Source organism: Ceratotherium simum, chromosome 23 (genome assembly GCF_057802395.1).
Source record: "Ceratotherium simum simum isolate JZ-2026a chromosome 23, ASM5780239v1, whole genome shotgun sequence".
NCBI lineage: Eukaryota > Metazoa > Chordata > Mammalia > Perissodactyla > Rhinocerotidae > Ceratotherium > Ceratotherium simum.
In genome coordinates this window covers 21,582,079-21,726,257 of record NC_141922.1, presented here as the reverse complement: position 1 = coordinate 21,726,257, position 144,179 = coordinate 21,582,079, and the positions used below count along the sequence as shown (strand labels likewise).

General features: G+C 39.2%; 1 protein-coding gene across 9 annotated transcripts; it reads right to left on the bottom strand.

Annotated features, from left to right (window-relative positions):
- Nucleotides 1-24,347: 24,347 nt before the first annotated feature.
- ENPP2 (ectonucleotide pyrophosphatase/phosphodiesterase 2) lies at nucleotides 24,348-132,126 on the bottom strand. 9 transcript variants are annotated; one of them, XM_087447518.1, is made up of 26 exons: nucleotides 132,051-132,126; nucleotides 100,663-100,765; nucleotides 89,018-89,173; nucleotides 85,059-85,184; nucleotides 82,669-82,729; nucleotides 80,718-80,815; nucleotides 80,416-80,495; nucleotides 79,526-79,645; nucleotides 72,412-72,467; nucleotides 65,770-65,835; nucleotides 65,002-65,074; nucleotides 58,297-58,405; nucleotides 55,153-55,278; nucleotides 51,890-51,921; nucleotides 51,084-51,211; nucleotides 48,979-49,066; nucleotides 48,757-48,844; nucleotides 47,460-47,644; nucleotides 44,813-44,864; nucleotides 38,142-38,216; nucleotides 36,685-36,821; nucleotides 35,572-35,707; nucleotides 34,820-34,897; nucleotides 31,079-31,211; nucleotides 29,459-29,615; nucleotides 24,348-24,936 (listed from the first exon to the last, which is right to left on the bottom strand). In XM_087447518.1, exons 1-26 carry the CDS (start codon nucleotides 132,102-132,104, stop codon nucleotides 24,766-24,768), a joined length of 2,688 nt encoding a protein of 895 aa, XP_087303644.1. In that variant the 5' UTR covers nucleotides 132,105-132,126; the 3' UTR covers nucleotides 24,348-24,765. The 9 variants fall into 9 exon arrangements, with proteins under 9 accessions (XP_087303644.1, XP_087303640.1, XP_087303638.1 ...); XM_087447514.1 differs by lacking the exon at nucleotides 132,051-132,126 and adding an exon at nucleotides 130,444-130,752 and having other exon boundaries at nucleotides 48,994-49,066; XM_087447512.1 differs by lacking the exon at nucleotides 132,051-132,126 and adding an exon at nucleotides 130,444-130,751.
- Between the last annotated feature and the right edge of the window lie 12,053 nt (nucleotides 132,127-144,179).

Here is a 144,179-nt window from a genome sequence, read left to right as displayed (position 1 = left end):
CATAGTTCTCAAATTCCTTTAAGTCTTTATTCCATTCTAGGGCATTAAACTATTCAGTCCACCAAATCCTTGCCTTTAATGTACATTTCATTCCAAATTACCAGGAATGATAGCTTAATTAGCAGACTGTCAACTATGTGCCATGAGCTTCCAGGTTCTCATCCCTGAATTTGAACTGAACTTCCACTGCTTTTAATTCTAATTGATTCAGATAGTCCCATATTTCTCACATTTTCCTAAGATATACCTGCATATACTGGTACCAGTATCTACACCAGTCAGGGTTCTTGTTTATAAACGACAGAAAGTAACACTGAATAACTTGTGCAAAAATTGTAATTTATTGGAAGAAAATTGGTAGCTCACAGAATTGACAGGAAAGCTGGAAAATGATGTTTCAGAGGGAGTAAAATGAGACAAAACATAACGAGAATACCACTAGAGCTCCCACTGATGTCATTGCGGTATGACATCAATACTCAATGCCATCATTGATGGCACTAATGTCACTGGACTTGAACTCCTCTGCCATTGGCTACTCAACTCCACTACAGTTGTCCCAATAACTTCTAACTTCATGAAAGTTCTTTGTCTAGTTCATTGGCCCTAACATTTTCACATCAGCCACAGACCAACCCTGGAATTAGTGTCAACATGTAGTTCAGGCTTCTTATCCTTCTTGGACTCAGAGCTCTATAGCCTTTCCCGTCATCTCATTTTTGTCCATTTCTCCCCCTATTAGGAAATCTAACATAAAACAGTTCATTCTGTTCCCTTTCTCTGACAGTAAAGTGAAATGTAGCTTGAGTAAGGGTCACGAGTCAGATGTTTGTAAATTCATTACTCCTATGTAATTTTTTAGACTTCTTTCTTAAATCCATTCAGTATTCAAATGTCATGACAAAGGTCTGTTCTCATACAGAAGGTTTATCTAAATATTTGTGTCACATTAAGGCTTTCTACTTTTTCAATAGCCTGGGACACTGTTATATCAAGTTGTTTTGAGAGGCAAACATTAATTTGTTCTTGGTTTTGCTATGTAAAAAATGTTGAGGACATATCCTCTTGACTTCTTGGTTCCAGGAAGAATCATTTAAAATGCCTCTCTTAGATATATAAAGATAAGGCAAGTGGACATTAATTGGAATCATTTGGGAGTATTTGCCAACACCCTTCCCTCCTGATACTCTTTATTCTGCCAAAGATGTCACTGTGATTAAATGGGAAAGTTTGCATACAGATTAAGAAACTTTCGGATACCTAGGTTGGTAGAGGCTTCAACAACTTCCATTCTGGTATTCAACATTAAACCCTCTTTGACAGATTGGGATGATGTCAAGTCTACCAAAGACCTTCAAATGGGGCTCATAATGAAGAGAGATGGAGCTGGGACAGGAGATCCAGGTTTAAAGCTAAGATCTACTGCACATAGGAAGGGGACTGATTCTAGCCGATCATACAGCTTATGTTGAAGTTCCTGATCCAACAGTCATTGTGAGCACCTTGAGAATAGTGTCTTTGAATGAGAATAAACCAAAGAGGTATAACAATGGCAAATTCTTTGGCAGCAGATAACAGGGGGGGATCAGATTATTCTTCTTTGAAGAATCATTGTGGCAGGTGCAGGTATCTGGACCAGCAGTGTCATTCTGCTAAAGCAACTTGAGATGCAATTAATTTGAGTATCAAAATAATTAAAGAAGGAGCTTCATTTATACCATTAAGCTGGTGAGGCAGATCATCTTAGTTTAATGGAACCTCTACCCATAAAATATTTCCTTTGCAGTCACTCCCTATTCTTTATAGAGCCCTCTATATACATCTTGGGAAGAGATTCTTGGTTTGTGTATGATGAGGTGACACACATTTGGACTAGTAGATCAGTAAGGCCATCAGTGTGCTAACAGGATGATGCACCAAAGTTTAAGCCTTGAAGAGCAAAGCCACTGTCTTTACAGCCTCTTCTATCTTTGTTATGCCTGCCTGCCTAAATCTGTGGTATGGACATTATCTGCTGCAAAGACTGAATTGTCATTCATTAAATGAGTATATTTAAAAGTTTCACCAAGTAAGACCTCACAGTTAAGCATAATAAGCACTAGACTGGGAAAGAGTAGACCAAGTTGATTCCCAGACGTCATAAACATTTAATTGTCTATGCAAATGTGAACAAGCAAGTTAGTCTCTGTCAACCTAGTCCTCATCTGTAAAATCCATAAAATGGAAAAAGCAAGGCCATTCTTGACTACAATCCAGAGTTACTATGAAGATTAAATGGGGTAATGCATGTGATATTGCATTGCAAATAGGATTAAACAATGCATAAATGTGGGAGATGACCTAATTCAGCGTCAAATTTTAACTGGTGAATTTAGAATTGGCAAGTACTCCTTTGAAATAACATTTCTCAGAGGAGTTCAGGGCCTTTCGATCATCAGTTCCCCAAGGCTTTTAAAGAGAGTCACAGGCTAAATCTCCACTGCTACATTCAGAGTATGAAAAGCCCATTTAGCTGTCATTCCCTGCTCTTGGCAGACTCTCAGGGAATGCCAGCAAAACGTCTGAAATTGGAGCGGCAACCCACCAAGTACATCCAAATCTTTCATCAAACTGTGCCTAGTTTAGAAGCAATATTGTGTTAACATTACCCCCACCGTGGATTATTTCTAATGAAACCAATCTGCCAAGGTGAAATGAGAGCATGTGTCACAGAGAAGTGTAATTGGATTGACCTGAAAACTGAGTTTAAAAGTAAATATCCCTTCAGTTAAAGATGAGCAAGAAGATTCCAGAAAATATCAAGATTTCTGACTCCTTTAAATCTGTGGCCTGTCCCTTAGACCAAAATATAATCAAATCCTTTAAAGTTTCTGAATGTAATTAGAATAGAAATTTGTAATTCTGCTTATTGAGTCAGATTCTCCTGATGGCTAAACTCTCCTAATTGTAGGCTAGCACACTTCAAAGGCAGAATCAGCAATTTCAAGCTAGCATGGCACCATTCAGGATGTGGAAGATACCAAAGTGGTCTTTAAGTTCAACCTCTGAGTTGTCATCATTTCCTTCCTGTCCTTCATTGCTTCATCATCTTCTACCTCCCTTTGTAGCCACCTCCCGCTAGACCCCAGAATTTTACAGTCCTTCTATTTTCTGGATACCATAATGGGCTCTAGGAATACAAAGATGAGTAAGACATGAGCCTTGGCATTGAATAGTCTGCTTCCATCCCAATCATCTCCTTTGTTCATTCTTTCAGTCTCAGATCAAGTCCCTCCTCTATGATGCTTACCCTTATTCACCCAGGAAGACTTAAAAGTTCCTTCTTTATGATTTAACTGCTCCGTTCTAATATTTATGTTGTATTTATTATAATTACTAATTAACACATTTCCTTGAAATCAAGGACCAAGTCTATTCATCTTTGTACCTCAATACCCTGCATAACATCTGACACAGAATAGGTGTTAAAAATATTTGTTGAATAAATGATTCCCCAATCCAATCATTCCCCAGTCACCAGACACTTTCATTTCTGCCTGCTTAATGGTTCTCCTCTCCAAGCCCCTTTTCTTCACTGCTTTTATTGCCCGTCTTTGGTCCTTCATCACCTTTTATTGTATCTGTTTCAAATAAATTTCTCATATGCTAGCCTTACAATTTCAGATCTATTTTCTATTCCTACTAGTTATCTAAAGTGTGTGTCCAACCATCTTACTCCATTTATCAAATATTCTCTCCTACTTAGACAGTAAAAAGATCTGATCTAATTTACCTTCTTCAACCCATTTCTGCCCCCTCTCACCAAGTTCCTTGTGCTCCTAAATAATTTATGCACTTTTGATATCTCTGGGGCCTTGCTCATGTGTCCCCTAAGCTTAGAGGACCCTCCTACCCATGTTTGCCTAGAAAACCTACCTATCTTTAATGTTTTAGCTTAAAGATCCCACAAAAACCACAAAAGCACAGGCTAAGGACCTAACATTTCAAACTTACTAAAGTAACTTGCCACAATCAAATCTAAAGGCAGAATTAAAACTAAAAAGCTAAGGCTCCTAATTCTAGACCTCTTTACACTGGCCTGCTACCTCCTCTATAAACAGGATGCGCAAATTATGTATGCCCCAATGTGGAACACTTTTGAGAGTTAAAGAGGGCACTATTAATAATTACACTATTAATAATTACACCTAGACAATGTGTAAATGAGGACATAAGGTCAACCCACCTGAATCTAATCCTGATCCTACCAAAATCTAAGCTATTGTAAAATTATATGAGCCCTATTTAACAAAGAGCTTTACAGCATCTAGGTCTTTCTTCTAAAGACAGCCCATGGGATAATTAAGATGATTTGAGTCATTATCAAGTTATTTTGTACTCTGGTTCCCTATTTTAAAACAATAGCAACAATAAACACACACACCCACAGAGTATTGTGACTAGTGTTGTTTCCCTAGTAGCTACACAAGCTATTATGTATATCAAGTACTTCTTGGTTTCTAGAGTCAGATACACCTGTGTAAGCCTCACAGTGAAGATGAAATGAAGACAATGGAGCTTATCTAACTGGACTTTTTTTTTAATTGATGTTTTAATAGTTTATAACATTGTGAAATTTGCGGTTGTACATTTTTGTTTGTCCATCACCATATATATGTCTCCCTTCACCCCTTGTGCCCACCCCCCACCCCCATTGCCCCTGGTAACCACAATACAGTTTTCTCTGTCCATGTGTTGGTTTATATTCCACATATGAGTGAGATCATACAGTGTTTGTCTTTCTCTTTCTGGCTTATTTCACTTAACATAATCCCCTCCAGGACCACCCATGTTGTTGCAAATGGGACGATTTTGTCTTTTTTTATGGCTGAGTAGTAGTCCATTGTATATATATACCACATCTTCTTGATCCAACCATCAGCGGAGGGACACTTAGGTTGCTTCCACTTCTTGGCTATGGTGAATAATGCTGCAATGAACATAGGGGTGCATAAGCCTCTTTGGATTGTTGATTTCAGGTTCGTTGGATAGATTCCCAGTAATGGGATAGCTGGATCATAGGGTATTTCTATTTTTAATTCTTTGAGGAATCTCCGTACCTCCATAGAGGCTGCACCAGTTTGCATTCCCACCAGTTGTGTATGAGGGTTCCTGTTTCTCCACATCCTCTCCAACATTTGTTGTTTTTTGTCTTGGTGATTATAGCCATTCTAACGGGCATGAGGTGATATCTTAGTGTTGTTTTGATTTGCATTTCCCTGATGGTTAGTGATGTTGAACATCTTTTCATGTGCTTATTGGCCATCTGTATATCTTCTTTGGAGAAGTGTCTGTTCATTTCCTCCGCCCATTTTTTGATGGGGTTGTTTGTTTTTTGTTGTTCAGTTGTGTGAGTTCTTTATATATTATGGAGATTAACCCCTTGTCAGATATATCTTTTGCAAATATTTTCTCCCAGCTGGTGGGTTGTCTGTTCATCTTGATTCTGGTTTCATTTGTCTTGCAGAAGTTCTTTAATCTGATAAAGTCCCACTCGCTTATTTTTTCTTTAGTTTCCATAGTCTGGGTAGGCATGTCATCCGAAAAGATTCCTTTATGACCAATGTCAAATAGTGTGTCGTCTACATTTTATTCTATGAGTTGTACAGTTTCAGGTCTCACCTTCAGGTCTTTGATCCATTTTGAGTTAATTTTTGTGAATGGCGATAGCAGATGGTCCACTTTCATTCTTTTGCATGTGGCTGTCCAGTTTTCCCAACACCATTTATTGAAGAGACTTTCCTTTCTCCATTGTATGTTCTCAGCTCTTTTGTCGAAAATTAGCTGTCCGTATATGTGTGGTTTTATTTCTGGGCTTTTAATTCTGTTCCATTGATCTGTGTGTCTCTTTTTGTACCAGTACCATGCTGTTTTGATTACTATTGCTTTGTAGTATGTTTTGAAGTCAAGGATTGTGATGCCTCCAGCTTTGTTCTTTTTTCTTAGGATTGCTTTAGCTATTCGGGGTCTTTTGTTGCCCCATATGAATTTTAGTATTCTTTTTTCTATTTCTGTGAAGAATGTCATTGGGATTCTGATTGGGATTGCATTGAATCTGTAGATTGCTTTAGGTAATATAGACGTTTTAACTATGTTTATTCTTCCAATCCACCTGCATGGGATGTCTTTCCATTTCTTTACATCATTATCGATTTCTTTCAATAATGTCTTGTAGTTTTCATTGTATAGGTCTTTCACCTCCTTGGTAAGATTTATTCCTAAATATTTTATTCTTTTTGATGCAATTGTAAATGTTATTATCTTTTTGAGCTCTCTTTCTGTTAGTTCGTTATTAGCATACAGAAATGCAACTGATTTTTGTAGATTGATTTTGTACCCTGTGACTTTGCTGTAGTTGTTGATTATTTCTAACAGTTTTCCAATAGATTCTTTAGGATTTTCTATATATAAAATCATGTCATCTGCAAATAGAGAGAGTTTCACTTCTTCGTTGCCTATTTGGATTCCTTTTATTCCTTTTTCTTGACTAACTGCTCTGGCCAAAACCTCCAGTACTATGTTGAATAGGAGTGGTGAGAGTGGGCAGCCCTGCCTCATTCCTGTTCTCAGAGGAATGGCTTTCAGTCTTTCCCCATTGAGCGTGATGTTGGCTGTGGTTTTGTCATAAATAGCCTTTATTATGTTGAGGTATTTTCCTTCTATACCCATTTTGTTGAGATTATTTATCATAAATGGATGTCGTATGTTGTCAAATGCCTTCTGAGCCTCTATTGAGATTGACCATGTGGTTTTTATTCTTTGTTTTGTTGATGTGGTGTATCACGTTGATTGATTTGCGGATGTTGAACCATCCCTGCGTCCCTGGTATAAATCCCACCTGATCATGGTGTATGATCTTTTTAATGTATTGCTGTATTTGGTTTGCCAATATTTTGTTGAGGATTTTTGCATCTATGTTCATCAGCGATATTGGCCTGTAATTTTCCTTCTTTGTATTGTCTTTATCTGGCTTTGGTATCAGGGTGATGTTGGCCTTGTAGAATGATTTAGGAAGTGTTCCATCTTCCTCTATTTTTTGGAATAGTTTGAGAAAGATGGATATTAAATCTTCTTTGAATGTTTGGTAAAATTCACTGGAGAAGCCGTCTGATCCTGGACTTTTATTTTTTGGGAGGTTTTTGATTACTATTTCAATCTCTTTACTTGTGATTGGTCTATTCAGATTCTCCATTTCTTCTTGGTTCAGTTTTGGGAGGTTGTACGAGTCTAAGAATTTATCCATTTCTTCTAGATTGTCCAATTTGTTGGCATATAATTTCTCATAGTATTCTCTTATAATCCTTTGTATTTCCGTGGTATCCATTGTAATTTCTCCTCTTTCATTTCTAATTTTATTTACTTGAGTCTTTTCTCTTTTTTTCTTAGTAAGTCTGGCTAAGGGTTTGTCAATTTTATTTATTTTCTCAAAGAACCAACTCTTTGTTTCATTAATCCTTTCTATTGTTTTTTTGGTCTCAATTTCATTTATTTCTGCTATGATTTTATTATTTCTCTCCTTCTGCTGACTTTGGGCTTTGTTTGTTCTTTTTTTTCTAGTTCTGTTAGGTGTAATTTAAGGTTGCTTATTTGGGCTTTTTCTTGTTTGTTAAGGTGGGCTTGTATCGCTATGTGTTTCCCTCTCAGGACCGCTTTTGCTGCATCCCATGTGATTTGGTATGGCATATTTTCATTTTCGTTTGTTTCTAGATAGTTTTTGATTTCTCCTTTAATTTCATCAATGATCCATTGGTTGTTCAGTAGCATGTTGTTTAATCTCCACATTTTTGTCACTTTCCCAGTTTTTTTTTTCATGGTTCATTTCCAGTTTCATAGCATTACAGTCTGAAAAGATGCTTGTTATGATTTCAATCTTCTTAAATTTATTGAGGCTTGCTTTGTTTCCCAACATATGGTCTATCCTTGAGAATGTTCCATACACGCTTGAGAAGAAAGTGTAGTCAGATATTTTTGGATGGAGTGTTCTGTGTATGTCTACTAGGTCCATCTCGTCCCATTTTTCATTTAAGTCCACTATTTCTTTATTGACTTTTTGTCTGGATGATCTATCCATTGATGTAAGTGGGGTATTAAGATCCCCTACTATTATTGTGTTGTTGTTAATGTCTCCTTTTAGGTTTGTTAATAGTTGCTTTATGTACTTTGGTGCTCCTATGTTGGGTGCATATATATTTATAAGTGATGTCTTCTTGGTGGAGTGTCCCTTTTATCATTATATATTTCCCTTCTTTGTCTCTCTTAACCTGTTTTATCTTGAAGTCTACTTTGTCTGATATGAGTATGGCAACACCTGCTTTCTTTTGTTTGCCATTAGCTTGGAGACTTGTCTTCCATCCTTTCACTCTGAGCCTGTGCTTGTGTTTAGAGCTGAGATGTGTTTCCTAGAGGCAGCATATTGTTGGGTCTTGCTTTTTAATCCATCCTGCCACTCTGTATCTTTTGATTGGAGAGTTCAATTCATTTACATTTAGGGTAATTATTGATATATGAGGGCTTAATGTTGCTGTTTTGTCACTTATTTTCTGGTTATTTTACATTTCCTTTGTTTCTTGTCCCATTTGTTTCGGACTGCCAATTCAGTTTGGTTGTTCTGTCTTATGACTCTTCTAGTTTTCTCTTTGTTTATCATATGTGATTTTGTTTTGATTATTTGTTTAGTGGTTACCTTGAAGTTTGTATAAAAAATCTTGTGTATGAGATATTCCATTATCTGATGGCCTTTTATTTCCTTATACTAAGTCAATTCAATCACTTTCCTCTTCCCCCTCTAAGTCGTTCTTGTTATACCTTATTCTATCTTGTGTTGTGGGTGTGTCTTTACAATGATGAGGTTATATTTATTTTTGGTGAATTCCTTCCTTTGAGCTCTGATTTTAGTATTTAAGTGGTTGCAACCCTATTCCAGTAAAGATCTACTATTTTTCTGATTTTGTCTACCTATTTTTCTCCTTGCTCCAAGCTTTGTATTCCTGTTCTTTTCTTTTTTTCAGGCTTGAGGGCCTTCTTGAGTATTTCTTGTAGTGGGGGTCTCGTGGCCATGAACTCCCTTAGTTTTGTTTATCTGGGAAAGTTACTAGTTCTCTATCATATTTGAAGGAAATTTTTGCTGGATAGAGTATTCTTGGCTGAAAGTTTTTGTCTTTCAGTATTTTGAATATATCATTCCAGTCTCTCCTAGCCAGTAAAGTTTCTGTTGAGAAATCCACTGTGAGCCTGATGGGAGTTACTTTGTACGTTATTTTTTGTTTTTGTCTAGCTGCCCTTAATATTGTTTCTTTGTCATTGACTTTGGAACAATGGGGATTATCTAACTGGACTTTTGATTCATTCATTCAACAAGTATTTGTTGAGCGCTTACCAAGTATGAGATATCGTGCTGGATACTGTGGATATAATGCTGAGCAAATCACTGTTCTCCATTACAGTCTGGTCAGAAATAAAGCCCAAATGAATGTACTATCCCAAGCAAGGATGAGTGCTCTGATCCTACACTACCACAGAACAAAAGAACTTGATCTATATTGTGAAGTCATGAAAATGCTTGGGGATGATGTTTATCTTGAGAGCTTAAGAGTAAGTGCAAGTTAAGTAGGCAGAAGAGAAAAGGAATTTATTTCAGGAATTGGAAATAGCACATGCAAAATCCCTAGGACCACATGGAACCTGACCTAATCAAGAAACACAAGAAAGGTCTGTGTGAAAGGGGCACAGAAAGTGAGGGAGAAAGTGGTGGGAGCTGGAGCTGAAGGAAGGCAGGGACCAGTACAAGAAACAACTCTGTTGGTCATATTAAGGGTCTCTGTTTTTTTGCAAAGAGCAGTGGAGTATTGAAGACTTTTACATAGGTAGTTGACGGGGAGAAGAGCAGCGAGAAGATTGGTACCCACAATTAGATTTGCATTTGGAAACGTCACTCTTGTAGAATGAAGAATGGATTAGACAAGGGCCAGAGAACATGCAGGGAGACCAAATAGGAAGCTTTTACAGTAGCTCTGGTGAGAAGCAGGCGTGATTTAGACTAGGATGAAGGCAGACAAAGTGTGAGAAGGAAAAAGAAAGAGGTAAAATTGACAGATTTAATATGGTGCAGTAAATTGAAGATAATCATAGAAATGACTTCTAAGTTTCTGGCTGGATGGTGATGCCATTCACCGAAATAAGAAAGGCTAAAATAAAGTGGATTTAGGGAAAGTTTATAGATTGTCTTGGATATAATGAGTCTGAGATGACCTTGAAACATGCAGATGGTGACATTGAATAGAAATTTGGATATACAAGTGTGAGGCTGTGATGTGAGATCTAGACTAGAGACTGAGTCAGACTCAGTCAGAGACTGAGGTCATCCCTGATTAGGTGGTAATGGCAACCATGTACGTCAATGAGATTCCTGAAAGAAAATATAGAGAGGAAGAAGAAGGAAGAGAAGGGGGCCCAGGACCAATCCTTGAGAAACTAATATTTAATGGCAGGTTAGAAAAGAAAGATGCTGCAAAGAGAAAGAAGACTCAGCCAAAGATTCAGGAAGCAATCCAAGAAGGTGTGACATTTTAGCCAAAGATGGAGAAGGCAATCCAAGAAGATGTGGCATTTTAGAGTGATCATGAAGGAGACAGGCAGCAGTGTGTCAAATACGGCTAGAAGGTCAAGAAAATGTGAACTAAAAAGTGGCCATTGAATTAAGTGGCATGAAAGTCATTAGTGTTCTTAGTGAGCTACGTTGGAGGAGTGAGAGGGCAGAAGCCAGATGGGGGTGGAGAGGAAATGGAGGCCCCAAGTGTAGACAGATATTTTGAAAAGTTTGGCTCTGAAAATTGGAAAGGATTAGAAGACTATTGGAACAAAAATAGTTAGAAAAAGCTGTAAGAGGAGATAGGTATAATATAAAGGGATTTTTTTTTTCACGGATTGAACAGAGTTAAGCGTGTTTAACTATTTATGAAAAGATCCAGTTGAGGGGACTCATTGGTAAGGTCTGTTTGAAGACAGAAGAATGTAGAATCTAAAGCATGAAGGGGAGGGTTTGACCTTAGGAGGAGGGACACCCCAATAATGTAATAGGAAGTAAAGATGGGTTTTGCAATAGGGGCAGGTATAGACTTGCCAGTCTGAGTTTGAAGAAGTTCCAATCTGATGGTGTCAATTGCCTCTGTAAGTAAGAGGAGAAGTCTAAAGCTCAGATCAAAGAGGCATGAAACATAGTCAGATGTTGGGACAGAGTGACGGTGGTCATTGTGAAGGGTGGGCGACAGAGCTGTGGGCCATATGGAGGGCCCATATGAGAGTGTGATCATGAATTTTTTGTGGTAACACTATGTCCTGTTGTGTGGCTTTCTCTAGCATCATCACACTGCTCTGATATAAATCTGGAAAAGTAGAAAATAAGATTAGGATTTTGCCATATCAATTTGAGAAGAAAGCAAACAGGAAAGTAGCAAGGAAAGAAGAGCAGGTCTGAAGACTGCCACTAAAGCTCTCTCTTCACGTGAAGGTGTTACAGGCTACTGAGGGACCCTTTTCCCAGCATCCCAGATTTGCAACAAAGGCCAAAAGCTGTAGACCAAGTTGCCACATACATGCCACATTCTAGAGGGAATATCCAAGACTGGCTGCCAACAAGTGGGGCCGAGCTCCTGCCTCCCTCCCTTTCTTCTGCTTCTACCGCTAGGACTTACTAAGAAGAGGTAGACCAGGCCCTACCACCACAGGATTTCATTCCAAAACCCCCATCACCACCACCAAACATACACAAACATCTACACATTTTAAAAAAGAAAAGATAAAAGGACTGAACAAGAGAGGTATAGACTTTCTGGAGGATACAGAAGAGGTCCAAAAGTTATGTTCCTTGCTCAAGACCATCAAGGAAAGGAAAAAGGGAGAGTCATAGAATGTGTCTCAACCCCGGTGTGTTGTCTACCCCTCAATACCTCAGTTATATTAGCCACACATGTGACCTGTAACACGTAGGTAACGAGTTCACAGGAAGCAAGTGTTACATAAAGAACTGTGAGTTTTGCTGAATAGCTCCATCCACTGCTGTTTTTCCCTCTCTTGTGCTTGCGTCCTTCTCTCACACTTCTGAATCAATGATTATGCTTTCTCAGTTCCCAAACTCAGCAAGTGGAACAGAGCTAAGGGCCTAGGGTGGAAAAATCTGGCAAAATTCTCTCTTACAGCTGCTTTTCTTCTGCAGCTCACATTTGCCCAGATTAACCAAGCAACAGATGCTCTCCCTACCTCACATTTGCCAGCGTTGTGAGGCTTGTCTCCTCTCTGTCCTAAGGAAATTGAGGTTTCACTTCACTGTCACAGCTCCTTGGTCCTTGAAGACACAGGAAATGTTACCATTGGAAGGCTCAGGCTAAATGTTTTCTGACTGCAAATGCGTCACCCCACTCCTGGGATCTGGGGAACATGGCACCTCTCCCAGGCTTGGAAAAGAACAAGGGATTACTGCCAACACTTCAGTCCCACTGGTGTGATGAGATCTTACCTTAGTGCAAATCCATCACTGAGCTCCAAAGCAGTGACTTCCTCTCCCTTTTCCAAAACCAACACTCGAGTATTTGATGAGTCATTGGTTCCCTGACATTTGTAGACTATGCTTGAAATGCTCCCAGAGGGAGGAAAATTATACTGTAATCAAACCACACTCTCTCCTCTGCCCTCCCCTTCTTCTCCAGCCTCTACAAGTGAGGAACCTATACGCTTAACAGTGAAAGCCTCCGGAGCTATTTTCCTTTCTCATCTAGTTCAGCTGAATGAGCTGGTTCATTGGTTTTCAAAATAGAAATGAACTAGGTCACCCCCCAGTCTCACACAGGGTCAGGACACTCAAGTTTATTCTTGTAACTGATAAAGCTCAGAAGGAATAAGATAGGACTAGTTGCTAGGTTAGTATTGGTTATGTATCTGTTCATTGCAGCACTTGAGGGGAGCTAGTGGCCAGGTTGGAATCAGTCAAGGGTCATTAGGTGTTAATAAGGGAGCCAGGCACTGGGAGGGAGCTAATGAGGAGACCACAGGAACCAGGTGGGTGGGTAGGATTATGACAGGCAGGACATAGAGAAGATGAATTAGCCGAGGTTGTGGGGCAGAAAGTTAGAAGTTGAAGTAAGAGCTTTGAAACAAAGTAGCTGATAATGGTAAGGGTGGGAGAGGTGTGTGGGGCTAAGACTGTTTTTTGAGTTTTAAATTGGTTTAGAGACCTTACTCTGTAGAAGGAAGAAATGACCTTCTCCTATGTGAGTCAAGACTTTTTCAATTATGTGTCAAATTCAAACCCAAACCATCTGAAGCAAAAAAGACTTTTGTTGGCCCAAGTTACTGAAAAGGTTAGTGGTGGGGTCTACCTACATGCTCGGCTTAGGCAAGGGACCAAGGTTCTTTCTCTTTACCTTCTTCTGTGTCCTGTAATATACCATACCTGGAGTGGTCTTCCCTCCTGGAAGAAAGAAGAATATCATGGTCTAGGTTTACATTCTCCTAGACTTGAGTCTAGTGGGAAGGAACATCTCCTTTCTGAACGTTACAGCCAAAGGCCCACTGTGTCTCATTGGTCCTGATCAAGACACATACCATTCAGAACCACTCACTGTGCCCAGGGAATATCAAATCTATAATTGGCCAAATCTGAGAAACATGCCGATAAAACTGGAGTGGATCCATATCACTCAAATTGCATGAACTCAAAGAAGACTAAATAAAGATGGTTTCTTAGAAGGAAACTGGAGTGCTGCTACCAAAAGGGAGGCGAGGTGGATCCCGACAGCCAAAAACACGGCAAATGTCCTTTATAGTTTACTGAGTCTCTGTGATAATCCCTATATTCCAATGGCTTCAAAGGAGATAAACTAGAGTAAATTAAATAGTCTGATTTATGTGACAGTGAAAATTTTTCTGCAATAAACATTGCTAATCTTTATGCCAGGTTTATCTGAATTATCTTACATAATTCTCCCCATGACACTATGAGGTAGGTGCTTTATTAACTTCGTTTTACAGACAGGAAAGTGAGGCTCAGTGAAGTTAAGTGACTGTCACAAGTTTTCATTGGTAATAAGTGGATGAGTCAATATTCACAACCAGGCAGACTTAAGCCAGAGATGCTGCTTGAAACTTTCAAATAATCAAAAAATTTGGCCTAGAGTTTTCGCTTTAGAGATTATTAAGAGAAAATCCCTGAAGGACAGAATGTCTTCAGACATTCTGAAGTAATTCTTCAGAATTACTATTGCAGTACTTCTCCCATAGTCAGACAGGGAAGATGCTTATAAGAACCTACATAATTTAAAATCACATATAAGAGCTGTGGTGCCCAGCTCATTGCTGAGAATCCCTTGAATTTATTTTCTTTCAAAGTTAAATGAAAGCAAAGGCTTGATTGTAAATGCAAAATGTCATTAGGGTCTAGAATTCAGTCCATCTTGATGGGTTATTCAAGTCTCTCCAGGCAGCCAACTAGGGAAGAAGAAATAATAGGAGTGGAGAGCAAGAGGGAAGTGTGAGGAGAGACGGGTTTTGAAATGCTGGGCGATTGGCCATGGCCCTGGGCAGCATACATCTGAAAGCAATTTATGTTATATTTGGTTAAGTAAGGCAATTTGATGTTCTTTCTCTCCCCATGAAAATCATTTAAAACTCCTTGTTCTTAAGCATTCATCCATTTCTCGGACATTTATCAAGTTTTTGTAGACACTAGGAATACACCAATGCACAACAGAGGTTATGAGCCAAATAGTTTATAACCCAGCCAGAGAGGAATTGGTGGCAAACAACTAACTAAAGAATGAAGAGAGAAATGTTTTCTCTTACTTGGATAGATTGCAGTGGGAACCCAAAGATGGTAGTAAATAATCTTGACTTTGGAACAAACTATTGGTGAAGGTCATATGAAGAATTCTACACTAGAATTGAGTAGACAGAAAGATTCAGAGATTATGGGTGGAGTGGGAAAGAAAGTCCAGAAACTGAAAATTATAAGATTCTAATCATTGAATTGGACCAGAAAGATCATCCATCTCACTCTCATCTTGCACTTGAGAAAACTGAGGCACAAAATAGGCAAAGTCCCTCCAAAAATTAGTGGCAGCATAAGACTAGAACCCTGATTTTCAAATTCATGATTTAAGCTGGGACCCATCTTGCTGCTTTAGTCCAATACTATTCAGTTAGTATGCACTGAGTATCTACTGTAGGTCAAACACGGTGCTGAGACCTGGGTGGGAAAATGTTGAACAAAGCACAGTCCATGTTCCTGAGGAGCTCTAGAGGGAGAGGCTACCCCAGACAAAGATCATTAAATACAGACACCACAGGTGAAGAGAGTGTGAGAAGGGAGTAGCAGCCAGCAGATGCTTTTTAGAGGAGGTGCTCCCTTGAACATTAGCCAGGGGAAGAAGAGACAAAAGGTTATTGCATAGAGAGATCAAAGTCATACCTTCATTGCCAGAAATTATGTGATATGTCCTCTGTTTGCCCCTATATCTCCCCTCTCCAGTATTCTCCCTAATTTGTTCTCATGATGTTCAATGAGTTTGGTCTCATTGTTCTCATAAGCTGTGGACTCATAGGTTGGCTCCCTGTCCTCTGGCTTCTAGTTGGGTTTGACCAATGGGAGGCACCAGCAAGAGAGATGCAAGTTCACTGTGTCTTGGGTCTCTCTCTTCCAGGCCATGGTTTGACGTGGCTGCATCCCTCTTCTGAAGGCCACAGGTACTACTGGAGAGCCATCTCTACAGCTATAGCTCTCTCTCCAGTTCCAATAACATCTCCTTTCCAAGGGCTCTTCAGACCAAAAGGCAGTAATTCTCCTCTGCTATTGCCAGAGAACATCACTACCCCTAGCTGGTGTGCCTTAACCCTTGCAAATTGTGCCTTCACTTAACTGTCTTCCATCATCCCCGTTGAGTGCACCTTCTGTTTCCTACCAGTCCAGACCAATAATGGAAATGAGCAATCCCTACCTCCTTCCCAGGGAGAAATCCCGAAAGAAGACTTCAAGAAGACTAGAAGTGAAAGAAAAATGCATTCTGGAGATGACCTTCTTCTTGAATTGAACGAAATGCTGGCTCTGTTTCCTATACAGAAATCTACCCATTTGGAAGTCAGCAATTACTTATTTTTTTTTTCGGAAGAAGATTTGCCCTGTGCTAACATCTGTTGCCAATCTTCCTCTATTTTTGTATGTGGTTTGCCGCCACAGCATGTCCGCTGACGAGTGGTCTAGGTCAGCACACGGGAACCGAACCCAGGCCACTGAAGCGGAGTGCTCCGAACTTAACCACTAGGCCACAGGGCTGGCCCCAGCAGTTACTTATTTTAACATGTAGAACATAGTATTACAGAAAAGGTATTATAAAATGAAAACTGTCTTGCGTCCTCCTCATACTTTCCTGACTACCAAGATCTTACTGGCCCAAACCATCAGCTTCTAGTCACCCCAAGTGGAAATCCACCTTTGGTGAGAGAGTAAGGATTGTTTTTGCCCGTAAGTTGTGAAAGCCAAGACCTAAACTAAACAAACCCAAGTCCAGAAGCTTGGACTTGGGTAAGAAAGGAGGGGTAGTTGGAACAGGAACAAGTATTTTCCTGTCAGCACATTCTCAAACATAGTTTATAGTAGTATATTAAAGGTAACACATTGGTGTGACTGTCGATAAAGACAACAGAAGAAACAGTGTGAAAGCAAGACTTGGAGACATAAAGAAAATGCAATGGAAGGGAGCACCTTTTTAATGGGAGAGCTCATTTGATACCAACGCATAAATTGCAGTTCCCTGCCCCCAGCCATGCCCTCATGCTCCAGTGCCCAGATGGTTTTGCCATAAAGACATGCCATAAAGATACCACCTGTTTCCTGCTCCTCAAGAGGCTACAAGTCTTTGGAGCGCTCCCTGAAGTCACTGTTGTTTGGCCTATCTCAGGTACAACACACAAATAAAAGGCACATTTTTATTAGAGAATCTCAAGTATTACCCATCCATTGAGCAACCCCATACATGGGCCTATGAAAGCTATCTTTTCATTATTATTATGGCTAATAAATATTGCTCAGGAACAAAGTATTGCTGAATTTAGGAGAATTCATTTGGCCCTCAAATGCTTGTACTTTAGTGATTATGAGGGTAAGTGCAATGTACACGTGTTGTCAAAGACAAATTGACAATTTTATACTCAGATCCCATAGAACTGTTTACATCTCTCTGAATAAGACTTTTGACTCATAAATGCAGAGAAAGGGATGCTTTACCCAGATTTAGAGCAACAGAATTCCTTATTATGTCAACAGACGTCTATGATGTGGGTTTGTACAAGCCACAGAGAGCTGTTGACTATGATCTTGACAGGACTGAGCTGATCTGGCACTTTTGCTCTTAAGTGTAGAAAAGACAAGAGATCCGACTCCACTTCTGTTCTCACTCCCCACTCCCAGTTTAAAATGCTTTCCCTCTAGGAAAAACAATGTTTTCCTTCTGGTGTTAAATAAAGAAGAGAACCAGCTCTCCCACATCCAGTGTAGCTAGAGGAGAGAAGAAAGAGCATTAGATAAAGACTGAGAACTCTGGATCTGACCTTTTACAGATGTGGCTTGGGGTCCCAGCTCTGCCATAGATATATGCTCTTGGGCAAGTTACTTAACTTCTCTAAACTTTAGCTTCCTCATCTATAAAATGAGGCCACTGATACACTTAAGTTATGGGCTTTCGGGTGACCAATTTGTCCCAGTGTTAGAACTGGAAGTCCTATGTCCCTGAAACACCCTTATTCTCAGGACAGTGAGTCGCAGTATATTTTGTGAGGATTAAATACAATAACACCTGTGAAGTGCTTCACACAGTGTCTGGAACATGATAAGCTTTCAAAATATCAATATGATTAGTATATATCCCCATCACCTGACTTCTGGATTTTCTTTTCCGTGGAGATAATAAATATTCATTGAACCAGGCATAATGCTAGGTGCTGTACATCATTATCTCTAATTTTCACAAATATTAAAAGAGGTACATACGGCCATCCCTATTTTACAAATAAGCTGGCCCCAACACGAGAAACATATCTAAGAACTAGCACACGGAAGAGCCCAGACTTGAACTCACATCTGATTTCAAAGCCACAGGGTCTTTCCTCATGTTGCAGATTCAAGCTGTTTATGTGAAAAAAGACAGCAAGGAAACTAGACTCATTTGACTAAGTGGGTAAATGAGTTTTAGCCAAGTGGGGGAAGAGGACAAAAAAAAAATGTCAGGTCTCTAGCTTGGGAGTCCTTATGACCCACGGTGGACGTCATCAACACACAAAGGAAACATAGTTCTCATTTCAGGAAGAAAGAAGTCTCAAGGAAGATGTGCGCCTGTGGATTGCCATTTTATCCTTGTCTCAGCCTGGATTTTTTCACCCATAATGACATTAACTCTCTCAGAGGGTGAAGAGAAAGTAAGGTTCGTCGGTCACCCATCTATCACTTAATGATAATCACATCTGTGCAAGGCACTGTGCAAAGTTCTCTGAACATAATGATGAACAAGACAAGATCTCCCACTTTTGAGGTGGAGGAGATAAATAAACACTGGTTATAAAAAAAAAACAACACTGGTTGGAGTTATTGCTGAGATGGCAAACAAATCCCTAAGGGAGGAAAGAGATGAAAGATTATTAAACTAGTGAATTCAAATGGCAATGCTTTATCGATGGCAAAGTACTAAGAGAAATGTAAAATAATGTAAATACAGGGATAGAATGACCAGCTCTTCATGGTTTGCCTATGACCTTTCTGACTTTAGCACTGAAAGTCCTTCAGTCCAAGGCATCTGGTCACACTGCATGGGGGTAAATATCTAATGCCTAAAGGCAGGCAAAGTAAATTCCTGTCATAGGGTAAGTATGAGAAAAACAAAAGCACAAACATAGTAAAAAATGGCACCTTGTACTCTACCTAGCATGGAAAGAACAATAGGGCATGTGGTGCATCAGAGCAGCAGTCATAAACTCTGGCCTAAGGGCCAAATCCAGTCAGCCACCTGTTTCTGTTTGGCCAACAGCTAAGAATAGTTAAATTCTGTAATAGGTGGAAAAAAAATCTAAGGAAGAACAGTATTTCTTGAGGCATGAATACTATATGAAATTCAAATTTCAGTGTCCACAAATAAAGTCTGTTAGGACAAAGCAAATTCCATTTATTTACGTAGCATCAGTGGTTGCTTTCGCACTACAATGGCAGAACTGAGTAATTAGCGACTGTATGGCAAAGCCTTGTACAGAAAACGTAGGCCAACCGCTGTTCTAGAGAACACTTGCCCTGTCTAAGGGCAGCCAAATAGGCTTCTGCTGATTGTTGACAGGAACCATAGCCTACAAACAGAAACTAAGTAAAAAACTCTTTTAATGTTTTGAGAGGTCAAAAATCTGGATTTTTATGTGAAATTTCCTGATTTTTACATTGTGGCATCTAATTCATTTTTTAAAATATCATGTGGGCACTGCAAAGCAATCTGTGGTCTGTATCCAGCCTGCAGGCCACCATTTTGCAAAGTGCAACGTACATCATGTGTTCTATACTAACACTTTCCCCAAGAGGTCATTACATTGCTCCTTAATTTGAAGGCAAATCTATTACAGCTGACTCTTTATTTATCAGTCTCTTTCAATTTCAAATTTGTTTGTAATTCAATTGCTTTACCCATTAGTGCCTTTGCAGGATCCTCAAATCTTCTTAACATCTTATAAAAGCTTTTTCCCATCCTAAACAGAATAAAACCCTTCCTCAACTCTATTCCCTCCAGCAGTTATTGTCTATTTCTCCTATTTCCTATTTCTTCAAGGAGTAGTCTCCACTCACCGCCTTCCCTGTGGTCTCCCGTCCTCTCCTCATCCCAGTACAATTAGGCTGTTTTTCAGACTGCTTTATTGAATGTGCTCCCAGGAAGGTCACAGATGAACACCTTATTGCAAAATTGAATGGATGCTTTCAAATTCCCGTCTAACTTCACTCCTCTCTGGCATTTGACATCCCTGACCACTTCCTCCATTTTGAAAGTGTCTCTATCCTTGGGCTTCATAATAGCACTCTTTCCTGGTTCTCGCCCTACCTCTCAGGCTGCTCCTTCCATTTTTTTTTTCCTGGCTCATTTTCATGTAGCTAATATTTATTGAACACCTGACATGTACCAAGCATGGGGCTAAGCATTTTCCAAATGTAGCTGGTATGTATTTCACTCCACAGAAAATAAAACCATTTCTCTAAAATAAATTTCATTTCTAATCTAAGCTTCCAGCTTACATGGCTTACATGATGTTTTAATTCAGTCTTTATTGAGGTTCCCATCTTCCCCCCAGGGTTACACCAGAAATCTGGTAAATGGAAAATGATGGGAGAAGTGCAACAGGTGTGCATGTCTTCAGTGTACGTGTCTCCAGATCCCCTCGGGTCCGACAATCTGTTTTCAAGCTGTGCCCAGGACCCTCAGGACCTAGGGTTTCACCTCCCTAAAAGGATCACACAGCACATCCTGGAGTGTAACCACCTGCTCACATCCACAGACTTCTCTCCACTTCTGAATCCCAGGAAAGGTCCCTTTCTCTCTTGGCACTCTAAAGGCTCTTTCCACCTCTTCAGTGGGTTTAACTTTTCACAAAAGAACAGAAATGCATTAATTTTATACTGCTTCTGCTCCCCACTCCACTCTGCAAAAAGCCCCAAAGCCAAGAAAATACTTTAAAAGGGTATGCCTTCCTTGATGGAAAATGGAGATAAAAATGGAGGGGAAATTTACCAACTTATGTTTCAGCAAGGTCTCCTGCCATAATTCTTATGCCAACTCCAAGAAGTGGGTATTATTAACACTATTTTACAGATGAGAAAATTTAGACTTACACTTAAAGTTGCCCCAGGCTTTGTAACTGCAAAAAAAGTCTCCAGCTTGTAACCACCGTCTAACATGGCCTGTCTCCTGGCCTCTGCCTGGAATGCTGGTGGTGTTCGTCTTCCAGCATGCTGCAGAGGGTCTCAAGTGTTCAGTGGAACAGTGATCAGCCCCTGAGGCTGTGTGAAGAAACCACCTAAATGCAGGGAAAGAACAACCTGAAGGAATTAAAGGGGACGGTGCCCAGAGCTCACACAGAGACTGGAGTTTTGCCTGTTCCCAATAGCCAGAGCACAAAACTTCTTAGAACACAGGCATCATTTCCACTTCTACATTCCAGCCAAGACTGGACATCCCTGCCAAGAGGGGTCAAGGACATGTGCTTCCTAGAAATGCAGCCCAAACAGGAACTGCTGCCCCTCTGGGTTGGGCCTCCAGCAGCTCTATTTACCCGAGCCAACAAGTCTAAGTCTTGTTCCTCACTGTCGCATACAATCCCTCTCCTCAGAGCCATGGGAGAATTCCCATTGCCTTTACCACTTCCCACCCACAAGGCAGCCCCGTCCTGACTCAGCAAAGAGATAGTGAGAGACAGTTTAAAGGAGAGGAATATAAACAGGAGAGATCATCTAGACTTCCTCCACAGCCGCCATCTTCCCAACCACCATAAGAAATAACGGGCACTGGAATTTGGGAGCTGTGGGCAAACCCAATTGACACCAAACACTGCTTTTGTTCAGAGATTTTTTTAAAAAGTCAACTCTCCTAAAAACAATTCAGACTGTTTTGCCCTTGGGAAACTATGTGGCTGCTTTCCTGGTTTACTCTGTTTACAGTGAGCTCATTTTAGAGAGACAGTTTCTGAATCCATCCACTAGAACAGGACCACCATGCTAGTAAGCTGTTGGCAACTTGCTCAATGAAAGCATGAATGAACCAAGGTCTCAATATAAAAAAAAAAACAAATACCCCAACCTAAAATAGTCTTCCAGACCTCATTTTAATAGAGTCCCTGTCCATTCAGAGACTTTCATAAATAACCCCACAATTAATGACATGTGTTTATCGGCAAAGCCACTCACCTGAAATACACAGTGGTTGATGTTCTCTCTGGGTATGGAGTTTATTTATGAGAAAGAAAGATTTGACCTAGGGATAAAAATAGAGCAGCAATTCTAAACTAAATTTGCAACTGCTCTCTCCAAAAGCCTCGGGTATAACCTATTTTGAGAAGAGTTCAATCTGAGGTGATATAGAAATCTAGCTAAGCAAGGAGCTTGCAATTATTAAAAACAACAGAATTGACCCTTCTCACTTGTCATGCTGACCATTGAGAGACAGAATTACAGCACCTAGTAGGTGGACCCTCTCTTATCAGACGTATTTTATGTGGAATTACGTTTAGAGCACACTACATAATTATTGCATATCGATGTTAATGTACTGAAATCGTAAAACAGGTCCTCTCACACCTCTGCTTGCGACTTCTCAATGATTTTCCATTGCATTTAGAATAGAATCCCAGTGTCTCAAACGGGCCTATAAGAATCTGCTTGCTGATCTGGTCCTTACCAAACTCACCACTGTGTTCAAGCATGCCTGTTTTCTTTCCAACCCTCACACATTCCAAGATGTTTTCCACTCCAGTCCTTGGCCATGCTCTTCCTTGTCCCTACTCTTCTTGAGGCCAGGTCTTCTCATTCCCCAAGTCTTGGCTGTAATGTCTTCTACAAATGACATCCCTTTCTCTTTCCATCCCCTTGTCACTCCGTGTCTGTTTTATTCTTTCACAGCACATATCACAACTAAACTTTGGGTTCTTTAAGGGGTCTCTTTCTCCCATTAAAGTGAAAAATCTACAACATCAGGAACCATGTTTATCTTATCCAGTTTTATCCCCCAAAGCAAGTACAGGTATTGGTCTGTAGTAAATGATCACTGAATCATGACTGAATATGAAATGAATAATGAGTCATATTCTAATTCATTTCTACCATACTTTCACCCTACCCCAAACTACAAAGCCCAAGTCAAGCATTCCTCCCCATGCCCATCCTCATTCTTCCTCCTGCCATAAAATCTTCCCTGAGCTCCTCATTTCTCAGCATTTAGAGACAAGGCATATGAAGTGCCAGAGACATGCCTGGACACAGTGGGTGCTCGATAAATATGGCTATCATCAGTAGTATCAAGTTCACTTCTTCCAATGCATTCCTATAGCTGTGTTTCCCAAACATCAGTTTTTCTCTTACCACCTTCATGATTTTTCTCATATCCCAGTACCATCTGTCCTACTTTTGTTGTAATGTATTTTTTATTTGATGGAATGTCTTCCTTCTTAAACAAATTTATTTTTAAAGGCAAATTTATAGAAATTAAACACCCATTTCACTGACCATAAAAGGGAGTGACTGTAAAAATTAACACAATGAAAACAAAACAATATGCTGTTCCGTTTTTAAAAAGAGAGATTAGTGGGGCTGGCCCGGTGGCGTAGTGGTCAAGTTCGCATGCTCCGCTTTGGTGGCCCAGGGTTCACAGGTTCGGATCCCACCGGATAAGTGGACCTATGCACCACTTATCAACCCATGCTGTGGCAGGCATCCCACATATAAAGTAAAGGAAGACAGGCACAGATGTTAGCCCAGGGCCAATCTTCCTCAGCAAAAAGAGGAAGATTGGCAATAGATGTTAGCTCAGGGCTAATCTTCCTCACAAAAAAAATAAAAAATAAATAAATAAATAAAGAGATTAGCAACTGTCAGAGATTGGGAAATGCTAACGTGAGTCTTTCTCCGTGACACCATCAGAAGGACTGAAAATCTCTGAATGACTTCCTCACTCCATGCTCCATTGCTATTTAAAGCCATAACTGTGTCCATCTAAAATCATCCCACCTACCATTCAGACCCTTCTGTCATATTGTATTATTACTAACACTTTTTACTTGGCATTTATTATTCTCTATCTTGATTGGTTAATTACACTTTTATGTCTATATCTCATCCCACTGTCTTATTTCTCTTTATATCTGCCATAGTTCTTAGGTTGATAACTTACACAGAATATATGCTTAATACAGTCTCAGTTGAGTCTAATACTTAGAGTTTTGAACCAACTTATTCAAAAGAATATATTCTTCTAACCTTCAAAATATTTTTAAAAGAGACAAGTGAGAGAGGGTACTCAGAAGTTCTGGTTTCCATTTCCCTCTGTCCTTCTGATTTCTCATAGGTATGTACCTAAACCATCCAGGCTACTGTAGCTGAATATCAAGGATGCCCCTTTAACTATGTGAACTACATTCAACTAGGAAGAGGGCTTGACACAGGAAGTGTATACCTTTCATGCACGAATATATCAGAAGCAAACACTCTAATTTATAAGTGAAATAAATGCCAAATAAAACCAGAAAAAAACTGAATGTGTGATTTATTATATTTAAGATTGGTCTATAAGGCTTAAATATGTCTGTCATAATTAACAGTAAATGAATGCAACTTTACAAAATCAGTATTTTGATACAGTACAGAACTAAATGTGGCAACTATGCATTGGAAAATTAATATTTCCTCAACGCAAATATCAAATATGCAGCACCATTTAGAAGCTTCCACTAACAACGCAAGCTGCAGTATTTATTACAAGCTCTACTCAGAACACAAGACTATCTAAATCAAGTATTAGAGAAAAACAGTGGAGTCATTCAGGCGTAATATGTCAGATCTGGTACAGGATTAAAATACTAACTTTTTTTTAATGTCCTGGTTTCAAATTAATAAATACAAAAACAATATAAAAATATACACCAGTTGATGAGACTGCACTGCAGATGATCAGGAAGTTAAATCTCACTCTCATATGTATGCATGTATGTCTTTAGTGTCAGAATTTCTGGATAGCTGCGGCTGGTCTTCCGGAAGAAATCCAGACTGGTGAGATGTTCAATGTCCCGCACCCGAGCTGTGTGCATCTTTATGAGTTCTTCTACCCATTTTGATTCATCCTCTGAGCTCTGCAATGGAAACAGAATACAATCAGAGTCAGAATTTTCCAGAGGAGGTTCTCCAAATGGTCAGTTTGCCTCAAGTCCACCAATGACCTCTACGTACTCTTGCACCCAGAGCCAATGCATGTTATTCCTTCCCGGCCTCCCCGCAACTCGACCACATTCCCGTCAGTAATGTGCCACAAATACCCGCACTGGGCTGTAAACATTTTCAGCAGCAATTAGCTGTACCAAATAAAAGAGACACGTGGCGTGAAAGGACATTTGACTCAATGGGTTCTCAGAACATAAATCAAACTTAGGAAAACCAAAGGCCCTGGAGAATTCGATCATTTGTTTCTTTTCTCCGCAAACTGCAATGTTGAGCACAGAGTACGAATAATTTAGAATGCCCTTCCCCCCCCAAGGAAAGTGAAGAGCTTGTGCCAAGTGCACAGAATTATGTGTGTGCATTCCCAGTCTTTCAGAAGAACCCACTACATCAACTATATCATCTATTAGATGCAATGAATTGATATTTGAGTAATGAGTTCAACTTGAAGTAGCTCAGTTGATACACCTGGCGCTTTGGGGCCCAAGAGGCCTGGGTTGGAATTGTGGATCTTCCACTTCCTGGCTATGAGACCTTGGTCAAGCTACTTGACCACTCTAGACCTCAGTTTCTTCATTGGTTCACAAAGATAATAATGCTGACATCAGCAGTTCCCTGGGAGGGATGGAGAAAAAGAGGGAGGAACAAGGCGGGGGGAAGTAAAGTAAGAAAACAGCATCATGAAAAAAACGAAAGAAATCTCTGTCTTAACTACTTGCCAAGAACTGCCTCGTTGGCACAAATTCCAGATGGAAGACATTCAGATGTCCCACACCAAACAATTTATCTCATGCCTAAGTCGAAACCAAAGAGTAATCCAGACAAAGCAGTCTTTTACATTTAAAAAGATCTTTCACTTTTGAGGGAAGTGGAGAGAAGAAATGAGATCTGAGAGCTCCGAGAACTATGGAGAGATGCCTACCTTCATTAGCAGACATGGGGCAGGAGGGCCTTTGCAAATAATTTCATTCCCAAATGCCCCTGGAATTTGGGAATGCAATGGCTTCCAAGAGTCTTTCTACAAGTTGAAAGGTGGCTGCGTGTCCCAGGGCCGAGAATGTTCAGGCATGCCCTTGCCCAACTTTCTTCCTGCTAGTGGTCTCAATGAACTACCCACCAAAGTCCAAGAACCTGCAATGGGTTTTCTCGGAAAGCTCCAACCCACACAGACCTGGACAGGGAGCTACAGAAGCTTGTGCCAGTGCTAAATATGTACCATGAGTGTGTTGGTTCAGGAAACTGATGCCTGGCCATCCCAGGCAAAATGAAGAAATAGGAAGAAATTGCTTTGCAGGCTGGGGAAGTAAGGATTTTAACCCTCCATGCCCCACCCTCCTAACCCAAGCTAACCAAGATCTCTGCGATTCACAGGAAAGGACAGACCTAAATATAACTCTACCCACAACGGTACTGACCAATCCTCAGTGCGACCATATAATTAACGAAGTAGGAGGTCTCCAAATGGGTCAGGACCCCCTCAGAGTAAGCAGAGCAAGCATGAAGCTTTATTTTGGGAAATTTTTCATATTCAACTCATTTATTTGATTTTTCAATGGTCAGTAAGTCTAATTTTTCCTTTGTAAATGCAGTCATTTGAATCTGTGGACAAGGGGTGAAAAGGTTTTTCCTAATTTAAATAATAGCCAGCTGGGAGTATACGAATTCAGGGAAAAATCTGTCTTTTGCTATTTCTTTCCTTGTGAAGTGATTTGCCAATTTCATTTGAGAGGCATTCTCTTCTGGTCTTCACATGCAAAAATCTAGCCTCTAGTTAGTCATTAGGAAGTCTTGGGCTATGTTACATGTGAAGAAAATGCCTTCTGCCTGATGCTAGTTGGCAATCCACAGAAGTATTTGCTGAGGGAGACTCTAGTGCAAAATGCAAAACGAATAAAATTCAAATAAAAGTTGATGTGCACCAAGGGAGAAAGGAAAGGAAAAACTTTAAATAACTTAGAACACTAACGCAAACAAAAGCACAATCAATGGACTTGCTTACTGTCTTTCTTGCTATGGACATTCATTCTTCACCTGCATTTTCCCCCTGACTTTCTCCCAAGTGAGTTTGTGAATTCAAGCCCCCCAGCAGCTTTAAGTGAACTTCAAAGCAAGAACAGGTTTCTACATGGGCAGGGGGTTCTCCAGTGAGAAGTAGGCTGGCCATGAACTCTACTGGAAATACCTCTCAGCTCTGTGCAGAGTCAGGAACCAGGAAGGAGAGGAAGACCTGTGAGGACATTAGTGGATTTCACTTGTCAAATGTAAAATTTGGGGTGACTAAAGAACTCCCTCTCAACTGAGTTTGGAACAACACTTTTCAAACTCTCCTCTCATCAAATTCCCCTAATGACAGAGAAACTTGAACATACACTCCTTAGGAATATCTCGATGTACCTTAAATGGCCTACTTCAAATATGAAATGTTCTTTGCAGTCGCCGCTTTATCTTAAAAATGCATGGCAATTTTGAATTTCACTCCATAATATATGTGTTTACTTTTGTGCAAAAATTTTACCTCTGCACAACAAGTTTTTAGCAAAACTGAAGTTCAAAGAAAGTATATCATGTTACACAGAGGCATTCCATCCCCCTGGCATAGCATTAGCTACTCTCATCGTTACAAACAGTTGAGCAGGTCAAGCTAATAAGCTCATCTCTCACTTGCAGTTCCCTTGCTTTCCCACCTCCCAACCAATTAATTATAAGATCTTATTGATCCTTCCAGTATAATTTCGTTGCCTTCTGCCCTCCTTTTTAAATTTCCAAGACCACAACCCCAGTTCAAGTTCTGCTTACCTCAATCTCGTGAATCTTGGCAAAGCCCTTTGAGCACCATGCTTGATCCCCTCAAATTCAAATTTATCTCCCTAAAGCAGAGCCTAAAGTGTTGCACTTATGCTTAAACATTTTCTGTGGCTATTTAATGCCTGAGCAATAAGAAAAATTCCTAAGGTCCCAAGATACCACTATTGAAATCTGGTAATTTTGAAAGAGGATGAGTCAGAGGCCTTGAATCTAAAGTTCTGCTCTCCTACAAACTAACCAGGTAATCATGTAACATACTTTTCCTTTATTAGCTATAGGTCTCTCAACAGTTAATGAACGGAGAGCGGGGGAGATCATAGATACCTGCTAATAGGGTAACTGGATGATTAGAAATAATATATGTAGAGGACTCGCACAGCACTTGGATGGTAACATGTACTCAGTAAACGGTAACAAGTACCACTGCTGCTGACATGACTACTATTACTACTACAGTTATTTTATATTTGATTCCACGCAACTTGTAAAACATTATCTTCAACTATTACCCTCATTTCCAATATTCTGGCCAAACTTAATTAGCTTCCTTGGTCATATTTCATATTTCTACTTTTTTTTTCCTGCATCCCTTATTTGCTTTGGATATTCAGAGCCTCAACCTTCTAATTAGTAGCCTCAACTGAAGCCAGGGCCCAAAAGCTACCACGAAGCTGATAATCTCTGTTGAAGCTACTCTTATGGCCCTTTGCCTTTTAGTGCAGCCATTTCTCTACCTGTTTCATGTGCTCTCCCCCACTGAAAGCTGCCCGGAGTAGTGACTATGTTTAACACACTACTGTTTCTCTCTGAGTACGTTGTACAATTTAGGAATTTGAGTATGCTTGTTGACTGAAAATCTTCTTCTGTAGATTATATCCCTGCGCCTTCTATTCTACAAAACGAAATCATAGAGACTATCACTTCTGAAATCAGCCTTGGAGCATGGACTTTCCATCACATTAAAGGGATCTGGAGGAGTTCTGTGATTTGTCCCTGAGTGCAGAATTAGTACAGGGCCAGGAGCACACAGCATGGCTCTACCTTCCTGCCCAGGGCTTTTGCATCATGCCATCCTGCCTTGACGTAAGAATAAGTGAATCAGGAGTCATCTGTGCTATGTGAGAGTAGGGTGACCTGTTACAACTGCCCTCATAACTAGCAGCAAATAAAAATCTGATTTGCAAAGTATATATTCCTGTGTGTGTCTTTTTAAAAAGTTTTTATTATAGAAATTTTTGAACAGCCACAAAAGTAGAGAGAATAATATAATGAGCCCCTGTGAATTTTTACCTGGTTTCAATAATTGTCAAAACTTTGCTACTTTCCTCTTTCTTTTTACAAAACATATATGTCTTTTGCAAAACTAAAAACATTTGGGCACTTTTAGCACATGTCAAAACTGAACACACAAAATTACATTAAATGCACACCCACACCCCCACACATATCCTTACGTTGAAAAATAAAATGCCATTAGTACACAAAGTCCCCAAGTGTTAAGCAAAGTTTTGTTTGGGTCATTTCTTCTTTCCACTTGGCTGTATAGTCAAAATGTTTTATAAGTGTGTTCCGGTTAAGAAACAAAGATGAGTTATGTAAGCAAATCCTAAAGGACTCTGTCTTTGAACTCACATTGCAGCTCTCATCATTGTCTGCTCTGTGAGGAAGGATGAATGAGGAGACAGAGAGGGGGCCGTCACACTTGTCCGCAGGCTGAGTGAAATCCAGGCAGCTGGTGATGATGCTGTAGTAATGAGTCGGAACGGGAATGGAACTGCCTTCGACGTACCTGAAACAGGAAGGCGAAATACAATTCTAACCGACGTAGTAGCTTTCTTTTCTAAATGGTGACCAACGAATATTGCCGAAGTCACTGAAATTAATTCCCACTCAATTGTATCACTCTCACTTCTAAGCGCTAGCCCACTTCTCTATCTCTGAACATAATGTTTTTGCTGCCTGCAATCCTCCTTTTTCTCTCAACCTGGCAGAGTGACAGAGATATTCCAGGCAAAGAAAACAGCTTGAACCAAGACTTGGATGCTGGACATGATGAATATATTGGTGTAGTAGAAATGTAAGGCTGGAAGAGTCAGTAAGAGCCAAATTCTGGAGGGTTCTGAGTGCCACATTGTGGAGTTTGGGCATTATTGTTTAGGCAGTAATGCTCCGCTGAAGTTTTCTATGCTAGGGAGTGTCATTGTGAGATCCATGTTTCGGGGAGATAACTTTCAGGGAGTTGGATAAAATGGACCAGAGACAGGAGACACTGGAGCTAGGGGAATAATAGCCCTTTCAAGCCACAATGAGATCCAGAACTGGGTACAGAGAAGTCACTTACTAAAGGAAATACTAAGGACTGAGTGCTGGTGATGAGTCCAGAGGTATAAAAAGTCTTTTCCAATAGAGTGAAGTACAGAAATTGCAATTCCTTACCTGGTTTTCTATTATCTTAATTTTAATCATTTTCAAAATACTGAAATTATGATTGAACTGATCATGTAATTTGGGCTAAAAACTATAACAATGATCAACAATAGAATAAATGTACAATTAAAATGAAATTTCTCTTACAAATGACTGGAAAGGGAGTGAGATAACTTCTATTTTATTAGTTATCTATATGAAAAAATAGCATTTTGTTCTCTAATTATCTCTAAGTCATAATTAAACCCTCATATTTTGCGCTGCTCTGATTTTTTCATGCATGTACAAAATTAAATGATGATTTCTCATGAATTTGTTGTATCTGTATCTACTTGCCTTCTCCGCCAGACTGTTAAGTTCCTTGTGAACAGAGTATATTTTATCCTTTCATATCCTCAATAGCACCACAGAGAGATAGAAACTAGATTTGACCAAAGTCTATATGCAATTTCTTATTGAGAGGTACTGACTCAGAAAATCTAAGGGATTCCAAAAGTCCCTCCAAATAATGAAGATACATGAAAATTATCATCTTCCCACTGAAGAGTTGTTGAAGAATAAACAAAAAAAAAATTTTTAATCTTGTGATATATTTTCTTTCATGGAATGGAAAAGTGCATTTATTTGCACAAAACCCAATTCCATTCTAACACCAATGCCACGTTTATTCAAAGGTCTAAAAGAACTGAAGAAATCACAAGGAGATTCAAAGAGCAAAAGATTTAAGGAGTATCAGCTCTTCTCTAGTACGTGAATATTTGAAAAATAGCCTTAAGTGAGATCTTGGAATTTAAAGCCACACACTGAGTGGAAACAAAAACTTACTGTTTGATTTTGTCCTGTGTGTCATGTAAGCCATCATAGTCATAGTCAAAAATTGGTCCACTTATCACGTTAACTCCATTCCTTTCTGAAGCATATTTCTTCACCAACACCCTTTGGAAATAATTCCAGACTCCTGTGCAAAGACAAAATCAATCCCTCATGAACAAAACTCCTTGCTCTGGCCAAATTCTCTCTAGGATGCATTCTACAAGCCAAATGTCACAAGCCAAGAGACAATAGAGCTGTTGTGATTCTTGAGAAGAATCCATCCTAAAGCATTAGCTGTGTGTGTGTCATTTGTGAACCAGCAAAGAGAAAGACGTGGAGACCTTGGTAGGGGAGTTTAACCTAGCCCAACAAGTCAGGGAAGGATTTGCTGATGAAGTGGCTACTGAGCTGAGATCTGAAGGATAAGTGGGTGTTCCCTAGGCAAAGAGATAGAGACAGAACATACCAGGCAGGGGGAACAATACGTACAAAAAAGGAAGTATGGTGTTTGTGAGAAATTGAAAAAAGGCCTTAATCTACTTTCTCTTCCTTCATGATCTCACAGATATGCTAGATCCCAAGTTTATGTCTCTAGCCCTGACCTCTCCATGGAGCTCCAGACATGTTATCCAACCACCCATCTCCTGGTCCACTTGAACACCTAATAATCACGTAGAGCAAAATCCAAACAGAATTCTTGATTTTGCTTCCCAATCCTGCGCCAATTCTCAGTTTCTCCATCATAGTTAATGGTACTCACACTCACTCAGATGTTCAAGTCAAAATCCTAGGGGTCATCCCTGACTTTTCTCCTTACTTCATACACATATGAACAAATCCCGTCAACACCAGCTCTAAAATGCATCACAGTCACCCAAATCTGACCACTTCTCACCATTTTCACTACGTCCACCCTGGTCTAGATTACTATCCTCTCTGCAATGAACTACTACAAAAGACTACTTTCTGGGGTCCTTGTAAGAAACTCTTACTTCCCTGTAGCCCATTCTCTACCAGATGGATCCTTTTACACCATGAATCAGATTGTATCACACTCTCTCCAACACCCATTTCTAACACCCCAGATGATTTCTCACTGTAATTAGAATAAAATCCCAACTTTCCACCATGGTGCCCCGCCTACCTCTATGACTTTACTTCCTACCTCTTTCCCCCTCAGGTACATGGCTTTTTACCTGTCCCCAACCTTGCCAAACTTGTTTCAGACTAAGACTTTGCATTTGCTCTTTCTTTTGCCTGGAAAACTCATTCCTTGATCTGTGCACGTCTGATTTCTCCTCCATTATTCATGTCTCACTTTCAAGGTCACCCTCTGGAGAAGACATCTTTGTTCACCGTAGCTCCAATTTACATTATGGCCAATCAGAGAGGCACGAGAAGAGCAGACAGGAAAAAGGGAAAGGCAAAAGAAGGGAATGACAGAAGAGGACAGAAAATGCACACAATGAGTTGGTTCTGAAATGTTAGATTTAACTTACCACGCACTATTCTACGTGGGGGTTGTGAGGTTCAGGCTATTATCACTTCCTATCTCCCTTATTAAGAAGTTATCAACATTTTTCTCATAGTGTTTCAACTGTTCTTTATACCTTCTGACACTCTACTCTGAATAGAAAGGACAGAGCAGCCCACCAGAGCCAAAATACCATAGATAATTGTTTGTAATAAAAAAAAGGACAGTGGGAGAGTTCAAATGTTAACTTAAACATAAAATTTGGAGAGGCAGAGAGAAAAAGAAATAACAATGAGAACAGTCAAAGGGCCAAACCCACAGAAATGCAGCATGTGAAAAAACCATTCCACTAGCGAAGAACAGCGAGCTCTCTGTGAAAGGCACTTCGCCATGCCAGCCTCAGGGTGGTACCGTGCGTTTCCTTTATTACTGCTTGGTCAAAAAGGCATCAATAAAGAATAAAGGAATCCAGGAAACCCTGACTGTGGAAATTAAATGAAGCTGCATTCCATGTAATATTATGATAAATGTATCTATGTGAGTTTCTGAAACATTTCTCAATTGGGCCTGAGAATGAACCAGGAAACCTCCTTTCAAAAGCATAAGAAACGACGAAATCCAGCCATTTGTGACAACATGGATGGACATTGAGGGTATAATGCAAAGTGAAATAAGTCAGAGGGAGAAGGCCAAATACCGCATGATTTCCTTCATTAAGTAGTAGATAATAACAATAAACAAACACATAGGGACAGAGATTGGATTAGTGGTTACCAGAGGGGGGAAGGGGGGAGGGTGGAGGGTGAAAGGGATAATTCGGTACATGTGTGTGGTGATGGGTTGTAATTAGTATTTTGGTGGTGAACATGATGTAGTCCATGCAGAAATAGAAGTACAATGATGTACACCTGAAATTTTTGCAATGTTATAAACCAATGTTACTGCAATAAAAAAAAAAAAAAAAAAAAAAAGAATGTTATCTTGATAATAATAAAAAGTAACCCCTGGAGCTGAGGAATTAAAGGTATCACATGAAAAAAAAAAAAAAAAAAAAAAAAGCATACTTGAATTTTTCACTCATAAGCAATGGATTCTACCTTTGAATAAACCTTCATTTACTACCTACGACATCAAATAAATTTTTTTTTCTCTAAACCACATTGGCCATTTCACCAATGTCAAGTTGGGGAATTCTGCCACTGTAGATGGCACTTCACTATCACTTGTTCATATTTGGAGACTTTATTTCAGCCCTGAGAGTCTTGTAACACAGCTCAGTGCTCCTTTACCAAGTGGAATTAGGTAGTGGTAACTCCCTTTCCTACCTTTTCTACAAGCATATAAGTCTGCTCACCGTGAATGAACTAAAGGAAGGTAAAAGCTACACCATAATGCTCTATCTTTGAATACATGGATAGATGGATGGATGGATTGATGGATGGATGGATGGGTGAATGAATGAATTCTTTGTTATCAGAAATAGAAAATGATTATTTTTGCCATAGAACAATTAAGTCATAAATCCATATAAGCCACAGAGGTCATGCAATCAATTCTTGTAATTTTGCAAATGAGAGGTTAAATGGCATTTCTATGATCGCACAGCTAATGATCCCACTCCAGAGACTAGAACTCAGTTTTGGGCCAGGGCTTATTGTGTCTATACCATTCATAGCATCACTATCATCCACACATATTTATGTCATGTGCACAGAAATTATGAGTGTTCAAAGAAACTAAGATAATTTGCATAGCCCTAAAACCATCTGAATTTAATACTTTGATGATTCAGAAGACAATTAGGCTTTTGCTGGATTTCAGGGTCAACATTCAGAATACATCATCACTGTCACTCTAAAGGAGAAAGGTGCTGGTAGCTTTTACTGTAATATTCAGATGCTGTTAAATGTCAAGTAGCCTCCAAAATACAGAGAAGACTCTTTTTTAATCACCAATATAATGAGCATTGAATTAGAAAGAACACCAGATTAGAAGGAAAACACAAACTTCGTTTAGTTCAGCTTCTACCATTCACGACCTGGGTCACTTCTTGGGACTTCAATTTCTTAACTATAAACCACCTGCCAACCTCCTTCACAGATTCATAGTTTGGATTAACAGTAGAGAATTTACATAAAGATCTTCAAAAATTATAAAGGCTAAACACATGAAAGGCATTTTTATTATTAAAATTAATATAGAGGTAGAAAAGGTAAGTGGTAAATTTAGAAATATTTCTTTTCACAAATAACAATTTACCAGGTAAATATTGGACTTACGTTTAAAAGCAGGATACATTGGAACCATATTGGTTACTAGGAATGTATCATATTTAGCTTCTGGTGAAGAGCTCAGATCTAAACATTAGGAAAACAAATAGTGTTCATTACTTATCAAAGTCTACATCAATTAAAAAGTAATCTTCTAAAATGGTCCAAACAGCATGAAGTGAATGGATCTACTCTTTTATTCCTATTCATTCCCTCCTTTATATAGCATTTCCTACATTCTCTCCCACTCAGTCTCTTCCCTTCACTCTGTAGCTCACTCTCAAAAATTTTTACAATGCTTTTCCTTCCTACCTAGTCTTGGTTCTACTAAGTATTATGTAAAAGAATTCCTTGATATCACAAGTATAACTGGGACTTTAAAAAAAGCGTCATGAAGGTAATGAGAGATAATTAAAGGGCCTTATGTATTCTTAAGAGATCATTTCTATAGTATTATTTAAAAGATTAATATCTTAATGATTTACTATTTCACTTTCAGATTCTCATTTAATGATGTGAGGGGGCACGCAGAATATTCCCTTGCACTTCAGAATTCCCCTGAGAACAGGATTTCTGCAACCTGGTCTCTTTTTTGGCTGATTTTAGAAGGACTCCATAGAAGTTCATCTCTTCAATCTCTTGAGTGCCCCTCTTGAAGAAAACCTGAAACCACTGAAATCCTAAATACCAAGTTTCGCATTCCAGACTCCACAAAATAACATCCCTCTAGAATGGTCAGATCCTGATACTCTATAACTTACAAGGCGGGAAGAGGAATCCATAGGACATCTGTTTGTCATTTTTGTAGGCCAAACAGCTCTGACTGAAACTTGGAGAAACGCGGACATCAGGCCGGACACAATTGGTCAGGTGATCAGGGATGCTGGAGACTTCAGCCTGTGTGGTGAGTCAGAGGTATTCAGTAATGCCATCGCAAAGACAACACCTAGCCAACAGGGCAATACTGAAGCCAGAACTGCTCTGTTATGAACAGCCAGAATCAAAACCCCTCTAGCTTTCTCGATAGCTCATATTCTAATATTCTGACTCCTTAAAAAAAGTCTCATTTTTAAATATAGTAAGCAAGTAATTTTCAAACTCTTATTTTGTTAACAGCAGAACTCTTTCATCAAAGTCTTAAGTAAAACAACAATATATAAAGCAGAAATCCCCCTGTTGAAGATAAATGGGATTCCACAGAAGACAGCTTAAAAAATAACACTCTGTAAAATAACATAGACATATCCCCATTTTAAAAAAAATTGTATATATATTGCATGTGCCTGAGCAAATATATGTGCACACAGTACAAATTAACATGAAGCTGTGTTTGGGGAAGTAGTCATTTGAATTCAGAAATTAAAAACAACTTCCAAATAATTTTTTATAATTCCTGATATAAACTTACCAATTTCATCTTCACCAAAACTGAAACCCCAACATAAAACCTTTATTAAAAAACAGGATGCTATAGCGGGGGAGGGTGTGTATGTGTGGACCCATGAGTATATAGGGACTCATCCTTTCCATTCAATTTTACTGTGAACCTAAAACTGCTCTAAAAAATAAAGTCTATCAAAACAAACAGCCAAATCTTGATGGCTTCTGTAACTATTGGCAATGATAAGCAGAGTAAAAGAAACTAAAAGAATTAATGTACTCCCTTTATATTTAACATATTACCATGAAGTTATTAGAACACTGAATAAAGTCTAGTTCAAAGTATCTTGCAATTAGATCCAACGTACGATTTCTTCCTCATTAGGAAAAATTAAAATCTTTTCTAAGACAAAATTCTGTTAGGCAAACAATCATTATATTAAGGCAAGGAATGTAATCACTTGAGGAATATAAAACCCAATTTTCTCAACGACCTGTTTGGAAACAGTATATGATGTCCAGAGTGGCATTAGGAATATTTCACTATAACCACTTTCAAAGTCAGTATGATATAAGATATCATATCTAGTCCGATAAAGCACAGCAGGCCGTCCATAGAGGAGGTGTCGCTCTAGGAAAGAAAAAATTAGCTGTGTTAAACACATATTAAACTTTATATCAAATGTTAAAGAAATATTGGAAGAGAGTCAAGTTGTCCACAATTTGGTTGCTTACTTATTAATAATGTAGCTCCTTCTCCTTAATTTAATCAAGTTAGTTTTCCTAACAGTACTGTGGTTTATTTGATCACCTTAGCATGGATCAAGGCTTACAGCTATCAAAACTACAAGGTAAATGCCACATTTATTTTAATGCTTTTTTAGTTGTAAAGAATTTCAATCTGTATAGGAAGGAAACAATATGTAGTAAATTTTGAAATGATCCAGCTGAATGGGAAGTCAATAGGATCGGATTTTTGTAGAATTCCTTCATTTGACCCCTGAAAAGGCTCATCAAATTAACCAATGATTTAATTAAGAGGAAGGCACTCTTTGATCATTATTTGCAAACTGCAACTCAAATATGCATTATTTTAGCACAAAAAGTGAGTAGTAATGTGCATTTAAGTAAGCAGCTTGGGCACACGGAGGAAAACTCTTTAGGTAAGAACTTAAAGGAACATGTATAGATAAAATAAGTGGGCATTCAAGAGGGTCCTTTAAATATAGAAGAGGGGTGGTCATCAAAGAACTCAGTTAGGACCCCAGAATGTAGATTCAGACCCTCAAGAGAAAGTTCTCCTTTTAGGAAAAAAAAAGAAAAGGTCTGAAATCTTACTCTTTTAGAAAGAAGACGTGGGAGTTTAGTGAGCAAACCTTCATTCCACCCCCACAATAGATGCCCGAAGCTTGATCTGCCCATTTTGGATAGGCTAAAGTCAGAACTTCCACAGATTCTTGGAAATTGGGGTCCTACAGACGAAAATATTTAGAGATTGAGGCTTAGGCAATTCACAATTCCCTAAGTGATAATCAAAAAATTTTTTACTATTATTTCTACTAGAGAAAATCTGCTCTGGCAATCACTTATTAAATTATGTATACATGTTGCTTTAATTAAAGTATTACCATTCTATGCAAGTAACAGAGAAAACGCTTTGTAGAATACTTTGCAAGACCCTCCCAAGTAGAACTGCTGATTTGAGGCAAAGCAGCCCACACTGTTAGAGCACAAGCCTGTTCTGGGTAATTTGGCTTTGTCAGCATTGCAGGAAATGGAGAAGCCTTGGTTAAGCTGCCAAATTTGGGGACCCACTCCTAAGAATTAGAACATAATATGATAATATTATATGAATGAAATATAATGAACAAATAAAAAGCCAGCAAATCATAATAGTAGTACTTGGGGGCAGTTAACCAAGTCAGACTTTCCTTTGAAACTCAAACCAAACCTTTTCTAGGTTCAAAATTTCCAATAATGTTTTCCTTGTTTTCATTTTTGCTGCCTCTGAATTTCCTGGTTTCAGCTGGAAGCAGAAGTATCAAAATTCTTTGAGAAGCTATTCTTTTTTTATCATTCAAGTTTTAATGCTTACCAAACACATTCCTCCAAACTCAAATGCAAACCTAGCATCCAATCTATTCCGTTGAGGGGACAACGAAACAGCAGCCATGTTTCTCTATGCAGCACCCCTCTGGAGAGCAGCCATCAAATAGTCTTGGACAATCTATAGACTCCACCAACTCTGGTCCCCCTTCTAGGCCTCATTATTTCTTGGCATTCCTCAACATAACACGCCATTCCATGAAGGCTGATTTATTTGCAACACTCTGTTCATGATTGTTGTTAGCAGCTCTGTGCTGTTATACATGTGATTCCCTATCTCTCTATCCAGAATAACTTCTCCATCAGTCCTGTCACCTATCTCCCTTCAGATTTTTCCTTAATGTATTCTCCCTCATCAAACATTTACTGAGTACCTTCTTTGTGCCAGGCCTTGGGCCATAGAATAGAGAAACTGGGCAAAGATAATTAAGATAGAACTCTTACCCTCAAAAAGCTCACAGTTCAATGAAAGAGACAAATATGGGACAAAGAACTAAAATCCAATATGGTATGAACTGTATCAGGAATATTTACAGAGTGTGATGGGAACACAGCATGAGGAATGCCATGGATGGGGGTGAGGTGCATCAGTGCAGTCCCTACAGAGCATAAGGAGCTGAGCCAGGGTGACCCCATGTTCCGGTTCATGCCTGTTGCCCTGGCATAGCTGTTAACTGTCCCTCTTTTCACACTCAAAAGTGGATGACAAATAATATGGTCACATAGTTCAGCCCTCGTGGAAGAGAAATGAGGAGGACAGGGAGAGGGGGACAAGGTGGGAAGAGACATCTTAAGATTCACTGTCTCCTGAAAGATTTCCCCAGGTAAGCTTCTCCTTCTCTACTCATTCTTCTGCTCTCCATGTATAGACTCAATTTTCTTCAGAAATGTGGGCTTTACAGCTTCTAAGCTATTATGCACAACTGCGGTTTTTGGCACATAGGTGGAGCACAAATATATCATTACCTGACTAATTTTTTCTCAACTGTTAACTGGGCATATATGACATGAAAGAAAAAAAATGTAGCAGTGTTGACAGTCTCCTAAAATCCAACCAAGTTCCCCCACTGACCCAAAGAATCTACTTGGGTCTTCCTGAAGCATAGTAGTTTCATCTAATCTTTGCAGTAAGAAACACAATACTTAACATCTAGAATCAAAATTTAGATTTTCCTTTTTCAGTTTATCAGAGTATCAAAGAATCACAGGTTCTTGGTAACAGCCTGACTCTGTTACTCCTTATGACATCTTGAGCAAGCCACCCATTGCATTTCTGTTGAGCAGAAAGTTCCTGCTCGAGCCACAGGAGTGGACTTGAATCTCAGTCCTTGGACACATAAGCTCTTCATCTAGAGACCAGCCACCCTGGAGACGAGCCTGCATGCCTCTGCTTTTGAAATATGTTCCTCGTGATTTCTTGATATGGATCTAGCATAGCCCATGTCTTTCCAGTAGGAACCAGGCTGGGTTCCTACTCCACGGAATTCCAGACGGAGCCTTTCTTCCACACCCCAGTTCCCTGTTTACAATAGTCTCTGGCATTTTTGGTACACGCCAAGGGTCTCCTCCAGATACCACATTTGGCAAAATACTGTGAGGCAAATCTTTTCAAGTGGTGTGGACTTCCCCAGCGCTCATTCTTTTTGTCTTCGAAAATTTGGTCATCCAGACTAGAGTTTGTGTTTCTTTTCCCTTCTCAGCTTCCTGATTCATATTCCCACAGATTAGCTGGCTGACTTGAGAGCCACATGAAAATCTCTCCTCTTTTTTGTTTTTTGAAAACATTCACTCCCACAATAATATGCTTACATTTTACCACAAAATCTCTACCCAAGGTCTTTCCTTTTCCCGTATGCTTTGTCTTCCTTTGCCTTATAAGTGCCTACTATCATTTACTGCCATGTCAACCTCCGCTGGAATTAGATTCAATGTTTCTACCAGTGTCCTCGTCTTTCTTACCTCAATCCTTAAAACTATGTTGTAATTCATCCACTGGCTAAATCTCACAATAAAATAATAACTTAATGAGGAGAGGGACTTTATCTGTTTTGTTCACCATTGTATCTCTACCTCCAACAATGCCAAGCACATAATCTCTACTTAGTAAACACTTGTTGAATAAATAAATGCTTTTTTCACTTTTAAAAAATACTGTTCTTTATGACTCTCAAGAACTGGCTCTCTACATTTGACCTGCCTAATATAACCCCAGGAGATAGACTGAGCAGATCAATATCATCTCCATTTTACTGGTGAAGGGACTGGATGTTCATGATTTGTACAAGATAATTCACCTACACAGTAGTACTCAGAATCTAGGCCTCCATCCTCCTGGTCCATTATTCTTCTTCTCAGATCTTTGGGCAGTCTCCAGTGGAATGCCGACTGCTGGATTATTCTAACGGAGGGCGTATTGGAATGAAGATCCAAGTACCCCTGGGCGTGAGTTCTGCCTGAGACATGCACGCTGAGAAGCTAACGAGGATAGCAATTTGTACCAAAGCATCGAATACTTCAGAAACAACTTCCAAACCCTGATATGCACTGAGATTCTCTCCTGACATATTATTCTCTTTGTTCTAACCCTTAGAATAAGAAGCATTTATAGAGGAAAGGGCTTTAGTATCATATAGAACCAGAGTCAAATCTCATCTCAGCTTTATAGCTCTGTGATTCTGTAACTTAACCTCCCAAAGCTTCAAATCTCACTGAGATGTTGTGCCGTTTAGAGGCAAAATATATAAAACACTTGGCTCAGTCTTGACCCAAAGTAGTTGTAGTTGTGATTTAGTAAATGGCATAGGCTCTGCTTCAGTATCAGCAAGGAATTTTGGTAGGTAAAGGTTATTAAAATTCAGTGTCTATTCTATTGAATTCGTCTTGAATCCTACTATAAATCATAAACAATTATATTCTGTATTGATTTCTTCCAAATCTTTCCCAAAACACACACAAGGATACACACATAGAGAAACACAAGTATATCTCCTTCTTCCTCTAGCACAGCTAACATCTCCAGAAATAACAAAAATGAGAAACATTTCAGAATTGAAAAGAGCTACAGAGCAGATTCCCTCTCTAGTCATATTCGGGGCTTTTCTTTCAAGTTAACAAGAACGACTAAAGTTAGTCATTTTTCTATCCAAACTAACTTCTCATTGTGTGTGATAAAGAGCCAAATATATATAAGTGTTAAAATAATATTTAATTCCTTTTTTCATAAAGATTATGGTGAATGCTAACCTGACTAAGAAAATATAAAACATTTTTATAGCAATGTAAATAGAGAAAAGACTAAGGTGAAAATAAATAGTGCAATTATTGTTACAGTGAAATCTAGACCTGGCTATAGTGCCAGAATTGCTTGCTACGAGAGATTCAAAATTTTTCGTTTTGTTCATTCATTCGTCCATTGATTCAATGTCTCAAAAAAACAAGTTTTCATTGCACAGTAAGTTTGCCAAGACATTAATCACATATAATTCAAAAACAACAACAGTCATGCAATTAGATCCAGAATTCACCACATATCTAGAAACATAAAGGCTTTAGCAAGCAGTTTAGATCACTGTTTTTGAAGATTATATATTTTTGTCCTCTTCATTTTAGTAAAAGACTTCATTCTATAACAGTTTAAATATTTATAGCAATATATTGCCTAAGATTAATTTAATATACTTCTCTTTTGTTACCTCAAATATCCCCTGGCTTGTTTCACTACTGGAATGTACAGATTTTACACATATGTTTTGTATAGATATATAAGTGGTTTTAGGGCATATGACATTAAAACAGCCACATATGAATATGACAAATGGAATGTGCACAGCACGTAGTCTATTCTGAAAAGATTGGTTACCTGTCAGTGTGTTTAAAAAAACTAGGAATAAAAATAATACAACTTTACATTTGTATAGAACTTTAGGTCTACAAAATTGTTTAAAAGCCTCAATATATATTCAGAGATATCCAGAAAGGGGAAGTAATTACTCTGAACATAACACACACATGAATTCATGAGGTTCTACTCTAGTGAAGCAGACATTGAATATTTCAAGTGGGATACTAGATTTATGACCCAGGAAACACCATAAAGACCTGAAAGAACTCAGACCAAGAAAACATCGCTCTGCAGCTGAAGAAATGACTGAGATAGGACTGTTAAGGAGACAGACAAAAACCAAGAGACAGAAAGAGAGAGAAAGAGAGACAGGAGAGAGAATACCGAGGCTCATACGTATTCTAGAATCTAAACAAGAAAATGCTTTGAACATAATAAGACAGGGATAAATAAGTACTTTCATTTCATGTAATAGTTTTAAAGTTTCTCTTGTATCATTAAAGGCTATCCCACTAGGCCATGAGCAGACCAAGGAGATGTGCTAACGTGATCCTCCCCTAATATTTTATGTCACCATTGTGAAGTCATACGTTGAAAACTATCGGTAACACAGCTGACAGAACCAAATATCTCAGAGAAATTGGTTCCCAGCCCAGGGCAGGCACTCACCAAATACCCATTAGAGGCCATTTCTATGAGAGTGTATAAACTTTAAGCCTCAGTGAGGTAAAATCATCTGGAAATAAGACACTTATGTTCACCTCTGAGCAGAACAATGGAGACGTGAGGTCACTAACTATATATAGCTTTCTTCCAGCCCTGAAAGTCAGTGATTCATCTAGAAGATGCTCTTATTTTCAGGCTTAGAAGGTTGAGGCTACTGTTTATGCTGAGCTGTGGAACTGGTTTTGTCACATGAGCACACTGCCACCAACAAACTAAATGCAGACTTTTTTTCCCAGACGGAAATGTTTGAGTACCATGAATAGCCAGAGCTTGAATCAGCAGAAACATAAGAGCCCATTAAAAGTTATCATAGTTAACTATTTCATTAGCGACTTTTAGAAGAGAAACATCTCAGTATTATTTCTCTGCCTTAGTAATTGACTATATGAAAAACTCAAATCATGAGACTCTGCACCCTTTGACTCTGGCAATGTTCCAATTTTTCTAATTAGAAGGACACTGTAGTTCTCTAGAGGTTGGATGTTGAACATTTCAGATCAGTTCTAGCATTTGTGAAGGATTTATGTACCTTCCACCAACTAAGTTCTCTCTTCAAAGCTGTGTTCATCCAATTACATGCCAAAGAGTCTGTGTGTTCTATGATCAAAGAGAGAAGAGGGCGGGTGGTGATGCAAAAAGGGAAGAAGGACGAAGATGAAAATCTTTATAAAGAGGGAAAATAAGTCAAGTAAATAAAATCTTCTACTAGTTTCCTCAACCTTTACTTAATCAGATTGGAAACAGCACACATGATAAACAGAACCACATGTAAGCTAATAACTCAAGTAATGCTCTCAGGAGAATTTGACTATGTGCATCTTCACTGCATGACTTGGGCACGCTGTGTTTGATTTCTATCTGCTTTTTCATATACTTTTAGTCCTTCTCTTGCTGTTACAAGATGCTATCCCATCTACTGTAGTAACCTGCATAGGAGCCTTTCCCTCCTCTTGTATTTTCTTCTAATTTTCTGGAATTTCAAAACCAGAAGGAAGAGCTTATGTGGTAGATTGCATTATTGTTCCTAATTATTTACTGCTCCTTTGTAAAGGACTATATACTGCTACTTATTGCCATGTGACTTTCAGGACAGCATCCCTGTGGAAAGAGTATACTTCTCTACTCCATTGGTTTCATATGCTCTGCTTTCACCTGCAAACCATGAATGGTAGTGACAAATGCCTCATAAATGCAGAAGCATTGAGACCCACTTCATGGTTCTGCCATTACTCTTTTCCCTCTGCCATGACATGGGCATGTCCCAGGTAGGGGCCACTACTCCTTTAGCCTGGATTCCAGAATAAAGAGTACACATGGGGTGGAGCAACACTTGGCCTAAAGTCAGCATACTGAAGTGTAAGCAAGTAACGCTTCTGCTCACATTTTGTACAAATCAGTGAGATTCTCTTTTTGAGTCACAAGCTTGCAAAAGTTGACTAATATATGCATGTTATGATTGTACGTAAAGTAGGAGGAGAATGAGTTAGGGCTCAAGATGATCCTTACGTAGGGAGAGAATTCTGATTTGGTTCCTTCTGTGTATCTCTCCCCATGACAATACATACACTGCCTCTCCAGGTACGTGAGCTTCAGTACAGGTAGCAGCTGCTATTATTTATAATTGTGACTTCCATTCTCTTCATAGAAGTCCTTACCAGCACCTTAACTTATGACCCATCAGATACACAATAGTATGTCTGTTTTTCTGGGGCTTAAAAGTTATTGAGAAAAAAAAAAGATAATGGAATTTTTCTGACTATTACACAGCTGGCATCATGTGTACATAGATAAACCAATACCCTTTGGCAGATGGATATTAAAATCACTTTGCAATCCAAATTTGAATTTTAAAAAATATCGTGCTTACACTATGAAGCAAATAAGAAGTCTCTTCAATTTTTGAAAACTAGAAAAAACTCATCTGATTGTTTTTTCCATCAACTCCTTACCTTCTGTAGACCCTTTTATATGGAGGCGTTTGTTGAGTTCATCCAATTTGTTCTTCATGTGGGAAAATCAGAAAAGGAAAAGAGAAAAGAACGCAAATCAGAAATGTTCTTTCCTTCCTGCACACTTCTCTCTATCTAATACCCTGCGAAATCCAAAACAGGATCCTAAACTTCCTCAATATCATAAGCTCTGTAGAGGAATTACCATTTTATCTTAAACTGACATTTTAGGCTCCACTTCCTAGTAATTCCTTATTTAAACTCTCCATGACTTTGTTTCCTTTCTTTAAAACTGTGGATAGTTATGGTAGCAACCTCCCATGTTGGTAATAATGATTATTTGGGCACATATATGTAAATTAATTAGAATATTGCCTCGATATTTCTGATTATTTCCTAGGTACACTAAAGCGATTCCCAAACTAATTTATGAAATTGCTTTTTCCAAAGCTGAAAAGTAATGACTCAGCAATTCTGAAAAGTCATGGCTCAGCAACTCTATCCTTCCCCACATGTCCTAGAGACACTCTAGCATATATGTACAAAAAGACATTTGCAATAATGTCTATTGCAGCGTTGTTTGGAAGCACTAACAATTGGAAATTACCAAATGTTCTCAAATAGGAAAATGAATAAAATCATTATGGTATATTTATGGAATTAAATATTAACTACTAGCAGTAAAAATGAATGAGGTAAAACTTCATGTATTAATATGCATCAATCTCAAAAACATAATGATGAACAAAATAATTGCAGAATACTTAGAATATAACAGCATTTACATAAAAATACCATTTATATATGGTATATGCAAAACTATACCATAGTTTATTTTAGGGAACTATACTAAAGATTACTTAATATATTATTTAAGAGATACATATATATGGAGTAAACGTATAGAGACCTACATGGCAAAATTATACACACTATATTCAGGATACTAGTTATCTTTGGGGTAGGAAGGAGGTGGGATTGGGGTGATGGGGTACAAATGGATCTTCCACTCAATCTGTAATGTTTTCTTTCTCACAATGTGTGTACTGAGGCATTCATTTTATTAATCTCTATACCTTTCAGTATGTCTGTATTTTTTTTTAAGAAAAGGGAGGTAGTCTTTTGGAGAAACCCATAAACAAAATAAAGACAACCCAGAATTCCTCTAAAATGGTTTAAGATAACATATCCAAAATATTTCTTGTTCTCCAAAAGACAGGCAATTCAGAAAACAAGATATAACTAATATAACTAATAGATTCCTCTAAAATTCTGTTGGGAATCTACTTCAGAGGCCACTTCCTGTTGACTTTGGCAACTCAGCTCCTCCAACTGAAGTCTGAGAATTACCTTCCTTATAGTCATTAGCCTCCTTGGTTCTTGTCAGGAGCAAAAGTAGGAAGGAGAGAAAAAGAGGAGATGAGGAAGAAGAGCAAACTGAATTCCTCCCGTGGGGAGCCTCTCAAATCTGGCTCCTAGGCACCCAGGAATCCTAGAAGGTAGCAAACAGTAGGGGAGGGGGATAGGGCAGTAGGAGAACTATTTTCCATTTCTCTGAGGTCTAATAGAAAGATCACACATTTACCTATAATAAAATCACACTTGCAAAAGTAACAGATTTCTTTGCTCTGTGTTGGAATCACATCAACTCAGTGTGATAATACTGTTTATTTCTTGCTGTCAGAAGCACTGATTGGCAACTATAAAGCTCTTTGATCAATACAAAATTCAATAAGCAAATTATTGCTTAACACCTGCAGTTTGTTTGGTATTCAAAAACTGTCCAAAGACAATGCGTGGGTAGTCTCTATTTGCACCACCACCACCACCACCACCACCACCCCATCCATGTTGTACCCTTTCCTACCCTGCTCTGTGCCCTGGGAGACTGAACTCTAGGGACTGCATCAAAGAGCAAGCTTGCCCTCTGGCTTCCTGTTGGGCTCCACCAATGGGAGGCGCCAGCAGCAGATTAGAGAAGAAAGACAACATGGGGTTTTCACTCCCCCAGCTTCCTCCCTACCAAGTTGCATTGTATTAGCTGCACCCATCTACCAAATCCCACAGTTCCTTCCTATACAGCTCTCTCTCTCTCCGTGTTCTGCTCCCTTTATTATTCAGGGCTAGGATTGGTACCCTGCTAGCCCCAGGGTGATTCACCATCCCTCACTGACTTCCCTCTACCCTGCCCAGCCTTTGTAAATAGTCCTCTCATTAAACATGATTGAAACAATCCCTTTAAACTCTCCTTAAAAACCTCTTCTGCATGGGCCATCTGTTTCCTATTGGGACCATGACTGATAGACACATGATCCAGGTTGAAAAAAAGAAAAAGCCTTTGGTTGGGAATTGTGACTCCACAGAATAGCACTGTGAATTCTACTTTTCGTCCTTCATTCTCTATACCTGTGCTGTCCAATATGGTAGCCAGAAGCCACATATGGCTCTTTCAATTTACAGTAATTAAATTAAACCAAAATTAAAAATTTAGTTCCAAGTGCTTAAAAGTCACATTTGGCCAGTGGCTACCATTTTGGACAGCAAATATATGGACCATTTACATCATCATAGAAAATTCTATTGGACAGCACTGCACTGCTCTAAACCCAACAAGCTCCTCCGTAATAAACATAAAGATTATTTCTACCTTTGGCTCTACCTTATCATCACAGGTGCAGCCCAGGTCAAAATCAGACTGAAGGTACATAATCCCTGGATAATTGGGTCTGGTAACTTCCTCTGGCATGGTGGGCCTGAAAGTATTAGTGCGCAGGAGATGATTCAAACTTCCATGGGTCCCATTATTAGGAGCCGGCTTCAATCCCAGGAGATCTGATGAGAAGAAAGAAAAGAAGCCAGGTGCTTTATAAATATCTTTTGATTAGATATGGTGAAAGTCAAAACCATTCACTTTCCAAGGGTCTGAAAACTCTGAACACGAATTAGAATTGGGTAAAACCAAATTTAAATGGTAGGCAATGCCTTCTTACTTCTTGAACCATGCCAGCCTTCCCATGTCTTGCCACGCTTTCTGAAATAGCCATGTTCATTGCTTGACCATAGAGAGAGAGACATTCCCCAAAACAAAGAGTGAAGGAATAGGTCCTTATTTAGCTATTGCCTACGTCTGTGATAGATACAACCCAAGGACTATCAGTGTCAGTATCACTGTCTTTCTGCATCTCTATGAGACTTTTTATCCCGAATTTTGAAATGAGACTTATAATCAATAAATAACCTCTAGTCTGCCCTCTAATGCACTCCACAGAAGTACGGGGACAAGAAGAGGCTTTGGCCCTGTGCCTTGAAGTGCCTCTGTGAAATGAACGGATTGATTTCATAGCAAGCGACTGGGTGCCAAGTGGGCACACAGTGACTTGCCTAAGCTGAGAGGCAGGGCAAGGGAGAGCTAGCAGCCAAGAAGGGCAAAGAACCCAGGAGACCCGACTTTCAGACTCCCCCTCTAACCACCAGACTGGCACTCCCTTACTAAATAGGAAAAGTTGTCCTCATTCAGCAACTAGAAGCTCAAGGAAGAAAAATAATTAGGAGCACATAAATAGCTGGCCAGGGTGCAAGCTGGCAAATTTTTAACTGGGCTGCAACGCAAGAGATGGAGGTGGGAGCCACGTCTATGCAGAACCCTCGCTTCACCAGGTCTCTGACCAGTGGTGTCAAACTGTAATGCTATGTTGGATCAGCCAGAGGCTGCCAACAGCAACACTATGAAAACTCCCCATTAGTCAACCTTTGAAGGAAGACAAAGAAGCCTTAGAAGGGGATGATATTCTGTCCTTCGAACCAATGGGCAAGTTACAACATTTTTTTGCAGGGAGATGGTGTGGTCCCGGAAAACAGACACCTCATTTCTTTCTCTGGCATGGAGGAAGTTCGTCTGTTAACTCAAGATGGTCTCATCGGTTTTGATTAAATAAGTGACTTACCACACATAACATTGTAAAGTTCAATGTTTTCAAATGGAGGCACTTTAGTCTTGTACTTAAACGTTGGGCCATAACCTAAAAAAACAGTCTTCCAAAAGAAAAGAAAACAAACGAAAACAATCAGACATTGCTAATATCCCGTAGCAACGCTTCCACACCACCATTCCCCATCCCTTCTGAGAATCACTAAAACACAACCAATTCACAGTTCTGGGATCATACCTGCATGCTGCTGACCTTGTTATCAAATCCATGGTCTCCCTGGAAAAAACATTTTCCTGATGGCTTCTTATAAACATCCAAAGGTTTCCTACATTGAAACAATTGTATAATCAGTCAAGATTTCTCATGAAATCACTCTGATAAAAAGCCAATTACAGTGCACAAAAAAATCTCCAAGTGGATTTTATAAACATATTTATCTCTATTTTCATTGCATTCTTCCTGCAGTGATGAAAAGATGATGCTGTTCATTTCCCCCAAGTGACTTTGCTTTGACGATCAGCCCAGGACAAATGGAGACCTCTGAACAGAAGTCATCGTGCCTTCCTCATACCTCGTGTTTGTACCAAGCAACGCACTTCTCATAGGTAATGTTCTGTCTATGTGCTTCACTAGCTCCGAGACGCTAAGATTCTCCACTTTAATACCACGTTTGTCTAGTTCACTTCTATACCCATCACGAGGCTCAATGCCAATCACACAGTAGGCACTTTTAAAATATGTGATGTTTAATCAGTAAATGGAGATTTGTATTCTATAAAAACATTTGCATACAACTTTACCTATCAGTATATTGCAACCAGAGAGTATAACTGAGTGGTAAACCTAACATATGTAATAGTGACATATCTAACAAAAGCCCAGCCTCACCTAGACAATATCTCTATTTAAAAATAGAAAATGGAAACATTGCTCTCTAGACATCAAAACCATTTGACCTTCCTTGTTGGGATAGGATAATATCCTTTGCTTCAGTGTCATGTAGCACTTTTCCGAAAAACTTCCATGTTTATTAATACAAATATTTCCTAAGACCTATGGGGTACATCACACTGAAGTAAAGTGCTTGGGAGAATATAAAGAAATTAAACACTCGGGTCCCCACTCTTAAGAAAAATACTTTTGGCTTGGGATATGTGTACATAATAACTCAACAATGCAAGAGTTAAATTTAAAAGATACACTGCTAATGAAAATGCGTGGCTTTGGTCTATGCTAATTTGCTCAACTGTCATCATCTTTCACTTAACTTGTACTCAACAACCAGGTTTTCTTCATATAAACCCACCAACTGTACCAAATTTGCTCTCTCTTCCAAGATGCCCCATACATAAATGTTCCTGCAGAGGACACACTCAGCCAAGCCGTTTTGGTCACATATTTATAACTTTTTTATGAAGACTCCCCATGTCTGTTCTAAATGAATTCAATAATTTCTGAGTCTTCATACGTCTCTCTTCACATTCCTACATATCTATGTACCCCCCTGACAATTACAGTAGGATATTTATGTATTTGTCACATGTGTCTCTCCCTGTGTTCCATATTGATACAAGTTCCTAGAGGACCAACATTTTCTCATTATCTTCTCTCCCTTATAAACTCATTAAAGTACCCAGCTAGAGTACATATAGTAGTTGTTCAATTATCACTACAGACTGATTCACAACACTTTTCTTAAAGATTAAAAACAAGAGTGAGTGGAAAGGGCTGCTCCCAGGTCTGTGTGAAAATGGATAAACTTTTTATGATTAACTGTTTGGAAGTGGTTAGAGCTTCCAAACACATTCTACATGAGATTCAAGAGCAAGGAATAGTCTCTTCGATACTGGAGAGTCCTTTGTAGTTCAAAAGAAGGCAAACATCTGAAATATTTAAGGCAATATAAAACATACCCACCATAACAGAGGTTTTAAGATTAACAACATTTTCTGAACTCTGCTATAAACGTTGCTACAGGCTAAGTTTCGTCAACCAAGACCAAATCAGTCCAGTGTGATAAGGCAATGTCCCAGTCATACTTTTTACTTACTCAAGTAATAAGAATACAGGCTAGAATGTAAATTCAAAAAATGAAACAGAGAAAGAGAGATACACACAGAGATTTACTGAGAGGCTATAAAGAGACACCAAGATGCTGAGACCCAGAACATAGAGATGTATTGTTTCAGTGCTAATTGTTTATCTAACATACAAAATCTTTGGAAACAATGAGATTTTCAACTGAGATTTCTTTTTACAATGGCTAAGGACCTTATAGCACTCCAGTTGCCAAAGAGGTGATTATGAAGTTGAGAAACAGGGACAGCCAGTCCCCAAGTTACCTTGCAACGTGCCATCTGCGGTCCACCAATAAATGGATGTCCTCAATTCTTCTGTTGTTGGCATAGTGCAAACGTTTGGGAAGGTACTGTTTCATGTAAGGCTTAAAGTGCTGATCTGGTTTTTTACACTGAAATATAAATGGAAATTGGACTTTAGATGGAATGTCTTCTAGGAAACGTCCTAAAGATTCTCTCTCTAGAAAGTTGAAGGAGGTTTTAAGCCAAGCAAAGGTTGGTTAAAGAATAAATGGAATTAGTTATCCTCTATCAAATAATACAAGTTGAAAACAAATAGGTTCAAAGGGGATTAGATAACTTTGAAGACGATATGGAAGGTTATCAGAGGGGAGTTAGGACTTTTTAAGATACATTCCTGACTTGTGAGACCATCACTGAGAGCAGCTAAAACTATAAGGCCTTTCCCAACTGCTTCAAGTCAAAAGATGGAGGTGGGGTGGGACAGGAAGAGGACACACATTCAGACCTATGTGTTTACATTCTCACATGCTTTTAAGATCTCTATCTTGGATGAGGAATGATCGAACAGAGTGGTGGGAATATCTGGATCAGAGACAGTAAGGATTTGTTTAATTATGAATGAATACTTTGCAGTTCTAATGGAAAGATCAAATATTCTCAGTTTGTATCATTGCCAAGACCATTAGGGAGCCTGAAGCTGTACACAGGCCAGAAGTTTTGAAAGCTCCTAGGGAAACAAATACACAGAACAGCAGGGGAGGTGAACATAGGCGGTGAGCAGTGGAAGCTGCTCCGGGGGCAGAGGCCTGGTGACTTGCAATACTTACTGTGAGATTAGCAATAATGGCTTTAGGGTCATCTGTTCAAAGAGAGAATGAGAAAGATTTCAAAAGGGATGACAATAATCACTGACAGAAATCATTTTTGTAGCAAGAGACTCAATTCTTTCTTTTTTTTTCCCTCCCAGAAGAGCTATCACTTCAGGTTTTGTTTAAAACATATGTAAAATTGTTTAGGGGTATTTAATATCTCAGTAAGTGAAATGCAGCTAGATAAGTGCAATAATTCCTATGGTAAATTTCCCTGCTAGATCCAGGTTTCCTCTTCTGGAAGGGAATTCCAGAGCACCAGGCTACTGCTAGGTAAATTGCTACTTTAAGTTCCCCCATATGGTCCCTTTGGAGCCTGGACTTCATTTATTGACAATTGCACATCAGGAACCAAATTGAGCATTTGGAGTTTTTAATGTAACTTCCCATTTACGTGCAGACCTTTGAAGCAACTGGTCATCTGCTTTAAGATGAATTTTTTAATCCACTGAGCTGTGTTTTTTAAACAGTTTTGTTTTCTTGGTAATATTATGGGTCTAATTACATAGGTTGCTGTGCGTCTCCAGCCACACATGTACGCACCTCCTTTATTTTCGCTACCAGCAAACAAAGGATATTTTAGTCAATACCCTGAACTAGCCAAAAGCAAAACTATGTAAATGATGGCTGTGTATAAACTGTGGACAGGATTATATTATCTGAAGGTTCCCCTTTGGGGGGTGTGGGGAGAAAGAGGAGATTGTAGGTTGGTTGGATTTTGTTTTGTTTTCAAAAAATTTGCTTCAGTATGTCATTATAGAGTCAGCAAAAAAGGAAAGCAGCCTTCAGAAGAGATACCAACTATCAAGATGCAGCTCTCCCTGGAGTATAAACGTCAGGGAGCATGCTGTGTCTGTGTGGTTTCCTGCTGTATCCCAGGGCTGGTGCATAGTAGGCACTCAATAAGCATTTGTTAATAAATATTTGTTCATATTTGTCAAAAATTCATGAATAAGCTTGCCCTGCAGTATAAATATACACACTTCAAAGACAGTTTTCAGAATCTTAGTTCTAAAGCTGTGCAATCCAAAACTAAAATGTGAATTCCATTCTACACTGCAGTTAAATTTCAGCTGCATCTTTTAATGAAGAACAAATAAGTAATAATGGTAGCAATAATGGTTAACCCTAATTGTGTCCATGCCATGTGCAGTGTCTCTGTAAGAGCTTGGCAGGCACTTTCTCTCTGGTCATTCACAACAACTTTGGGAGGTAGGGGGTGTTAGAATCCTCACCAAGCCAATGGGCATTTAGAAGATGGGGGGCTTACACACTGGGAACCGAGCAACCTGACTGAGCAAGCGATGCTTTGAGCATCTACACTCTGTGGCCTCATAAACCACAGTCCTCAAAGGACCAAACAGAGCAAATTCACATTCTTCGATAACGAAGAAAAATAAAGAGCATGGGGCAATCTTGTGCTCAGATAAATCCCAGAGAACTACTAGGAAATAATATATGCCTGAGTCCACATTTGGGACACCAATCCTTCAGTTCTGAAGTACTCAGTCCTCTCATGCAAACAGCTCTCACTTTGTGTGAGGTGAAGAGGCTCCTGGCCCAGAGTGGGTAGTTCAAAATCAGTGAATCTGAGTTCAAATCTCAGCTCTGCCACTTACTAGCTGTCATACTCTGAGCCAGTTATTTTACCTCTCTCTGAGCCTTGATTTCTACTTTCTATAAAAGGGGATAATAATACTTATTACACAGGGCTATTGGAAGGATTAAATAAGGTTGTATATATATCTAGCTGAAACAGTGATGTGACCAGGACATCATCATCATAGCTAACATTTATATAGCTTTGGCCATGTGCTAAACACCAATCTAAGTGATATGTAGATAATCTCTCATTTAATCTTCCCGACAATCCTTATTTTACAGATGTGGAAACTGAGGCACAGAGTGTTTAAGTAGCTTAGCCAAGGTCACAGTGCAAGCCCCTCGAAGAGCTGGGATTTGAACCCAGATATCTTGCCACTGCTGTCTGTGCTCTTAACCACTTCCCTCTACTGTCTCTCACAAAATGAAATCACATCTATGAAAATGTTTTGTAAAGTACAAAACATCTCATTATTGGTAGTTATTACTTCATTGGCCCCAGGAAAGCTTTCTTTCTCCCCTAAAACAACCTCCCCATTACATTTACTAGTGTCTGAAATATCTTTCAAAATAGACAAAACCTTTCTTGCATAAGCCCTAAAATGCAAATATTAAATCAAGAGGTACCCTAGTGACTTGCATCCCATCCCTGGCGAGGGCTTGCCTATCTCAAGTGAGCAGAGGAGAAGGGAGGACACAGAGGACAGAGAGGGCATGGACAGAGAAGGCAGGACACAGACGTTTTGTTTATTTCACAACGTTGCCTGGAGCTGACCTTGGAATGGTTCCCATTTGTGTTGACTCAGGAACGTAGTTTGGGAAAAACTTAATTTTCCAAAGCTTTACACTTGGTGCCAATGGTTTCTTATTCCCAAGGCTAAAAACGCTAAAGGATTTTTTTTTTCTTAAATGCAGCATGTCTCCAATAAAACTATGGGCTTCTCAAAAGCTAGGTGGGCAGCACCTAAAACATCTAGTCCATAAATTAAAGCTCTTGTCAGTGGCATATCATAGCCTGAATGTGTAAAACACAGTGATGATTATTCCTACTTATTTTATTTCTAATCTTTCAAAACAGCAGCCACTTCCCAAAGGCTTAACAGTTTCTCCTCCTGGGTTCTGTCAATTACTTTATAAAGTGAAGAGTCCCCTTCAAGTGGGCTCCTAGGAACGTTCAGGGACTGAGTGTGGTTCTGCCAGCCCCGTCACGGACTCCCTAGCTTCAGATAAAGAACAAGCCTGAATCTCTTGTTGAAAAGTTCTTCTCTTGTAAACAGAAGTTTATGGTTATACACAGGCCTCAAATTAAGTGTATTTTCCACATGATAAAAACAAGAGCAAATATTTATATAATGCTACCATGTGCCAGGAACCACTCTAAGTGATATACATGGATTCATTTTCACAACAACCCTACGTGGTAGCTACTGTTACTATCATCTCCATTCTTCAGATAAAAAAATTGAGGCTTAGAGTTTAAATGACTTACTTAAGGTAATTCAGCTGAGAAGTAGCAGAGCCAGGATTTTCACCCAAGTATTCCGGCTTCAGAGAACAAGCCCTTACTGACTCCACTGTATTACCACTCTAACAACTTAGTATTTTAAGAATCAACTTACATTTAGCATTATTGCTAAATTTGGGTCGAATTCTTCCTAGAGTTCCAGGCACTAAAGTAATGTCATCCACATTAGTCAGGTAATTGCTCAAGAACTCTGTTCTATCACATGTGACATCTTCCATTCCTATGGGGAGGAGGAAAAAAAAGTATTTTCAGGCAATATTAAAATTAAAATCTTAACACAGACACTAAAGATAACATCCAGGCATCTCCTTAATTTGTTTTTAACAACTTAATGTGAGGATCCCGCTCTCTTAAGATTTCTTAACTTGACTTTAAATTTTTTAATGCTTCTTTATATAATTTTTTCATCAGACTTTGATTTAGTCATTATCTTGAAGCACTAGAAGGTTGAAAATGCATCATCTCAATTATCATTTTAAGCCATTCAGCAAGAACAGCAAGACAAAGGAAGTAATTATGACCTTTTTATAAAAAAAAAAAAACTATTTACACAGTCATTATGAAAAAGATCTATTCTTTAAAAAAAAAATTCCAAGATTGCTTCAAACTCTTCCCAGCTGGGGGTGGTGTAAATAACCGGAATCTGTAGTTCTGTGTCTCTTTTACAAAATGTCATTTTCCAACTCTGTCTCTCTAATATATCTCCCGACTTGAGTACATAATCACCAGCCCTCACTCTGCCTCCACTGGTGGCCTTGGATGTTACTGACAAAACAATACTGGCAACAAGAGATGAGAAAGAAAAATGTCAGCCCCAATGACCACCCAAAGTGACAAACAAAATAACGCTGAAAACAAGTTGTAAACAATGTAATCAGTCAAAACCGAAAACTCGCAACTAGAACACAAAAAGGGTCTAGGTGGGGAATTTTTTAACCAATAAAGATTCCTCCCCCACCTGATTTTCTTCCTGCCCCCCATCAAGGAAAATTTCTTGATCAATGTTAAAAATAAAAACAAAAACTGAAATCTTAGAATCACAGACTATAGAGGCTGGTAGAGACCTTTATTGTCATTTATGAGATGACATGGAACCATGAAAGTTTAACATGTTGCTTGCATAATCCAATATATGAATATTCTCTAAGAGGGGGAAAATAAGTGATTCTGTAAAGGACATCCTAAGGTTTTGGAATAAAGAAATATAACCCAGAGTGGCCAGGATCTGGTAAGAGAAATTATCACCTTCTGGGATCCCAGGTCAAGACTCTCGCCTTTTTTTAATACATAATTGGAATGAAGAGAAAGAAAAACATATCCCAACATAGCACAAGGGTTATATATCTTGCCTTTTAACATTTAAACTCTTAGTAGGAAAAATAAAAGCAATAAACAGCTACTATGTTCTAGTACAATGTTAACTCAGGAAGGGGAAGTCTCCAAATGCTTATTTATGAAAGAATGGAAGGATCTTCCATTTGTTCCATTTCTAGGAAGTCACGTAGGCTACCCTAACGGTGAACCATCTCTCTTGCTTTCAAAGACCGTATGAGAAGTGCTTCCTAAGCATCAACACCCTTCAATCTCCAGACTGTGTGTAGGTAACATTAATGTTCTCATTCTACAGATGAGGAGGCTGAGACTTGGAGAGGCCACATAACGTATACCACGGCACATGGCTCTTAAATGGCACAGGGCAATTTGAACTCAACTGAAACTCATTCTTACTCCAAAGCCCAGACTCTGAAACACTACACCATACTACCTTTTAAGAAAGAGATGCCATGGCTCCCCAAAACCAAAGCAATCTACTCATCTCAGAAGCCCACACACTGGCAAGACAAGGTTTTAATCAACCCAAGACTCTTCCAATAATCCTGCATGTGACTCACTGGGACCCATCTATTTCTTAGACATCTGGCTCCAGCATGTGACCAATAGTTCTTGACGCCTCTCGGCAACTTAATTTGAATCAGCTGGGTCACATGCTCCAAATTCGCTGTCCTATCTGCAGCTCTCCACCAAGTCAAACTCATGGCGCATAATTTTGTAGAGAGTCACATTTAGTGCAAGTTAGTCTCACAGCTTTTTTTTTTTAATTTTCTCATAGATCTTCTAGAACATTCTGGAAATAAAACTTCAGGCCCAGAGCAGAGCTGTGACTAGGAAGATTTTCCTGCCATTCTTAACAGAACTATCGAAGAGTCAATCAATTTTCTTCTTCCCAACCCACTCCTAGAAGGGAGCAGCCCCACATTCCAGGGTCACTATTTCAATTTGATAGTTCTAGAATACAGGAGGCACTCTCTAGAACTCAGTCTGCACACCTGTGAAATAAGAATGCTCTTTGAGGACCCCTTCCAGCTGTATAATCATATAATGTTTATGATGCTTTTGATCACCTCAAAAAAGTGGTCATGGGGCCAGCCTGTGGCATAGCCGCGTCCTCCGCTGCTGGCGACCCAGGTTCAGATCCCGGGTGCACACCGACGCACTGCTTGTCAGGCCATGCTGCGGTGGTGTCCCACACAAAGTAGAGGAAGATAGTCATGGATGTTAGCCCAGGGCCAGTCTTCCTCAGCAAAAAGAGGAGGATTGGCATGGATATTAGCTCAGGGCTGATCTTCCTCACACACACACAAAAAAAAAGTGGTCATGAATTTTCTTACTTTATACAGTGATTTAGAAAAACTCATTCTTCCTCTCTTTAACAGTCTTCTCTATTGAAGCAGAGTCTTGGTCTTGAATTTCCTCAGTGAATGCCAAGACATCATTTTACTTATATGCCACTTCTTTGACAAGAATCCTATGTTTCTGCTTCCTTATCATCTTTACATTATTTTTTAGCCACATAAACTCTGTGGGCTCCTTTTGGGGATGTGGCTAGCAGGGATGGGGGATTATCACCTGATACGTCACATTCACAGAGGAAGCTATTAATATCACAAGAATTGTCTGCAACACTTTAATAAGAGACAGATTTTTGTAGAAAGGCTTTTCTTGCAAAGAATAGGAAGATACAGGAAATCCCTGGTTTTGATCAAAATGAACCCAGGGTCATCTCAGGTCAGCTCATATTTTCGAATTATGGTCTGATTTCTTTCCCCATCCTGAAGAAAGAGGGAAAGAAGTGAAGAATACGACCTGGGATTCTGAGGGTAAGTGTTCCTTTCCTCAACACCATCAGAAATATTATCTATGTGTCTATCCTATTAGCAAAGAAGAAACAAAGCTTTACCATGGTCTCCAACAAAGATGACATTTACACAGCGATGTAGTTTTAGTTGTTTCAGTCCATCCATTAATTGCCCCACTACTTTGTCAATTTCCCTCAGAGGATTTGTCATCTGGAAAAAGAAGAAAATTAGTCCCTGCATGTTTTTTTTTCCTTTCAGTTTCTCATAGATCTTCTACTCCTAGAACATTCTGGAAAGAAAACTTCAGGCCCAGAGGCAGAGCTTTGTCCAGGGAGATTTGCCTGCCATTCTTAATGGAAATCTGTTCTAAGCACTTTTATTTGTATTATTTCAGGAGCATAAAACCTCTCCTCATCCAATCCCTTTCAAGATTCTTTGACATAAAAATATCAGAAATATTAAGGTCAATTCTTTTTCTCAAAGATAAAATGGCCTTTCCAAAATGTAACAATGTTCTTTAAATCCAAGAATTTTGAGAGTGAGCAGAAAGTCAGATGGATAGTTTAAGCCTCTTGTTCCCTAGGTGAAATCACATTAGGTTTTGAACCAAGGCCAGAAGACGGAGGCTAAGTGAATCAAAAGCAGTTCAGAGAATAATGGTAACCTTCCACCGGATGTTAAATTAGAACATCATTAATACAATGGGATCCGTCAAAGGTTCCAAAGGACTTAACTGTTGATTTCTTACAGCAATAGACTCTTAATAGAAGAACCTCCTTTAAGAAACAAGCTACTGCTTCTCAATTTAGTCCTATTCAAGCTGATTTTCAGTAAAATTAGAATCTATAAGAGTCCTAACTTAAACGGAAGTGAACCACTGAGCTTGTTCTAGAAGATTTCTTATTTAGCCTAATGAAAAATGAAAAATCAATTCTCTGTAGAACATTTCCAAAGCCTAAGAAACATAATCCATCTAGTTTTCTTGCTTTAAATGGAAGTTTCTAATGGCATGAATGCTCCCACATACTAAAGACTTTCCTTCTCACTCTCATCTCTGTGCAATGGAAAGATTTTCAAGAAATATCTCATCAGACAAACGTTTGACTGTACTTTAGATGAATTTTGCAACTTAGCTACAATCACACACATACACCCAAGATGACTTGAGACAAGAACAGAAGGCATCAGCATATCATTTTTGCTCAGACACATAATATTATCTTCCATTAGCATCTTCTCAGATGATTCAAGACCTTTCCTCATGTCATGCTGTCAGTAAAATCAGGTGTAAAGTTGTTTTTCTTCATGACAGAAGTCATTATTTCAAGTTCTGTCCCAAGGAGTAAGTCACAGGTGAAACTTTCAGAATGACTTGTGCAGCATAATCTGAAGGGACTAACTGATGTGGAACTAAATGGTATTTGCTTCTCAGAAAACCATGCTCTCCTCTAAGACCTTTGCCTAGACAAAGAAATACCCAATGCGCAAGATATGTCAATCCTTGGCAACAACTTATTTTCCTTTACTCAACAAGGCAACTCAAGGTAAAATCCAGAACCTACTTCTTAATGATTAGTTCAGACAATCATAAATAAGATAGCGCCTCAGAGGCATCTGAAGGTTTTGAGAAAAGTAACAACCTATAGGCTGTTTTGAATGTACTGAAAAGAGTAGACACTGCACATATCTCTATGAGAAAACACACACAACTCTATCTACCCATTGTTTTCTCTTTCTTTCTATCCCAGCTATTTCCTTGTCTACAACCTAAGACCTTTTCTGAACTCTGAAGTTATAGAGCACTAATCTAAGCCAATTTTCTATTGAGTTCTAATCTACACTGTCTTTGAGGATTCCCCCAGCTATCTTGCTGGGTTGTTCTCAAGAACCAAGACTACAAACCACTGTGACTAATTCTGTGAATAAGTGCTAGCAAAGCCAATAGCCGTCTTAACATTCACTCAAGCCTAAATGTTAATACTAGTTTTAGGGCAACCAATTCTAAAGAAAGTAGAATGCTCTCTTTTCCTGTCTCACTAAAAGTACAAGAGATCTTCACATCAGTGTTAACCTCTGAAGTACCAGATTCTTCTGGACTCAAAGCCAAGGATGATGCGCCAGAGTTTTTCTGAAACTTGTTCAGCTGATTTTCAAACCAAGGCACTGAAGGAAACCTTCAACTCAGACCTGCCCGCCGCAAAGCTTTGGAACAATAGATAAACTTACTTTGTCCTGACGAGTTTCCGCAGCATAACGATCCATCCTATGTAATTTTCTTCTTCTTTTCTTTGGAGGAGCAACTGGGCTTTCCTGTCTCCTCTTAGGGGTAACCTTCCTCTTAGGTCTCTTAGCCGGAGTAAGAGGTGAGCCATAACTACTCTCCTGTACTGGCGGAGAGAGATGTCTGGACTCAGAAGTCGTCTGTCCCTCTGGGGTCAGATAATAAAGCTCACACTTTGCCTCGGGGTCAGCAGAGTCTTAGAAAAGCTAAGGCTCCTTAAGTGTGGGAAAAAGTTGGTATGAGGGATGATTCAGGGAACTCTATACAGAGAAGCTTCCTAAATCCATCTTGATGTTGTTGTCACAGCTTCTTCACTGAGAGCAAGAATATAATTCAGGAGAATCTAGTCACATGGGTTTCTCTTGGCTGAGGGGCCTACTTGTGGATACACCTGAAGGTGACATAGAGTTCTGCATTCCACAACTCCTGCATTAGGGAGAAACTGGTCCTTGGTTATGAAAAGCTTTTCATTTATAAAGTACTAGCTGAAAATTAAATAGAATACTAGCCACTTGGTCATTTCAAGGTGACACTGGGATTCATGTAGGTGGTTCCTATTCAGAATCTGACAGGCTATCTGTTCGCACCACCAAATATATCAAAGCAACTGTCACCTTCATTGGCAAGGAACAGGAAAAAGAAATTTTTAAACCAAGGATGGAATGAAACAAATAATAAACAATCCTCCTTGGTCATGAATGTACTTCCACAAATCAGGACTTTCAGCAGGAGAGAGAACTTCTCACTGGATAATTTAGGTTTCCAGTACAGAGGAACTTTAAGCCAAGAGATAACCAAAAGTAGAACTGTCTTTTTAAAAATTCTCTTGTAAAATTAGGTAAAACGTAAAAAGTAATCAAGATCTCTTCATCTTGGTATACATATTAAGAAAGTGTCTACTTATACTCTTTCTATCAGAAACCTCCTTTTTGGGGGGAGTGGCAGTACTACGCATCTTGATTTGAAAATCTAGAAAGCAGTAAAGGCTAACTCATAAACTGAGAAAGGATATAACCTTTTGGGACTTCCAGATGCTAAAGAAAAACAGGCCCCTGATTTGCTGATGGTGCAAAGGTGAATTAAAGCAGCAAGCCCTGCTGTCTACCTAGCTGATTTCTCTCGGCGGGACTATTCCGAGAATCATTCAGATGCAGGAAGGGGCAGGAGAGGAACAATGTTAGTGTCTCCAAAAAGAAGGCCATCTGCCATGCGATTTCACTGTTTCCAGAGCAAGCGACTGCAAAGGCACTTCCATTTCTGTCTCACCCTCTCTCTTCGGCAGAGAGATTGAAAGACACAGCCCCACAGACTCTGGTTTTCTTTCGTTTTTTAAACGCTTCTAGTTTTAGGCAGTTCTCATGAGAAGAGAAGCAAAAGGAAAAAGAGGGTTTCCCATTTCAAGGGCACCGAAGACATTCAGTGAGCGCTCAAGTCTGCCCATCAGACACTCGGCCATTTGCGAGAGACCTCAACATTCCGAAGACTCCCAAGGCGAGCCCTTCCGATTGCAGCAGGTTAGAGGAGCAGCAGGAGAGACAGGATTTAGCCAAAAGGAGTTTTCATCCAGTGATTATATTGCATGTATTTCCTTCTTCGAATGTTAGAGGTAGACGGAAGCTAAGTTTTCACCGACCAGCCATACTTTAGTCTGACTTTAGAAGATTTAGCCTGAGGTTATTAAGAGGATGGGAGGTAGAGGGGCAAATTTCTCTGCTTTTCAGAAGGATACTTTGCCATTTGAAGGTAGTAACTAGCCAGCCAAAGCTCTGCCTCTAGGCCTCTGGGGGAGCAGCCGAACGAGGGGTCACAGAGAAAGCATAGAAGGTCAAAGAGGAAAAGATGGTGCCAATAAACAAAGCAAGCATATTTCTAACATTCACCATTACACTAAGAAACCAGGAGCAATACACCGTTTCTTGAAGCTATTAGCCCAACGTTTGGTCATCTTATTTAATGGCCTTTGAAATTCGTCCTGAAAAATGTATACTCAAATATTAAGCAAATAAAGCACAAACTTCAACTGTGTTGTAGCACACATTTTGCTGGATTGAAGCACTTCAATTAAACTCCAAATGAAAGGTATTTTCACATCAGATGTAAACGTGTTACTCATTTTAAAAATATTTCAGCTACTATAATCTTTACATGCACAATAAATGTATATGATGGATATATAGGTATAGACAATTAGTCTACAATAGAAAAGAAGTTTTGCTGGCTTGCTTTGATTTAGTTTTTAGAAGTGTAAACTGTTTTGCTTTTCTTTCAGTAAAAATAAGATTCCTAGAACCAAGTGAGAACTAGTTGATACCTGAAAATATCCCTTGCCTTATCAGAAAAAAGTGACCAAGTTATCAGGTTATCATAACTAAAGATACACTCCAAGATACCTAATGAAGAGTGTTTTACCCAGTAGATACATGAGAATATCCCAGCTATAATTAAGTATTAATACTAAAAAGAACATAGCATGAATACTTCCAACTCTTAATTCAAAAATAGTACATCAAAAAAAAAATCTCTGTTTGTCTATTTATGAGCAACCCTGAGCATAGAATCATCATTACAGCAAATTAAAGCAACCTATATTATGCTTCATTTATCACTGCTTGTACTTTAAAAAAAACTTCTGTTTACTTCTTGATTAACACACACACACATACACTCTCAAGTAGGTAATTATAACTGAACTACATAGATTAGAAATCCATAGATGTTCATGGATAAAGAACATTTATTGCTAAGCCATATAACTTTTAAGGAACTAAGGATTATAAGAGTTGTACTTCACGTGTATTGTAAAAACCCAACTTTCGACGTAAAGAAAATGTTCTGTGTGAATTGAACATAGTTATTAACTGATCACTTTGCTTATCTCCTGGACTGAAGGAGAGTTAAATGGTTCCACAGGAAGAGCCCTGGTGTGGGAGTCAGAAGTTCTGAGATTCTATTTCTAAGTCCACTTACCTGCCAAGGAATTTGAGCAGCCCCAAACCTTTTTAAGTATCAGCCTGCTGCTTTTAAAAGAATGGCTATATCAATCTCTGGTTTGCCTATGTGTAGGGTCTTTTAGGGGATATTATTATCCAAGCAAAGTGGAACCTTTAAATAGGGCACATGGAACTGCTTAGAGTTTTTTTTTTTTTTTTTTTTAACATTTTAATAAAATGTGGTTCCTTTTGTTCGCTTTAGATTAATCTCAAAGAAAGTCATCCTAAACATAAAACAGCCATGTTTGCTCTGGCAAGAAGACGATTTGTGTTTCATGTATGCAGATGTTTATCTCATTCTATTATTTGTGTTTCATAATCATGCAACACTGGTTAAACATCAAAGGGATAGGAAAAAGAACATCGGACTTAGATGACTTCAATGATTTAAGGAAAACTAAGAATGGTTTCACATAGCCATTAGTTTTTGGTGCTTAAAAAAATCACCACTGAATTGATGTTAAAGCATTCAGAAAGACTTATGATTCCTTGGTATTTACTGCCTTTGTTTAGACAAGTTCTCTGTATTTCCTCTCATCCTTAGGCTGAACACAAGCAACTTAATTATCGCCAACAGTGTTGTCATAGGCTATCAGAGAATGGAAGGCAGTTTCCATCACCAAAGAGTTTTTGTAATCATTTCTCATCCAAAATCAAGTTTTATTATGTTGATGTACACCTCACCACCCTAGTAAGAAAGAGAGGTGGAAAACATTTAAAATATTAAAAGGTTTAGATTTGTAAATCCCATCATATTTTAAAATGCTCTATGGGGCAACACTGGGAAGACTGCCATCTCGAGATGAAAGAGGAATATAATAAAACATCACCATCCCTTTCCCATCTGCTGAATTTGAAGTTATATTGGCTATCACCTTACAAACAGATGATCTTCTACTGATTCCTGAGTGTTTGATAAAAGGATGTCACGCTCCTCTGCTAAACAGATTCATTCAACAGGGTATTTTTCTCAATTAAGAATCTGTTTCACTTTTGGGGGTAATGGATACGTTCATACTCTTGATTGTGGTGATGGTTTCACAGGTATACACCTATGTCAAAATTTATCAAATAAAAAAATGTCCAATGCTATAACATGCCTGGTTGACTGTAACTGCTAAAGCTATTAGAGCTTCATAGCTGACTTACCCTCTCTGAACTGTATAATCATTTGAAGGGAGCTGAAATTCAGTTGCAATCTTTGTATTGCAAGTTTCATCTCCAGATTCCTTTCCATTCCTATCCCAGTGACGGCAAATGCCAACCCTTCCCAGTCTTTCACCTTTTGACTGATGCCTGCAGGGCTGGAATCTACCCCTCCCATGAACACCATGTTTAGGATATTTTTGAATATCAAATCAATCTGAAATTAAGTTCCTGTAAGAGAAACAGGTAGGTTTAAGACTTTTTGAAAATGTTTTTAGTCTTGCAGATAGGAATACTCCAAGATACTTTGTACAAATCTTGAAATAAGGTCAGTAGATCAGGCAGCCCAGGGACACAGGTGCTCCTCAGGCAGATGATAAGCTACTAACCTCAGGGCCAAAAGGGCCATATTTGTGTCCAGAGAAATCAGGTTGTTCGGAATAGAAGGCATAGACTGAAGGCCTACGGGAAAATTGGAAGGTTCAGAATCTCCCCCAAACCACACATAACAAAGAATATCAAATATCCCTACAAATGAAAAAAAAATCCTCTCAAATCAAGTTAATTAATCTCCCAACCACTGTCAGTCTTACCATGGACAATATCTCTTTCTTGCTGTTTTTTTTTTTTTTATTTCTATTGCTTCCACATCCACCACCCCCTACACCACCCGCTCTGTGGTAACTGCCTGGTACCACCTTCAGGAATCAAAGTCACAAAGGAAAATCTGAACACATACTCAGGTCTTTGATCCTCAAGATAATAGAGCCCAGTGATAATTCACATGGGCCGTGCAATTTGCAGCCTGAAAGAACAACTCTGTTAAAGCGAAAAGTTAGTCTTAATGCTTCCCCAATCCTTGGGATGCTGCTGGTTCATTTATCAAAGGCAGGAACTTCCTAAAGCTCTGGTGTGGTGGCCAGGATTCATAGCTGTAGCAATCCATGTAATTAAGTGGTCCCCAATATCCTACACCATTATAACCTCAGTCCTTACAGAAGTAATTCTTAAGGCTAAGAACCACAAAACTTTTAACAAGACCAAACCTTGGCCATGCTTCTATTGCATAATCCATCTAGTTTTTCACCCAATTCTCACCTAAGATGGAAATGTACTGAAGAAAGAAGAGGGAAAGGGAAGGACAAGGAAACAAATACCTTTCATCATCTGGCAGGGCGAGCCACTGCAGTATGGTTAATATTCTCCGCTCATGAGGGATGACCCTGTAGGGTAATAACAAGCAAAGAATGATGCTGGTTGCATTTCCACAAACTCCAGCCTGATGAGCGCTTGCTCCTGCACCCAGGCCAAGGGCTCTCTATTTACCACCATCTGCTTTCACTACGTTGTAGTAAAAGGTCCCCTTTGAAATTACAGTAGTCCCCCCTTACCCATGGTTTTGCTTTCCCGAGGTTTGAGTTACCTGAGGTCAACTGCGGTCCAAAATATTAAATGGAAAATTCCAGAAATAAACAATCAATAAGTTTTAAATCGTGCACAATCTCACGCAGTCCCACTCCATCCTGTCCAGGACATGAATCATCCCTTTGTCCGGGGTATCCACGCTGTGTACGCTACCCGCCCATTAGTCACTTAGCAGCCCTATGGGTTATCAGATCAACTGTCTCAGTACAGCAGCGCTTGTGTTCAAGTAACCCTTGTTTTACTTAATAATGGCCCCAAAGTGCAAGAGTAGGGATGCTGGCAATTCGAATATTCTCTTACTGTGCCTAATTTATAAATGAAACTTTATCATAAGTATGTGTGTATAGGAAAAAACATAGTATGTATAGGGTTCAGTGCTCTCTGTGGTTTCAGGCATCCACTGGGGGTCTTGGAACGTATCCCCTGAGGATAATGGGAGACCACTGTAGTTTTTAAACTTCCATTTCTATTTGCAACATACAACATTGCTCAACCTCTGCCTCCGAAGATGAGACTGGCAACTCTGATTGCAGTCAAATGAGGAACCTGTCTTGCTGATCAGAGACTCTGCTACAGGCAGAAAGGACCCCAGGCTCAAAATCATTGCCATTTACTGGGTAAAGCCATTAGCTGTGGTCACAGAGGGACCCAGACTTATATCCCCAATCTACCTCTTGCTGGTAGTGTGACCTCTCTTGACCTCTAGGCCTCTTTGAACTCTCTCAGCCTCAGTTTACTCATCAGTAAAATAAAGATAATAGCAAAGCACACCGCACAGCTTGGTTGTAAGGATGAAATGAGACAAGACAGGTAAAGGGCATGTACAATGCCTAGCACATAGTAAGTGCTAAAAAAACTTATTTTTATTAATGATGGTAATTAGTTATCATTCTATTTCTAAATAGCTATATGACTTTAGAAACATTATTTAATCTGAAACTTTAAGTTCCTCCTCTATAAAATAAGGGGTTAGGAAAGGTATTCTTGAAATTCTCTTCGAGCTCTAGAAAAATCTATCAAGAATAGGCACATATAATTACGAGACTGACAAAAAGGGTATAATCTTCATCCACAATGACTTTTGTGTTCAAGCTTCATTCCTCTGTTGAAATATAATTACCCCAAATCTGGCACTCGCTTTAAGAGCTCTTGGCTAATGTGATAGTACTGTATCATGGGCTGAGTTAATTAAGATGCTCGTAAGCTGAGTGATGTCTTTATTTATGGGGAAATTCGCTTATTCTTTCCTAACAAGGAGCATAACACACTTTTCTGCTCCCCCATCCAAGAGCAGGCATTAGAGCATGTTTACAATGAATTCAAACCAAAGGCCAAGTTTAATTGTGGTTAGTAAAAATTATTGTGGCCAAGAGTGAACCCTAGTGTAAACTCTGGTCTCTGGGTGATAATGATGTGTCAATGTAGGTTCATCAATTGTAACAAATGTACCACTCTGGTGGAGGATGTTGACAATGGGAGAGGCTATGCCTGTGTGGGGACAGGGGGTACATGGAGAAATCTCTGAACCTACTGCTCAATTTTGCTATGAACCTAAAACTGCTCTAAAAAAATAAACTCTATTAAAAATTTATCATGGGATGTTGGGTGAGCCATTTAAACATTTACTTTTGGTGGATGTGAGCAAGAGCCAGCTAGGGGACAGACAAATCTTCAGAGCCATGGTAGAAGGCTAGGGTTGGAAGGAGCTCTCATGAACCAGTCTCCCCCCATCCCCACCCCCACCAGCTCTGGCCTTCTCTGATAGATCAGGGATTTGTCACTTCTCTGGCCCCTTCTCTGTCTAGAACTATCCTACCAGCCCAGAAAAAAATCATGTTTATCATAAAATGAGTCCTAATTTAAACAAATTTCAATACTACTGAATCAATGTGACCCTGTTTATTATATCCTATAATTGAATTAGAAATAGGCATAGCAAAGCCAGGTTAATCGCTTAAAGTATTTAATTCTTCAGCCTTAGAAATCGCCTGTATCTGAACAAAATAATTACATATTTTGAATTCTTTCCTAACTTAAAAAAAAAGCAAATGCCCTAGCCCTTTCATTTTACCTTACTTCACTACCTACCTACAAGTTACTTTATTTTATAATTGGTGTTAAGTCACAAAAATGGACTCTGATGGACTCACTTGATGCCAGTGGAAAAATACAAGCTAATAGAATTTGTGTCAAGCTCAGAACGTTCACCCTGTAACACCCTCATTGGACAGGGTGCTTGACCAGTAAGGGGTAGGGAATAAAAGCATTGGCCCTGAGGCCAGAATGCCTGGGGTTGAATCCTGACCCTAACATGTGTTGGTGATGAGACCTTGGCAAGTTACTTAACTTTTTGATGCCTCTATAAAATGAGGATAATAATAGTACCTATCTATTAAAGACTTGAATGTAAGACCTGAAACTATGAAACTTCTAGAAGAAAACATAGGCAGTACGCTCTTCGACATTTGTCTTAGCAACATATTTTCAAGCACCATGTCTGACCGGGCAAGAGAAACAATAGAAAAAATAAACAAATGGGACTACATCAAACTAAAAAGCTTCTGCACAGCAAAGGAAACCATCAACAAAACGAAAAGACAACCTAACAATTGCGAGAAGATATTTGCAAACCATACTTCTGATAAGGGCTTAATCTCCAAAATATACAAAGAACTGATGCATCTCAACAACAAAAAAACTACCAACCCAATTAAAAAATGGGCAAAAGACCTGAACAGACATTTCTCCAAAGAAGATATACAGATGGCCAACAGACACATGAAAAGATGTTCAAAATCATTAACTATCAGGGAAATGCAAATCAAAACTACAATGAGATATCACCTCACGCCCGTCAGAATGGCTATAATTAACAAGACAGGAAACAACATGTGTTGGAGAGGATGTGGAGAGAAGGGAACTCTCATACACTGCTGGTGGGAGTGCAAACTGGTGCAGCCACTATGGAAAAGAGTATGGAGACTCCTCAAAAAATCAAGGATAGAACTACCATATGATCCAGCTATTCCACTGCTGGGTATTTATCCAAAGAACTTGAAAACACCAATGCATAAAGATACATGCACCCCTGTGTTCATTGCAGCGTTATTCACAATAGCCAAGACTTGGAAGCAACCTAAGTGCCCATCAAGGGACGAATGGATAAAGAAGATGTGGTATATATACACAATGGAATACTACTCAGCCATAAGAAACGATGAAATCCAGCTATTTGTGACAACATGGATGGATATTGAGGGTATTATGCAAAGTGAAATAAGTCAGAGGGAGAAGGTCAAATATCATATGATTTCCTTCATTAAGTAGTAGATAACAACAACAATAAACAAACACATAGAGACAGAGGTTGGATTGGTGGTTACCAGAGGGGAAGAGGGGAGGGAGGAGGGTGAAAGGGATAATTTGGCACATGTGTGTGTTGATGGGTTGTAGTTAGTATTTGGGTGGTGAACATGATGTAATCTATGCAGAAATAGAAGTATAATGATGTACACCTGAAATTTATACAATGTTATAAACCAATGTTACTGCAATAAACAAAAAATTTAAAAAATAAAATAAAATTATTACTACCAATAATCAAAAAAACAATAATAATAATAATAGTACCTATCTGATAAGGTAGTCCTAAAAATTAAAAGAGAGAATACATGTAAAGCACTTAGAATAGTGCCTGGCACAGAGAAAGAGTTCAGGAAAATGTTAGCTTTCATCATTATGTACTGGATTCACAGGTCCACAGAGATGTATCATGTGTCACTCATTCACAAAATATTTGTTAAAAGCATATTATGTTCAAGGCATTTGTGTGAATATAAATAAAGATATAAGCTACTCCCCCCAAAAAGACTATTTTGGAGGAGTCACCATTCTCTGCTTGGAAAGATGAGCAAGTGATTATCATTTTCCGGGCAGGGGCTGAGTGTGAGAGTATGGTAAGAGTATAAGATGACAACTTTGGAGGTCTGAGCATCCATCCTAAGTGTGACCTTGGCACAACATTTTACCTCTGTAAGCCTTGGTGTTCTGATCTCAAAAATGAGGATTTGGACAAAGTGGTCTCTGTTTCCTAGGAGTTCTGGTTTATCTCTATGAAATAACCTGAGACCAAAAAGACATGACCCTTAGCCATTAGTGTTCAAAATACAATGCAGAGACAGCACAAACAAATCTGATAAAGGAAGAGCATACATCCAACGGAAAGGGAAATGAGGTTCATGACGTTGTCTTTATCATCATTGATTGATACAGAATTTGTCATGAGACCAAGTGTATTAGACATGGTCAGAAGAAGGAAAAAAAAAAAGGAGGAATGAAAAATGGACTAGATGAGTTATTTAGTGGTAAAGGGGTACAAATTACCTTAGGATATATGTAGCCATTGTCTGGTCAATGTTGAAAGACATAGTGTGAATAAGAAAACAAATACCATTTATTGGTTGTTCTCTGTGTACTAAGTACCCTACCAAGTGCTTTAAATAAGTTAACTCATTCTATCTTCACCACACCCTATGATGAAGGCACTATCAGTCCCATTGAAAGATGAGGACATTGATTTATTGAGAGATTAAATCAGTTGTCCAAGGTCAGGAATCTAATAAGTGGCAGAGCTAGGATTAGAATCAATCTAAACACTCATACATAAAGGGAATTACTGCCTTTAAACATGAATTGACATACAAGAATGTGATGGAGCATCAGCTGAGGATGATTTGGAATGAAATACTATCATTAAAAAAGCAAGAATAATTCTAGGTTGCAGTACAGAACCACGTTAAAAAGATGGCCTTCAGAGTTTAAGTCTATGATTTGAATCTGGTTTTAAATCTTCAATTTTTCAGAATGTTCTATATGTAGATTTCCCTGACATATATTCCATTAAATAACTGGAAGTGTGACCTTTTTTTTCTATGTTACAAAAAGATTTTTTAAAAAGAAAGAAAAAAACGAATGCAAGTCACTTCCAGGACACAGAGATAAAAGAAGAATGGTCCGAGAAGCAAAGCAAAACTACAGACATCTCTGGGGCACACAAAAGCCACCTTCTTATAAGTGGTTTGAAACGGGTGGAGAAAATTGCCATTCAAAATCAGAACACTGGGCCTTTTCAATGACGCTTTGCAGCAGTTTCAAGGGGTAAGGGTGGGGGCTAAGTATTAATTATGTTGTTGGCTCCTCTCCATTCTGCCAGGCAAACGTGGTGGAGCAGAAGAAATCACTTCTATAAGCATCTATGACAGTCAAGGGTTAAAAAAATGTAATGCATTAGATTAAATTGGTAAATCAACATGCTGTTTATGTGTCATTTCTACCATACCCACACTTATTTCTCAACTCAGAAAACCTCCTTAAAAAAAAAAAGAGAAGAGAGACTTTTAAAGGGACACTCTGTCTTAGCTTCAAATCACCAAACCCAATTCCAACTTAGCCCTTCATATCCGAAAAAGCTACTTTTATTCCTAAATTTGGAGAATATAGACGGTACCGCTCTGGATTAAGTTGAACCTGTGATTGCTCTCAGCACACTACTATTATAGAATAGTCAGATTTTTGTTAAGGCATAAGAGGCAAATATGGAAACAGCTTTAGGTGGTTAAAAAAAAAAAAAAAAGATGGAAAGAACATCTCAGTGGGAACAAAATCCCCATGAAAGTTGAAACAGATTCCTTTTCTTACTAAGGAAATAATCAACATGTTGACAGTTTTATTAGGTAAGTTTCATCTTTAGACTATTTTACGAACATTAACTACTAATCCCCCATCACCTCTGTGGGGAAGAGAAGTAGTTCCATTTTTCTTATTAGGGAAATCCTGGAGTTCAGTGGGAAAATTGGTGGAAACAGAGGATTCTCCTTGTTGCCCATCTGGAATTTCCAATCTCTAGACCACTACATCAGCTGTCTGTGATCACACTAGATTTTTAAAGTTGTGAACCAAAATAAATGTAGCGTGTCATAATATATTTATAGAAAATGATAATGCAAACCACAGCAATAAACAGTCTAAGAGAAATATACATTCCCTAGGTGGCAAATTACCAAAAACCTTTAAATAAGGACAGAAAAATCTAAAGGATGACTAGAAGAAGAAGAGAACATCTTCCTTAAATTCTATTAAGAAATAATGGAAAAAAAGAGAAAAGGAAGAGGAAGAGAGTGAGAGGAGGAGGAGGGAGGAGAGATGGAGAGAGGGCCTCTGGAAAAAAATACCTGGAAGGTTATTCTGAATCAGAAAATATTCAAAAGTTTGAGTACTTTTACATTTAACAGAAATAAAATTAAATTGAATTAATGTTTCATAAACTGAATCGTAATTGTGATTTTACAAACGTTGACAAAATAAAGGTAACTTACACAGACCAGAAGAACGTCCCAGCTTTCACTCCTTGCTTGGTGGCTGTAATCCATAGCTAATGAGGAAAATATAAGAGGTTTATAACATGTTCTGAGTTTTGGTCAAAGAAGAAAAAGTTTTTAAAATATATTAGATCAGATATCTTATACTTTACTCACACCTCACCGTAAATTTCACGTTATTTGCAACCATTTTTTTTTCACATCTGGAAGTCAGAATCATTATTTCCATAAATGTAATTCAATACATTCTCTGCGAAAACTTTCAAAAGCTCTGTTCTGATTCTAGTGGCATTTTTTTAAACTCTTATTTCATCTCAAAAGTCTCTTCTGTACCTGTCTTGTCTGATCATTGTTTTCAATATTTCACTTATATGGCAGAATTCGGCTCATCAAAGGACCCAGGAGTGGACCATATGTTTCCTTTACTACAGAAAGCCTACAGAGGAGAACCTCAATTTGGCACACAGATGCCAGATCTTAGAACCTAGATTTGTCTTGTTTTATTTTAAACTAGGTGAATCAAAAGGAAAAAAGGCTATTTTTTATTCTGGATTTCCCCTTATATCTTTTACTTCGCCTTTTAGTAAATGGAATTTTAGGAATAAGTTCCTGGGATAAGTTAGGTGAACCAAGCATTTCCTTATGGCTTTTTAAATATTCTTTCTAGCTTATGTTCTTGGGAGGCAGAAGACACAGCAGTTAAGAACCTGAGCTCTACAACCAGGTCGCTGGATTTTAAGCCTTGCCTCTGTCACTTACCAGTCATGTGGTCCTCCAGCAAGTTACTTAAGCTCTCCATGCTTCAGTTTCCTTTAAAATGTAGATAATATTACCTAGCACAGAGGATTACTCTAATCTTTAATGAGTTAATATATTTAAAGTCCTTAAAACAGTGTCTTAGCATTTGGTAAACACTCGATCAAATTTAATCTTAATTATTATGCAATAATGGAAATAAACATAATCTAGTTATTCTAGGAACATTAAAAACAGCTTAGGATGGCCTGTGTCCCATTGAACAGAAGTGTGTTCCAAGAAACCGTCTCACTCTAGAAGGCAACCAGGAAGGAGAAGTGTGGCTTGTTTTTTAAAAAACTAAAGCACAAATGGTCTAGGAATTGCAGCCAGCCCCTTTTCTGGTTTCATTGTATCCCATGTCTTTGAGAGTGTCTTACCCACTCCAGTGAAAAACCTTTGTTTTTCGAGGAAAGGGGTAATTTGGAGGCATGGGACATCCAGGAGCTTGGCCATGGTTTCATGGGCTGAGACTCCAAGCGTGGGAGAATTCTGCAAGGATTTTCAAGCCCCTCAGGGGGACCGAAAATCCCCAGCCCCCAAATCACAGCTGCTGCAGCTGGCAAGTGAGGAATGGGACGGCAGAGTATACAGCGCCCTCTTAGATCCGCAGAGGTCTGAGATGCCAGTGGATGTCATTAGCATGGGAGAGGTGGGGTCCTCGTCCCATTGCGATGGATCAGAGAGACAAGGATCTCAGATTGCTCTGAGCACCCTTCCAGGCTTTGGTCCAGAGTAGCCTTCCGCTTTACGGACAAACTCCAGGTGTCCCCAGGCCAACCAGGATTCAAGATGGGGCCTGGAGTTTCATATATTTTTGTTCCAGTGCCTCTACTAGGATGCAGATGCTCTCAAACTAAGTCCTGGACATTCTACAGGTGCTTCAAAACCACACTAGATCCAGTAGAGACCAGTTTCTCATATGTGTGAAGTGATCTATTTTCACACTTATATTAATTTCAGAGACACAAGCTTAGTGTATTCATATCCAAATAACTTCCTAGAAAATCTAATGCCTTGATATTCCCAAGGAAGTTGTACTAGGCAATGTTTGGCACATATGAAATGTAAGGTCAATCTGGGGCCTTCTAGTGAAATATTTTTTTAAATGCGATTTTGTCAAATGATGACCTTGCACTTTCAAAAGTTATTTTGTGGAATACATGCTGATGTTGCATTATCTGGGAAACAGGAAACCCTATGAGTAACTTTTAGCTCAGTACTGCTCAAGGGAAAAGATCACCAGAAGTGGACTTTGCCGTGGTATAAGGAAAGACCTTGGGAGAGAAGATGACAGAAGTGAGCGTGCTAAGATCATCCCCATGGCAAAATCAGGATTATTTGTTCTTTATACTTTTCCATACGTCCCTGAATTTTTACAGTGACAATTAACATTTTTGTAATCAGAAAAAAATTAACCAATTGTAAAAAGCAATGTGAACTACAAAGACAAATTAAAGGTAAAAAGTTTTATTTCTTCTCAAAAAAAGAAGCAAAAAATTTCTCCCTGTTTCTTGGTAAGAGTCATGTTGACCACATTTTCTAAAAGAAAATTGAGAGCATGGTCAGAAAAGTAGAAAAAGTGAAGAAATAAGAGAGAATAATTGAAATTAAAAAACACATTAAAAAATCTCAAACGAAAGTATCCTGGCAGTAATGAAGCCGATCTGTTCAGGTTTAATTGGTACAAGATTGCAGCATAAAGAAAGTTCTAAAGTTAAATCAAATCGTAAGCAGCTATAAAAGTTCCTCTGCAGGTCATATGTATATATTATATTTCAGAATTCGGAAGTTAAATCCAGTAATTACAGAGGAAAAAAAGACATTAAAGTAAGAAAAGTGAAAAGGAGCCTCCAGGGCTATAAGAAAAAAAAGAGAGAGAGAGAGAAGTTTCTAGTTCCTTGTTAATTTAGAGAAATGGGAAGTATGATTTCTCTGAATTTGAATGTAATATAAATTTCCTCAGAAATTGGTAAAACAACTCAGCTGAAAAAAAAATAAGCTGAGAAGACACTGGGTTTGGTCTTCCCGCCTTTAATTCCAATATTTTCTCCATTGCTCTGCTTTATCTAGAGGCAGAGTTTTCAACATTTGTGTCCTAGATGCTACATAGTGAAAAGGGGACAAATGGGAATAATATTGTACCTTCTTGATATGTTATCAGGAATAAAAAAAAAAAAAAAAGCTTTCCCGCTGGAACCAGAAGGATTTCAATGTGAAATCCAACACTTTCTCAAATTAAGTAAAGTGTGCAGCTGTGGGAGAAGGAGACAAGTATTGAAAAAGAAAATAAGCAAAAAACATTTTTCGAAAACATAAACTACTATTGGAGTCTTTCTAGCAGTTCTTTGCAGGGAAATTATTTGCTTGCATTCAACAGCAGAGAGCTGGGATAAGCAGAATTCTGGGAGACCAGAGGGATGGGTATCAGCAAGAGCAAATCAGTCACTGAGAGCCAAGAGTCAGAACAAACTAAGGATGGGAGGGTTGGGGGATGCAGCAGAAAAGATGGTGGACCAATGTGGCTTCTTCCAGGTCATTAGAGCCAGAAGAAGGTGAGTAATGGAGTACAGGAAGGAAATACAGGCAAACATGCCTCAGCTGGGGGTACAGAACAGGTCAGGCCAAAACGCAGCAGTAGGGCACCTAAATGTATCAGGCTGTGGGTTAGATCCTGAGAATAAAGAAATAAATCAAATCCCTAGTCCCAGGGAGCCCACAGTCTAAAGCAGATATGTGAACAATTTCTAAAGGATATGGTCAAATGTATGATAGAAATTATATGAAAACCCAAAGGAGGGTCCCCAAGCCTAGCCAGGGCTGGGGGAGCTGAGTGAAGGCTACCTGGGGACAGATACTTCAACTGAAATTTGAAAGATAAACACCAGTCGAGTAGCAAAGGCACCAGGCGACCAAAGTCCATCCTAAGCACATGAAGATACAATAAAAAGAGAAAAAAAAAATACAGATTTATAGCAGCATATGAAAAAGAAACAACGGAATAAAGGAAAGGTAAGATTTTCCTGAAAAGAAAGCAAAGCATCCCACTTTTGTCTAATAAAATAGACAAAAGAGAGGTAAGCAATGACCCACACTTTCCATCAAGCCAGACCCTTGGGCCTGGAAGTTCACCCCTATTCTAACGTCATTCTTCTCTTTGCTGTCTCTCTCTTGAACATGCCATCTGTCTTGCATTTTTACACTACAGTAATTCACAACAATGGTCTCAGAACCAACTCTTTGCATCACCAATACCGGCGGAAAAACAACTGCAGGCCGAGCAACTTGAGAAGGGATAAGAATGCATTTGCTCCTCCTAGAAACTCCTTACTTCAGAAACTATGGCTTAAGAGGACCTGCATCACAGTGGGATGTCGGGCTGTTTCTCAAGTCTCCACATTTAGTGGGCCCCTGGGAGTCCTGCTCCGTCTTCACCTTGCTGAGTCTAGATTTAAATAGAACAGGGAATTTCCCCCACTGAGCTAACTTAGTACTAGATTGCAGGATCATAGCAGAGAGAATTTTCAAAGAAACAAACACACTTAAGGAACTCCATTAAGAGTATGAAAAGTACTTTTGTAATGAGAAAAAAATAAATAAATGCAATTTTAAAACAACAACAAAAGTAATTCTATTAAAATATGTATGAGAAGTGTAGCGTCATACGGTGAGTGACAATTTCTAATAGTGCATTCTGAAGATTAGCAAATTAAAAGCAGACTCGACTTTGCTCAAGTGGCTACATCAGGGTAAAAAAAAAGATGAAATTAGGGCTGGCCCTGTGGCTTGGTGGTTAAGTGAGCGCGCTCCACTGCTGGCGACCCGGGTTCGGATCCCGGGCTCGCACCGACGTGCTGCTTCTCTGGCCATGCTGAGGCCGCGTCCCACATACAGCAACTAGAAGGATGTGCAGCTGTGACACACAACTATCTACTGGGGCTTTGGGGGGAAAAAATAAATAAATAAAATCTTTAAAAAAAAAAAAAAGATGAAATTAAATTATAGAAATTATTTTTGGAAGCCCAATGGCAAAATTTTGAGATGGACACTGAACAAATGCCTCACCCCATCTACTAGATTTTAAACTAGGATAAGAGTGGGTCTCATTCACCATTTAATCCTACCTCTATATTATTTAGCCAAATGTCTTTCATGGTTTAATCACTCAGTAAAAATAAGTTGTTTAATTTAATTCTCTGTCTAAGATTTTTATAAATATTTTCTCTACTCCAATTATTTTTTCACTGGTGATTTTGTGAAATGTACAAGCCTTTGAGAGGATGGTTAAATGCCTGAGGAATATTTATTAAGGCTCTTTTCCTCATCTTTTCTTACAGTATTTATAGTTTATTATACTCTTATACTGTAGTTTCTTATAGTTTCTGTCCATATGTTCTTCTTTTATGCCCAATTTCAATAAAATATGTTTTTAAATTATAGCTACTATGCTCACTGGAATTCTTATGGTGGCCTCTTGTTCAAGAAGATAGAAACACAAATCATTTTCACCGCAAATCTTGCTCAGCGCTAGGAAAGTACTAAACTTGGTCAAATGTGTCAGCTTTGAGAGTTAGTGAGGAAGCGGGCAAACGGAGTTGAAACAGAGACTTCACTTCATTGGGAAGGTTAACAGCACTCCCTCTGCTCTGTTTCTGCAGAAGTTAATGAATATGTGGACTCATCTTCTGAGTCATACCAACCGAGAGGAAACCTAATGTCAACACTTGGTATAAGGTGATCCAATTTGATAAAATTACTATTTATCCCTATATCCTTTATGGTTCTTCAAGCAAGTTTGCTTCCATGATAAAATTGATATAATAAAGACCAACTAGCAACAGCTTGACAGAGCTCTAATTTCAATCATTTTATTTAAATCATAAAATGTTCCTCTATCATAAACTTTATTTGTGAAATCCACCCTGTAAACAAATTTCACTATGCTCACAACCTAGGTCATCATAGACTTCTGGGAGTCCAGCCTGAATAAAGACAGCAGAATCAGAACCTCAACTATAAAGAAACACTTCTACAGACACACAAGAAGGCTTCCAATGTTTTTTTTTTTTTAAATGAAAAGCCCATATTTAACCTTGCATACAAGTTTATTACGCAATACAAATATTTTTATCACAAATGACCTTTTCTCAAAGAGCAATACCATTCTTTTCTTGCTTTATATTCTCTATTTTGCCTGTAGATTGTAGCAAATGTTTCCAGGTTTGAGATCATTTAAGGATGGCAGATACACAGATGTGTGCAGACACTGCCCACTCTTCATGCCATGGCAGATCACACAAAGGTCTCCCAGCCCTCTTTCCTAACCAGTGCTGCAGGCAGCCATGGCCCCCAATCAGAGTTGACATGAGATGGAACCATTTGCCATCCTTCTACATGTTTCTGATTGACTGCGTGTACTGGGATGTGTTCCTATGGGGATCCTGATCCTTCTACCAAGGGTCGTGTGCGCTTAGTTCAGTTCTGCACATTCAACAACCATGGCTTTATGTTGCTGCTTTGCTCATGTCTGACCAAAGCAAGCTGCCTAACCATACACACAGTCACAGGAAAAATACTGCGTAGAAAGCCACGTACATTCCTTTTTACAGTCGGCCCAGCCATTTGATGTGAAGTAAACGGGATGATTTCTTTCAAAGTATTAATTTGCTTGTCCAGAATCAAGGTAGGATTCTAATTATTATATGTAACTTCCAAGATTTTTTTTTAAAAGGGATTAAACAAAAGAATGCATGAATTTACTGTGAGTTTCATTGAGCTCCTTTTTTTCAGCAAGTTTTCCTGTTTCCGTTCATATGGCACCTGGGCCAAAATTTGGGGGCAGTCATAGTCATTCACCTCTCTTTTTCATTGTACCCCCCAAATCTAGTAAATCAATAAGATCTGACTGTCTATTCTTTCTTCAAAATGTTTCTGGAATTTACCTCTCACCATTTCCACTGTCATCCTAATGAAGACACTTATCATCTCATACTTTTATAAACATAACCTCACATAAATGTACACACATATATATACACAGACACATATACACATCTATATATACATGTATATTATATATGCACATTTGTATATGCATAGACACATATACACATGTATATTATAAACATACATATACACATATTTATCTATATACATATTCATATATATTATGCACAAACACATATATATAATATAAAAAGACATAAACATTGTCAAGTATGAAGAAATTATATGCATCGTTTTTGCAGCTAACAAATTTGGGGATGATATGTTTCAATGCACACTCAAACACACACACACAAAATGCAAAACTTACCGGTTGGCCTCCCCACCATCTATGATTAAATTTCTCTCGCCCTCGAAGATGGAAAGTGGCATCAAATACAGGATCATACATTGAATTGCCAACAATTCCATGTGATTCTGGATACAGCCCCTTTGTGTAAAAGCAAATTCATTCTTAAAATAACAATACAATAATCCACACATATTTCCTATCATAAATGTTCTTATCGTAGAGGTTGTATAGCAATACTTAATTTCCAAATTTAGATAAGAGTGTCTGTCTGAGCACACATGAGTATTATCTATGGACTAATTATAAGCCATTTGAGAAACTTAATATGATTACAAGAAATTAAATATTTGTGTGTTTTAACTGCTATAATTTAATAAGATGAAATTAATTTTTGTTTCAGTAACTTAACATTTAGTTTGAAATTTACTTATGTGCCTCCAAAGGAGCTTCTATTTCTACATACACTTTTCCTTTTTCCTAAGTTCTATTTCTCTCCCCAAACAACAAAAAATTAATAATAATAAAATAAGTAAACAAATTATGTTTTTAAAGAAGAAAGCAAGGTAGAACTGGGAGTATCTGAAAATTAAAACACAGCAGCCCTGAAGCCAACATTTTTATTTGAAAATTCAGAAAATAAACAATAGATCCTGTGGTATTTGAGAGAGGTTTGATGTATGTGTTCAGACAGAACTGCACCTGAAAAATGGCTTCAGCTTTCAAGTTGCAGTGAGGTTCAGTCACCCACAAGTTGTAAAAGGCATTTACGGTGAACAACTAATGCAGGTAAGATGGAAAACAGAAAGACTTTCTTTGAACACTAAGGAACATGTTTTAAAAATCTCCCTTTAAGTCACTTCAGGATGAAATCAGCCCTTTGAATCTACATCCTTTGAAAAAATACTTACAGTGGCCAAAGTGTATAAGTTAGGGAAAGTTTTTGTAGGGTACACCGGCCTCATGTAGGGAGAGTGTGTGCCACAAGACCCTGGAAACAGAATTGCAGATATTAGAACAAGAGAACCAACAGGAATCACTTCGTGTATGGAAATCCATTTTATAAACTATCAAAGACATGTGTTAACCTTTTGTATTTCCAATAATAAAATATATTTAAAGCCATGTGTTCATAGGTCTCAAAGCCCATAGCTGAGCAGTTACTGTGCAGTTCATGGATCACAGATGAGAACGCAGTATGAAAATGACTTACTTAGCTTTTCAATGTTGGGCATGACCTTGCTGCCTTTCTTCATGTATGATGCACGGAAACCATCCACAGAGAAGATGATTAATGGAGGGCGAACAAACCTTAAACAGTAACACATTAAGCTTTAGAAAAATTATTGCCACAGAGTTTCCATTATGCCTAGTCAATCTCAATAATCGGGACCAAGAATTTCCAAGATGAAACTTCCAATGAGGATATCTGTACAGGCTGGGCTTCCAGCCACGTAATATTTGTGGTGACTGAAGTCCAGAGTTAAATGACCGAGGTCACAAAACAGCCAGGGAGAGGACTGGACCCCAGATTTCCCCTAATGTACTTCCTCCACTGCTGCCTCTCACACTGCAAACAAGGTTTTTCACAATGTGAAAAGCTTTTATATCTGCATAGAATATATATTCTCCCATTTGCTACCTGGAAAACTATTCATTCTTTAAAACCCAGCTCAAAGTTTCTTTTTCTATAATGCTAGTTGCTCCTGTTTCTGAATTCCTTTAAGATATTAATTCATACCTCTTTTACCATTCAATACATATCATATTACATTATATTGTAATGATCTGTTAACATGTTTCTCTTCCTCACTAGTTTCAAAGCACAGTTTGTATCTTATTCATCTTTCTATTTTGCGGACCGATGGTAGGGTTTCATTAATATTTGTTAAACACGACTGAATGAATGGAGGAATGAATGAATAAAAAATTAATAGCAGTAACACTCTTGTCACTAGAACTAAGCTCTTATAAAAAATTATTTTAAGTTTAGTTATAAAATAATTTTAAAAATAATTAAAATTATTGAAAATCTCTAAAATGTACATCAATACAGGACGAGACTACCCATGTAACTAGGGCAGGATGTGCTGAAATAGATCCTTTACTATATTCTGGTTGTTCAATCACTTGAGAATACTAAAATATGTGCAAAATTGTTTCTAAGAGTTTGAGATAATTCAGCAAGTATAAGCTTGAGTCTATTTGAAGCCACATAATAACTAAGGCATATTTTAAATGAATCACATATAAAGCACTGAGAACAATACTATATAAGAGTTTATTATTATCATCACTATTATTTAACAGGGCTTGTATCACATAGACTGCTTTTTCCTCAAAAATAACTGAACACATTTTAAATAGACAGAAACTATTGCCATAGTAAATTTAGTCCAAGACTAAAATTAGTCCAAGGACGTTCAAGTGGCTCATTAAAGTTAAAAAGGAAGCAAAAATTAAGACCATATCTAAATACTTAGTTGTTGTGTCCCAGGCTGTGCTGCCTGAAACAAAAATACACTTGAACAAATACATTAATGAAGAAACATTGGTTGAAAATTCATTTTCTGCCAGACATTTATTTAAGAGTCTGTGACTTTTCAACAGTTTCCTGGAAGACGTAATAAGTGCCTTATGCTGGTCACATTTGAGCTGTGGGGTGTCACTCCAGTTTGGCTGTACCCCAGCAAAGCAGGGCTTCAGTGGTTTGTCAAGTTTCTGGAGCATCTGGTAGGAGTTACCATCTTGGATGACATTTTTTGAGAAGTTCTGTAGTCCTCCCCTCTCCCACCCAAAAAAAGGCAAAAGCAGCACTTTAGGAAAAAATACTTAAAAAGTAAGTCACTGCCAGAAACATTTCTTTCCTTCTTCAGTGACATTTAGATATACTTTGTAAAATCTTCAGCTAAGGTGAAATGTAGGGGGATATTCAGTCTCCGATATGTACAGAGGTGATAGGAGAAAATTAAAAAACAAAAAATTTACTACTCCAAGATGTACACTCTAGCTTTTAACTGGTAAATTATTCATAAGTACTCATAAGTTTGCCCATATAAGAGGATTTCAGTTTTACATTGTTTTTAACCATGTACCCATCCATATCCTATGATATTTTATCCACTAATATATAAAACTTCATAATATTCATAAATTATACTTACCCTGCAGGGCATTCTGGGGTCTTTATTTCCTCACAGTCATCATCTACCCAATGTGACTCTCCTATTGGGAAAAATGGGTAAATTTGTTGGTGAATCTAATTATAAATGCCATCTGGAGCCTTGAAGAGGACAATTCCAGGACCTGTGTCCTGTCTGAAACTTGTTGCTTAGGGGACACTATCTAAAAAGAAATTCTGAAATAAAGTCTAGTGTCTGGTTTGGCTTACTAGAGTACACCCATACATGATGGGAAAGCTAAGATTTAATAACCCCAAGTGGTATTTATGTGAGCCTTCTGAGTCTAAATGGTTTGTAGATAAAAACACCAGTGTCGTCAGTCAGCAAAATTTCATGTTTGTTTCCCTCCAGAAATAAACTGTTTGGTCATTAGATGGAACATTCTTTTCTCCGCCACCGAACATCTCAAAGCCATGGAAATCATGGTACAACTTCCCTTCAGTTGGGGGAAAAGGCTTAGAATACTCAGGGATGATAGATGGGAGATTCCAAAAGACAGATTATTTGCCAACGGACCTGTGTACAGCTCTTGAATTTAGGAATAAAAAACAATGCTATCTTTCACTTTTATCTGCCACCAAGATGTGAGAGCAAAAACCTACGTCTTTCCTGAGTTACCCCTACCAAGAATAGAGAACAGAAAAGAGCTCAGATAAAAAATGAGGCTTCCTTTGGAGAAAATGAAAATTATCAAAAGCATTTGCCTTAAATCGTGCTAAAACAAACAAAAATCATGTGTCTTGAATATAAGTAAAATTTGTGATGAAGACTTTGGAGAAACTGCTCCCATGTAAAGAGCACTGGAAATCTCCCTGGTCACCAAGAATCTAATTACTGCCAACTATGTAAGGAAGTACCATGCTCCTTGAAATGGAGAAGCTTTACCACACAGGTAATAACCCAGGGCACACACAAGGGCCTCAAAAAAGTACTGCAACTAGACTTTTAAACCAGCAAAAGCCAGTGTGTAGTGATTCAATGACCAATGATACCTAGGATTTTTTCTTTCTTTTCTTTTCTAACAGCCTTTGTGGCTTATTGGTACATTTACCACATTGGGAAATAAAAAGGAAAAGGAAATAAATTCTCAATCAATTTTATGCTTTAGCAAAAGTTACAATAATTGTTTGGGTAGGTGAAATTTTCCAAACTCAGGATTAATGTAATACCCTCTTGCCACAACTCAACACTACACCCATTTCAGAACTGATTTGCTTTTTCCCTGAAATCTTTTAACAGAAACTCTTCTTAAATGTTCCACGTCACAGCTAGGAAGAAGGACTTAATTTAGACAGTAAAAAGTGACTTGCAGGGGCCAGCCTGGTGGCGCAAGCGGTTAAGTGCGCACGTTCCGCTGCGGCGGCCGGGGGTTCGCCGGTTCGGATCCCGGGTGCGCACCAACGCACCGCTTGTTAGCCATGCTGTGGCGGCGTCCCATATAAAGTAGAGGAAGATGGGCATGGATGTTAGCCCAGGGCCAGTCTTCCTCAGCAAAAAAAAAAAAAAAAAAAGAGGAGGATTGGCATTGGATGTTAGCTCAGGGCTGGTCCTCCTCACAAAAAAAAAAAAAAAAGTGACTTGCAAACTTTACATAAGATTCTTGGATCTTTCCATTAACTTCTATAAGTGGGTACCACGGCAACTTAAATTCCTTCAAGACAGAAATTGCATCTTTTATATTTCCAGTATTCCATTGACTAGTATTTATTATTGGAATAAAACCAGCATATTCTATAATCAACCATACAAAGTCAGCACACACGTATGTGTGGCTTCGGGGTAGAACAGGAGCTGTTGGTGCCCTGACCCTTTGTACCAGCTAGTACCCCCGTCCTCAGGCTGCTGCTGGTGCCTGGGCTTATAGCTTACATCCAGTGGGTACAAAAGCCATACCCCCTTGCCTCAAGGGTAAGAACGCCGGGAGGTACTTTCCAGAGCCCACAGTAGAGCAGGCCAAGGTGAGACTTCACCTGAAACCACGTCCTTGCTTGCCTCCCCTTTATTCCTACTTCCCTTTCTCCCTTACATGGTTTTCCTGCAGAGCAATCTCTCAATACATTCCATGTATGGAATTCCTGTCTCTGGCTCTGCTTCTAGGAAACCGGATCTAAGACCAAGACAGGAACTTCAGGAATCTCTTCATTACTATTGTTCTACCTAATTATGGAATTTGGGATTATTTCCTTGTTATTTCAGATCGGTGAATGCAGGGAAGTAAAACTAAGAAAGAAGTCTGAGAAATTAAAAAGCACAAGTCATTCCTTCCTCACAAACCCATATCCAAGGTGTTACATCCACAACATCTAAGATCTCTTGGAGCATCTCCAGTTTTTAGTCTTTTAAACCTCAAGCCAATCCAAGCAAACATGTACCTTTGCAAACCATTTGGTAATTAGTACAGCAGTCTCCCCCGGCCAAGCAGTCCTCCGAGCAGTGACAAGCATTGTCTTCATTTCTTACTTCTCCACATCTGTCCTTAGTACACTCCCAGCCGCCAGCTGTAATCGGCACAATAAAACTTTCACTGCTTCACACAAACCCAATGAAAGAGGCCATGATTGCTTACAAAGGTTGCCAACAAAAAGAGTTAAAATCCCACATCATTTAATCTGCTTGTGAAATTAGAGTTGGCCTGAGGCCTAGATGATATTTGGAGGACTTACAAATAGGATCAATTCCTAATTTTTCAAATAAGAATCCAAAGCTCAATGCAATTGGGCTCCTTTGGGAAAATGGAACCCTTTTTCCATTTGCAAACTGTCCTAAAAGACCCAATAAAATGTATGGTTTCTAAGGTTGTGTGTCAGGGGTATCTACCATGTAAGCATAGTCACTATAGCTGGGCTCTTTTATTTTCCAAAGTAGCTTTACTTCACTATAATCAGCTTGATTTAAATACAAATGAGAGTACAACTAAATGGCCTCTACCTGCTATAAGACGGACCTGGAGGTTAAAGTCCTAAACAGATGTGATGTGTATCAAGGGTACTAAAAACACCCACAGTTCCAAAATATTGACCAAAATGTGGCCCTACCTACAATGAGAGGTCAGAGTCCTAACTTTCAAGGAGGCCACTAAATGGGTTATAGATTTCTCTCCGAGCATACTTGATTGAGAGCTCTCGGCTCAACCCCAACAGAAGGGTATATTCAGAAAAGTAATATTTTCACTTTTAAAACAGTGCTGTACTTTTTGTTTGACTTTTCATCTACTAGACTGTAAGCTCTATCACAGGAAAAATCACATCTCTTTTTTCACCATTATATCTCCAGTGCCTGGGACTGTGCCTAGTACATGCTAGGTGTTCCAGGAACATTTATTAAATCTAGTTGAAAATTACCATAAAAATAAAGTATGACTCTTTAAATTCAGGATTGCTATATTGAGAAACTTCATAGTTAATTCAATAAATATTTCTACTGTGTTTTCCATGTTCTAGGTGCTGCGGAGGTCATGAAGAACAAGAAACACAAGGTTCTGTCTTCATGGAGCATACATTCCAATTGGGATAGACAGACCATAAGCAGGTAATCCAGTAAACAAGATAATTTCAGTTTTCGCTAAGTGCCGTGAAGGAAATAAGAGGATGGCATTGGTAGAGAGTGACAGGGTGGGAGGGAAGTGCTACTTGACATAGAATGGTCAAGAAAGGCTTCTCTGAGCTAAGGAACACTTAAGGTCTTCATCTCTTAAAATATGTCATAAGTAAAAGACAATGATTTTAGGAAGCAATGCTGCTCCTTAGTATTATTCTAACAAGAGATACTATTGTTAAGTGAATAAATGGATAAAGAGACGTTAATTGCCATGCTAGAAAACCATGCAGCCACTGTTTAATTTCTATTCTTTTAGAATTATCTTTGCATCTTGATTCAATTCTCTGATTTTTTGACATTTCCACTGCCTTCTCTTCCCAAGCAGATTAAATGCTTGGAATTTCTTTATCCAGGACCTGCTATTCCCAATGGTTAGCAATTTTCCAAAGTTACTTTGACTGATAGAGATCGTGGGGTTTTTTCCCAATTCAAAGATAACTCTACCAATCAATATACTTTTATTCCTCCCCTACTTTCATAAGAAAATCCCTTTGCTTCCAAAGGAGCATCACTATTAACAAGCTACATTTATTGAGGAACTATTGATTTCATATAATAATGGGATAAAGAAAAAAAATCAGGGTTCAGAACTACAAAGTATGAGCCAGTCAGGTGTGTAATTTTCAAGGCAAACATGGGAATAAACATTAAAAAAATTTAATCTTACTGAATAATAAGAAGGTTACCTATCAGATCAGAAAGAAAAGATTTTTAAGAATGAGAATATCCAGTGCTGAAAGAGTAGTGAAAGGCTCTTGTGCCCTCTGAGAGAAATATAAGCTTTCAGAAATATAATTTTATAATATGTATCTAAATTTTAAAAATGCGTATATACTCTGACTCTGACTCTCCACACCTAGGAATTTATCTTAAGGAAAACAGACAAAAGTACAAATATGCATGAATAGTATTCATTGATACATTGTTCATAACAGCAAAAATTGGGGAAAATCTAAATATCAGTTACTCAATGAAGTAGGTTGCATCTGTTCAATGGAATACTATGTAGCCAATCAAAAAAAAGGATGATGTGTATAAAGGTATACAAACACAGATACACTCTCACACAGGCATATACATACTTGTATAAATATACAAACACACATACATACCTACTAAACACACACACACACACAGAGTAGTCAGAGTTTACACTGAAACATTGATTGTGCCTATCTCTAGAGAGTGCTTGTGTCAGCACAGTAGAATCCCAAAGACTTTTTTGTTTTCTCTTTCAACTATTTATTATTATTTGATATTTGATTCTTCCACACTTGGCATATGTTATCTTTGTACACAGGGAAATAAACTACTTGAAAAATGTTATTATAGACCATATTTATTAAACCTAGGAAGAAAGGCATGAGCTACACTCAGAGAGGGCTTAGCTAGAGTCAGGAGAGCCATTCAACTTTGCAAGGAGCTCTAAGATGAGGAATGCGGAAGGCTGGAATGACATGTCAGGGACAAGCCACTGAAGGTGGAGAGGAAATATAAAATGTTAGCTCCTCAGTGCCAAGCAAACACAGACTGCTGGTTTGAAATAATGATTTAGAGCTAAAGAATTCTGCTGGAACATCTGTTCCATCCATATATTCAGTTTACAAGGTTCTCGGCATTTAAGTTTGCAGACCCACAACTAAGGAACCTGGGAGAAGTTCCAAAGGAAAAGTAACAACAACAAACAAAAAGGTCAATGTTTGGAAAACGTGTTATGCAAAAAACAGCCTAATGAAACTCTTCTTATTTTGAGGGGTAAACAAACAAATCAGATCTAGTAAGGGAGTTGACGTCAGTTTTTATTAAATCAAGGGCTATTTCTTTAGCAAAGGAGAATGATATCATTAGGAAGATAAGCCTAATAGCAATGAAACAGAGGTTAGATTTTTGAAAGAATCATCTAACCATAAAAGTCCAAAAACAAGTAATAACTTGTTAAGGGAGCTGTGGAATCTCTGCATCTGGTGATATTAAGAACAGGGTCAATTGTGGTCTCTCTCAGAGAGTTTGATTATGATTTTGCCCAGAGGTGTGGTCGATAGCCTACAAGGTATCTCCATAGTCCTATCTGAAGTGTTGGGCTTTGAAAACAGCAGGTGGGATGGCAAAGTCCCCAAAGGTGGTTCTTTTCAACTCATGTGCATTCATTCAGAAGTTTGTAGATTCTACTGACTGTTCCAGTATAGAAGAAATGCAAATAAAAGTCAAGAAAACTGTAGAGAAAGGTTTTAGAGCTACTCAAGCATGCAACCCCAAGTAGAATTCCATAACAATTTTCCACTTGCACAGAGAATGGGGAATGACATCACGGATAAGATGGAATAAAAACATGCTAGAAACTGTGCAGGCAAGCAAAAATAAAGAAAGAAAGCAAGAAAAACAAAAAATCCCAACACTTCAAGAATGTGCACAATTTCAGCCCACATGCCCTAGAAATGAATGTGGGAATTGACAGCAAGAGACAGACATAATGCAGTTGAAAAAACGCCTGGCCAGAGATACTTCTGAAACCAGCAAACAATGATTGCAGCTGCAAAGAACGTCCTTTGGGTGGGCCTTCTATGGAAGCAACAGTCACACAGGTTGACTCATCATACAATTGGCAATCATTCAAGAAGTAAAACTAGAACCCACGGTTTGGTTTGGCCAAAGCAGGGTGGCGATGCACACGTACAAGAGCCGGGGATCTTTAAGCCATCTAATCGAGGCTAAAGAGGACTCAAAAGTCACATACCTGTCTTCAAACAAAGCTCATCAAAGTCATGGCAGCAGCTGCTGTAGCTCTTACACAGGTTGTCACACCGACATTCAGGAGGTCCAGCCTCTTGCAGTTCAAAGCATCTGCCCTTGCAAGATCCGGAAGTGTTGGTCCAGGGGGAGTCTGATAACACTGTAAGACACAAGAGGCAAAGGCAATGGGATTGGGGACTGGGTCATGTCACCACGAAGGGGTGGCACTGGGAAGCAGTACAGTGTGGTGACGCAGTCAGACTCTGGCTAAGCAGCCTGCCTCCATCACCTGCAAGCTATGTACCCTCAGAAGGTTGCTGTAATTCTTTGTGCCATGGTTTTCTCATCTGTAAGATGGGGGTTTAATAAAAGTAACTGGAGGTTGTAACGAGAATTAAATGAAACAACCTATGCAAAACACATAACAGGGTGTCGGACATACAGATAGTGTAACAAATGTTGGCTATTGGTTTTGTTATTGTTTACAATTATTATCACTGCAATTCTGTGATGGTTAGTACCTCTGCAGATGCTGATGTTGCCAACAGAGAACAGAATTTTTATCTATACATTTAGAAACAAGAGCTCATTTCCCTATTTAAAAATTCATGGCTTTTTGTCAGGAAAATTGAGCCCATATGTTCTGAGAACAGTCTGAACGTCCGGGATTGGAATAGAAGACTTTAAAGATCTTTTCCAGCCATAAAATCTACACCTATAACCAGAGTTACACAAACACAAACTCTACAGTCTCGGCTTGTCAAAAATAAGTCCTCTTTCCTTATTTTCATATGATATAATTGCATATCTTGAAATCTCAAGAATGAACTAAACGTTTGAAAAAAAGGAATTCAGTGAGATGAAAATTCCACAAATTTGTAATATATAGGCAATATTAGTTCAAAAATTAAATGGAAGTTCCATTCATCATAGTACCTAAAAGATATAATTTCGAGGTGTAAATTTAATAGGACATGTGTAGAATCCACATGCAGAACACGTTAAAACTCTACAAAAAGGTATTTTAAAAGATGTAATCAAATGGAAAGACATACCATCTTAGAAGTAAAAATATTAATATAAAAATATAAATTCTTCCTAAAGAAACCTAAAGATTCAAGGCAATCACAATAAAAATATAAAGAGGGTTTCTTAAAACTTGAGAGGATATTAAAAGTTTATCAATCAATCGATCAATCAAGAAATAATAAATAACTGAAAGGAAGAGTAATTTGGCGACGACTAGACAGTAAAATATATTCTGAAGTTAAATCATTAAAACAGTTTGGTAGTAGAAAATAAGTAGATGAGTGTTGAGGGGTGAGGACCAGAAATAAGGCCAAATATATGAGAGTTTATTTTATAATGACAATAACATTATAAATTAGAAGAAGAAACAGGGATTAATCAGTAACTGAAAGAAGGATTAATTAGTAAGTAGTGCTGGAATAACTGGCTGACTGGAAAGAATTAAGCTGGATCCTCATTGTAGCTTACAAAATAATTTCTGATGAATGGAAAATATAAGGAGTGTCATAGCTGTTGTTAGGGATAAAAATTTTCCTAAGATAGAACACAATTTGGAAATATCTATCGACGTTTTTAAATGCATATGAATCTTTCACCCAGAAACTCCATTACTAGGAATTTATATCTCACATATATTTCCAAAAGATTGTCAAGATATGCGTACAGGGGCCAGCCCCGTGGCATAGCGGTTAAGTGCTCGCGCTCCGCTGCTCGCGGCCCGGGTTCAGATCCCGGGCACGCACCGACGCACCGCTTGTCAGGCCATGCTGTGGCGGCGTCCCATATAAAGTGGAAGAAGATGGGCACGGATGTCAGCCCAGGGCCAGTCTTCCTCAGCAAAAAAAGAGGAGGATAGGCATGGATGTTATCTCAGGGCTGATCTTCCTCACACACACACAAAAAAAAGACATACGTACAAAAAATGTCCTATTCACTGCAATCTTTTGTAAGGAGAGGGAGGGACCCTGAAGTCAACCAAAGTTGTTTTCCTCATCAAAAAAGAATCACTCTATCCAGAAGTGGAATATTACCCGGGCCTTAAAAAGAATGAGTAGATCTTGTAGGCTAATAAGGAAAGATCAACAAAATATATAAACAAGTTTTTTAAAGAGCAAAGTACAGAACAGTGTTATAGTATTAAGTAGTACATATTATATTTTGTGTTAAAAATAGAGATAAAAAGAGCGATGAGGATAGAGAAAAAGATAAAAACAAAAACAGAGCCAGAGCTAGAGGTGAGAGAGAGAGAGAGGGTAGGGGCAGAGAGATTGAGAAAAGATATAGGTGTGCATAACTTTTCAAAAGTGCAGGTGTGAATAACCTATTTTTTGTCCTACAAGAAACTCTTTATAGGAATTACATTTGGGGAAAATGACTGAGAAAGAGAGAGGCAAAGAGACATTTTACCTTTCCGTAGTTTGAAATTTCTAAGACATTTTACAAATGTCTTTTTGTTCGTTTCCTTACTTCTCTCTCTCTCAAATATATGTATATATGCATGTGTATATATGCGTATAAAATATACATTATATAACATATATAAAAATATCCTAACAAATGTTATCTATGACATGCTATTTGTAATTTTATTTCTTTATTTACATGTTTATGAATTTTTCATTTTTTTATAATGAGTACATATTACTTTTAAAATCAAGAAAAATCAAGACACAGGAGGAGAACAGATGTTAAGTGACATTTCTAGGTTCACCAAAGCCATTTATCTGAACATCCTGTTCATCCCTTAGTGCTTTGTTTGCTTCAAAGTCCGAGTCACCCAATCCTAACCTTTATGGCAACAGATCAGTTCAACTAAAGCAAACAGATTCACTAGACCATGAGATGTGAAACACTTTTGCATGGTTGATTCTGGGCTGTTGAAATACATACCAATCGCACCAGTTCAGTTTAGGAAATAAGGTTTCCAATGCAGTGTCTTACCTCCGGTTCACAAACCACATTTTTCTATTGACTTTTGCCAACCTGTCAACAGTGCCCGCTGGACCATAAGGAACTGTGGGGGGTGGAGGGATTGAGAAGTGAAAAAAAGAAAAATAGAGAAAGTCCTATGGTAAAAATAAAGATAAGGAAAATGCTTATAATTGAATTATTCCTTTTTTAAGGGTACTGCTTAGACAGAATCATTCCAACAGCCATCTAATAAATTATGAGTAGCATTAGTTCCCGTGAGCTGCATATGTAAATATGCTTTGCTGTGCTTATAGCTGAGATAATGAAAAGACATCCAAAGGCACATTGTTTACAGTTGTTTGCTTGTCCTGTTTCCTCTTCTTCGTGGTGTCCCAGCACGCATTTGAAATTTTCCTCCATTCACGACCTCTGCTTTCCCCACATCATAATCTCTTCCCTATTTCTCTCTTTATTTTCAAAATACCTGTATGAATTTTCAGCCGTTTTAAACCTTTCTTCATCCATTTTATCAACGTGATTTTTACTATTTTCTTACAACATTAATTACTCTCTAAGTTTATCCCTCACTTTGTTTTTAAAAATAATTGAATCTCACTCAATAGCTTGACCCTATCAATTATAATCTTCCTTGCCAATCCTTAAACTGAAGATAGCTTGGTTAAGAAAGAGGTGCACTGGCGCTCATAATGCAAAGATGTATCTCATAAAAAGTATTGTACTCAAGATTGGGTTACCAACAGCTTTCAACTAACAGTAAATTCCTAGGCCTGTGTGGATTCAAGACACATATGCCAAAATTCATTCTTGGCTGACGTGGAATCAGCTGACAACGGCAGGAGGAGAAACAGGAAGGTGAACTGAGTCATATACTTCTTTGAATCCAATAATCCCAAGAATGTCAACTGCTGCACCTTTCTTAATAAAAAAATAATAGAGTAGTATAATATTCACTTTGCACTTCCAGGGCCTATCCCACCGCCGCCATCTTCCTTCATAACAAGCTCTAGCGCCTGATTCAGTCAGTGGTCATGGTCAAATATGCAAAGATTCCCTGACTTACTATAAGTGCGAATTCTAAAATCTGTAAAGCCTTCCTTTACCTGACCTAAATCAAGAGAACATCAATGTACACACTTCGGTTCTATAATTTATTGAAAAGTATGATGAAAACTGAAGGATAAATGACCTTGGGGTATCCCATAATTTTCATCTCAGATCATTATTGAGACTTCCATAAAAGCTTGGAATTAACAAGGAAGACAAAAACTTTTTTAAAAAGCTCAAAAGGATCAAGTCAGAAATGTGTGATAGGTATGATGGAGGTGTAGAATTTCATATGAGCCATTTGCCAATACTTTTATGAGATTCAAATTCTTCTGCTACCTTTTTAATTACAAATTTAAATAACATTATTTTACTTCAAAGATACAAGTCGGTTCCAGAACCTTAAAAAATAAATGTTACAAGTCTACAAAGACATCGTTTTTTTAAATAGGGACTTCAAATTTTAAAATATGTGTATATGTACATAAATGATATACATAAAAACAATGCTATACATTCCTTATTTTTCACAAAAGCATAATTTCATGATTTAAAAAAATACCAATGTAAAACATGGTTTATTTCACTCAAATTCATAATTCTGATAGAAATAAGTAAAATTATTTTTACTTAGCTAAGTAAAACCTTATTTTTAAAACATTCCATCTTACCATACATATACAGAAGTAGTGTAGAATTCTGGTGCCATTTATATAGGGGGAAACTACTGATAATTTAATTAGACTATTGGAAAGAACCTAATTCATGACAAGAGTTGTGACCTAAACATTACTTCATCCTGGACTGCCAATCATATTTCCCTCTAAATCTCTCTGCAAAACAGAAATTTTCAGATTTGGATGATGGCCAATGAGGGAGGTAATATTTAAGTTTGAAAACATTTAGCTCAGCCTAAAGCTGGAAGATTCTTCTAAGTTTTGTCTGGTCTTTTGTTCAGAGTTTGAGATACAGCACCCTATCTGATCCTCACATTCTCCATGGTTCTCAGCCCAAGCGCTTCCTGAAAGAGGGAGTCAAGCCTTGAAATGGGTTACAGACTGTGGTTATGCCGCCTCCTTTCCAAGAGCATTGAAACAGAACTGGTTCTCCTGTGTCTGCCTGCTCTGTCTGAAGTATAAATTGCAGGAAAAGGAGGCACGACATTCAAGATGCCACCCAACTCTAGAATATAATACTGTCTTATGCCTCTTCTAGAGTATATAATTCATTCTTTCTGGTCATACTTTCTTGTATTGAAGTTTCCATTTTTTCTTTTTCTTTTTGTTATTTTTTTCGAGGAAGATCTGCCCTGAGCTAACATCCATGCCAATCCTCCTCTTTTTGCTGAGGAAGACCAGCTATGAGCTAACATCTATTGCCAATCCTCCTCCATTTTTTCCCCAAAGCAGCAGATAGTTGTATGTCATAGTTGCACATCCTTCTAGTTGCTGTATGTGGGACGCTGTCTCAGCATGGCCGGAGAAGCGGTGCGTCGGTGCGCACCCAGGATCCGAACCCGGGCCGCCAGTAGTGGAGCGCACGCACTTAACTGCTAAGCCACGGGGCTGGCCCCTGCCATTGTTTCTTGATCTATTACCTCGTCCCTTAGTAAGCAGCACTCACATACAGGTCTGCATGTCAGTATCTCTGCCTCCTAAATACATCATTTTCTATAAATACCCATTATTATGGCATCACTCTTCTCTCTTCTTCACAGCTGCTGGGCCAGATTTCATAGACAATTTTTTTAATAAATAGGTTCACCTGGGAAGTTTTCCAACACCTGTACTTTCAATGCATTTATAAATACATGTAGAAAGATGTCATAAACTACAACAAAACAGATTTCTATAAACTTAAATTTAAAAAATTAAAAACTTTAATTCATGGAACAACAAAAGACCCTGAATAGCTAAAGGAATCTTGAGAAAAAAGAACAAATCATGGAGATATCACACTCCCTGATTTCAAAATATACTACAAAGCTATAGTAACCAAAACAGCATGGTACTGGCACAAAAACAGACACACAGATCAATGGAATAGAATCGAAAGCCCAGAAATAAACCCACACATCTATGGACAGCTAATCTTTGACAAAGGAGGCAAGAACATACAATGGGGAAAAGAAAGTCTCTTCAACAAATGGTGTTGGGAAAACTGGATAGCCACATGCAAAAAAATGAAAGTAGACCCTTACCTTACACCATGCACAAAAATTAACTCCAAATGGATTAAAGACTTGAATGTAAGACCTGAAACTATGAAACTTCTAGAAGAAAACATAGGCAGTACGCTCTTTGACATCCTTCTTAGCAACATATTTTCAAGCACCATGTCTGACTGGGCAAGAGAAACAATAGAAAAAATAAACAAATGGGACTACATCAAACTAAAAAGGTTCTGCACAGCAAAGGAGACCATCAACAAAACGAAACGACAACCTAACAACTGGGAGAAGATATTTGCAAACCATACATCTGATAAGGGGTTCATCTCCAAAATATATAAAGAATTCATGCATCTCAACAACAAAAAAACTACCAACCCAATTAAAAAATGGGCAAAAGACCTGAACAGACATTTCTCCAAAGAAGATATACAGATGGCCAACAGACACATGAAAAGATGTTCAAAATCATTAACTATCAGGGAAATGCAAATCAAAACTACAATGAGATATCACCTCACGCCCGTCAGAATGGCTATAATTAACAAGATAGGAAACAACATACGTTGGAGAGGATGTGGAGAGAAGAGAACTCTCATACACTGCTGGTGGGAGTGCAAACTGGCGCAGCCACTATGGAAAACAGTATGGAGATTCCTCAAAAAATCAAGGATAGAACTACCATATGATCCAGCTATTCCACTGCTGGGTATTTATCCAAAGAACTTGAAAACACCAATGCGTAAAGATACACGCACCCCTGTGTTCATTGCAGCATTATTCACAATAGCCAAGACTTGGAAGCAACCTAAGTGCCCATCAAGGGACGAATGGATAAAGAAGATGTGGTATATACACACAATGGAATACTACTCAGCCATAAGAAACGATGAAATCCAGCCATTTGTGACAACATGGATGGACATTGAGGGTATTATGCAAAGTGAAATAAGTCAGAGGGAGAAGGTCAAATACCGTATGATTTCCTTCATTAAGTAGTAGATAATAACAACAATAAACAAACACATAGAGACAAAAAAATAAATAAATAAAATAAAAAATAAATAAAAACTTTAATTCAACTTCTAAACTACTCAAATAGCATATATGACGGTATTCCGTAGTCTGAGTCTGAATAATTTGCAAATCTGCTGCCAAACATGAAATGCTGTCATTTTAAATCACAGGCATTGTCAACTCGATAAGATAAGAACTTAGATACTGGCCTTCAAACATAATAGAAGATAATTTAAATGTATCACCATATACTTAACGCCTTATATTTTCATCAGCCTTAATATGGCATTTTGTTTTCAAAAACTTTTTCAGAGAAAGAGGCAACATTATCCCCATTTTCCTGGCTGAAAAATCAGAACTCTAGGCCATAGGAGCTAGCAAAGGCCTGGCTAAAATTTTAGATCATCTGACTATAAATTCAGTACTGTTTTCATCAACAAAAGATTTTTCAAACTTCGTACATAGGCTCCAAATTTTGGATGCTCTTTTTAAGAAATGATCTTGGAAGATTTGTTGATTCAAGAATCTATGTTGAACTACATTGAAGACTGAGATTTCTGGTTATGTAAACAAGATAGAAGATTCTGTATAGTTTCAAGACAACTGAAAAATTACTACGCCAAAGCTCCATTTAACAAAGAACTGAAAAATCTGTGCCTTCCTTAGATTCTAATTCAGATGATTTCATTCCAACTTAAACTCCCCCTGATTTCTACATTAGATCTAACATAAAGTCTGATGAGTCTCATATTCCTCGTGAGATAGTTGTCCTCACAGATTAATGGCTGATATATCTGTCAGCTCTGCAGTTTTCTACACACTACCATCCCATCATTTAAATTGTAGAATGAGATTCCTAAAGTTATCAAATGAACATGAACCTTCCCGCTCCTATTACTATCGTCTGTTTTCTCTATGATTCACAAAGAAAAGCTTTACTCACAAAGTTGATTGAGACACTCTTCATTTCACATTTACCCATGAATTTCATTCACATTCACATACTTTAAAACTTTCAAGCCATTAAAAATGATGATGGATTGGATTGCGATTTCAAGCCTCTATCAGCCAGTTATTCACAAGCTCACAAATTTCCTTTTGTCTTTCAAGTATTAAGTGGCTTATATTTCAGGGGATATCCCATTTCCACCTGGAGAATGAAAGAGTATGTATCATAAACTTTAGTAAAATAGACTCCACCATCACACCACAAACACACACATATGCACACGTACATGAGTGCACACATACCTGCATACACCCAAATTCTCTTGCAGTCTTAAAGGTAAAGCAAGCTGACTATATCAGAGGTATGGGACAAGATGCCAAACTGAATTGCACTTATTATTTGCATTTTCTCTGAAGATTTATTCCAGCCATCTCATTTACCTGACTGCCTATTATATATACCCAACAGAATTATAATTAGCTTTGCTCGTTTCCCATCTTCTAATAAATTGATAGATATTTTATGATCTGGTAGAAGAAATTCCATTCCATCATCATTTCCAATAGATCACTAGGTCCTAACAATAAAACCAGCTAACAAGTGTGCTAGTTAACAGTTTGTTGCCACTGCCACAGCCTTGAAACTAACACTCCAGTCCATAGCACAGCAGCAAGGGTCTGCATGTGTGTAGCATGTTCTCAGCTATTGTTGAGGACTCTGAGGAACCACATGTACTAAACAAAAAACTGCTTTTGAATGGGAGACCTTGCTCTGGTCAGTCTGAAGCTGGCCATAGATTAACACACTTTGTGTTCTTTCTGTTGGGTGAAACAATCTCGAAACACTGAGCTTCTCAGGACTTTGTTGGAACGTGAAAGCAGTGTTGAAAATAGGCATGGCTGCCATTCCTCCTGCTATCTTGTTCTAATACATATATAAAGTTCGCCCAATGTTTTTTGATGTGAAGGCTTTGTTGACAGAATCACCAACTACAAGTGTTATTTGAGGGGGGCCCTTTCTAGGCACATCTAACATTTAAAAAGATAAAAATGCTTAAACTCTCTGCACTATGCTTTCACCCAGTTTCCAAAGTACATCTCTAGTCTTTATTCAGTAGAAATCAACCGCAGTGCCTAAACAGCCGGTAAGCTACATCAATAGAAAAATTAAAAATAAAAAGTGTTCAGGCATACTAAAATCCTAAAACTCAGAGTTAAATGGCATTGTATCCCACGACTAAGCTTCATATAAGTAGAATTTTCACTAATAAATTATTTTAGAAGACACCATAAAGGCCTAAAATAATCGATGATTTAATTAAATAATTCAAGAAGCAAATATTTTGTAGTCTATTTAAGATTATATAGATTTATAGATTATAATATAGATTATATTATTTTTCTAGAAGTAGCATTGATTTGTTAGTTCTTATAGCTGTTTCTTATAATGTATGGAAATAATTTATTACACATAGAATACATTCAAGAATTAATAAATCTGGTCTATACTTTTCAAGTTCTCCAGTAGAGAGCACACAAATTCAAGAGACAATGAAACAGAATGGATAGAATCTTGAGCTTTTTTTCAATTCAGAAGGAAAATTAGAAATCATCTAGGCTTGATCCTCCTTGTCCAGCTAAGGAAACAGACTTCACAAGTGACTTGCCCAAGACCGCACAGCAAGTTACATAGATCCAGGCTACCAGTCCAGGACTTTCATGACTGTTTTCCAAAAAAGTCAACTTTGAAAATAATGAGTGACTTGATTTTACACATTCATTAAGGAACAGCTTTTAATATCAGTTTTAGCTGAAGTGATATATTAATACGAAAGAGAAAAAAGCTCCTTTTAGGGTGCATTGGAAAGAACCTCCATTGGGCTCTCCAGTTGCTAGCTTGCCCACAGGACCATATGAAGGATTTGATCCCTTTCCAGTCTGAGCAGTTACAGTCATTGTTAATGAGAGTTATACTTGTCTGGAACAAGAAAAAGAGGTCTTTGAAGAGAGCATTTGTTACCAATAAAAACAGGATTCTCCAGCCCAGTGATCTCTCCTCTCCCTCCCCAACAGAAGACAACTCATTTTGTCCATTTGGCTCCCTGGGGGTTCAATTTCTATGATCTATTTTCTCACTTTTCACCCCAACCACACCCCACTTTGACTCACTAAACTACTTCCAATATATTTCTTTCAACCTTCTGGTGTGACTCAAAAGTAGCTTACTTGATGTAAGGAAAATTTGGTATTCCATCAATATATGTATCATAATGTGGTTAATAAAATCTTATGCTGGCTAACCAGAGACAGGTGATAATCTTTTAGAGGAGTCAGGTCAAGAAATACAGAGAAATGCAAAATTCACAGGAAGGCAGACAAACATGCTGAGATGTCAGGGAAAGTCAAGAAAATATTGCCCCCTAGAATACCTATTACTTAATATGTAATTTTTATTTATAAAACCATCAGCAGCTCCAATTTCCAGGAAATTAACCAACTCATTACTTAAGACCTGGTCAGTTAAGCCCCCTCCATCTGCACAAGGAGCTCCTTTATAAGAATTCCCACACTGCTTATGGTGCAGTGTATTGTAGAAAGAAACTCTTTCACTTCGGTTCTATTAGTTAAGTCAAGGTACATTATTAAAACTTACCTTTCCTTATGCCAAAAGAAAAAACAATGAGTGCAAGTCAATCCTGTAAGCTTTTTTAAGGCCCTCTTCTCTTTTATGTTTTTCCTATTTTAGGTAAATCTTAACCTCATAGTCCTAAATTTCTCAAGTTTCATAAAGACAGTTCACTGTCTTTTTTACTTATATTCCTCTTTTTTCCTAGGTCAGAACTTTCTGGAGACATATACTACATTCTCTATCACATGACAATAAATCAAATTCATGTATCTCCAATATTAAACCAGCACCTGTTCTCACCACTTCTATTTTAGCCTTCTCTACTAACAAGAGTTTTAATTTTTATCTTAATATTTGTAAATTTCAGAGTACAAAGATTTAAAAAGTCGGTTACCATGAAGCAATCATAAATGTTCTCTAATTAAAACTACATTCTCTAGGGGCCGGCCCGGTGGCGCAAGCGGTTAAGTGCGCGTGTTCCGCTGCGGCGGCCCGGGGTTCGCTGGTTCGGATCCCAGGTGCGCACCGACGCACTGCTTGGCAAGCCATGTTGTGGCGGCATCCCATATAAAGTGGAGGAAGATGGGCACAGATGTTAGCCCAGGGCCGTCTTCCTCAGCAAAAAAAGAGGAGGATTGGCGGATGTTAGCACAGGGCTGATCTCCTCACAAAAAAATAAATAAATAAAAGATAAAAAAAAAAAAACTACATTCTCTCACCTGAATTATACACAGAGCTGGCTTTACTCCAGACAAATCTAGGACTAAATTAGTTATACTGCAAGATTATCTCAAAGATGAATTTCTTAATGAGCTTAAACTGATTACCTAGTGTATAATATTTTAAAAGGATTGAAAATGCAAATAGTTGCTACACTTACCTGTGGGAGGGCCTTCATCCCATCCTTCTGCCCTCTTAATTCGATTTGCTGTGAATCCTAAGCAGATATTGACTCCAATGGCAAAAGTGAACAGGGATATTATCTAAGGGAAGAAAGAGATTAAGTTGTCAAACACATCCACACAAGACTAAAACAAATTACATGAAGCCAATTCAAATGACTTCAACATCACCAACCAATCCTACAACTTCCAAAATGTACCATAAAATGCTTTCTTACTTTTAAAAACAAAAAGAAAAATTCAAAATCAGGAGCTGATTCTGGGGATCAAGTCTTTCCTCTGTCAGTCCATCCTTCTCCTACCTGATACGACTGGAACGAGCTTCTCCTAGCCATGGCAGAGGTTCTTGGAAAGCCTTTTGCAGTGTGTTCTTTTTTTGCCTACACTGAATGCACTGCTTTTTGGGGCTCTGAGTTCAGTCTATTAACTACAAGTAATCCCACCTGGGAGGTTGATAGGCTCCTCTGATTTGTCCAAAGCTTGATTTCATCACGGTTTGTTCACAAATCGCAGCTCTGAGCCTAAGAGGCTAGAAACATCACCCTCCTTCTCCCCACCCCCGTATCGGTCCCTCCCCTAACACACAGACACTTTCATGTGGTTTCCTACAGTAACATGAGGGTTTCTTATGTTGCTGTGGCCAATAACAGTGCATGTTCATTTTCCTTCCCTCACAAAAACATGGTTTGTAAAAAAGAAACCAAATGCATTTTATCCGATAAAAAAGAAACAGCCGTAAAAGGGTTTCCACCAGCTTTAAGCTTTTAAGGTTTACAATGTAGTCATTCAATGTAGTCAACCTCACGACTTTATTTTTTTAAAAAAGGAAAGTTTTATAATTTATAAACCTAATAACTTTCCCTGTCTTTCCCATTTATTTATTTTTCTGGCAGTTTAAACGACCCTGTCCCTACTGCCACGTTCTCAGCAACTCCCAACTCCTCAAATATTTCTCACGACGAACTCTCTCAAGATTGTAACTAACACAAGAGATAGCATTATTTTTCCCCGTGTGTTGTTAGAGTTTAGAGAAGTAAGTTTTATCAAAATACTGGAAATGCCAGCTAAGCAGCATAAAGTCCTGCCCTCTGAGGAGGGACAAAATAACTTCAGTGTCTGCCTCTTCTTCCCGAAAAAACTGTCAGCTTGGTTTTTTGGGGGGAGGGAGGGCGGTGGATGGGGAAGCTTTATTAGTGATTGAATTTAGGAAGGAAATCTCAACAGCCACAAGAATTTAGCTTTAAAGAATTATTTCCCTAGTGATTTCCTGGTTAAATTATCATCTAGCCACCAAACAGTGTCCTTTGAGGCTACTGTGAGTGTTAAAGTCTCTTTGCTAAGCTATCTGGCAACCAGGAGACTTCTCAAAGAAATCCAGGTCTCTAAACCTGAAAGTTATTCAGACATTGTGCGCTCTTAGGATTCAAATGAGGGAAGAAGGCTTGTCTTTGGTTTTTCCCTCTCCAGGCCCAGGGACCATCACTCTTGCACAGAACATATGTGTGTACATAAACAAATACGGCACTTACGCAACAAATTACAACGGAGCAGTGGCTCTGCTCAAATAAAACATGATAGCACAAAAGCAAGATCTTGTTTATGGTGGATTGTACAGTAGGCCTGGGTTTCATTATATATTCTAGAATTTAGTAACAGCTAGTTGAGAAAAAGAAAACGCACTGCCAAACTTTAAGTTGCCTTTCTAAAATCCTTTTAATTTTGCACTCTTGCAGAGATGGCAGGCTTGTGAATTTTTCTATAGAAGTCTCTTGCTTTAGTCTGTGTGCCATACTGAAATGATTTGGAGTTGGATATTTAGCAAGGCTTATAAAAGATGTTAACTCCACGTAAGATTTTTCTACTATTTATGTTAAATTTCAAGATGCAGACTTGCTTTTGCAGAGGAAAACTATAAACCAAAAAGGAAAGTATCAAGGCAATCCTGTGATTGCATTTGTAATGCCACAATGTTCCAAGTGTTCTGAAAAACCAGCCTCCCCTTCTCTCCAACCTCCCCAGCCCTTAACAGAGTCCAACAACTTTAGATTCTGTCTGACATTTGATTGTAGAAACCCAGCTAGAGGACAATGAAGGCTCCCCTTGAAAAAAAAATTAGACTCAGGAGCTGAACATCATCCATTAATTTTTTTGACATGCAGGCTAGCTGTGCAGGGGGAAAAAGGCTTAAGTGTAATAGCCAAGTTGATCTATAATTGGCTTCTGTACAGCACTTGTTAGCAATTATCTAAGAGGGTTGAGCTCTGCCACTATTTCTGTTAACCGTTCTGCCAAAGAACTTTATCTTCTACCAGGTCATTGTGCATACGGAACTCATTAACACACGCATACACACAAGTGCACACATGCACACACATACATATACAGACACCATCTAACCATAGTTAAACACAGTTTTACTACAAGACATCACTATAAATTAACTGTCAGGAGGATGACCAAATTCTCTAGTTCAGGCATCAAATCAACTACCAAATATAATTACCTCTCATTATCTAATAATGAGAAAACCAAAAAGCCTGAAAATGCATAATGCAGGTCTAGAAACTCAACTAAAATGACTGGAATATAGTCCAAAACTTTCTATAACAAAACCAAACTAAGAAAATTCACCTGCTCCGGTGTTTAAGATTTTGGTATGAGGTCCCTTGTGGTTGGGTCAGTAAACAAGAAAGTATATGAGAAATACTAAAATGAACTCCCAGCGTGGTTTATTAATCCAGCCATATTTCAGAGAACACTGCCCCCTGGCAGAAGAAAACCCACAACTATAAACAGATCTTTTGGCAGTCTCAGGCCCTAGAAATCATTCTGTGGTTCTCAAGCTTTCTCGGGAATAAGAATCTCCCCAGGGGCTTCTTTGAAGTGTTGATGCTTATGGCTTATTCCCGAAGGTTCTGATTCATTAGGTGTAGGGGGTGAGGAGAAGAAAGGGGAGTTTAGGGGCCAGACAAGACCTGGAACAATGGCTATTCTGATGCAAGTAATATAAGGACCATGTTTAGAGAAACAGAGCATTAGAATAAATTGCTCTGAGTTACTTTGTTTGTGCCCTGAAAGTTGAAATTGCTTGGTCTAATTCATAATGTAATTTTAATATATTATTAATAGCACTCACTATTAATTGGACATTAAAGTTTAGATCTCTTGGTGACAAACCATGGCTGTTCCTCCATGGGAATCATCTCCAAACTGTAAGCAGCAGAACAGTATTTTATTTACTTTGCTGGTGGTACAAAGCAGCAGTGTGTGTATTGCTTAATTGCAATACAGTAGTTGCATTTATACAAATGCACAGTCTATCTTTTCATGAAATGGTTCTGCGAATCCTTGTTCCCAAGCTCTGATTAAGGTAAGAGGGCTTGAGGTTAACAGTGAGATTCGAAAGATATGTAATTGAGGGTTGTCATTCTTGCCTTCTGCAGTAATTATGAAATTTTCACAAACTGATTCAAACTTGATCTATATCCAGTTTCTCATTATGCAGAATTAACTGCATAACGGTGCCTTAACTTAACACTATTCCCAGAATGCCTCTAAGGCTTTGATGTTAGACAATTCCTGACCATCTGATTTTTGGTAGTATCACTTACTAGTAACTACAGCACATACACTATGAAAGTAAGAGAACAGCACCCACATCTATGCTTCCTATTCTATTTTAAAACTCTTTGAGCTAAGTCTTGTTTTTAAATTCTGCTATGGTTGCAGGCTATAGAAAGTTCAGAACAAAAACTGGACAACACTCTTTACAAAAAGGATTTACCAATCTAAATTGAGCAAAAATTTATGACGGCTAATAGAGAAACAAGCTGGCTCAATTGCTCTCACAATCTAGGACTGCAGATGTGTATAAAGAAGACATCACTTAAGATTCTAAACCACAGAAGCAAAGTTTTATGGGTAATCTACGGTCCCAGGGGGTTCCCCAGTGGAGACATAGCATATGCTATTCAAATGCAAACAGGACTTGTGCTATTAGTTATTACACAATGGAAAGCTAAAATCAACACTGTCACATCTTTCAATGACTTCAATTTATATTGTAAACTTCTATGCATTACATTTACTCCCAATGGATTCTAAGCATATGCCCCTACACCAGAACAATCTCTGCCCTCTAAGAATACTCATTCATTGCACAAATATTCATTAGTTCCTACTGTTTACCAAGCACTGTTCTGGGCACTAGTACTATATGGGGATCTGAACCAAACATAGTCCCCTGCCCTCCATATAATCAAATAGACACAGAAATAAATGGAAAATGGCAACTGTGGTAAGCGTAGAGGTAAATGGTGCTATGAAAACATATAATTCAGGATTGATCTAGTCAGGAAGGTCATGGAAGACTGCAGAGTATCAGTTGAGCTGTGATGTGAAGGGTAGGTAGGAGTAACTAGATAAGAGAGGAGGAAAAGATTCTAGACAGCACAGGATATGCAAAGGTTCTGTGTAGGGTGGAGGCACGGCACTTCCATGAGATGAAAAGACAGCCAGTTTGACTTGTGCAGGGAGAGCAAAGGTGGGCATGGAGTGAAATGAGGCTGGAGAGGTTGGTTTGTAAAGCCAGTTCATGTGAGGCCTCATTGGTCATGTTAGGTGGTATTGTCTTTATCCTAAGAGCAATAGAAAGCCTTAAAAGGGCTTAAGCAGGTGGAATTTTAATCAGATTTTGAGGCATTAAGCTCTGTACAGTGTGGATATGAATTGGAGGGAGTCAAGAATGGATACAGTAGACCAGTTTGGAGACTATGGCAGTAATCCAGACAAATGATAGTGATACCTTGCAGCAAGAACGTTATGGTGGTGGTGGAGAGGGAGAAAACTGGAGATTTAGGAAAAGAGCTTGTTAATGAATTAGGTATGGGGTTTGAGGGGCAGGAAAGTGTTAAGTGCAATCCTGAGTTAATGAATACTTAACGATTATGATGACCAAATACATACTCAGTAAAGCTGCTTAAATCTTCGTTGGATTATAAGAAAGACATAGAGATATGTATCCATCTGCTAACACTCTAGAATTAAATAGTTAAAATAAAGGATATGGGTAACAGTTTTAAAACGTTTGTCAGTAGTGCTAAAAATCATCTAATGCAGTTGATTTAAAGTAAAGTTATATTGGACTTTAAACACTAAAAATACATTTATTCATAAGTGAAGTTTAAAAAGAATTACTCCCAGAAATAACTCAGCTTTGTTCCCAACTCTAGCTTATAAGAAAACATTTTAAAACTCAAAACTCAATTTAAGGGCCGGCCCCGTGGCTTAGCGGTTAAGTGCGCGCACTCCGATGCTGGCAGCCGGGGTTCGGATCTCTGGCGCACACCGACGCACCGCTTCTCCCGCCATGCTGAGGCCGCGTCCCACATACAGCAACTAGAAGGATGTGCAGCTATGACATACAACTATCTACTGGGGCTTTGGGGGAAAAAATAAATAAATAAATAAAATTAAATTAAAAAAAAAACCCTCAATTTAAGTCTATTGCTTTCCAGCTACTCGGAAACCTTCATGCTAAATGTCCAGGTGAATGGAGAGACGTTGTAACAGTTTGGTAAAAATGGCTCACCAGCATGTGTGTGAGCCTCATCAAGGTTTTCATCCTTGAGTCTACTTTTTAATATAGGCCATGTAGTATCTGAATGGGTGGGTATATGACTAGAGAAAATTGTTTTACCGAAAGTTTCATCACAGGGTTGAAGACTCTCATCCTTTACCTTCCAGTGTCACATAGGCAGGCTGAGAAGTTACTGTCAACTCCACTTGCAGATGAAGAAATGGAGGTTCCAAGAGCATGTGACATCTCCAAAGTGGTAGAACAAGTGATTGAGCCAGGCCTAGAAACCAAGCCTCCTAAGCCAGCTTAGTCTTCTTTCCACTGTAGCGTAATGTCTCTCTATTATGCCACACGAGGGCCTCAACTCAACACACCTGAAACACAGCTACCTAAACCACCAGTTCACCCTCCCAAATTTCTTTCTTTTTAAGGAAACCTTAAAACTACTTTTTGTTCTTCTGTAATCTTGTCATCTCTTGCTTCTAATCAGACACCATGTCTACAGATTCTAGTTATTAATTATAACTATTATTGTCATTTATCAGAGCTTGGTAAGTGCTATTAGTACCTAAATTATCTTACTGTGTGACTACTTTTAGATTCATCCCTTCATCTTCATTCTTCTGGACACACATTAGAAGATCTTCCTGTTTGTACTCTCTGCTCCCTTCAAACACCATTTCATTGAGTCTTCTCTTATTCAACCTGTAATTCATTCTCATTCATTGTCCAGAGTGCCCTGCATAAAATGCAAATCTGATTCTTTTCCTCCCAAACTTAAAACCTTCCAGTGGCTCCCGATCACAGCAGTTCTCAAAGTGTGATCCCTGGACCAGCAGGGTCATAATCACCAGGAAACTTGTTAGAAATGTAAATCCTTGGGTCCTACCTCAGACCTACTAAATCATAAACTCTAGGGGTAGAGCCCAGAATCTATGTTTTAACAAGCCCACCTGATGATTCTGCTGCAAGTTTGAGAACCACTGACCTAGAGGATAAAATCCAAACTGCTTAGCAAGGCACATGGGATTCTAACTTAAGCTTCTGGATTCAGATCCCAGCTCTACCACTATTTAACTGTGAGACCTCACATGCCCTTAAGCAAATTACATCTCTATCCTAAGACTCAGTTTTCTCATCTGTATCCAGCTCATAGGATTTTTAAGAGTATTACATGAAATAATCCATGTAAATTGCTTAGCACAATGCCTGGCACAGAAGAATGCTTAATAAATGGTAAGTTTTCTTAATTAGAGAAATATTTGCTGTTCTTTGATTAAGTTGTGCTCTCTCACACCTCCATGTTTTAATGTAGGTTTTTACTTTGGCCTAGAATGCCGTTCTCCACCAGATCTCCCTGGCAAACTCCAAAATATTTGTGAAGATTCAGGTCGGGTCTCACTCCTCTGTGAAGCGCTCCCTCCGCCCCCGACTTTGCCCTTCCCGCCCAGAGCAATGGGCTCCTCCACTCTGCTCCCTCATTGTCTGTAACCTCTTTTTAGGCATCTCTATCCCTCATGATCTCTTCGAATGCAGGAACCAGTCACCCTTGCCCTCCACAGAGCTTTGCATCTTTCCTAAGATATAATAGGCAGACAATAAATGCTTGTTAAATGAAGTACTTGGCATCAAGAAACTGGAACTGAAACTTAAAGTGAACTTGAATTCTTGCTCTCTTACTAACTAGCTGTGTCACTTCAAGCCCACCCCCACGTTTCTTTATCTGTAAAGCAGGATTATTGAGCTAACTCAGTGGTTTGTAACCCTTTTTTAAGCACTAAAACCTTATCTCAAAATGAATACCAACATCTAAATGTGGAGCTGTTCTAATTTAAGTGGGGGTGGGGAACCAGGATCCCATCTAACAAGCCACCTCCCTTCTCTCTATGGCACCTTCTCAGAAACCTGGAAATTCAAGGAGTGCAATTTGTGAAAAGAAACGAACAAAAACAATCAATAACTAAATTAATTCCATTATTTAAATACTGTTCTAAATCCAATCTCTTCATTGTAGTATTCAGATACTTACACACACACCAAAAACTGACTCAAATGCCCCCAGGCCAGATCTTTCATTGATGAGTGACAGAAACTCTCACTCTAGTCAACCAACTAGTCAACTCTAGTCAACTCCTTGAAGCAAGGAGTCCAAGCTCATTTCTATGTCCACATTTCTCCTCATGCTGTTTCTCAGCCCTGAAGTCCTCCTCTTTCCATTGTGTTCCAAATCTTAATCCATGGCCTTCCCCAAGGTCAGCCTCTTCGTAAGAATCTCCCTCACAACTATAGCACCCACTGCACCATCGTCATTTCAAGAACTTGTAGATTCTACCTATGACATTTATGTCTTGCCCCTCTATGTTTCCTGTTTTATTTGAGCTTTTCTTGTCTCAGCCATAAGAGTATAAATTCCAAGAGAGCAGGAGAAATAAACAACATGGTGTATAGACTAAGAGTGTGGATTCTGGAGCCCAACCAACCTGAGTCAGCCACTTTTAAGCATGAGACATTGCTTAAATTCTCTAACACTCAGATTTCTTTTGACAAAAATAATACCAGTTCTTATCACAGAGGGTTGATATGAAGACTGAATGATATAATGTGTTAAGCAAGTAGCTCAGCACTTGAAACATAAAAAACAAACATATTAGCCATTATTATATACAGGAGGATAAAAACTGCATCATCTGCTGTCATGTTCTCAGCATTTAGCATTTAACCATCACATAATAGATGGTTAGTAGTGACATAAGTTCTAGAAAAATTCCCTTTATTTATGGGGAGATTATATGTGGATTAAAGTTGGAAAAGTTGTGAACCACCCTTTCTGCATTCTCTCTAACCTCAACAGAAAATGACCAGCACTTATTTGGCAAAGGGTGGGATGACTCTGGGGACAGCTTGGAAGGCACAAGTTTCAACTACAATGATAAAGACCCTCTATTTGAATTGGAAAGCCCCAAGAATTTGAGCTTCAATTCAAGAAATTTGTTTGAAGGCAAACTTAAAAAGAAGTTTATGCTTGCTACTGGAATGGCATTATCACATGCTTTGCAGCATGATCGTACCCTCTTGGGGAGGAAGCAAAACTGCCATTTCTGTGATTCCCCTTGCAATCAAACAACAGCTAGTGACATTCAACAAACTAGGAATAGAGGGGAACTTCCTCTTCCTGATAAAAGGCTGCTATAAAAATCTCACAGCTAACATCATATTTAATGGTGGAAGATAGAATGCTTTCCTCCTAAAATCAAGAACAAGACAAAGATGCTTCTCTTACCACTTCTATTCAACATCACACTTCTAGCCAGGGCAATTAGATAAGAAAAACAAATAAAATACATTCAAATCAGAAAGAAACAAATAAAACTATCTCTATTCACAGATGACATGATTTTGTATATAGAAAATCCTAACGGATCTATAAAAAACTACTAGAACTAATAAATGAGTTCAAGAAGTTTGCATGATACAAGATAAATATAAAAAAATCAGTTAAATTTCCATACACTAGCAATGGACAATCTAAATTGAAATTAGGAAAACAATTGCACTTACAATAGTATCAAAAAGTCTGAAATACTTAGGAATCGATTTAACAAAAGAAGTGGGAGACTTGTACACTGAAAACTAGAGAGCTCACTGAAATATATTATAGAAGACCTAAAGAAGTGAGATGACATTCATGTTCATGGATTGAAAGACATTATTGCTAAGATGGCAAGAAAGTGAAAAAATGATCCATAGAATGGGAGAAAATATTTGCAAATTCTATATCTGATAAGGGTCTAATATCCAGAATATATAAAGAACTCTTACAGCTCAACAACAAAAAGACATATAACCCAATTTTTTAAATGGTCAAAGGATTGGAATAGATATTTCTCAAAAGAAGATATATAAATGGCAATAAGTACATGAAAAGATGCTCAACATCATTAGTCATCAGGGAAATGCAAATCAAAACTACAATGAGATACCACTTCACACACACTAGCTTGGCTAAAACTAAAAAGACAGACAATAACGAGTGTTGGAAAGGATGCGGAAAAATTGGAACCCTCATATATTACAGGTAGGATTGTAAAATGGTGCAACCACTTTGGAAAACAGTTTGGCAGTTCCTCAAAATGTTAAACATAGAGTTACCATACGACCCAGCAATTCCACTCTTAGGTATATACCCAGGAGAACTGAAAACATGTCCACACGAAACCTTTTACACAAATGTTCACAGTAGAGTTATCAACTGATGAATGGATAAACAAAATGAAGTATATTCATCCAATGAAATATTATTCAGCAATAAAAAGGAATGAAGTCCTGATACATGCTATAATACGGATGAACCTTGAAAATATCATGCTAAGTGAAAAAAAACCAGACACAAAAGGCACAAATTGTATGACTCCATTTATATGAGACATCTGAAATAGGCAAATCCATTGAGAAAGGAAGTAGATTAGTGCTTGCCAGGTGATGTGGGAGTGACTGCTTTTGCGTATGAAGGTTGTTTTGGGGTAATGAAAATGTTCTAAAATTACATAGTGGTGATGTTTGCACATCTCTGTGAATGCATTAAAAACCACCGAAATGTACAGTTTAAAAGGGTGGACTTTACGGCTTATGAATTATATATCAAAAAATACTGCTAGAAACAAAAAAAAAGAGCTAGTGAGATTATCCCTGCAGTGGAGAAATCCCAAAGCATCTGGACTGACAGAAAAGTAACATTAACCCTGATCTTCAACTCTCAGGTCTGTGCCTTCAGAGCTGTCTCCGGAGTCACCTCAGTTACCCTCCAAACCTGATAATTAACAGGAGGACTGAAGCGTTTGTGTGGTGGTGGTGGTGTGGACCTATTTTAACCAGCCCCTGTGTGTGATGAAGCCGTCTACATTCCTAAAAATAGGAGGATTTCCTGGGACTTTCTCAGAGCCCTTCAGGCCCTCTGCCATACCACTTTCATCAGGCTTCCTGTTTCATTTTACTTTCAAATAAAATAGCCTAAGAAGAGAAGCCAGTTCTCGCCTACAAATCTCAAGGGTCTTGAATCTTAATGGCAACAAAGTGTAGTCAGAGTTTGTGGGACAGTTGTGGGAATTTAAGAACAATGCCTTGGAACAACAAGGATGGACCCTGAGGGCATTATGCTAAGTGAAATAAGTCAGACAGAGAAAGACAAATATGCTATGATCTCACTTATACATGAAATCTAAAAAAAAAAACAAAATTCTCTGAGCTCGTAGATACAGAGAACAGATTGGTGGTTGTCAGAAGCAGGGGGTAGAGAGTGGGTGAAATGGGTGAAAGTGGTCAAAAGGTACAAACTTCCAATTATAAAATAAATAAGTTATGGAGATATAATGTACAGCATGGTGACTATAGTTAACAATACTGTATTGCATATTTGAAAGTTGCTGAGAGAGTAGATCTTAAAAGTTCTCATCAGAAGAAAAAAAATTCTGTATGTTTGGTGACAGATGTTAACTAGACTTCTTGTGGTGATCATTTTGCAATATATACAAATATTGAATCATGTTGTACACCTGAAACTAATATAATATTATATGTCAATTATACCTCAATTAAAAAACAAAAAGAACAATGCCTTACATTTGAAGAAAACTTCTTAAAAAAAAAACAAAACAACAAAACAGCCCTATGAGTTAGAAGAATCAATGCTTGCTCACTCTTCCCACATTGCAATCAATAACACTGAAAGGCTGCTCACAGGCAGGGTTACAGAGCCAAGGTACCTCTGACTGGGAGATCAAGACAGCTCAGATAACAGACAGAGTGAAGCGAAAGGGAAAAGCCAGTATGCGTGTGTGGTACCATACCTGGCATGCAGCAGACACTCCATAACTGGTAGCTAGTATTTAGTAAGTGCCTGCTCTTTGCCAGGCAACATACTTCAAACATTTACATATATTGCCTTATTTAATCTTCATAAAACCCTTTACAGTATTATCATTGTCAGTATATGAGAAAACAAGCTCAAATATATCAGGCAACTTTCCAAGTTGAAGTACCTCTTAAGTGGGAGAGTCGTCTTTTCCCCATGATATCCCAATGAGGATTACAAAATTGGCAAGATCTAAAAGGAAGGGGAAGTTCAACTATTTGCTGGAAGAAACCTGAGTCTATTAAAAGCAGAGAATCTGATAAATGTTTGATAAGTCTTGATACTTGACAATGTTTCCTAATTGAGAACATATCAGAAGTCACATTCTAGGCAGACCTTGTTCTGACCCAAAAAAAGATGAATTGGTTGGTAATGAGGAAGTGACCAGAACCATGGGCGTCATGTTATTTCATGTTATTTCAAAGTTTCTAAGAGATCAAAGAGAATGCTGGTCATTGTGAGACAATTACCCTAAACTTCGGAAAACCAGAGTTTTACGAATTCATATAGTACTGGTTCCATGCAGATTTAGTAAACACTAACTATGATATTAGCTAATGCCTGTTGAAAGCTTACTCTGTGCCAAGTCCTACTTAATCTCAGGGATATTGAGATAAAAAGCATGTTTTAATTGGGAGATGTGCAAGTCAACAGTTTATTAACACACTGTGATGAGTTAGAACAAAGGTATGAAATGGGCATGTGTGGAGGATACTGAGAACTGGCTCACTCAATCTCTATTCCACCCCACTTCCTGGGACCCCTCCTGTCTTGCACATTTTTTGTAGGGTGAGTTATAGGTACAGTTTACAGACTTTGCCAATTATGCTTCTGAGATTTGTCATTATGCACATGAGATTTGGACAGCAAAATTGAGGCGGTATCCATCTTCCTCTCACTTTTAGTTGTTTCTCTGTGCTAACAAGATTTGGAAATGGGAGGTCTTCTGTGACACTACTTCAGTGTCCCTTCTCCAGCATCGTAAGCACTAGAAGACATCTGTGGGAGTGACAGAGATGGTAGCTTCATGATTCCTGAATCATAGACACGGGGTATGTTCTTGAACTCAATACTCCAGTGACAGCTATCTGCCATGTACTATGAACCATGGACTGAATCAAAATTCAAAAATATCTTGACAAGTTGAAATCAAGAGTTTTAAAAAAAATAGAGAGAGCGCCAGATCAATCTATCTGGGATAACACAGTTTAAACAGAATACAAAATTCAGCTATACATTTTCACACTGAGAGAGACCAGAATTGACAACAATTCTTATAAAAGAAACCTGAGAGTTTTTGTTACCTGCAAGTTCTATAGGATCCCACGCTTGACCACAATTCTAAATCACCTCATTTTATCTTGGGCTCCTTTAATAAACGACCACTACCCAGATCCAGGAGAGAAGAGTTCAGCTGAGCCCGACACTGCCTGGACTCCATCTAGACTGTGTTCACTTCGGTATGTCTCATTTTCGGAGGGCACTATAAAACTAGATGCCTTGGAGAGAGGCATGATCAGGATAATGAGGAGTCCATATTATCCAGTCCATTCGTTAGCTCACTCATTCATTTGTTTATTTATTCAACATACTTCTATTGAGCATCTAGTATGTAGCAAGCATTGGGGATGCAAAGTGACCAGAACAAAGCCTCTGCCCCAGGGACCCCACATTCTAGTGGGAGAAGAAATATAATGTGAGGTAGTTGATAAACGACAAGGAAAACACAGCAGAGCAAGAGAACAGAGAGTAATGGGAGGAGCTGTTTTTGATTGGATGACAACGAAGGTCTCACTGGAGAGACGACATCTGAACAAAAATCTGGATGGAGCAAGGGAAGAACCAGATGTCTCTCAGAAGGATAACAAGTGGGAAGGCCCTGAGGTAGGAGCAGCCAGGTGTGTTCAAGAAGGCCAGTGTGACAGGAGTGGAGCGAGAGGTGGGGGGCACAAAAGCAAATGAAGTCAAAAAGGTGATCGGGTGCTGGTTCATGTAGGACCTCACAGGTCATAGTGGAGCCTTTGTGTTTCATTTTGGGTGTGATGAGAAGCTACTGGAGAAATTTGAGCCAGGCAGTGACATGATCCAATTTATGTTCCAAATTCTCACTCTGACTGGTGTTTAGAAAATGGATATTTAATGAGCTCCCTTATGGCCAGTGGTTAAGGAACCTATGACTGTGCCGCCTGGGTACCTTGCACAGATGACGGGAGAAAGTGGATGTGGTTGTCTTCCTTAAATATTCGAAGGGCAATACAAAATATACGGGTGTTATTTTGTGTGCTTCCCCAGGCAAAACTAGAAGTTACAGAGAAGCATGTTGCATCTCAGAAGAGGAACATTCTAGCACTCAGTGCTGCCAGAGTTCTCTTACAAAAAAATGAACTCACAGTCACTATTGAAGGAAAGGCTGGGTGATGCTGGGTCAGAAATCCTTATAAAGTATCTAAATTCAGAGGAAGACTGGCTATACATCTAAGGTCCTTTCCAACTCTAAGCATTTATTATTTTCCTCTCTTCTTAAAACTCTTAGGGAGCTGAGTTCTCTCTCCGTAATGACCAGCAAAGAGCTACTCAAATTAAATTAAATAACCAGAATTTTTTTTCTCAATAAATCTAAAGGAAAGGTAAGGATCCTTATATACACCTTGTTCTTACTATTTCATCTCCTGAAGGAAATATAGATATAGGTAGGTATAGATAGATATATAATTGGCATATGCAATTTCGTTTATGCCAATTAAAGGGAATACTTGTCAGGGCTAGGCTAAGAAAAGGAGAAAGAAATACCTTTCACAAAATCATTTGATGGACTTAAGCAAGAGATGAAGCAACATACCTCTGGGTAGATCTAGAAGACAAGCATAAGACAAGCTGACCTTATATTGCCTCTCCCAGCCTTATAGGTAGAGATCTATAATCCTTTGTAAACAGTGACCGCAAAGTTGAAAACCAATGACCTCAGCTTGCCACTAGAGTCTTATGCAAGAGAATGCAGAAATTCTGGATCTTATGTTGTCTCGTTCAGCTTCTGTTGCTCTTATGAGAAATGTTATACAACTTGTTAATTACTAAAAATGCTGGGCTCTCAGGCTTGGCTTACAGTCATGGCTCGAATGCTCACTAGCTGTGTGGCCTTGATTGAGTTAGGAAACCACTCTAAACCCCCATTTCCTCATATGTAAAATGGGAATAATCCCAGTATCTTCCTCAGAGAGTTGTTGTGGGGCTTAAGTAAAATAATTCACGTAGTGTTAATTGTTAATAACAACAGCTACCCTCTATTGAGCCCGTTGAATGTGCCAGACATTGCATAGAAATTATCTCACTGAATTCTCTCAACCATCTTGCAAAGTACATATTGTTTATCTTTTTGAAAGAGGCTCATGGAAGTTTAAGTGACTTGCCCAAGTTCACACAAATTCATTCAAACTAAATCTGTCTAGCCAGAGTCCAGCTTCTAAGTAAGCTTCTAAGTATTTCTTGCTATAGTCCACTATGCTATGGTACATTTAATATTATTATTTTTAAAAGAAGTTCCTCCAGTCTCACATATGGAGGGCAGTTGAGGGGTTTTTCTCTAGTGCCTTTAACAGTTCAGAAACAGAACAGATTCTGTCAAGGACAGTTTCTCACTCTGGCACCAACTGAGGTTGGAGCCATTGTACCAAGGTGCTCTTTTTGTGTCATCTGACCAAGGCAGCTGGTTTGCGTGCATTTCCCTAGGTTTGGGGCTTGCAGCCTATGGCCTCATGTGACAAAATATTTTGCACAAGATGCTATTTTCTCCTTTTCCCAGTCTTCCCTCCCTTTCTGGCAGCTGTTTCCACTCCTGCCTGAGAATTGATAAAAATTCAGAAACTCTTATTTTTGCAATTAATCTCATGTGACCTTACTATTGACAATGACCCAATTGTTTCACCCAACCATACCACAGTTGATGAGATGTCAGTGCTAAGAACCAAGATCGCCGCCTGATGGAGCCAGGAGCAATCTTTCTGTATTGGTTCCTCTCGCAGCACGCACCATATTCTCATCATAATAATGACACTAAGCACAGTAACAGCTACTGTGTGCCGGGAGCCTACCACCTGCTAAACGTTTAACATAGGATTTAGCATTCTTTCACTTGCTCACTCATCCATTTATGCAGCAAATATTTTATGGAGAACCTATTGTGTTTCAGGCACTGTTTTAGGCACAAAAGACACCAGCAACTAACAAAAGAACCCAAATGCCTGCTCGTGGAGCTTACATTTTATTGGATGGAAAAAGACATAAAATATATAAATATATCAACTAGTGATAAGAGCTATAAGTAAAGAATAAAACAGCATGGTGAGAGTGATGAGAGAATGTGGTTAGCTCTTGAACCACACAAATAAGGCAGTTAGGAATATCCTATTTTACAGATGAAGAGTTTGAGTAATTTGCCCAAAGTCACCAGTCAGTGTTAGAACAGGAATTTTCCATAATCTGATGATAACGATAATAAATACAGCAACAATGATCATAATAGTTACCATCTATTAAGATAGTTATATAATTGCATGAAGTAGTTATAGAATCCCATTTTATGAGTGAAGAAACCAAGACTCAGAAAGATGAAATAATCTGCTCAAGGCTACAGGCAAGTGGTGGGGAAAGGATTTAAACCAGTTTGAGGGGCTTTCCACCACACCTTGCCTCCTCTGTTCAGTTTGTTACATTGGCGATTCTTCTTACTAGACTGAAAGTTCCTTGAGGACAGGAATTGCATCTCCATCATCTCCTGAAAGTTCTACAACATCTGGCATAAAAAGTGTTGACCTTTCTGCATCTGGACCAGCTGCATTCCCCAGACAGATAGAAATCTCAATACTCAAGAAAGATGGCTACTGATTCTAATTTTCAGACTTTCCCAACCTGCCTTGGCAGTAGGTTGCAGTGTGTAATTAGCATTGTGGGCAATATCACCCTTGAACCCCAGAGTGCCAAACGGCATTCACAGTTCACGATGCAATGGCAACCTGCTATCATCAGCCTAACCTCCCCAAAATACCCATGTTCCCAAGTGGACTTGTGACCTGGACAGACTTGTGTGCCTCTTTATTAGACTTGTGTTTGTCTAGGAATGAAAGGAATAAACAAATGGGATGCACATGCCCTGCATTTTAATGAGGGCCACAATCCCATGGAGTAAAGGGTGCATTGTGATGAATTGGAAGATCGTGCGGACTCTCGCTGCACTACCCCAACTCCAGTCTAACGATGCTTTTCTCAATCTTCCTCAGCATTGGTGCTCACAGCTGCACTTTGCACTTACATGCACACTGTGGATAACCCCTCGTAAATGATCCGAATGGAAAAATGAATGAATGATTTTTCTCCTTACTGTTGCTCAAGTGGCTTCATGGGAGTACAACACAGCTAAATGTAAACATTTTGATAGCAAGTATAATTCTTCTTTGGTTGAGATTTAGTGAAAAATAGACAGTTCTTAGAGTCAGGCAAAACTAGGTTCAAACCAGTGCTGCCACTTCTATCTGGTTGAGTTTGGAAACTGTAACTCATCAGAGTTCTCTGCTCTCATGGAGTCTTCAGTTCTCAACTCAGAGAGAGGCCTTCCCTAAACACACTGCCCCCTCCAACTTGTTATTCTCCTTCTCCCCCCACCTTTATGCCTTGCAATCCTTACTCTACCTCCTGGCATGTGTACCTCTCCCACTGACTGTAAGCTCCACCAGGTTAGAGATCAAGTCCATGCCCCTTCCCTTTGATCCCCAGAGCCCAGCACAGTGCCTGGCACACAGAGACATTCAGTCACTGTTGGTTGAATAAATTAACGAAGGAAGAGGACGGTGAAGAAAGAGGAGGGACAATGTAAACCGAGTGTGGAGGATTGAGACAGAGGAGAAAAGGGATCAAGCAACTGTCCCGCGGCCTTACTCTGTAAAATGGCAGCAGGATTGCTGGGGCCTTCTCCCTCCATCCCTCTCCAGGTTGGCCCCCAAGGCCAGAGTTCTCAAGAATTCTCTAGATGCTAGAGGAGGGCTAAGCCTCAACCCTAGGAAACTAATGCCACTTTTTTACTCTTGTTCCCATGCACCCAAGACGTGCTAGGAAAATTGCAAAACCCTGCGATGATGTCCACGCACATTCATGCTGCTTCACTTTAGCAAAGCCACCAGGAGTCTCGGCTGTGTCCTTGGTTACTTCATATTGACTTGCCATGGAATTGTTTGTATACAGTGTCAAAAATTTTTCCAGTCTTTTCAAGCCTTCCACTCCCATCCCTCTCTGGGAACAACTTTATCTCCTAATCTCCTCAAAAGATCAAGGCTATTCTAATATGCTTAATACGCTCTACATACAGATTTTATTCCTAGTGATTCCACACACAAAATATGCTTTGGAGGATGAAGAATACTGGTAAAAACTGCTCTTTTTTTTCTTGTTTTTGCCTAAAGATCAAATTATAGATTGAGGTGTTTCTGAGGAAAATTATCTGTTTTTTTGTTATTTAGGAAGGTCATTCCCTGGCAGCCTGACTACATTTTTAGTCAATTTGGAGCCACTGGGAGTGGATATTAGGACTGTAAACATCAGGGGTAATAGTAATAAGGGGTTTAGGGTCCAGCAAGCACTGGATGAACATCCTATAACATCTCACAACATGCCTTCCCAAGGCAAACGTGGCCAGCCGCACACTAAAAGATGTGCTCAAGCCAAAGACAACTCTGATAAAGAAGCTAGAACAGCGTCTCTCCTCGCTGTTATCTGACACGCAGGGGCCGCTGCGCTCTGCGAGCTTCCTAGTGAAGTGTTCTGTCAAGCAATCAGACGCTCCCAACCTTTGCAGACACTTTTATCTGACCCTTACTTTGAACTAATAGTTATTTGAAATAAAAATGACAAATGTCTTGTGGGCCACATGTCAGGTGCTCTTCTAGTATCTTCTTAGACATCATCTCATTTCATCCCAGTGACACTCACACAGATAGGTACTATCGTCAACTATAGTTTATGGAGGTAGAAACTGAGGTGCAGAGAAATGAGGCGGTAAAGCTGAGGATAAACAGTGTGACTCCAGACCTTGGGCGCTTAACCACTGCATCATCCCGTCTGCCTTGTCTTTGAGATGGATGGTATTTAATAAGAGATCACAAATCACTTTCCCCGTTGTTAAACCCATTTAGGACAAATGTAATCGACAATCAGCCTTCATATCAGCTGTAGTAGGAACAGAAGTTTGGGAATTCAACAGATCTTGGTTTGAATTCCAAGAGCTGTGAGACCTTGCCCAAGTTACTTTCCCTCTTCAGGCCTTCATTTTTTTCATCCTAAAAACGGGAATAACAGTAACTCCTTCAAAGGGTGTTTTGGAGCAGGTACAGACAAGCTTTTTCTGTAGAGGGCCAGAAAATAAATATTTTAGCTCTTGCAGGCCATCCAATGACCCCTATCACCACAGCTACTCAACTTGCTGTTGTGGTGTAAAAGCAGGCACAGACTATATGGGAAAACGGGAGTGGATGTGATCCAATGAAATGTTATTGACAAAAACAGACGACGACCAGATTTGGCCTGCAGGCTGTAGTTTCCCAACCCCTGGTTTTGAGGATTACATGAGATAATATATGTGCTCTGCATGATCCCTAGAATACAACAAGTCATCAAAAACGTGGTATAATTATGGTTTCAGCATGAGATGTCCAGTGCCTTCAAGTCAAAAAAATAGCAACCAAAACCAAGGAAATTTAACATTGTCAGGAACATCTGAAGCCCTATTTGGGTAAATGTATAATTTTCACAGACTTTTGAAATATTGAATATTGAAAAATTATCTACCCCTCCATATTACCTGATAGGTAGGGTTACCAGAGACAATACTTTTTTAGTATTTTCAATATTTGGGACATGTTTCTACTAAAAAAGTAGTTGTTTATTTGAAATTGAAATTTAACTGGGGCATCTTGGGTTTTTGTTGTTGTTGTTTTGTTTTGTTTATTTGTTTTTTCCTAAATCTGACAACCCTACCTATAGAGCCCCAATTCCACAATTTGGGAACCACTGGTTTTATCACATAACGAGAACAACCCAACATTTTGTTCATTTCAAAGCAATGAACAAAATGCAACAAAGCAACATTTTGTTCTTTCAGGGAAGAAAAAAATTGCATTCTTATGGAATTATCCCCAAGGTTCAAAACTAATAAGACCCCTGGGTAGAAGCCACCAAATGCTATGAGACAACCAGTGCTCTGCACTCACGGGTGCCAAGAACAAGCTTAGGTCACCCAAGGAAAACGTGCAATAATCTTGCATTTGTTCCTGCTGATTAAAGTCAAGCAGCTTCCTGGAAAATGTTAGGCACCCCTCACATCACCATGTTGAATTAATATCTGAGCTGTATTAATGATGGAAAAACTCAATTATATCCAGCACATCCAAAGTTTTGCAGTTGGATTTGTCAGTAATCAAACTATGTACTGAGAAAGCCCATTTTGTCAGTAAACAAAGCTTCTGAGTGGAGAAGAAATATTCTGTGCACATAAACACAGGCGCCTAAATTCTTGATAAATATTTGATAATGAAGACGTGGGTGGAGTAGGTGCCTTCCGGCATCAGATACCTTCCAACAAGTAGGATTATAAAATCATTCTCAGGGGATTTAGAAAAAAGAGAGAATTCTGGCTCAGCATGCCACAACTCATGTCCTTTCAAACTTTAAACAAGGAAGACGATATCTGACATGTTCATCAAGGTGAAAGGCATCATGTTTTAATTAATTTAAATAACACAGAATTTAGTATCAAAGGCCCATGTTTGAGTTTCAGCTCTACCAGTTCCAAGCTGTGCAACCTTGAATAATTCACATAGTCTCTCTAAGCCTCTGTTTCCTATCCCTGAAACAGAGATACAAAAATCCCATCTCATGCTTTGGTCAGGGTCAAAGGAGATAATAAATATGAAAATGCTCTGCTAACTGTGAAACAGCAATACACTGCCATCTATCATTCCTATGAACAATAGCAGAATCTCTGGTGACTGGAGAGCAAAATAATGTTGTATTGAGTGTTACCAGCTGAAACTATGCTAAGGAAATTATGTTGTCATGAAATCTATATTAAGCCATAACAAAGCATCACAAGCTGGGTGGCTTAAATAGAAATTTATTGTCTCACAGTGCTGGAGACTTGAAGTCCAAAATCAAGGTGTTGGCAGGGTTGGTTCCCTCTGAGGGTTGTGAGGGAAGGATTTGTTCCAGGTCTCTCTTCTTGGCTTTGTAGATGGCCATCTTCTCCCTATGTCTCTTCCCATCATCTTCTCTCTATGTGTGTCATTGTGTCAAATTTCCCCTTTTTATAAGGACACTGGTCATATTGGATCAGGGCCCGTCCTGATGACCTCACCTTACTTTGAACACCTCGTAAAGACCCTGTGATGGTTTATTTTACGTGTCAATTTGATTGGGCTAAGAGATGCCCCGATACCTGGTAAAACATTTCTGAGTGTGTCTGTGAGGGTGTTTTTGGAAGAGATTAGTATTTAAATCTGTCGAGTAAAGATCACCCTCACCAATGCTAGTGAGCATCATCCAATCTGCTGAGGGCCTGAATAGAACTAAAGATGGAGGTAGGGAGAATTTGCTGTTTTTGCTTGAGTGGGAATATCCATCTTCTGCCCTCATACATCGGTGCTCCTAGTTCTTAAGCCTTGGGACTCAGACTGTGACTTACACCATCAGCTGTGAATTACCCCAATTCTTTGGACTTGAACTGAATTACTCCACCAGTTTTCCTGGTTCTCCAGCTGCAGACAACAGATCATGGAACTTCTCAGCTTCCATAATCACATGAGCCAATTCCTATAATAAATCTCTCTCTCTCTCTCTCTCTCTCTCTACTGATTCTGTTTCTCTGGAGGACCCTGATTAATACAGATGTTATCTCCAAATAAGGTCACATTCTGAGGTACTAGGGGTTAGGACTTCAGTGGGTGGGGGGGGAGAGGATACAATTCAATCCATGACAACATCTTTCGTTTATTTTGTTAAAAAATCACCGATTCAGTTTTTCCCAACCAAGACCTACTTCTCAGATGAAAACATTTCACTCTACAATGGAGACCTACCTGTTTGTTGAGTGTCTAAGATGATGAATTATTTACTTTAGAATAAGGATCTAAGGCCATGGCCATATACTTTCTCTAGACACCAAAACACTAGGCAATGTCCCTCTTTTCAGAGAATTATCTTTATCCTGTAACATACATGTCACCACTTTTCCTTATATTTAGCTTGGGAATAAAAATTTGCCACACTGATATTAAAGAGCTTCTACAAGACAAACGAAACCAGAATCAAGATGAGCAGACAACCCACCAGCTGGGAGAGAATATTTGCAAAACATATATCTGACAAGGGGTTGATCTCCATGATATATAAAGAACTCACACAACTGAACAACAAAAAAATAAACAACCCGATCAAAAAAATGGGCAGAGGAAATGAACAGACACTTTTCCAAAGAAGATATACAGATGGCCAATAGACAGATGAAAATGTTCAACATCACTAATCATCAGGGAAATGCAAATCAAAACAACACTAAGTATCACCTCATGCCCGTTAGAATGGCTATAATCACCAAGACAAAAAACAACAAATGTTGGAGAGGATGTGGAGAAACAGGAACCCTCATACACAGCTGGTGGGAATGCAAACTGGTGCAGCCTCTATGGAAAATGGTATGGAGATTCCTCAAAGAATTAAAAATAGAGATGCCCTATGATCCAGTTATCCCACTACTGGGAATCTATCCAACGAACCTGAAATCAACAATCCAAAGAGGCTTATGCACCCATATGTTCATTGCAGCATTATTCACTATAGCCAAGAAGTGGAAGCAACCTAAGTGTCCCTCGACTGATGGTTGGATCAAGAAGATGTGGTATATATATACAATGGAATACTACTCAGCCATAAAAAAAGACAAAATCGTCCCATTTGCAACAACACAGATGGGCCTGGAGGGTATTATGTTAAGTGAAGTAAGCCAGAAAGAGAAAGACAAACACCGTATGATCTCACTCATATGTGGAATATAAACCAACACATGGACAGAGAAAACTGTATTGTGGTTACCAGGGGCAATGGGGGTGGGGGGTGGGCACAAGGGGTGAAGGGAGACATGTATATGGTGATGGACAAACAAAAATGTACAACCCAAAATTTCACAATGTTATAAACTATTAAAACATCAATAAAAAATAATTTGTCACATTGATACTCACAGAGACACTGAAGTTTTTAGATTTCAAACTCAATTCTTTGTTGAAGAAATGTATTTATCAGTTATCTCTCACTTCTGCATCAATCCTACAGATTGTTGACATATTTCCAAATCAAGTAGCTTCATTGAATTATAGGACCAATAAGTATATACACAAATATAAATAAAAAATCTTATCTACAATAGATATAATATAGAATAGGAATGAAGTTTTTAAAAATAAAATTACACTTTTTTTGTTAATCATGCTTTCTTAGCAACTCAATATCCTTTTTTAGTCATTAACTGTCTTGCCATTTTAAAATACTATAAATGTCCCACACAGAATGAATATATGGTTACATGGACATATGTCTCAGGGGGTCATCATAGCATTATTTGTAATATCAAAAAAGTAGAAACAGCCTGATGTCCACCAAGAAGAGTTTGGTAAACAAATCATAAGGCAGCTACAGAATGGAACATAATGTACCCATTGAAGATCATGTTTTTGAAAAATATATAATGACATGGGGTAACACTCTTGGTATATCGTTAGTGAAAAGCAAGTTACAGAAGCATATGCATGACTCCAATTCTAAGACTCTATGTGCATAAAAGAATATAGAAGGGATAGTCACTAGCGGGTTAATATGCTTATCTCTAGATAGTGAGATTGTAGACAATTTTTTGTTTCTTCTTGGTACTTTCCTTATTTATTTTCTAAAAAATGCATGCATCACTTGTAAAATGAAAATTTGACTTTTTTAATAAATGGAAATTTCCTTCTGAAAGTTTATTGCCTTAGATATAGCACCATTCATACCATTGGGTTACTGTATTTTTCACAGATCTTAGTACTGGACTTCTAGGAGATAATAGAAGAAGATCAAATAAGTATAAAATATTGTGTACTCAACACTATGATGTAACCTATGATGTTATAAGAATGCTTGATAAAGGACTCAGCATTTGATTTAGGTTAGGCCTTGATGAAAAAGTATATTCTCAATGAAGTGTACAGAATGTGCAGAGGAGGGGTATTCCTGACATAGGACATGGCATAAGTACACAAACACGTAGCAAAATGCCGGGTCTGCTCTGAGAGTAACAAACGGCTCAGGGTTTCTAACAGGATGCTAGGGGACGAGGCAGGACTATTAAGTCAGGGGGATAGATGATCGTAAAATTTATTGTTCCAACTAAGACCCTTTTGAGAGTGAAAGTGGGTACTCTTAAGAGCTACTAGGAGACAATAGCCGTGCACTAGGACTGTTCAGGGAAACCAGGATATATGGCCACCCTACAAAGGGCTGGCTCACAGTGGGCTTTAAATGTCAGGCTAAGATATTTGAACTTCAAACACAGAATCCTGGAATCTTGGGGTTGAAAGGAAATGTCAATGCCCTCCAGCCTGGCCACCCCTATCCCTCCCTCTTCAACTTTTCCAAGAATAGTTACCAAGCCTTTGTTTTTGTTTAAATATCTCTGGGACAAAAACTCATTGCCTTGGAACAGCTCTGTTAGAAAAGTTTTCATTGTATTGAGTTGAAGTTTATCTCCCTCTATCTCCCTCCCATTTGGTCCAGCTCTGCCATCTCAGAGAGACAAGCCCAATACTAATCTCCCTTCCAGATGAGAGTGAAAGATGTAAAGACAGATACCATAGCCCTTCAGTTCTGCAGCCATCCCTCCTACAGCATTCCTGCAGTTTGTCATTGTTTCCTTTATATCCCCTAATTAGTTTTTGAATTGTTCCACTCTTTCCATCTTCCTGCTACCATCTTGGTTGGAGCCACCATCTTTCTTGCTTATTACCACAACACGTTCTAAGTGGTTCTCTCTCATTGACCATCCCTCCAATTGTCCATACTGCAGCCAGGATGATCTTTCCAAAACACAACTGATTGTGACACTGCCCTGCTTACAATCTTCAGTGGCTCCCTATTCTCCTAAGGATCAATTACAGCTCCACAACATGAAATTCCAGCTCCTACCACCACTCTGGTCTCATCTCTCTCATCTTCTCACTTTTCTCTCTGTGTCCCTTCTGTCAGTTCCTTGAACAGGCCTCTTGCCCTCAGCCTATTGAAGGGACGGTCACCTATGCTTGGAACCCTCTTCCCTCCACCACCTGCACCTTGATAACCCCTACTCAGCCTTTGGTTCTCAATTTAAACATCACTTCCTCTGGAAAGTCTATCCTGATCCCATTAAGCCTGGATTAAATACCCCTTCTTAGGTGGTTCCACAGAGACCTAAGCTTCCCCTATTAAAGCAAGTATAACACTGAATTAAAATCACCTGCTTATTCATCTAGCTCCTTTGCTATAGTGTGAACTCCAGGAAAGCAGGTCTTTTTCAGCAGTGTTATCATCAGCATCCTGCACAGAGATTAGCACATTGCATATGCTCAAAAAATACTAATGAACTAATGTGTAGCACCCAGAACTAGATACAATTGTTCTAAATGAAGACTGCACAGTACAGAGTAGAATGACTATCATCTTCCATGTTCTATACTCTATACCTCTTTCAATAAAACCTACATTATTTTACAATAAACATCTCATTATTGATTTTATTGTCAGTCTAAACCCCTAAACCTTAACTATATGAGACCAAGACTTCTCTCTTCAACTTTCCTTCTCTGTCTCTTTCACACTCTCTCTCTCCCTCCTCCTCTCTCTTCCCCTTCCTCGCCCTCCGTCTACCTCTCACTCCCTCTGCCTCTCTCTCTCTCCCTCTCACACACACACACACTCAATAATTTGCAATTGACTTTTAGGACCCATGCATAACACATTTTATATCTATCTTTGTACACTCCCCCCAAAAATAAAAAGTCAAAATAGACTACGACAGATTGATAGCTTTTGGACTCCTAATTCTTATGCTTTTTCTCTGAGCAAATGTGATCAGTATGTTATGTCTTCGTGGATGTCAATGACATAGAATAAAAGAGGAATGAAGACAGAGCCCAGCAGCAGACCACCAAAGACATCCATCTGCTAACCCATCTGTTAGCCAGCTCTCCTTTAATAAATGCATTCAACCAGACATTAACCCAGCCCGCATGTACCACTCTAATCTAGAAGAATATCACAAGATCTGGGCCCTTCCTGAAATCAAGGTTTTGAACTGATTAATGATAATTGAGTATAACTATGTTCCAGGAGCTTTCACATACTTTATTTTAGTTAAAATTTCCCACATCTGTTAGCTTTTTCTAAATAGATAATAAAACTATCACTCAGAGAGAAAGTCACACAACTGGTGAGTGCCAGAGCAGGGACATGAGCCCTGGTCCCGTGACTCCAAGTTCATGGTCAATACCACACATTACTCTGGGATCCTCTCAAAAGAGAAAATAGGCATAATTGGACTTATGCTCGCTCCTAGTAATCACAACCTACTCTCCCAAATACGTATTGAGTGAATTAATCCTTTGATTAGAGATTTGTAACCAGGGGTTCATGACAACTCAAGGGGGTCCAAGAATAGATGCATATGAACCTCTTGAAAGTTTGTGAACAGTGCCATGTGTTGTATATTGTGCATTTGTTCTGAGAAGAGTAATGTACATCTGAATCTCAAAAGGACGATGACTCCAAACAAGAATAACTTGCAGTTTAAATAACTTTCTATAGAACTTTCTCATCATTCACTTCTCTGTCTAGAGTTTCAGATGCACATAATTCTCTCTTTAGAATATCAAAGCTGCATTTTCTCATCTCTAGTCTCCCAAAGCCTCCATTACTCTCTAGCAGCCCTTAGAGATCTCACCTGCTGGTCCCTTCGAGGCCTTGCGTACCTTTTCTGGATCAACAGACACCAGCTTGTATCTTTGATACCAGCTTATCAAAAGGCTCTCTTAGAAGTCCACCTATCGTGGCCTTCAGTACCCTCTTCCCATGCCAGGTTCTAGTCTGAAAAGGATTTCTTTGCCTTCACAAAGCTAAAGTGAATTTGCAAAAGCCTTTTCATGCAGCTTCTCCTGGCCTCGTGGAAAGTTAGGATAGATGCTGGTAGAAATAGGAGAAACCCATTAGTTGAGATGAGGATTTGAGCGGAAGCTGGTAGATCCTGAGACTTGGGGGATTATCTCAAATACCCAGGAAGTCTAAACACATCCTTTGTTAAATAAGTGAAAGACTGTGACTTTTCCTGATAATCATGGTTGACTCTCATTCTTCATTCTTTACCATATGGTATTATAGATTGTGTCTCTATTATCTTATTCAACGCCTGAACATAATAGTCACTGACAAGAATTGCACAAGAATTCACACAAATTCATTGAGCATCCCAGTTGGGTCCAGGCTATAGGCTTTAAGGATGCTAAGAGAAAAAGAGTTGATCCCTGCCCTTGAGAAGTTTACAGATCAGTGGGGGACAGACAAGTAAATAGATATTTGCAATAAAGAATGGTAAATGCTCTGATTGATAGAAGGAATAAAGGAAACTCTGGGAGAATGGGAAGGCCAACTAACCCATCCTGGAGGATGAGGAGCAGATGGTCTGAGTTATTTCCAAGAGAAAGTGGCTCTTGGCTGAGTCTTTAAAAAAAAAATAGAAGTTAGACACAGAGCTAAGAGGAGGACAAGGAGGAAAGTCATGTTTAGTCAATCAATAGTTTAATATGCCTAAATTTGCACACAATGTGCATAAAGTATACAGTAAAATGTGCATAAAATATGGAGAGGAAAGGAATATAAGAGATGAGATTGATGAGGAAGGTAAAAGTCAAGTCACAGAGAACCTGTATGCATCAACATTATTCTCAAAAGGAAAGAAATAGGGGGGCCAGCCTGGTGGCGCAAGCAGTTAAGTGCGTGCACTCCACTGCAGCGGCCCGGGGTTCGCCAGTTCAGATCCTGGGCACGCACCAATGCACCGCTTGTTAAGCCATCCTGTGACGGCATCCCATATAAAGTAGAGGAATATGGGCACGGCTGTTAGCCCAGGGCCAGTCTTCCTCAGCAAAAAAGAGGAGGATTGGTGTTGGATGGCTCAGGGCTGGTCCTCCTCACACACACACACACAAAAAAAAGGAAAGAAACAGGAATCCATTGAAGACTTTTCAAAAAATGATCTGCATGATCATATTTAAGTTTAGAAAGAAATGGGGATGGTTAGTACTGGCTTCAAATGAAACTAATGGGAAGTTGTGACCAGAATCAAATTTGGAATGGTACTGACTAAACTAAAACAGTGCCAGGTGAGATGGAGACTCAGGTATGTGCATGAATTGTATTAAGCAGGTAGAGTAGGTAGGACTTGGTGACTGATTAGCTGTTGTGAATGAAAGAGAGGAAGTCATCTAGGATGATTCTGTTGTGTCTGGCTGGGACCAATGGGAATGCCATTTGAGCAGCGGAGAATAGAAGAGGAGGAGTCCGCCTGAGAGCAGACAAATTCAGTTCTGAACAAGTTAATTTTAAGGTGCTCCATGGGACATCAAAGTGGAGATGTTCTATATAAAATGTTGGTATTTAGGAGAAAGATCAGAAGAGGCTACAGATTTGTATATAATGGTTGAAGCCATGGGAGTGGGTGAGATTTTCTAGGGAGACTACAAGATGAAAAGAAGGAGAGTCAAGGAACAAAGGGACATATCAACATTGATAAAGGGGAGACCTTAAAAGACTCCAAAGGTCAGAGGGAACCAGGGAAGCGTGGTATCACAGAATCCAGGGCAGAGTAAGAAAATAGAGCAGGAATGACCAACAGTTCAAAATGACACAGAGAAGACTCCGGGAAAGGTTGAGCATGCTCTACAGGTTAGCTATCAAGATGTCTTTGGTGGCCCTGACCAAGGTTTGTCCTCAGAAATGAGGGCTGATGCCAGTTGACTGGGTGTGAAGTATAAGCGGGTAGCGTGGACATGGAGAGAGCGAATGTCACCCACTCTTTCAAGAAGTTTGGTGAGAAAGAGGAGGAGAAAATCAAGATGGAAGCTGGAGGTGAAGAGCAGAAGTTCTACAAACATCTAATGAGCCGTGTGAAAAACCTCCTATCCTCTGGGGAACTGGGTGTGTGATAAATACATAATGCCAGAACCGGCTTCCCTCTCCGTCCTGCTGAGAGCTAGAAAGGCTTTTGTTTTCATGGCCTTTATCAGTGAGAAATGGCTCTGGGCTTAACCTGTTAAAATGAAACCAGAATGTGGCAGCGCAGCAATGGAAACCCTTTGACCCACCGCTCGCACCTGAACACCGGCTGTGCCCACCGCCACTTCTGACCCTCCCCACCTGCTCTGTTTGCCCTGGGAGATTTCTAAGTCCAGATCAAAAGCACGGCTACCCAATTGAGACCCCAGGCTCCCTCAACTCTTATCCAAAATTAGCCAGATCCATTTGAAAGGCTTGTTCAAATAGTTAAGTACAAAGGGCCGAGAGACTGGCTGCGCCGGCTCGGTGCACGCCAATCAACATCTTTCTTTCCTTTGTGGAGTCCGCGAGGGGACCCGGCCGTGTGGAAGGGGCTCCCTCCATCTGCGAGATGATTCTATTTCCTTTGGAGACAAGTGTAGGACCCCAGACAGCATTCCTGAAACAGATGGCTTCAAAAATCCCCATCCTTCTTGCAAAGCCCTTGTCCAACAGGTAATAAACAAAACGCGGAGCCGTCTCGCGGCCCCGGGAAGACGGAGCTCGCAGGACCCCGCGACTACTGGCTGTGCCCAAGCCGGCTCCCGCTTGGCATAGCTTCGAGCCGCGGTGGACGCAGACTCGTCCACGGCCCCTCTCTGCAAGTTCTACCGGCTCGTTTCCCAGAAACGAGATACATATTTACAAACCAAACATTCCCTGGCCACGAAAACTCGGAATGAGTTAAGCTCTGCATCTTGCGCGCCTGGAAATTGCTCCAGCTGAGTGCACGGGAACGCAGCCCAACAGGGACCATTTTCCGGCAAATCTGGAGGCCCTTTGCAAGGTTTCTCGGCTGACAGAACAGCAGCTTGGACCCGGGAGCCCAAGCAATGGAGGACGGGAAGAGAGAGGCGCCTACCGTACCCGATCGGCGCGGCGGGTCATGCTGCGGACGTCTGGGTGCCTGGTCCGGCCCGGGCGCTGCGGACGCGGCCTCTGCTGCCGGCCCGCGGACCTGCGTGCTCTGCCCCGGGACGGCTGCCCCGGCTGCTCTTGTTTGCACTGGGCCGTTTGCTTTTGGGATTTCTCCAATGCAGATGTAGTCAGGGGGCCGCTGTCCCGGGGGACAATGATTCCATTGGAAGCTGGCCTTTGACAAGACTCACACATGACCTTTGACTAAAACGGCTTTAGGGAAGGAAAGTGACCGGAGGCTGAAGACGGGGCACCCGGGGCAGCCGTCCACATTCCCACCCCCAACAGTGCCAAGTTAATTTTTCATCCCGTAATCGTTCAAGGAGAGTCTCTGTGAGGTTTGATTTGCCATTTCTCCTTCATTCTGTCGGATTCTTTCCTGGTTTCTAAAAGGATTTTGCTGCAGAAGTTTCCTGCTGTGTTGTTGATGAGTTCCCTGAATGAGCGTTTCCAGGTTAAACGTGGGCAGGGTATATTGTATGAGGTCCTCTAACGTGCTGGGGAATAATACCACCATTTTTTTTTCCTAGAGCATGCTGCAGTTTACAAAGGGCTTTTCACAGTCATGCTGTCATTTGGCCTCCAGAACAATGTTGGAGGCTCTCCTGTTACTGCCATTTTACACATAAAGAAACAGAAGCTCCAGAAAAATAAGATATTTGCCCAATCACCCAACCAGAAAGTGAAATCTGCGTCCTCTCCATCCATATCCTTTCCACACCCACAAACCACCCACCTCCCTTCTGGGTGACCCACCACACAAACGTAATCATAACACATAAACACATATTATAACACATAATTATAATGAGTAATATAAAGCCACAGTAGCTATAACTATTTTAATTTTCGAATTATGAAAGTGTTAGAAATTTTTTTAATATAATAACTGTGTTGGTAATGATATCCACAGATATCTTGAATTTATTGACTACATTCTTTTGTGTGTGTGAGGAAGATTAGCTCTGAGCTGACATCTGTCACCAATCCTCCTCTTTTTGCTGAGGAAGATTGGCCCTGGGCTAACGTTCATGCCCATCCTCCTCTGCTTTATATGGGATGCTGCCACAGCGTGCCTTGATAAGCAGTGCATAGGTCTGTGCCCAGGATCCAAACCCATGAACCCCAGGCCGCCGAAGCAGATCACGCAAACTTAACCGCTACCGCACCCCACCGGCCCCTTGACTACATTTTTTTCTTTTTCTTTGGTCTAATTTTTTCTGTTTACCAGATGCTAAATGGATCCTATGGGAACCAGACTGGCCACCTGAGGTGTTGGGTACAAGTCAGGGATTCTTGAGGCTGCTATAAGAGTCCATCACTAGCCACAATCAGAGCCTTCTCTCTTTTTTCTGGGTCCTTCCAGGTGATGAAAGGGGATGGGGCTGTGGGATTGTGAAGAGAGCCCTGAACGAGGAGTCAGCATCCCAGAATCTTAGTGTGATGAGGACGGCTATGCTGGAGGTCTGCAGAGATGCTCTAGAGCCACCTGGAGTGTCGCGTGGCATCATTCACATTTTTTCAGCTTACAGAAGGGGAAAGGGGGTGATACTCACACTCAGTTGGGAAGGACTGGAAGGAGTCAGCCAGGAGAAGAGGGAGAAGGACATCACCGAGCCAGATAACACCACGTACAAAAGCTGTCCTCGTGCCTTCTGAAAATAGTTCCTGCAGGCAGGAGCAGAGGGTGTGGGAGGCTGTGTCTAGAAAGGAGGGTGTGAGTTTGGACTCTGACCAGCCTCCTGTGTCACTCTAGGGAACTTGGACTTCATCCTGCCGTGCCGAATGGGTTAATATAACTGGCCCTAGGTTATCAGCTCCCAAGAAAAAGATGCAGGTGTTATATGTTGTTTTACAACAAGAAAAATAAAATATCAACTTAGCTTGGTAGTAATGGGCATTAGCTTCATCAGACAGATGCAATTTCTTCTTTTTTCTAGCTACAAAAATGTGAGTAATATATTTAACCTCATTGAGCCTCAGTTTTCTCATCAGTAAAATGGGGATTATAGTATATGCTATGAGGATTAAATGAAATTATGTAGGTAAAACCCTTTGCCTTTCTTCTGACACACAGTGGTACTCAATAAAAGGTAAGTATTTTAAAGTACTTTAATGTGTGCAGTGCCTACTGTGGAGTAACAAGGAACCTCCTTTCCTTCCACTTCTCTTAATCCTTTCCTCCCACCATACTTCTGGCTTTTGACTCATTAGGGATTGTCCTTTGTTCTTTCCACTTGTTATCTTTCAGCTCCTTCCTTTATGTCCCAGTCTAGACTTTAATATCAGTTTCAATCTTTCTCTCCTTCCACCTCAGTTTGTTCATTTCCTTGTCCAACCACTGCCATATCCATCTATCTGCAAACCCCCTGCCCAAGACGAAGTTATCTGCTAGAGCTACACATCCTCACACAACCGTGTGCATTGACACCACCATTTGTGTGTGGTCTGCAGCCTCAGCTGGGTGCCCAGCACCACTGTGTTCCTTACAAGTGTCCCGGTCAGCCCACGTCTCCAATTACACAAAGTCACTATTCCCACCTCTTTAGAACCCTGAGCCCACTCCCAGCTGGCTTTCTTTCAGCAAATAACCTCCTCTCCCCCAGCAAAGAGTACAGAGGCTATCAGGAGGGATCTCTTCTTTCTGCCCCTGCACCAGAAAAATTATCTCCAGTCTCAACTCCTTCCTTCCCACCTCAGAGGTGCTCCTCCTTCTGTGTGTTATGGAATCCCTCTCTCCCATTTCCTCTGGAATATTCTTTCATCAACATCCCCCTTCCTTTCAATTTTTTCTCTACTGATTTCATCAGTTCATTTATTCAGCAGATATTTATAAAACAACTATTAGATGACAGTCAGCATCCTTGACTCTGGGCATACAAGGATAAACAAAACACCACAACCTATAAACACATTCAAGTCTCTCCCATAAAATGAACTCCATTTTTCCCAATGCGGTCTGAATACGTGCCTGTTCCTTGTAACAACAACAACAACAATAACAACACACACACATTCCCCACATGTGCCCACTGCCTGGAACATAATTCCCATGGATCTTCCAAGGCCGGTTCCTCCCTTTAGAACCTGACTTAAAGTCACCTCAAAGAGACCTTCCCTGACCAGCCAATCGAGGGAGCCATCTTCTCCCTCATAATTGGCTCTCTGTGAACCTTCTTTACTTCCTTCACATCATTTATCCCACGTTGTAATAACAGACTCCTCTGTTTGCTTACTTGCCTATTTTCTGTTGCTTCCACTAGTCTGAACCTTCATGGGGGCCAAGACTCTTGTCTTTTGTTCATGCTGTACTCCTAGTGCCCAGGGTGCACCTAGTAGGCGCTCAGAAAACATTTGTTGATTGTAAATCCCCAAGTGCCAGGACCATCTTTGCCTTAATTATTTTTATCTCCATCGTACAATCTACTGTTTTTCGACATTGACTACGATCAGAATCCTCTGAGGATCTTTGAAAAATCCTGTTGCTCAGAGTACCCTCAAACCAGTTATCTCTGGGGTGAGACCCAACTATCAGTTTTTGTAAGCTTTCCAGGCAGTTCGAAAAGCCAAGCCTGAGACCACTGACCTAACCTCTGCCTGACACACAGGGGATGCTCGGTAAAGAACTGAATGGATGAATGAATGATTCAACGCATGGAGTCATTTAGCTCCTGCTTATCTTTCAATCCTCTTCCCCTTGGTCCTTCCACACGTGATCTGTTCTCCAAGCATGCAAACCCTCAAACAAGCCCTGCGCTCTCATTTCTCCAAGCTTCCACATGCTGCCAGCTCTACCCCACCTTGGCTACCTAAAGACTTTCCCTGCTGCTGGACCCCCAGGTAACGTCTGGGTTTGGGCTCGATACCACCTCCTCTACCTGGCCCTTTCCCAATGTCCCCAGAGGGCTCTGGGCTTCCTCTCTCCTCGCTCTTGTCCCTATGAGAGCAGTCACACTGCCACTGCTGTTGTGTCGTGATTGTTCTTGACTGGGAGCTCTTTTCTCCTTGTAGCCCCACGTGGAGCAGACCGCCCAGCCAGAGATGGCCCTCTGCAGACATTGTGGAATGAATTCATAAATTAATGGATTAACGCATTGAATAAATTTTTAAAGAGATGCTCTACGTTTATTTTTTATTTTTTGTTTTTTGTTTTATTAACAGCTTAATTGAGCTATAAATCACATAACATACAATTCCCCAATTTAAACTGTACAATTCAATGATTTTTAGGATATTCACAGAATTACATAACTATCACCACAATCAATTCTAGGATATTTTCATCACTTCTAAAAGAAACCTTGTACCCATCAACAGTCTCTCCTCACATCTCCCCAGCCTCCCAACCCCTAGATAACCACTAATGTACTTTCTGTCTCTACAGATTTGCCTGTTCTGGCCATTTCATGTAAATGGAATGATACAATTACTGGTTTTTTATGATTGGCATCTACTTCCACTTTTGAAGACCTATTTGGCCACAAGCAACCCTTTCACATTGAGTCGATGTGACAGAATATGGATTCTTGTAGAGATCTTGGGGGACTAACTAGGCAATATTTCTTAGACCATATTACACAGCAACCTGGTAAATTATCCAAATTCCTGAGCTAGGGGAAGGAGGATAGAGAAGCTTAGCCACAGCTGCTACCACAGAAGAAAAGGAAAGGGGATGGATTGCAGGATGGCTCAGCAATGCCTCCCCAGCCCTGTCCCAGCTGGGCCACTGGGGCAGGACTTTCTGTACCATACGGACTCCACATTGAGGGCAGACTGCCAGGTCAGACTCTAGCTTTGCTACGTATTAGCTGTAACCGTTCGTTCCCTGCCTCCTCATCTCTGAAAAGAGGGTAAAAACAATCCCTGGGGGCCAGCCCCGTGTCTTAGCGGTTAAGTGCATGTGCTCCACCACTGGCGGCCCGGGTTCGGATCCCAGGCGCACACCAACGCACCGCTTCTCCGGCCATGCTGAGGCCGCGTCCCACATACAGCAACTAGAAGGATGTGCAACTGTGACATACAACTACCTACTGGGGCTTTGGGGAGAAAAGGGGGAAAAAAGGAGGAGGATTGGCAATAGATGTTAGCTCAGGGCCGGTCTTCCTCAGCAAAAAGAGGAAGATTGGCATGGATGTTAGCTCAGGGCTGATCTTCCTCACAAAAAAAAAAATCCTTATCTTATGAGGACCACATCATAGAATCGTTATAAACATGAAATGAGGAGATGCACATCAGGTGCACGGCACAGCACCTGGGACATTATCAAAGCCTGATGAAAATTTCTGCTGTTGTAGTTGTTGAAGTTTGACCACAGCTGTTTATATATTGTTCTTCTAAGTAAAATTTAATATGGAAAGAGGGTTCTGGTGCTTTAAAAATAATACAAATACGTGCAGATATTCATTGCCAGATGGTCATCTGTGTTCTGTTTGATGCGAGTAGGGACAGTGGCAAGATTTAGCAGAAGCTGAAGAGCTATTATTGATGGAAAGTGGAGAGAAGGAAGGGTTAGGTCCACTCCTGGCATAAAAAGCTGATGGCGAGAACCTAGTTCTGTCACCAAATGTCCATCAGTGCCACTAGCAGGCGGAGGATATTTGCTCTGTGCACCTTAGGTCTTGTCTGCTCACCTGCACTACTCTCCTGCAATTTCTTCATTTTCCCTCGATTATTCTCAGGTGCCAGACCTGCTCGTGGCAGCCTCTGCTAAGCCTTTCTGGATTGTCTGTTAAGTCCACCTGAAATCCGCACTAGTGTGGCTGACCCTTCGTAGGAATCCAGTGGTCAGACACAACCACGTGTAGCAAGTGGCCACAGGATACACCGATTTTGCTACTAAGTGGTCTGACAATCACCCTGCCCCCTCCAGGGGAGCTGCCCTTTCGTGTAAGCATCAAGTGTCTATTTTCAGTTACTTAGGGTAGTTGGTGGACTTTCATCTGACTTCCACTGCTTTGAATGGTCTTTCCTGCACATCTGGCAAACCTCTGTCCAGATTCAGCTCAACTGTCTCTCTTTCTTGCCTTCCTCCCCTCTGTGATTCCACAGTTCCCTGTGCGTGCCTATGGGATAGTGCCTAGACAGCGTCCACTTATCACCTGTGTATGTGACCATGAATAACTAAAACACAAGGACCTTTTTCATTTACCTCTGTGTCTCCCATTAATAGCCCTGGGCCCAGCACGTAGACCTCATTCCTCCAATTATACAGATATATATTGAAATCCTACTGTGTGCTGACACTTTAAAATGCAAACATTTCATAGAAGCATGGGATTTAAACTCGGAGAGGAAGTTTGAGACAAGCAAATGAGCCCCAGAGAAGGCTGTGTCTTATCAAGTATTCCAATGCCTGAGTAGGGAAGATATTGGGGATAGAATTCAACTCTCCTGATACCTTGTTCTTTTACCACAGGGATTTTTCTTTTGGTTAAAATAATAGATTTTTAATGTGGTTAGAAAACTAGAGAAAATATGAATGATTATTTTGTTCATTAATGGTTTTTTCAGCTCAGGCACTAGCCCTCAAAGCACCCTTGAGTTGGTGACTGAGGATGTTAACAGATACCAACCCAAATCTGCAATGTGGCTAATTCCACTATTGTCTGACTCTCTGTACTTCTCACACCTCCGCCCTGGTGGCTCACATCTCACCCATGCCAGGCCAACCAAGGGCCTGTAAAAATTTAACTCAGTGCGATTGCACAACCATGAAAGCTAAAGTTGCTTTTTTGGGGTAATGAATGAGATTCTTTAATAGCCTCATGAAAATGTTTCCAGTGGGAGGAAAAACGGAACACATTGTCACAGTATAAATGTCCCCATCAGGCTCAGGTGAGGTTATTATACAACTAAAGGAAGTAGGGGACACTCATTTGGGCCAGCTTGGGGGATAAACAGAATCTTGTTCTGTGCCTCTTCCTACTCCTTTGTTGAACTTCTATTGTTAAGAACCTATTTCTCTTTTGGAGGTGATGGAGATGTTTATTACTTTGATTGGCGTACACATACGTCCAAACTCATCTATGTACATTAAATATGTGCAGTTTTTGTATATCAATACCTCAAAAAAGGTGTTAAAACAAAAAAGAACTTATTTCCTCACTGAGTTGAAATCATGGTCCAGCAAACCCAGTGTTCTGTGTCTCTCACCAAGGCAGGCTTTTGGTAAGAAAGAGCAAGACTATGATTCCTGCCTAGCTCCTTGAAGGCTGCTGATGAGTTTCTCTTAATTACTCATGATGGTGCTAACCTCAATGAATGCCACTACTTTAGGTCAGGCCACCATCATCTCTCATCTGGACCACTGAGAAAGTCTCCTAACCATTCTCCTTGACTCCAATTTGAAGTCCTTTAACATACGTTCCATGCTGCAGCAGAGAGATCTTCCCAAAATTCTAAGCCACCTAATTCTTCCCTTAATACCCTGCAGGGTTTCCCATTGTCCTGAAGATAAAGGGTCAACTCCTTAACATAGTTTAGCTACAATCTGGTCAAGTTGCTGCCTATAGACAAGTCTCTAGCTAAGGAGTTGAATGAGCTGAGACCCAGTCCATGTTCCATATGCCAAGCCATGAGCTCTGGCACTGGCCCACTTCTGCCTAAGACCCAGGAGGGGTTAGAGGTGCTGCCTGGAGGGCCTATTACTTCCTGCTGTAGGCTAATATCTAATCACCCCTACCTGCTTCCATCCTAACCTCAGCACTATAATTCTGCCATATTAGCATCTCAAAATTCCCCTCTGTCTTGCTTTGATCCTTTGCCCATGTTCTCCCATTGACCTTCTCTTCATTCTTCTCTTTCCTGGCTAAGTCACATTCTTCTTTCCATTCTCCACTTAAACATCACCTTCCCTGACCCTCTTGTGTTCCTAATATGTGTTCTCAAAGCACCATGTGTTTTTCATAACAGAGCACTCATTCTACAGTTTCATAATGCCTATTTTTTTCTTTCCTAGAGAGGAGGGACTGTATCATGGTACTTTGTAACCTCCTTGCCTAGGTATTCAATAGATATCTGTTGATAAAGAAATGAATGAATAAATGGGTGGATGCATAAATATGTTAAAAAACTTGAACTCATGTTTCCAATGAATATCACATTTTCACTAAAAGAGCTCCAAAAGCTTATTATCTACTGTCCTGTATTTGTCTTAAATGTATTTTTTCCTGCCTTCACAGAATGCACTTGAAAGGGTGGAGCTCTAGGAACTGGGAACTTATCTTAGCTCATCCAAAACCGTAGCTTTCCCATTTTATAGACTAAAAATGTCAGACTGCTGTCTCTTTAGTCTTGATGGATGTTTCCAAATGAAAAGATGCTGGTCTTTCTAAAGTATCTATCTTCACTCACGGATCTGCCCACCCTCCCCCAACATGACACCCAAGGCAACAGAGTGGAAGGCCTTGAATATCTTGCTGAGGAGTTTGGCATTCATCCTGTGCGTGATAGGGAGTTCATGAAGGGTTTTAAGCAGGGCAGTGACAGAATCATCTTTGTGTTTTGAGTAATTGCTCTAGCAGGGGTAAGGGAGATGAAAGCCTGGGGGTAGGGAAGTGAGAAAGAAAGCCACTAGAATAGTCCAGGCAAGAGATGATGAAGGCCTAGACCACGGAAGGGATCATGGCAATGGAGATGAGGATGCAAAATCAAGAAACATTTAGAAGGAAAAATCTCTTGGAGTTGATTAAATATGGTTGTAAAGGAGGGAGAAGAATCAGGGATGATTCCAGGGTTTCTAGCTTCAACAACTGGGTCACTAGTGGTGCCATTATCTGAGCTCAGGACTGTGAAGATAGTGAGTTCACTTTAAGATGTGTTCAGTTTATCTTATGGACTTTTATAAGAAATAAAGGTAGGAACCATCTCTGTGTACCCAGTTTCCGGCATACCTTACACACAGTAGGTGCTCAAAATGTTTCTTGACTTAAATTGAAGGAGCAATGCATATTACTTATAGAATTTTCAATATCTAATTTCAATTGCGTCTTTTGTCAAATTCCATGCAAAGACCCATCCAGCCATATTGCTCTAATATTAATATAATATTTGTCCACATGACAAGCTAAGAAATTTCAACCCCCTGGAAAGTATGACTAAGAAATTTTACTGCAATAATAATTTTCACTAAGTGGTAGAAGGAGTCAGGAGAGGGGATAGTTATTACAGCAACCACAAATTGGTCTAGGGCTACACTTGGCTTTCAATTTCACTACGAATTTCAGAGAAGATTCAAGTGAATAAAATTGAATAATTGAATAAAAGATTCAAGTGAAATCTGGTTGGTTGATTAGAAACATGTGAAGGAACCCCAAACAGGCACGTGTTTCAGATTTCCTACTCCGAAGTTTGCCAAGTATTAATCATCATCCTCCTTATGTTATTCCAGAAAACAGAATCGCCCCAGCTGGCCTTTTGGAAGGACAGAACCTGGGTCAGGAGAGCATCCACAAATCCAGGACTTCCATAGACAGAGAATTAGCAAATAAATGCCATGTAGAGGCGAGGTTGCCACACTCAACTTTCCCCATCTTCCCCAACCCCACTCCTTATGTTACCCGCCATGCCCCCCACCCTCAGCCCAGTCCATGCTCACCTCCATATCACAAGAGAAGAGGGAATTTGGGGAGGTAGGTGCTCAAGTGAGAACACTGTTGTTTCATGCTGAACCTCTCTTCCTCCCTCCCCAGAACACAGATTCCAGAATGGAATAGGCACAGGCTTTCAAAACAGAAAGTCTCAAATTTGAAACCAAACTCCACCATTTACTTTGGGTACTTAACCTCTTTGAGCCTCAGATTTCTTCTTTTACAAAACAAGGATAATAAGACCTACTTTGAGGGATGAAGACTGAATGAGGTTAATTTATGTAAAACACATACGGGTGTGATGTTAGCAAACGTGTTTGGACCCTTCTTGCCCCTTTCTTCTGTATGATGACCTGCCCAAGTAAGTGTGGAGCCCAAACTGTCACTGAACACAGTCCCCACTCAGGGAAGTCCCAAGGGAGTGGGTCCAATTTACATAGCAACTGGAGACCTGATCAGGGTGCTCTGTAGAGGGCTCATTTCATCTGGTCCTCCTGGGACTCACAGGTGAGATGACAACAAATCTGGCCTCCCTCAGATTAATGTGCTATGAGAGCAAAGAGGATGGAAAAGCTAATTTTGCCTAGAACAGTCAGGTCAGACCTCATAGATGAGGCATGATTCAAATTGGGTCTTAATGAATGAGTAACCTTTTCTGGGAGCGAATCAGAGACACATCATGCAAAAGGGGTAAATGAATAAAGAAACTGATGCTCAAGAAACAATAACTGGTTAGGTACGGCTAGAGGAGAAGAAATGAGAGATGCTGGGAGATGGGGTTGGCAAGGTCCACTGGGTAGTTTACCACGCTAGGCAGAGTTTCTGGGCTTAATCCTATAAATAACGCAAGCTCATTAAAGAGATTTGAAAATATCTCTTTTGCATTTTATTGTATTTTGTTTTTGGCATTTTCTCTTCTCATTATGAAAATGATACACATAGTAAAAAAATATTCAAACAGTACAAAAGGATATAATAAAAATGAATCCCTCTCTTTATCCCAGACTACCGGGTCTACTCCTCAGTATTAAATCTTCGTTCTCTCTCCTTCCAGAAATTTTCCATATAAATACTCTTATAAGTCTTCCTGTGGATGAATATTTATACACTGTACTGTACGTGCTTCTTTCCTGCTTTACAATGTATCATGGAGATCTTTCCATTTCAGCGTATATAATTTTGCCTCATTATTTTATTTTATTTTTTTTTTTTGTGAGGAGGACTAGCCCTGAGCTAACATCCGATGCCAATCCTCCCCTTTTTCGTGTGGGGGATTGGCCCTGGGCTAACCTCTGTGCCCATCTTTCTCTACTTTTTATATGGGATGCTGCCACAGCATGGCTTAACAAGCGGTGCGTCAGCGCGCGCCTGGGATCCAAACCTGCGTACCCCAGGCTGCCAAAGCAGAGGGCGCGCACTCAACCACTTGCGCCACCGGGCCAGCCCCTGCCTCGTTATTTTAAATAGCTCTGTGGTATTCCACACATTAGATTGTTGCATCATCTTTATTTAACTAATTCTTAGTTGACAGATATTTAAGTTGTTCCCAATTGTTTACTATTACAAACAAAGCTGCAATCCATCCTTGTACTTAAATATTTGCAAATATGTGAGCGTATTCCTGCAGAAAAAACTACTAAAAGCAGAATTGCTGGATCAAAGGGTATATGCTTTTAAAATCTGAGAGCTATTTTCAACTTGTCCATTTAAAAAGTACCTATTTATACTCCCACCACCCGAGTTTGACCGTATCCGTTTCCACCCACTCTTGACATTACTCTGTTATCAAACTTTTAAATCTTGGCCAATCTGATAAGTTAACCTTTTTTAACTTGCTTGTTTTGACTTACATTTCTTTAACTGAGTGGAGAAGAGCAAGTGCTCATATGTTTATAAACCATTTGTACTTCTTTCTCTGGGAACAGCTTTTTTATTTTCCTTGCCAATTTTTCTATTAGTTTGTGGTTTTTCCTTGCTGATTTATAAGAGCTCTTTATATATTAAGAAAATAGGCAAATTGACCACGATATCATTTATGGCTTCTGGGCTCTATCCAGTTCTTAGAAATGTCTCTTCCACTCCAATATTATTTTAAAATCCACCCATGTTTTCTTTCATACTTCTATGACTTATTTTATGTTTACATTTTTGATTAATCCAGAGTTTATTTTGCTATAAAGTATCAGATATGGATTTTATTTTATTACTCATTCTTTGCGTCTTTCTTTTAATAGACGATTTTTCCCTCATTTAAATTTACTGACATGATAGATGTGTTTGTTCTTAGTTCCCTTCTCTTAGTTACGTTTTCTATTTTTAGTGTTTCCTCTGTTTTCTAATTTTTGCTACATCGTCTGTTGTTATCTTCTTTGATATATCTGTAAATTTTTTTTCTTTTTTTTTAAGGAGAACTATTTGATGGAAGAACAAAGAGGTCTGCCTGGCACACAAGGACGCCTCATCTGTCAGAGGTGTTTTGTGTGTATGTGCCTGCCTCTGTACATCAATTGACTCTGATATGATTGCTACCTTCCATCTCCACTGTACCCTCTCACTCCAAGAATTCTTGTAAAGATGGCATGTTTGCAGGATTCTCTTTTGGCTCCATTTCCCATGACACTTCACAGTGTGGAACAGGCATTCGGACACTTTCATAGTCTACCCACAACCCCACACATTGCTGTTTCAGGCACAATTGGCTCTTCAACGATGTGCTGCCACATTTATAGACCACTATGGAAATGTGGATTTACTATAAGTGTCTTCCCTCAATTAGATTCAAATTATACTGTGTTCAGCAATTATTCTTCGGAGTTTGGGGTTGTAGGTATTTTCTAAGTTTTAGAAAGATAAATTTTTTTTTCTTTTTTTTCAGTTACTTTTAAAAGATAGAGTTGGGGTAGAAACGGCTTTACTCCCCCTGTTTTAGCCAGAATTTCTCCACTGAAGATAGCTAAGCAGGAGAGAATATATTGACATAAAACTAATTATGATTTTGACAGATGGACTGGAGGGAGAAAGAGAATGGAGGCAGAGAAACCAATTAGGAGGCTAGTGTGGTCATCGAATATAGAAGAGAGGTGAAGCAAATCTGGACTAGGATGGTTGTCACAGTAATGGGAAGAAAGGAAAGTGGGAGAAATTCTGCAGGCCAAATTCACAGGACTTTGTAACGGATTAAAAGGGAAGGTTAGGATAAGTGGAAAAGGAAACAGCAACTTGGTGGATGGCCATGCATTAGCTGAGAGAGGAAACACAGCAGAGGGAAAAGTTTTTTTAATATGTTGAAGTTCCTGGGACATTCATGGGAAGATAGAAAGCAGGCTGTTGGAAACAGAATTGAGATTCAGGAAGAGTCAGGGCAGGAGGTGTGGATTTGGAAGTCTCCAGCGGATTGAAACTTGTGGTGGCTGGAGCCGTGAAATAGATTAATTTGCCAAGAAAGACAATATAAATTAAAGATGGAGCCTGAGGAACACTAGTCATTAAGGGGCGGGTGGGGAAAGCTGAGCCCACGAAGGATAGAATTGTAAAGATAGGAGAAAAACAGGAGACAACGGCACTATGGAAAACAACAGGAGAGAGTACAAGAAAGGATGCATAGTCAGCAATGTCAGATGTTGAAACGGTTGTAAAGCAAGGACTGAAAGCTGTCCGCTGAATTGGCAATTGGTAAGAGCAATTTGGGGAGGAAGAAAGGAGAGTGGAGGGGAAGATGACAAACTAAGTATCTAATACACACCAGGAAATACACTACTGTTTTGCATATATCATCCCAGTCAATCTTCTCAAAAATCCCCCAGAAGAGGAAACAGAGGCTAACAGACATTAAGTAATTCTTGCGCCATCACACAGATGCTAAGGAGGAGCTGGATTTACACGCAAGCCTGTCCTGCATTCAAAGCACCACCCCGTTTCCACTATGTTAACTTGAAAGTCAGATTATAGCAATTTAACAAATGCCTGTAGCGTAAAAAATGCACTATGCTTCAGATCATAGTTTCCTAGTAACTTCAATTAGAAGATTGTTGTTGGATTCCTTTTACAAATTCTGGCTGTCACACAATACATAACCACTGCACCCAGGACTGTGTTGGT

Coding starts and splice junctions, on each gene's coding strand:
- ENPP2 (XM_087447512.1), bottom strand. CDS start 130,689: ATGTGTGAGTCTTGTCAAAGGCCAGCTTCCAATGGAATCATTGTCCCC. Junction 58,406..65,001: donor ATGGCCCTTTTGGCCCTGAG/GTTAGTAGCTTA, acceptor TTCTTTTTCCAG/ATGACAAATCCTCTGAGGGA. Junction 36,822..38,141: donor AAATTTTGAACCTAGAAAAG/GTTTGGTTTGAG, acceptor TTTCTTTCCTAG/AGCGACACCTCCTCTATGGA.